Raw genomic sequence first — 137,479 nt, forward strand, 5'->3', positions numbered from 1 at the left:
TTTGGTTCTGGGTCCTGGGTGTCTTGAAGGCCTGTTGAGCAGGTGCCTGGTTAGCAGAACAACACTCAAACCCAGTAAAGTTCATCCAAAAATTAACTAAGCATTTTATTAGGAATGTTTCTCTCTTCCCAGGAAGAAGTCTTTTTTTAAAAATAAAAATTTTGCATTGTATCTTGCAAAATCAGGTTGAGGATCATCTGTCTTATGTTGGGCTGTGAACCTCTAAAAACAGCTACTATTCATTTACACCAAGGACCTAGAGCTAAGAGACTGTTCTCTAAAGTCATGGACTGTGGCCTTCTTTCCCTAGTTCTTCCCAGAGTCTGGAAAATCTGGGTTGATAGGGCAAAAATATATACATACATACATAAAGTCTTGGACTGTCCGAAAGTTTGCTCTTTGGAATCCTAATCAGGAACGAGACTAGGACATCCCACTCTGTGGCTTTGTCCCTTGAAGGCACACCCTCCAGAGTTTTTGTAGGCTCAGCTGTGAAATGTCCTAAAACTTAACTTGGCTTCACCCTTCTCAGTTGTATGACCTTGCGCTGAAAACTTAAATTCTGCTGCATTTCAGTTTTCTGCAAAATGAGGATGAAAATACTTTTTCCCTCCTTTGTGAAAGTCCAATGAGTCACAGACTAGGCTCTCAATGGGAATTGGCTATCTTTTCTCTCTTCTCTTCTCTTCTCTTCTCTTCTCTTCTCTTCTCTTCTCTTCTCTTCTCTTCTCTTCTCTTCTCTTCTCCTCTCCTCTCCTCTCCTCTCCTCTCCTCTCCTCTCCTCTCCTCTCCTCTCCTCTCCTCTCCTCTCCTCTCCTCTCCTCTCCTCTCCTCTCCTCTCCTCTCCTCTCCTCTCCTCTCCTCTCCCTTTCCTCTCCTTTTCTTTTTTGTTGAGACAGAGTCTCACTCTGTTGCCCGGGCTAGAGTGCCGTGGCGTCAGCCTAGCTCACAGCAACCTCAAACTCCTGGGCTCAAGCAATCCTCCTGCCTCAGCCTCCCAAGTAGCTGGGACTACAGGCATGCGCCACCATGCCTGGGTAATTTTTTCCATTTTTGGTAGAGCCGGGATCTCGCTCTTGTTCAGGCTGGTGGACTCCTGAGCTCAAACAATCCGCCCATCTCGGCCTCCCAGACTACTAGGATTACAGGCATGAGCCACCGCGCCCAGCCGATGATTTCATCACTATCCTTGACTTGCTTTCCACCCTTTCCACCTCCACCCAATTTATTGCTGAGCCCTGCTGAGTTAACCTCTGCCATCACACCCTCTGCCCCCTTCAGGAGATAGCAAAGTAAATGCAAATTGTCTGGACTCCAGGGCCAGGCTGAGGGGTTCAACTCCTAGCTCTGCTACTTCCTGGCTGGGGCCTGGCTATGTGGCATTGGGCAGGTGACCTTCCCCTTTATGTCTCATTTTTCTGTTCTGTACAAGGATAATAGTAGCACCTCCTCTTAAAAAGTTGCTGTGGGGATTAAACAAATTAACGCATATAAGGACAGTTTCTGGTATATAGCAAATGCTCAATAAATGCTAGCAATTGATATTGGAATGAATATATAACAGTGGCCTCATTGGTCTTCTTGCTTCCACTCTGTCTTCATTTTCTATGGAACAACCAGAGCGAGCCCTTTAAAATGTCAATAAAAAGCCGGGCACGGTGGCTCACGCCTGTAATCCTAGCACTTTGGGAGGCCGAGGCGGGCGGATTGCTCAAGGTCAGGAGTTCGAAACCAGCCTGAGCGAGACCCCGTCTCTACCAAAAATAGAAATAAATTAATTGACCAACTAAAAATATATATACAAAAAATTAGCCGGGCATGGTGGCACATGCCTGTAGTCCCAGCTACTCGGGAGGCTGAGGCAGTAGGATCGCTGAGCCCCAGAGATTGAGGTTGCTGTGAGCCAGGCTGACGCCACAGCACTCACTCTAGCCTGGGCAACAAAGTGAGACTCTGTCTCAAAAAAAAAAAAAAAAATGTCAATAAAAAAGAGACTGAGGGCCGGGCCTGGTGGCTCACGCCTGTAATCCTAGCACTCTGGGAGGCCAAGGCTGGTAGATCCCTTAAAGTCAGGAGTTCGAAACCAGCCTGAGCAAAAGTAAGACCTCATCTCTACTAAAAATAGAAAGAAATTAATTTGCCATCTAAAAATACATAGAAAAAATTAGCAGAGCATGGTGGCGCATGCCTGTAGTCCCAACTACTCAGGAGGCTGAGGCAGGAGGATCACCTGAGCCCAGGAGTTTGAGGTTGCTGTGAGCTAGGCTGACATCACGGTACTCTAGCCCCAGCAACAGAGAGAGACTCTCAAAAAAAAAAAACACAGAAAAGAGACTGAGGATTCACAGCAAACAAATGCAATGTGTGGAGCTTGTTTAGATTCTGATTCAAACAAACTAAATACAATAAAAAGATATTGATGGGATATGATGTTTGACATTTAACTTCAGAATCATTTGGGAGGAGTAGGTAGGGCTAAATGAAACAACACTAGCCATGAGTGGATAATTGTTGCTGCTGTCAATTCTATTACCCGTGCAGAGAACAATTTTATTGTTCTACCTCTCTGTATGTTTGAAATAAAATAAAACACTGTGCTTGGAAAAGGGGGTAAATGATACTAATGGGGCAATTGGGGAAATTTGAACACTGATGGGTATGTGATAACATGAAGAAATGATTATACATTTTTCATGGTGTGAAAATGGTATTGTGGCTATGGGTTTTGTTTTGTTTTGTTTTTGTTTTAAAGAGAGAGGGTCTTTATCTTTTAGAGACACAGTCTGAAGTGTTTCTGGACAGAAGTCTGGGATTTGCTTCAGAATAATTCAAGGGGCTCAAAAAGGGGTACTGGGACGATAATGAAACAAGACTGGCCAGGCTGAACCTGGGTGATGGGTATATGGGAGTTAGTTATACTCCTCCTTCCCTCTCCTGTCTGGAAGTTTGAAATTTTCCATAATTTAAAAATATGGTTGGCCAAGCACGGTGGCTCACGCCTGTAATCCTAGCACCCTGGGAGGCCGAGGTGGGTGGATTGTTTGAGGTCAGGAGTTCAAAACCAGCCTGAGCAAGAGTGAGACCCTGTCTCTACTAAAAATAGGAAGAAATTAATTGGCCAACTAAAAATATATAGAAAAAATTAGCTGGGCATGGTGGTGCATGCCTGTAGTCCCAGCTACTCAGGAGGCTGAGGCAGGAGGATCGCCTGAGCCCAGGAGTTTGAGGTTGCTGTGAGCTAGGCTGACTCCACAGCACTCTAGCCCAGGCAACAGAATGAGACTCTGACTCAAAAAATAAATAAATAATAAATAAAAATATGGTTAAAAAAAAGTATATGAAACCTAAACTAGTTCATGCCACTTCCTGCATTGAAAACCTCCCCCTGTTTTCTCATTCAGCTTAGGCCCCTTCCCAAGTTCCTTGACCTCTAGTTGTACATTCTTCTCTCCATTGTTCTATCTTCCCATTACACAGGGCTTCTGGCTGTTCATTCTTTCAAATATTTATTCCACACAGATTTGTTGAACACCTACTATGTGCTAAGCCCTGTCCTGGATGCTGGGGACAGAGAGATGAATAAGATAGATAAGGTGTCCACCTTAACAGAGCAGGCCTTCTAGAAGACAGGTAGGTAGTGTTAAGTGCATACAAGGGGGAGGAGACAACAGAGGAATGGAGATGTCTGCTGTGCTAACATTGGAACTAAGACCTGAGGGGGAAGTCAGGAGAGAAAAGAAATGGAAGAAGGGCCTTGGGAAACGGAACAGCTAGTGCAAAGGTCCTGAGGTAGAACTGACCATGGCATGTAAAGAACTGTAAGGAAGGCCAGAGTCTGGAGCGATCCCTGGACACAGCATGCCCTTGCCCACCTTGAGGTCTGTGCACTTGTTCCCAGAACAACCTTGACCCCATTGGGCCTAGTTTAATGCACGATAAAAACAAAAAGTATATTGATAACATTTATTGAGCGCTCTAGGGACTTTCTATTCCAAACACTTTACATTGATTATCGTATTTAATCCTAACAACTCCATTTTATAGATGAAGAAACGGAAGCCCAGAAAAATGAAATGACTTGCCCAAGGTCACACAACTAGAAAGTGGCAGAGCCAAGATTCCAAACCAGATACCCAGGGATCGCCAGACTTTTATGAGCACTTCACGGTCATTCTGGCACCAGGCAGGAAAGTGCAGTCACTGCCCCGGAAGAATGACAAGCTGCATGCCATCCGGGGCCTGGCACCAGGAGACGGCTCCAGGCACCTCGGGACCGCCTGGGTTCCCGAGAGGGAGGTAGAGGGGAGGTGGCTGAGAATCTTGAATCACTCAACCGCGAAGTATGCCTCGCCGAGGCGCTAAGCAAATAACGTGCCTTTTATTGGGCAGCAGCTCGCTCTGAGCTCAGAGTTCCGCCCCCGCCCTCTCTCGAAGAAATGGCCAGACTTTTTGCAAACGCCTCCAGGGGTGGAATGGGCAGCGCGCTCTGGAAACTGCTTCCGGAGGTGGAACTCAGACTCCCAGGGGAATTCTCAAAAATAAGAGGGATATAAAAAAAAAGAAGAGTGCATATGCTGGGAACTGTCTCACTGATCTCTGAACGCAGTTTGTCCGTGTTAATCTTGCACGTGCTTGACACCAGCCAGCCACCATAGGCCCCGAAACCGACTGTGCACTTTGCAACGGTCCTTAGGCTGGTAGCTTCGCGCTCGCTCGTTAACTTCCCAGCCTGTAGCACCCAGCGCCTCCTTGGTTTCTATCTTCCCCTTCCGCAGCCCTGGCTCGCTGCGACTGAGCATGCGTACTGACGCCCCCTCCGGCCCGGCGTGGGAGGAAAGGATGGAAATGAGGCTGGGCCGAGCAGCTCGCGCGCGCTCCTTGCCCTCCCCTCCTCCGCCGCCGGGCGCGCGCCGGGCGGTGCAGCTCTGCCGGGTCCGAGGACAGCTCAGCGGCGGCGGTAGCGGTGGCCGCGGCTGCGACCGCGGCGGGAGGGGCCCGGAGCCCCGCCCCCGGGGAGGAGCCGTCCTGCAGGTGAGGGGCAGGGGTTCGGGTGCGGACTGGATTGGGAGCTGCATGCTAGGATCTCCTGGAGGAGGATCGTTTAAGGTCCGCACGCCTAGGTCGGGGAGGGAATGTGCATTGGTGCCCGAATGCCATGACTCCGAGGGTGCATTGAGTCGAAGACGCTTGGGGAAAAATCCATTAGGGGGTCTCCAGATCACAACACACGCCACGTTCTTTGCATGTCTCCCTCCAGGTCTCCTCTCTGTCCTCCACAGCCCCAACTCCACGCTGGGATGAAATTTAGCGGCGAGAAGGACGCAGTGGACTGAGACCAAGCCAAAAATCCGGGTAAAGGTACCTCTTCGACGTGAAATCCCGCCCACTGTGCTCACGGGCCCCTCCCCTGGGACAGTGGCAAAAACGCGCCCACTCTGCGTGAAGGCCCCGCCCCTGGGGCTGAGTTGCGGAGCAACCGACTTTTGTTCTATTTGCATAGCTCCACCCACTCTGGGTTAGGTACCACGGCCGGGAGGGTCTTGGGAAGGCCACGCCCACTCCGGAGATAGGCCCCGCCCGCTGAGCGCTCTGGACGGCCGCGGAGTTTGAGTGGTAGCGGCCCCGCCTACCCTGCTCAAAGACTCCAACCCTGGGTTTAGATTCGCTTAGCTCTGTGCAGCGTGTTCTTTGGCTCCGCCTGCTCTTAGGATCCCAGACGTACGCGGATCCCGCCCCTAAACAGACTGACCCCAGATTTCAGGCCCTGCATACCTCTCCCCACCAGCCTGGTAACAACCGCGTCATCCGCCTCCCCATTCCCTCCCCCTAGGTTCCTGTGCCAGCAAGATGCTGGAGAGGGGCGCGGAGCCCGCGGCCAGGACCACCGATCCTAGTTCCAAGGGCAAGGAACCGGTGACCAAAGGAGGAGGTGAGAGGGGCCCCGCCTGCGAGTAGGGAGCATTCTCCAGGAACAGGGGCTAAGAGAATCACACTTTGGGGGAATCTCAGGGTGAAAGTTTGAGGGCCCTGCGTGATAAACATTTATTTGGGAGACCTAAAATTCGACGTTCTGGGGAATGCTCCCATTTGGTTTTGGGGGACCCTCAGGGATCATTTGCTGGGGCTCAAGAAATTACAGAAGAGACAGGGGGATAAGGTAGGATTTCAAGGTGATTGCTGGGAATATACTAGAAATGGATACCTTAGCTTTGAGGAAGCCTTAGTAGCTTTCGGGATCCAGGAAGGAGCCCCTCAGGGTGAAGCATGGGGGGAGGCGGAGCAGAAACACGCCATTTGGGGAATCTCAGTTATGACACTTGAGGTGTCCAGGTACATTTTGAGGGCCCCATTGAATATCAAGGTGGTGGCAGAGCCTGGCCTAGGCCCAGGCATTGGCTGCTTCCTGGAGCCCACCAGCCCTCCTGTTCCCCAGTTCCCCACCAGGGCCCACCGCAGAAGCCCAGCCAGTCGGCTCCAGGGCCCATCGCGTCAGGGGGTGCGCCCTCCCGGCCCCGCCGGCGGCCCCCGCCCCAGCGCCCGCACCGCTGCCCCGACTGTGACAAGGCCTTCTCGTACCCGTCCAAGCTGGCCACGCATCGGCTAGCACACGGCGGCGCCCGACCCCACCCGTGCCCCGACTGCCCCAAGGCCTTCTCCTACCCCTCCAAGCTGGCAGCCCACCGCCTCACGCACAGCGGTGCCCGCCCACACTCGTGCCCACACTGCCCGAAGGCCTTTGGCCACCGCTCCAAGCTGGCGGCTCACCTCTGGACCCACGCGCCCACCCGTCCCTACCCGTGCCCTGACTGCCCCAAGTCCTTCTGCTACCCTTCTAAGCTGGCGGCCCACCGCCACACGCACCACGCCACGGACGCCCGCCCCTACCCTTGCCCACACTGCCCCAAGGCTTTCTCATTTCCCTCCAAGCTGGCCGCCCATCGCCTCTGTCACGACCCACCCACAGCTCCCGGCAGCCAGGCCACAGCCCGGCACCAATGCTCCAGCTGCGACCAGGCCTTTGGCCAGAGACGCCTCCTGCTCCTGCATCAACGCAGCCACCACCAGGCGGAGGGCCAGGGGGAGAGAGGGTGAGCTGTCCCGTTGGCTCACTAGCCCCCTTAGGTCACCAGCCTTGGTCAATACAGGTGGGATTTCTGAGCCTGGCTACATGAGCTTGCCTGTTCCAGACAGCTGCCAGGAGAAACTGGACATTTATACTGGGCTCAAATTTAGAAGACCAAGGAACTCTTTGCTCACCTGCCACAGGGAGGGGAAGGTGTCAACCACAGAGTTTTAGTACTGGGTCCCAAATGATAGATCCGGAGCAGCGGTTTGACAGTGCTAGCTCTGGTTCTCCCCACCCACTTATATGGCAAAGGTCTGCTACCATCCTGGGTTGGTGAGGATTGTGGGCAAACAGGCCCTCTCTTTATTGTTGTTGAAAGTTTAAATTGGTGTCTCCATGTTGGCCATATGACTTTATCTAAAAAGTTTAAATATACACATGCTTGTTTCAACCATTCCACTTGTAGGAATTTATTCCATAAACTCACATGTGAAAAGGCATAAAGGTAAGGATGTTCACTGCAGTGTAAAGGTTGCAGCCAAAGATTGGAAACAATTGAAGTGTCCATTAATAAGGGACTAATTCATGAATTGTAACGTAGCCATGAAATGGAATATGTAGCTGTAGGAAAAAAGCACTCTGTATGTACTGATGTGGAAAGATTCGCAAGACACACTAGGTGATAAAAGCAAGAACAAAGGCAAAATAATAGAGACGGTCCCCAACTTACAATGGTTTGCCTTACAATTTTTCAACTTTATGATGGGTTTATCAGTATGTAACCCCACTGTAAGTCAAGGGGCATGACTATATATTTTTCGGTTTTGCAGTGTACAGTGTCTGCTGCAGTTACTCAGCTCTGCCACTGAGGCAGAAAAGCAGCCACAGACATTATAATACGTAAATGAGTGTGCCAATAAAACTTTATTTACAAAAACTAGGTGGTAGGCCGGGTAAAGTGGCTGACACCTGTAATCCTAGCACTTTGGGAGGCCGTGGTGGGCAGATTGCTCAAGGTCAGGAGTTCAAAACCAGTCTGAGCAAGAGCAAGACCCCATCTCTACTAAAAATAGGAAGAAATTAATTGGCCAACTATAAATATATAGAAAGAATTAGCTGGGCATGGTGGTGCATGCCTGTAGTCCCAGCTACTTGGGAGGCTGAGGCAGAAGGAGCACTTGAACCCAGGAATTTGAGGTTGCTGTGAGCTAGGCTGACGCCACAGCACTCTAGCCTGGGCAACAGAGTGAGACTCTATCTAAAAAAAAAAAAAAAAAAAAAAAACTCTGGGAGGCTGAGGCGGGAGGATTGCTCAAGCTCAGGAGTCTGAAACCAGCCTGAGCAAGAGTGAGAGCCTGTCTCTACTATCAATAGAAAGAAATTAATTGGCCAACTAATACATATAGAAAAAATTAGCCAGGCATGGTGGCGCATGCCTGTAGTCCCAGCTACTCGGGAGGCTGAGGCAGTAGGATCACTTGAGCCCAGGAAGTTTGAGGTTGCTGTGAGCTACGCTGATGCCAGGGCACTCACTCTAGCCTGGGCAACAAAGCCAGACTCTGTATCAAAAAAAAAAAAAAAAAAAGAAGAAGACTGCAGTGAACTATGTATGATCGCACCACTGCACTCCAGCCTGAGCAACAGAGCAAGACCCCATCTAAAAAAAAATAGTAAATAAATAAGTAAATAAATTTGAAGAGTAAAACTCTAAAACATTTATTTATTTATTTATTTAGTTAGTTAGTTAGTTAGTTAGTTAGTTATTTGAAACAGAACTCACTCTGTTGCCTGGGCTAGAGTGCCGTGGCATCAACCTAGTTCACAGCAACCTCAATCTCCTGGGCTCAAGCAATCCTTCTGCCTCAGCCTCCTGAGTAGATGGGACTACAGGCAAGTGGCCACCTTGCCTGGCTAATTTTTTCTATATATTTTTAGTTGGCCAATTCATTTCTTTCTATTTTTAGTAGAGACAGGGTCTCACTCTTGCTCAGGTTGGTCTTGAACTCCTGACCTTTAGTGATCCTCCCGCCTAGGCCTCTCAGAGTGCTAGGATTACAGGCGTGAGCCACAACGCCCGGCCTAAAACATTTAGATGAAAATAAAGGAGAATGGTCTTAGTAACCTCAGAAGAGAAGAGTATCCTAAGAGACCAAAAAAAAGTATAAATCACAGATGAAAAGACAGGCAAATGTGACCATAAAGAAATGTAAAATATGACTAAGATGGAGGAGATACAGTATTGTAAGAATATATCCTATTATACAGAGGAGGTCAGGAAAGGCCTTCTTAAGGTGGTAATGTTGGAGCTGAGATCGGAAAGTTGCCTGGGCTAGAGAGTGAGACTCTGTCTCAAAAAACAAAACAAAACAAAACAAAACAAAACAAAACAAAACAAAACAGGGAGATTATCCCAGTGATCTAGGTGGGCTCACTGTAATCACAGGGATCTTTAAATGTGGAAGACTGAGACAGAAGAGTCACAGTGTCAAGTGATGTGATGTGAGACTCAAGTGGTCATCACTGTCTTTGAACATGGAAGGGGAATGGAACACGAGCAGCCATCGAGAAGCTGAAAAAGAAAAGAACGCAGACTCTTCCCTAGAGCTTCCGGAAGGAACGCAGCCTTGCCTACCTTGATTTTTAGCCCAGTGACACCCATTTTGGACCTCAGCCAGCCAGACCTGTAGGATAATAAATGCCTGTTGTTTTAAGCCACTGACTTTGTGGTGATTTGTTGCAGCAGTAACAGGAAACTCATACGGTGAGTTATCAGCGGTGAGTTATCAGCACGAGTGTGAATAAACAAAGGAACGAGTGAATGCAAAGTCTAACGCCACCCTCATCTTAAAAGATGAGAAAGCAAAGGTCCAGAAAGGACAGGGGTGAGACTGATAGCCCTCGGTTGATGAGACAAAAGTTGGGAAAGTGCCTGAAATGTCCAAGAGGTTACCCAAAGGTCAGATCTCAAACCTACCTCTGACTCTGGCCTTTGCCCTATTCAAAGCCCTCCCTTACCTGCCCAACCCCAGGATAAAGTCCAAGCTCCTTGGCCTGGCGTCCACAGCCCTTCAGGCCAGCCCTGTCCTAAAGAACTTTCTACAGTGATGGAAACATTCTCCATCTGTGCTGTCCAATACAGCAGTCAATGAGCACTTGAAACGTGTGGCCAGTGTGACTGAGGAAGTGAAGTTTTTCATTTCATGTTAATTCATTTAAATTGAAATAACTGCGTATATCTAGTGGCTACCACACTGCACAGCAAAGCTGCAAGGACTGTGCCCACCTTTCCAGCTCAATCTGCCCCCAAAGCTGCTTCACCAAAGACAGCGGATGCTGTTCCGACTGCCTGGGCCTAGTTCCCACTTCCCGGCCTTTGCCATGCCATGGCCCTTGCCGAGGGCACTGTCCCATTCTCTGCCCTGATTCCTTAACACTTGCTCAGTTCCCTTCTTAAATGTGGTGGAGCCTTGGAGGGGGTCCAGGATTGGGTGGCATGATTAAAACACCCCTTCATCCCATTTTCCTAAATTGGGTGACATAAAACCATGCTGGTGATGTTATTCAGCTACTTCTGAAGACCCTGGAGAAGAGCTGATACCCCTGGACTGAGGGCGCTGAGATTTCAAGAGAGTGGCTTTCCTCGTGAGCAACCAGGCCTCCAGCCTATGACCCACAGAGAGACAACCAAGACATAGGAACGGCTGAGAGGGTCAGAACGAGTTGAGGGGCAGCACTGTGGGTCAAATTCCCAATTCCCTGCAAACTCCCATTTTTGCCAGGGATGAGGGGTCAGAGAGAAAAGACAAAGAGTTCCTTCCCTACCAGATCTCTGACAGATTGCCCATTGTTCTTCCCCAGACCCCAGACAGGAGCCTGAAGGGAGGCCAAAGACATGGCCCTCACAGAGAGGAAGCAAAAACCAAGTGTAAGACAGAAAGCTGGAAGCCTCTTGGAGTTTTAGAACATTCCTGAGTAGAAGAGGCAGCTGCTCCAAACTATGCCATCTTTATTAAACTCATCTCTGAGTGTGTGTGTGTGTGTGTGTGCATTCGAGTACATGCACACAAGCACATACTTCAAGCCTGGGGCACCACTCCGTAGAGCTGGTGGGGAAGTAACTTCTGCTTCTCATTGCAACTGTAGATCCATCGGGGACGGACGAACGCCAGGGAGGGGTTGTCCATCAGGGCCTGCAGGGTGGGGTGGGGGGGTCCGAGTGGGAATGTGTGAGAGGAGGGGACGGAGGGGATGCAAAACTGGGTTGGGGTCTCCCTTTCCCTGCCCCTCCGGGACTCACCTCCTCAAAGCTGGGATCCCACTCCTGTGCTGTGATCACAAACTGGACCCGGTCACTCATATAGTCCTCAAGCTCCCTGGTGGGAGGGAAGAGGCAGAGGAATTGGTGTCCCCTGTCTTGACATCTTACTCCCCAACCGTTCTCAGTGGCCGTCCTCTCACTACCCCCAGCTACGCCCCCTCTAGGCTGCCTGTGAGCCTCCGTTCTCCCATGTGGCTCTTGCCATAACGACAACGGCCCCCACAGCAGCTAATCCTCATGAGGGCCCTTTCAGAAGTGGGGTGGGGATCCTCACCTTAGAGAGGAGGAAACCAAGGGGAAGCAATGTACCCAGGGCTGCCCAGCACAGCAAGCAGGGCTGGCATTTGGACTTGACAACCTGTGCCCACTTGCTGGGTATGCCCCTTCCCTACCCTCCCGATAGCCTCCTTTCCCACAACCCCCACCCCTCCCACCAGGTCCCTGAGCCCTCCCCTGGGCCCATCACCCATTCCCCACCGCCACCCCCTGAAGACTGACCCATTGAAGGCTGTGACATATCGGATGAGCTTCCGCCGCTCGTCCCCAGGGAACTCCCCGTACAGGAAAAAGTGCTTGCCCTGGAAGAAGTCTGCGGGACAGAAAGTGCAAGGGGCCAGTGTGAGGCCCCTGAAGTTCCAAGGCACCAGCCACGCACGGGTGGGAGTTGACGGTGAGTAGTTCCCAGACCAGGGGCCCATCAGAGCCTTCCAGGGAGGTCTGTTTGTCTGTCTGCATTAACTGTAGAGGACACAATTAGTATTATTATTATTGTGATGTGCTTCTGACAGAAGGGCTGGAGCCACTTGATAAGCCTGGCCAGGGCTGGAGACTCCAGCATCTGCCACCTCTTCACCTTTGCTCTGACTCCCATTCACCGGGGGCCTTGTCTTTCCATTGTAACGTGACTTTCCAGACCCTCAATCTGATGCCATTTCTGGCTTTGGAGGATCAAATCACTTTCCTTCCCATCACCCACGAGGAACACGGTGGAAACAGCTCTTCCAGTGGCCCTGAACCTCACCTCAGAGCAGAACCTCCTGCCTTTCCTCTGCTCCCTCCACTCTCAAAGACTCACTCCCACGCCCTGTCACAACCCCCTGCAGTGGTTTCCCATTTCCTTTCTTTCTTATTCTTTTATGCTGGAAATGCACTTGCCACACATGTGTAGACAGCATCTGTGTCCGGGCTGATGACTAATGTTAAAGTGAACACTGGTGAGCCCCCCACCGAGGTCCCCACGCAGAGCAGTGCCCGTGCTATCGGAGTGCCCGCCTCCCCCTGGACCAGCAGACCTGACCCTGGGGGCGAAGCACTGGCATGAGGCAGGGCCACTCACAGCTGTATGGAACACCAAAGGGGTCACACCTGGCACTGGGCTGCGCGGGCTTGGTCAGAGCAAGAAATTAGGAAGGGACAAAAAGGAAAGAACAGAGAAGATACGAAAGGGAAGAGGAACAAGCCTGGAACGTGGGAGTGGCCAAGCCAGGGAGCTGGTGGGTAAAGAAGGGAGACAAGTCATGGGGACAGTAAGGACCCACAGGGCAAGTCACAACTGAGGGCAAATTCCCACTTCAGCAGAACGGAGGGATTTCCGACCTGGGAGCTCAGGAACTGGCAGGTCAGGAGATGCTGGGTGATCCTCATTGTCCGTGTTCTCATCCGTGGAGCCTGCGTACGGGTCCTCACCATTCTCCCCCTGGCCAGGGGGCTGCCTTTGCTCCCTCTGCTCGGCCACTCTGGGGGAGCCGAGAGGAGTAAGGGGCGAGCATGCAGAGCAGCTCCCCCGGCACTCAAGGCTGGGCCGCCCCAACCCCAGCCCCAACCCTACCTCCTCAGCTCATCCTCAGTGTCCCCAGAATCTTCTGCTCCATTGTCCTGTCCTTCTGCAAGTAGAGGCCCAGTCAATGCAAGGCACTGCCTTGTCTTCTGGAAGACCAGTAACCCTCCCTTCCAGTATGGCACCTGGGGACAAACCCAGCATCCCAACCTCCGCCTCAGCTGCCCCCAAGATCCAGTTACCCCGACCCCAACCACCAGTTCCTTCTGCTCCATCTCTCCGAGATCGTCTCTACCTTGATGAGACCCACAGTCCAGGCTTTGAGCCCCTTCCCCCTCTAGCCATGGGAGTCCAGGCCCCACCCTCTCCTCCCTGAGGCCAGGGGTTCCAGCCCCAGCCCCTCCTCCCTCAGACCCAGGGGTGCAGCCCCAGCCCCTCCCCCCTCAGATTCTGACCTGTCTGCTCCCCCTCAGTGTCAGTATCTTCCTGGGGCCTGGGCGAGGCTGCTTTGGTCACTTCAGGGGTTGGGGGCTTCTGGGGTGAGGTGGGTCCAGCTGTCTGAGGGGGCTTGGTTTTGGCCTTGGGGCGCTGAGGAGGGAGGGTCAGTCAGTGAGGAGAACAAGGGGTAGGGGTGACTGGGGGGGTGGCTGCAGGAGGCAGAAGTGAAGAGTTTGGGGTAACACAGCAGATCCAGGCCATCCCCTCACTGTACCCTCCCTCCCCGACCCAGGCAGGGACATCAGACCTTTCGAGGAAGCTTGGGGGCTTCATCCGCGCTGCTGCTGCTGGGAGAGCCTTCCTCATCCTCGCTGCTCGAGCCCGGCCCCGCCATGAGGTACCTAGGGGAGGAATCAGGCCTCAGATAAACAGGGTACCGAGTCCTCCGAGGAGCTGGGGAGGATGTTCAGGAAGCAAGAGCCACTGGCATTCGCTAAATACTCACTCAGGGTGGGAATCGTGGTCTCGCCCCCAGCCTGCCCCCCTCCCAGCTCAGGAAGGCCCCTGCTGAACCCCAGCCAGTGCAGCCCCCCACACTGGAGACCTGAGCACACCCTCCCTTCCTTCCTTCTTGGGAAAGAAATGTCCCATTTGAGAAAGGAAAGAAAAATCAGAAATAATTTTCCCCTTTGAGAATCAAAGGCAGTTTCTCATTAGGAGAATGCCTACCAATTAAGAGAATATTCTCAAAAGCAAATACATTTTACAGACTCCCACACTGTATTCATGTTTCTTTAAGCCACTGACAGTCCAGGAGAAGAACTTTCCTAGTTCTATTCACATCAGCAGCAGCTAACACTTACATGGGACTTTCTATGATCCAGGCACTATTACCACTTGCCACCCCAAGACCCCAGACTGCTCTGGGGTCCCACCTGCAGACTCCCCTTGACACTCCATCTCTCCCACAGAGCCTGTCCCTGCCCCTCAACCTTCCACGGCTTCTCCCACTCACACAGGAGACCCTTGGAGCCAGATGGATTTCAGAATTTTGAATTTATCAGATTTTAGAGAGGTAAATGGCAGGCATATAGGGAATTATATGATACCTCCAGTACAGTCTGGGGAGTTCCCATAATCACACCCATTAGTATTTCAGTGGTAAATAGCATGACACACTTAAGGAGATAAACAAAGTCCATAAATAGCCACACATCAGTTCAGGATGATCATGCAGCCAAATGTTTGTGCTAAATCTAGAAAAGAATTTCCAGCTTCCAGAGGTGTCTGGATTCCCGAACAACAGATGAAGGTCTGTGGAGCTGGACAGAGCCCAGCGCGTCGGCCAGGCACTAGAAGCCCTTACTGAGCTGCCCCACACGCCTCGCAGCCTCACTTTTGCCCAATGCAGATCGCCTCTCAAACACCCCAGGTGCAGCTGAGTGTGACTTCTGAGCACACTCAGGCCATGGAGGCCGACTCAGATCTCTCCTCCCGTCCACAGGCCTCAGATCTGATCCCGCCCTGCTCTCGCTCAAAAGCCTTCCACGGCTCTTACAGCTCCAGCCTCATTTTCCTGCCACTTCCTGCTTCCCACCCGTAAGCTCAGCCCCACCTGCAACTCCTCGGGGCAGAGAGCAGGCTGCCCTGGCCTGTGTCCTCCACCCAGCATGCTCTCTGGCTGTTCAGCCTGGTAAACCTCTTCTCATCCTCGAAGAGCCCTTGCTCCCTGTGGGACTCCCCGTGGACCTTCTACCACTGTTATTAGGAGTCCAACCCCCTCAGCAAAGTGAAGGGCGTTCGAGGGCAGGGATTAATGTCTGGATCCCGAGCACTGCGTAGCCCAGCCTGGCACCAAGCAGAGGTTTCCAGGACTTGCTCTGAATGACTGTGAACGGGCCCCAATGCTCATTCTCCACCCCTGGACCTTCCTACCTGCTGTTCCTCCAGCCAGCAGCGTCCTTTTCCTTCTCCAATAAGCAGACTTACACCCTCCCAGGCAAGCCCTCCTTCCTCATCTGGAGTCCCCCAGCCTCTGGCCTCCTCTCAGGAGCCCGCTGACTCTGGGCTGGGACCACCTGTGCTCTCCGCCAGCAGGCTCCAGTCTGCTTTCTCCCCAGATCCCTGGCATTGCCCAGCACAGGATAAGTGGAAGGGCTGGGGTGTGTGTGAGCACGAGTGTGTGTCGTACATGTGCGTGCAGGGAGGTCTCACCTCCGGGAGGGCAGCCGCCGCCGCATCCGGTGACAGTCCAGCACCCATTCCTTACGCACAATGCGGCCTCCAAGGCCTAGGACCTGGCTGTACTTGGGGGTGTTGGCAAAGGCACAGCTGGTGGGAGGCAGAATTGAGGGGTGTCAGTTAGATGTGATCTGAGGGGCAAAGGGGAAAGAGAGAGACAGGGGAGACAGAGAGAAAGGGAGAAAGATGAGGAAGAGACAGTGAGATCATTATGGGAGAAACAGAAAAAGAAGACTGAGGGAGAAATGCAGAAATTAGAGAGGAAAAGAGGTAGAGGCTAGAGTCTAAGAGAGGGGAGGAGACAGGGGAAGACAGGGAGACACAGAGAGAGAGAGAGTGTGAGCGTGTACAACGTAAAGGATGCAGACAGAGAGTACTAAGAATGCTCACTGCTGCTATGTTGGTTATTGTTTCTATGCCTTTTCAGTGAATGGAGCTAGCAAATAAACATTTTTTTGTACATAAAAAAACGGATGCAGACAGAAAGCACGGCGGAGGAGACAGAGGGAGATAGGGCAGAAACGGCAAGAGGCGTGGAGAGGAGCAGGGCACAGGCCTACATGAGGTGCGTGCTGTCCGGGGTCCAGTCTGGCCGATACTTGGCCCCCAGCTCTAGGGCCTTGTCCCGGAGCTCTGAGCGAAAGGGGTTCTGAAAGCCACTCAGCACCACCACCACACCCTGAAGGATCTTCCCCAGCTCCTGCGGACCAGCTCGGTGTCCTCTGGGCTCAGTGCCTTCTCCCCGAGGTTTCCCTGGCATTGGCCCCTGTGCTGGGGCAGGCACTGGGGCTGCAGCTGTGGTATGGGTGGGAAGTGGCACTGGAGGAGCCAAAGAATAGACACTCACTTAGTGCCACTGGGGCTAAACGTCCAGCCCCTCCTCCTTCAGACCCAGGGGTCTGGGCCCTCCAGCCCCTCCTCCCTCAGACCTGGGGGTCTAGGCCCCCAGCCCCTCGTCCCCTAAGACACAAGAGCACAGGAAACAAGGGATCTAGGTTGCTCACATTTGGGTCTCTTGACGGCAGGCGGTAAGAGCTGGGCTGACTGTTTGCTGGGGGTCTTCCTTTCTTCTTGGTTCAAATCCAACTTCCTCTTCCCTTTGGGAGACTCCTGAGGCTGGGAGGGTAGGGATGGGTTAAGGCCTCCAGCTTCTCTCCTCCTCCACCCACCTGGAGGAGAGTGTGATGATCTCACCTTGGAGGTGCCGCCTACTGCCCTGGACACTGGAGAGGTTGAGCAGGCGGCGCTAGAGGCCTGGAGTGTAGCCGCTGCATAGCTGGGCCCTGCTGGGTCACTGGCTGTGGCTACAAAGGGAGAACGTATGTTCAGGAGGAGATGGTTGGGCCCCAAGTCCCTTCCACTCCTATCTATGAGACTGTTATTTCCCAAACCCAGGAGTCCAGGCCTCCAGCCCCTCTTCCTTCAGACCCAGAACTTGGGGTCTCAACCCTCTACTCACTCAGGACTCAGGTTTTCCACACTCACTTGGTGACGTCTTGTTGATCCGGCTGAAGAAGAGAGCCCCTGGCCTCAGGGAGCTGGCACTCTCATCCTCCTCCTTCACACGGAACTGGCCGAGCTTGGTCACCGTCACCTTCTAAGGTCCCGCAAGGTCAGTGCGATGGGTGGGCTGCTGGCGGGTGGGGGTGAACAGGCAAGGAGAAGGCTCTGGGGGGTGGCGGGTAGATCTTACCTGGGCTGCAGCCTCTGCCTCATCTTTGTCTGGGGGGCTGTGGAACCGTACAAAACTCAGGCCGTAGGGGGAGTCCTGGAAAAGGAGGGATGGGAGTTAGGGCCCCAAGACCCTTTCACTTAGGGAAACTCCTTTCCCTCTCATGGACACCCACATCTCAGGAGGTGCCCTGACGATGATGACTATAATATCCAGCTGTCGTTACTGAGCCCTAACTCTGAGTCAGGCTTGACTGTAAGCTCTTTACACACATTAGCTCCGTTAGCCTCATTGCAACTGGCGAAGTCTGCTGGGTGCCCACGCAATCCTACTGCCCCCGTGTCCAAACTCCTGCCTGTGGGGAGTGCTGGGTGCCTCTTCCAGGACACAGAAATGCTCCAGGCTCTTCCCCCCATTGCTGGCTGGACAGACCCAGAAAATGGGAGAAGCCTAGGTCCCTGGATGACCTCATGAAGAGAAGCAAGATGACAGGTTAAATACCCCCCAGGACAGTTACATGGGCAGGAAGTGTACCTCTATTGTGTGGCACCAATAGATACTCATGTCTCACTGTTACCACAGCATTGCAACCCTTCAACTACAGCAACCCAATAAGGATCAGGAAACAGAGGCCCAGAGAGGGTAAGTCACTTAACTAAGGTCACACAGCTGAAGAGTGGTATAGCCGGGATTTCAACCTGGTGATCAGACCCCAGATCTCATGACTTTAACCACTAGGCCCACCCTACTACACCACTTCTCTAACAAGTCAGCTGCCCCCTCCTCCAATTCCCTCTAACATGCGACAGTTCACCCTTCCTAGGTCCCCTCCAGGACATGAAGCTTCTCATTATGGGGAGGATCCCAAACCCATTTCAGGGAACACAGGGACCCAGCCTCCACATAATCCCATGGGGACACCAGCTGTCTACTCCTTCCAGCCCTCTGGGACTCAGGATTGGCCCCTCAGTTCCCTCCTTGTCCAGGACGAAGGACTCTACACCCCAGGTACCTTGCTGTAGGGCTGGCTGCATACAATTTTGACACGGTCCCAGCGCTTCTCAGCTGCTGCCCGGACCAACTTGTCAGGCCCAAACATGCGAACTCGGCTGGGGTTTGAGCCACTGCGGCTCTCAGAAGGCGACATGAAAGATGAGGTGACCAGAAGGACCTGGGTGGGAGAAGGCACAGCGAATGAGGACCAGGGCAGGCTTTAGATGTCACCTTCTAGGGGCTGGGGCAGAGTGCAGAGGGCCCAAGCAGGGACAGGGAGTCATCAGAATCCAGCTCAGGCTGGACATCTTTAGACCCTTCCTCTGTTTTGGGCCTCCAGTCAGGCCTGCCGACATAGGCCCCAGAAGCATCTTTCTAACCTCCAGATCTGAACAATCCTTCTCAAATTCTTCCACACATCTTCCATATTTGGCAATATGGGGGGGGGGCTACGTGTCCTAAGGAACTTTTGCAGCAGAGAATATTCACAGTGACTGGCACAATATTCCGGCACCTTTTGGAAATGCATGGGTGAGTCAGCAGAAAGGTAAAAGGAATTATTGGAGGCCAGAAATGAGAGGACAGAATCCAAAGATGCAGGGAGCTGTGCTGATTATTGTTTCTCAGCCCAAACCCACCCTTTACACTCAGCTCTGTGATCCCAGAACTTGGCAACCTGCAACTCTGCTTTGCAGGTTGCTCCTTATCAGGCTCTGCCAACAGGGGGAGCCAGAGAGAGAGGCTGCAAGGCTGCTGGGTGGAGAAGGACCTGCAGCTGCTTGTGCATTTGCAAATCCCATGAGCATCACCCCAGGGACGCTTCTGCTTGTGCAGTGGTTCCTCCTCGCAGCAGCGGATGAATCCAGTTTGCAGGTCCCAACACCTGCAGCTCGGGGCTCCTCCAGTCCTCCTCCTGGTGCAAGGGCAACACCCCCTCAGGGTTTGAGTTTCAGCTCCTGGCGCTTCTAACATCTACTTCCAATAACTCCAACCTCTTTCCTCTCTTCTCCCAGTGGTGGCTGCTCCCTGCTGTTGCTTCTTAGTCATACCTTAGTCTTCTAGTAACACCTACTTACTAGTTCTTTACATTAAATTCTCTCTGTTACGATAACTTGCACTGGTTCATCCCTTGGTGTGGGACACACAGCCCTCCCACTCTTTTTCAAAACTGCCTGGTCAATTTTGACTATTATTTGTTCCTTCATCATATCATCAATATCTTCATTTATTTCTTTGAACTATTAAATGTACTTTTAAAATACTAAATTATGTCTTTTTTTTTTTTTTTTTTTTGAGACAAAGTCTCACTTTGTTGCCGAGGCTACAGTGAGTGCCATGGCGTCAGCCTAGCTCACAGCAACCTCAAACTCCTGGGCTCAAGCAATCCTGCTGCCTCAGCCTCCCGAGTAACTGGGACTACAGGCATGCGCCACCATGCCCGGCTAATTTTTTCTATATATATTAGTTGGCTAATTAATTTCTTTCTATTTTTAGTAGAGACGGGGTCTTGCTCTTGCTCAGGCTGGTTTCGAACTCCTGACCTCGAGCAATCCGCCCTCCTCAGCTTCCCAGAGTGCTAGGATTACAGGCGTGAGCTACCTCGCCTGGCCTAAATATTATATTGTGTCTTTTCATTTCAATATATGTAGCCTTTGTGCATACAAGTTTACTGTTTACAGTGCCTGCTGACCGAAGTCAGAGCAGCTTGTGTTCTCATGGGCGGTGTACATGTGTATTTTTACTCATTAACTTCTGTTGTTTGGGAATGTGTCTATGGGAATTCTTTGAGAACCTGCTGTGAAGTACCTTCCTCCAAAGAGGATTTGCCCTGCCAACAGGCAGTACTGTAGACATAGGACCCCTTAATATTTTCAGCTTGGTCTCTTTTCTAACTAACGTATTGTGAAATTTGTTTTGTTTTTTGTTTTTATTCAGACAGAGTCTTACTCTGTCACCCAGGCTAGAGTGCTGAGGCATCAGCCTAGCTCACAGCAACCTCAAACTCCTGACCTCAAGCAATCCTTCCGCATCAGCCTCCTGCGTAGCTAGGACTACAGGCATGCGCCACAACACCCGGCTCATGTTGTGAAATTTGTAAAATTAAAAAATAAAGCCTTTTGCTGAGAAGAATGCAGAATATAATTAACTATATGTCTCTTTATGAACAACAAAGCAAGACCTCATCTATGAATGAATGAATGAATGGAGAGAAAGAGAGAGAGAGAGAGAATGACTCTGATTATCAGACTTATATTATCCAACACTGTCTAAGCTTCTGGAATTAAACCTTTAATCTCTAGTCTGCGTTAACTTCAAAAGCTTATAAATCTTCTTTGTAGAATTCAAAGAATGATTTGTAGTTGACATCAACATTGACTATCCCCACTCTGCCCTTTTTCCTTTTCTTTCTTGTTTCTTCCAGTTATATCTAGTCTCTGGCTGGAAACCAAACATTATAAGCCCCGAGTCTTTAATTCGGTCTTAACTACATGTTGTAACAGAAACCTGAGACTCCAGCAGAAGTTTAATTTAAAACCTTGAAAGAATGGGAGACTGTTGGCATAGGTGTCCTCAGACCTTAAAAAGATAAAACCCTCACCTAGTATAGGTTAATTTTAGGCGTTGACTTGATTAAGGGATGTCTGGACAGCGGGTGAAGCATTGTTCCTGGGTGTGTCTGTGAGAGTGTTTCCAGAGGAGACTGATGTGTGAGAGTCAGTGGACTAAGTAGGAAAGATCTGCCCTCAATGTGGGCGGACACCATCCAATCAGCTTGGCGCCTGGATGGAACAAAAAGGGAAGAGAAGGGTGAATTTTCTCCTTTCTAGAGCAGGATGCCATTCTCCTGAACTTGGATATCAGAACTCCAGGTTCTTTGGTTTTGGACTCTGGGATTTGCACCAACAGCCTCAGACTGAGAGTTACACCATTTCCTTGGTTTATGAGCTTTCTAACTTGAATGGAACCACGCTACCAGCTTCTCTGGTTCTCAGCCTGCAGATGGCCTATCATGGGACTTCCCAGCTTCCATAATCATGAGTCAATTCCTCTAATAAATCCTCTCTTATATATTTGTATCTATGTCCTATTGGTTCTCTCTTTCTGGAGAACCTTGACTGATAAACCTAGCCATTCCATCTTGCTAGATAAATAAGCAAAGTACAATTCTGACATAAATACGTTCACCAAGAGGAACAGAGAACATTTTTATAATAGTCCCAAAGACTGTTGACTTATCTAACTTTGGGGAAAAAAAATATTTGTTATAGGGAAACTTACTCATTAAAGTATACCTTGTAGAACATAAAAAGCACTTCATAAAAGTCAATACACATTCAGGAAAAAAAGCTCTCAAGAAACTGAAAAACAGGCCGGGCACAGTGGCTCACGCCTGTAATCCTAGCTCTCTGGGAGGCCGAGGCGGGCGGATCGTTTGAGTTCAGGAGTTCAAAACTAACCTGAGCAAGAGCGAGATCCTGTCTCTACTATAAAATAGGAAGAAATTAATTGGCCAACTAATATATATAGAAAAAATTAGCCGGGCATGGTGGCACATGCCTGTAGTCCCAGCTACTTGGGAGGCTGAGGCAGTAGGATCACTTGAGCCCAGGAATTTGAGGTTGCTGTGAGCTAGGCTGATGCCACGGCACTCACTATAGCCTGGGCAACAAAGTGAGACTCTGTCTCAAAAAAAAAAAAAAAAAAAAAAGAAACTGAAAAACAATTTCCTCAACCTGACAAAGGATATCTATAAAAAACAAACAACCTACAGCTAACATCATATTTAATAGTGAAAGACTCAACACATTCCCCCTAAGATCAGGAACAAGGCAAGGATGTCTGCTTTCACCACTTCCATTCAACATTTAACACTGAACTAGAGGTAGTCAGTATGACAAGCTGAGAAAAAGAAAAAAAAAAACTGTCTTTTTTCACAGATGACATGATTGTCTATGCAGAAAATCCCAAGGAATCTACACAAACTATAAGGATTAATAGGTGAATTTAGCAAGGTCACAAGATACAAAGTCAATACACAAAAATCAATTGTATATTGCACTGAAAAGAACACGACGTCACTTCTGTGGTATTCTGCCAAAGGTGTGCAACCTAAATTTAATCACAAGGAAACATCAGACATTTTGTACAATAAGTGATATTTGACAAAAATCACTGACCTTTGCTCTTTAAAAATGTCAATGGCACAAAACACAAAGAAAGTCACAGGAACTGTTGCCAATGAAAGGAAACCAAGGAGATGTGACAAGTCAATGCAATGTATGGTTATGCTATAAAGATTTGCTATAATGATTTGCTATAAAGAACATTATTGGGACAATGAGGTCTGAGATCAGGTGATATAAAAACACATATCAATGGAACAGAAAATAAAGTACAGAAATAAACCCATACAAGTGGTCAAAACAGAGCCAAAATAATTCAACTGAAAAAAGGGAGTCTTTTTTTAAAAAAGTATTTTCAGCAAACATATAAAAAAGATAAATAAAGAAATGAGGCCGGGCCAGGCGCGGTGGCTCACGCCTGTAATCCTAGCACTCTGGGAAGCCGAGGCAGGAGGATTGCTCGAGGTCAGGAGTTCGAAACCAGACTGAGCAAGAGTGAGACCCTGTATCTACTACAAATAGAAAGATATTAATTGGCAAACTAAAAATATATAGAAAATAAATAAATAAAAATATATAGAAAATATTAGCTGGGCATGGTGGCACACGCCTGTAGTCCCAGCTACTTGGGAGGCTGAGGCAGGAGGATCGCTTGAGCCCAGGAGTTTGAGGTTGCTGTGAGCTAGGCTGATGCCACGGCACGTACTCTAGCCTGGGCAACAAAGTGGGATTTTGTCTCAAAAAAAAAAAAAAGAAATGAACCTTGTCCTTTGCCTCACACAATATACAAAATTCATTTGAGATGGAACCAAGATCTAAATGTAAAAGCTAAAAATATAAGGCTTCTAGAAGATAACATAAGAGACAGTGATAGGCAGACTAATGGCCTCTCAAAGATGACCCCATCCTAATCCGTGGACCTACAATGTGGCAAAAGGCTTTTTTGCAGGTGTGACGATATTGAAGATGTTGAGATGGGGAGACTACCCAGGATTATCCAGGTGGGTCCAGTGTCATTAAAGGGTTTTTATGAGAAAGAAGGCAGCACGGGAGTGGGAGTTGGAGAAGTGACGCTGGAAGCAGATGCTAGAGGAGCAGCAGAGCTGGCTTTGATGAAGGAAGGGGCCTGAGCCCAGGAGGGCAGGTGTCCTCTAGCGGCTGCAGTACACAAGGAAACCAGTTCTCCCTGGAGTCTCCTGGAGGAATGCCCAGCTCCGCCCACACCTGGGTATTAGCACAGTGAGCGTGATTTTAGACCACTGACCTCCAGAACTGTCATATCATAAATTTGTGTGACAAGTTGAGATGCAAACTCAGTCTCTTCCCTGGTGTGAGAAGTTTACTACTCTGCGTCTGTTCTTTGCACCCTCTGTACGCTGGGCAACCCTCCAGAGGGCAGCGGATCAGTCAAGTGTGACTTCCCGCCACCTCCTGGCCCCACCAGAGGCCCTGAGGGAACTGTGATGGGGGCGTGTGGGCCAGAGGGCAGCACAGGGTCTGTGTCACCGCCCTGCTTACCTCATAGTCTTGCTCCCCGGCGCCCCCAGCCGAGCTGCCCACCAGCACCTCCACGAAGGCCGAGCCGTCGTTCCCAATATCCACGCTGTGTATCTGCTCTTCCTTCTCCAGCTGCCGGCAGAGAGAAAGGCCACTGTCAGTGCCTGCTCTGCCTCGGGCTCACTGTGGGACCTGACGATAATCCCCATCTGGGCCACCATGTCCCTTGAAATGTCAACTCTATGACAGTGGGGGCCAGAGCTGAGAGGTGCCACCGTGTCCTCTGCATGCAGTAGAGGGCATGGCACAGGGCAGGAGCTTGAAAAGATTCACTGAATGAATGCACACCCCCCCCCATTTCCCTGACCCTCCACACTCCACCAGACTGGCCTATCACAGCCCGCCATGGAGCTCTCCTTGGTAGCACTTGCCAGGGTTAGAACTGTATTCGAATCACCATGCAGATTAACAGCACATGCCACCTCCTACCCACATGTGCAAAGGACTCTGTGGAAACTCCCCGAGGGCAGGGCTTTGTCCGGGTTTGCTCACCACCCACCCATTCTTGGGTTTGAACCCCAGCTCTGCAGCACACTAGCTGAATGGCCTTGCCAGCTAACCTTTTAAAGCCTAAGTTTTCTCATCTGTAAAATGGGGATGTCATCAGGATCATGCACATAAATAATGGCTACAGGACATGGCACGCAATAGGCACTTAACCGTTGTCAATCAGGAGGCATTATTAGTTGATGCTCGATAATTATTTGTTGAATGAAGAAAAGAGCTATCTGTAGGAGGGCTTCACTCAAAGAATCTGCCATTCCTGCCTGACAGGCGAAGGCGCAGAGAGCTGTGCGGGCGTGGGAGGCAGTTAGGAACAGTTGAGGCAAGTCTCTGCTTTCCAGTTTGGGGCTCTTTCACTACGATTCTAGAACGACAAGTTATTACCACCCTCAAAGGTACCTAGCCCACCACCCTACATTGCCCTCCCCTGTCCATGGGGCAACCGTATGCTCCAATCTGCTCCGTCACCGCCCAGTCAGGAGGTCACCAAGACATCGCCTGCGCACTACTACACACAGGAGCATCGCTGCATGAGAGGGAGGCACCTGGCCTTGGGGTGGGGCAGGCCTGGGCTCAAATCCAGCCCTGACATTTCCAAGCTGTGCAACCCAAGGTGACATAACCAACGTCTCTGAATGGCAGTTTCTTCGGATGCAAAAGAAGAGGGTTGTTATAATTTTGCTTCTGAAGGGAGATGTCAGAATAACTACAACAGTTGCAGCCAACATCTGAGTGCTCACGATGTGCCAGACTCGTACGCTTCTCCTCGCAACAGCTCTGCCAGGCAGGTGCTATAATTATCTCCATTTTACACATGAGCAAATGGAGGAAGGAAGTGGTTATGTAACTTCACAGCTGGTGGGTGGCAAAGCCAAACCCAGGCAGATGGCTAGAGGCCTGCGTGCTGCTCCGCCACGCCACTGGAGAAAGGTGGCGCCCAGGGCAGGGCCTTCCCGAGGCTGAAGCCAGCTGGCCTCCTGCTGACTTCCGCCTCCACTGCGCTCCCAGCCCTGGACCCTGGGCGGCACACTGCTGCTCAGGCATGCATACTGCCCTGGTCCCACTGCTCCGCCTCCTGCCACACTCCATCACTCTCCTCCAGCCACATCGGCCTCCCTTCTGTGCCAGCAACAGGCTGGCTCCTACCTCAGGGCCTTTACACCTGTCATCCCCCTGCCTCGCTGCTCTTCCCCCAAACCCTCCCATGCTTGACTTGCCACCTTCCATCACTTGGGCCTCTGTTCAGATGTCATCTCTTCACACCCAACAAAGTAGCCTCTCTCACCGCCTACGAGGAGCCACTCCCTATCCCCTAACCCAGCTTTCCAGTTATCCCCTAAGCCAGCTTTCTTTTTTGCCATACCACCACCTGGCACTACACTTTTGTTTGTTTGTTTTTATTTGTATTTTTTTTTCTTTAGAGACAGGGTCTTACTCTGTCACCCAGATTGGAGTGCAGTGGCACAATCCTACCTCACTATACCTTGAAACTCCTGGGCTCAAGCGATCCTCCTGCCTCAGCCTCCCCAGTAGCTGGGTCTACAGGTACGAGCCACTATGCCCAGCTTTGTTTGTATTTGTGTAGCACCTGCCTCCCCCACTAGACTTAAGCTCCACAGGGGCAGGGACACGTCTGAGTCGTTGCCTGCTGTGTGCCCAATGTCAAGAACGGTGTCGGGGCCAGGTATGGTGGCTCACGCCTGTAATCCTAGCACTCTGGGAGGCCGAGGCGGGAGGATTGCTCAAGGTCAGGAGTTTGAAACCAGCCTGAGCAAGACCCCGTCTCTACTAAAAATAAAAAGAAATTAATTGACCAACCAAAAAAATATATACAAAAAATTAGCCAGGCATGGTGGTACATGCCTGTAGTCCCATCTACTTGGGAGGCTGAGGCAGTAGGATTGTTTGAGCCCAGGAGTTTGAGGTTGCTGTGAGCTAGGCTGACGCCACAGCACTCACTCTAGCCTGGGCAACAAAGTGAGACTATGTCTTAAAAAAAAAAAAAAAAAAAGAACGGTGTCGGGTCCTTCCCAGTTCTGATTTCCTGCTGCGTGATTCTAAAACAAATGCCTTCACTTCACCCCTGTGTCTGCTTCCTAACCTGTAAAATAGGGACAGTAACAACCTCAATCTCATAAAGTTGTTGTGATGATTCAAATGAGTAATGCACGCAAAGTCCCTGGAATGGTGCCTGGCACAGAGCACACCCTCTATAAATGTCAGTGCTGATTCTATTACCACAGTGGGTCTACAATACACTTCCGATGAGGCGGATGGATGGACAGACAGGCAGACCCCAACAACCATTTGCCAAAGGAATAAATACCACCTGAGTAGTAGCTCCAGCTCTGTCCTCCCTCACCAAGGGGCTCTGTGGAGTCACTTCTCTGTTCCCTGCCTCAGTGTCCCACTAGTCACAAAGGGGTCATCAAGGTTGACATTTTTGGATTCTCACTGGGTGCCAGGGTCTTGTTATATTCATTTCCTATTGCCGTTGTAACAAATTACCACCAACTTAATGGCTAAAAACAACACAAATTTATTATCTTACAGATCTGGAGATCAGAAGTCTGAAATTGCGTCTTACAGAGCTAAAATCCAGGTATGGGCAGGGCTATACGCCTAGAGGCTCTAGAGGAAAATCTGTTTCCTTGTCACTTCAGTGTCTAGAGGCTGCCTGCCATCTCCTGGGGCCGTGGCCTCTTCCCCATCTTCAAAGTCAGCGACCACATCACTCTGACCTCTTCTCCCCTCTTCACACTCTCTCTCTGCCACTGGCCCTCTCGCCTCCCTCTTTCCCTTACAAGACTCTTGTGATTACCTGAGGCCCCCTAGATAATCAAGGGCACTCTCCCCATCTCAGGATCCTTAACTTGATCAAACCTGCAAAGTCCCTTTTGCCATTAAAGTAAGATACTCACAGGTTCTGGGTACTAGGACGTAGACATCTTTTGGGGACCACTGTATGTCCACCACACTTAGTTAAGCTCTTCCTGGGCTAGGCATCACTGAATCCTCAAAACCACTTTAAGCAGAAGGATCTGTTACTCCAGTTTTACAGACAGGGAAACTGAGCTCAGGCAGGTTAAATGAACAGCTTCCATATCACACAAGGGAATTAATAACTAGCAAGGCAATTTGGACCCAACTGCCTGACTGCAAAGCACTGTCTCATGCCAACGTTTCTTCTCAACTCTTCTCCTCCAATCTCTGAGGTAAAATCCAACACCTTCACCTTTCCTACCACAGGAAGCACAGGTCTTACATCTGGTATGACATAGATATTTGCATTTTATTTTATTTATTTTATTTTTATCCCACCCCAGATATTTGCATATTGCATATAAAACTACTTCTATTTTAAATAGACACATGCACTCCCTGGTATTCTTCATAAATTAAAAAAAAAAGATTTCTGATAAAAATGTTTATATATGGAGGCAACCCAAATGTCTATCATTTGATGAATGGACAAGCATTGTATAATATATTAATGGAATATTTATTCAGCTATATAAAAGAATGACGTACCAATACATGCTACAACATAGATGAACCTTGAAACCATCATGTAAAGTGTAACAAGGCAGACACAAAAGACCACATATACATTTATATGTCCAGAATAGGCAAATCTATAGAGATGGAAAATAGATCAGTGTTGCCCAGGGCAACTGGTGGAAGGGAATAGGAAGTGACTGCTGAATGTTTATGTGGTTTCTTTTGGGGGTTATAAAAATATTCTGAATTAGAGAGTGGAAGAACATGGTCAATATACTAAAAACCACTAAATGTACACTTTAAATACTTAAAGACTGGGTGCAATGGTTCATGCCTATAATCGCAGCGTTTTGGGAGGCCAAGGCAGGAGAATCATTTGAGACCAGGAGTCTGAGACCAGCCTGGGCAAAATAGAGATTCCAACTCTACAAAACATTTCAAAAATTAGCCAGGCGTGGTGGATCGTGTCTGTTGTCTCAGCTCTTGGGGAGGCTGAGGCAAGAGGATCACTTGAGCCCAGGAGTTCAAGGCTGCAGTGAGCTATGATTGTGCCACTGCACTCCAGCCTGGGTGAAAGAGGAGACCCTGTCTCAAAGGAATGAATGAATTAATAAATTAGTTAGAATGGTGAATTTTACATTATCTGAATTATATCTCAAAAAAACAAAACAAACCCCTGAGTGCTCAGTAAGTGTCAGCTGTGAGGATAAAGGCACAAGATGACTGTCATCTGTGGCCCTGCTATTTTTTTTTTTTTTATTAGGAACTCAGGATAATGATTTTGAGATTCATCCACATCATTGCACTTCTCAGAAGTTCATTCTTACTCCCTGCTGAGTGGTTTTCCATTGGCTGGGAAGACATTTTGGTTTTTTTTTGTTTTTATTTCGGCATATTATGGGGGTAGATTTTAAGGTTTCAATAAATGCCCATTTCCCTCCTCCCCCCACAAGTCTGAGTCTCCAGCATGACCTTCCCCCAGATGGTGCACATCTCACTCATTATATATGTATATACCTGCTCCCTCCCCCCTCCTACTGCCCAATACCCTATTACTGTAGTACCTATGTGTCCACTTAGGTGTTGCTCAGTTAATACCAATTTGCTAGTGAGTATATGTGGTGCTTGTTTTTCCATTCTTGGGAAACCACTTAATAGTATGGGTTCCAGTTCTAACCAGGAAAATATAAGATGTGCTATATCCCCGTTGTTTCTTAGAGCTGAATAGTACTCCATAGTATACATATACCATATTTTATCAATCCATTCTTGGATTGATGGGCACTTGGGCTGTTTCCACAGCCTTGCAATTATGAATTATGCTGCTATAAACATTGGAGTGCAGGTATCTTTTTTGTAGAGTGTCATTGGATCTTTTGGGTAGATGCCCAGTAATGGGATTGCTGGATCAAATGGTAGATTCACTTGTATCGCATTAAGGTATCTCCATATTGCTTTCCACAGAGGTTGAACTAGTTTGCAGTCCCACTGTGGCCCAGCTTTGTGTGCATGTACCTTTCTCAAGAAGACACAATCCATGATATGAACTGTTCATGAAACAAATGGGGCACAGAAGAGCAAGATTCCTGAGACAGCCTATTTAAAAACTGTTCCACATCAATGAAATGCAATGCTATGCATCATTTAAAAGAATAAGACATTGCCAGGTGCAGTGGCTCACGCCTGTAATCCTAGCACTCTGGGAGACTGAGGTGTGAGGATCGCTCAAGGTCAGCAGTTCAAGACCAGCCTGAGCCAGAGTGAGACCCTGTCTCTACTAAAAATAGAAAGAAATTAGCTGGACTACTGAAAGTATATATAAAAAATTAGCCGGGCATGGTGGCACATGCCTGTAATCCCAGCTACTCGGGAGGCTGAGGCAGGAGGATTGCTTGAGCCCAGGAGTTTGGGGTTGCTGTAAGGTAGGCTGACGCCACGGCACTCTAGTGAGTGCACTCACGGCAACAGAGTGAGACCCTGTCTCAAAAAAAAAAACAAAAAAAAAAACAACAAGGGAGAACAGTGTCTATACTATGTAGTTTAAAAAGGGATGGAGGGAGTAGATACACCAGGGCTGTCCTGGAAGTATCCAGCCATTGTATCCATGTATCCAATGTGTCCATGGCTGGATGCTTTCTGGACAGCCCTTGTACATGCATGTATGTGTACACAACGACCCAGAAAGGCCACCCTAAAAACTGCTAAGAGTGGCTGCCTCAGGAGAGAAGAACTAGGGAGCAGGAGTTGGGGGATGGGGGACAGAAAGGTGGAAGGGAGAGTTTTATTTCAGCGTATACCCTTTTATACCTTTTTAATTTTGTGCTATATGCAAGTAATATCCACCTGAAAAGTAAAGTTAATAAAACCCCAGTGGTTATCTTGACACTGGAATACTGTAGGAAATGAGAACGAACCGTCTACTGCTACAACCAACAACATGGAACAAACAACACTGAATAAGAGAAGCCAGATACATAAAGTATACACTGCATGATTCCATCTACATATAATTCAAAACCAGGCACCTACAGTATACCGAACCAGAGGCTGTAATGGCCTTTTTTACACTCTAGAATGTATGAAAACAAAACGAGAGTCTGATGAAGTTGTTCAAGATGGAGTCAGAGTGTTCACTGAAAAGAAAGCACAGCTCACACTTTTAGGAACAGAGATGGACTATCTTGAAGACAAATTATCCAGTGAGTTTGTGTTCAATAACCCAAACATCAAAGGAACTTGTGGCTATGGGGAAACCTCAGCACTCCTCTGGCTGTGAGCTCCAGGAACACTCACGGATGCCTTGGGGCTTACTGAAGAAATCATGTGACTGTCACCTACTTAATGTGTGGCTGCCTCGTAAGGAAAATAAAATGATGCATTTTGGAAACAAAAATGGTAAAAACAAATTTAAAACACCAGAGTGGATCCTCACTACTGCACTTGACTAGTCTTAACACACACACAAAAAACCCACCACAGTGGAATATTGAATGATTAGAAAACCACCAAAAAAAACCAACAGAACGTGTCTCCTTGCTGTTGAACATCTCTTCTAAAGAATGTACCTCCAGTGACGCACAGGAATTACATCTGGACCACGTCCCAGCCATCCCCTCCAGCCTAGGAGTGGTTGGCAAAGAGGCTGGGATTCCCCGCCAACAGGTGATGGGCTGGTGACAAAGCCTCCTGTGGCTATAGCAAACCAAAAAGGTGTGCGGGGTTTTCACGAGCTGAGAGCTGAACCCTGTGTGGTTATATCTAGATGTTGCATAATAGTGTTTGAAGGAGACAATGCAGGGTAGTAGAAAAACTCACAGATGAGCCTACTGCCTTGACACCCAGAAATTTCTGCCTTACCAGTCACTTCAAAAGAACCAAAATGAGCATTCAGTGAATTCAGTCACCCCGTATATTGGCAATCGCCACGTGTAATCAGACGTTCCAAAGGGTCTCTGACATGGGCTCAGGTAACAACTGCCACAGTGCTGGGCTCCCTGCTTCTGTGCTTGGCCCCTGCAGTTTGTTCTCCACATGGAACCAGCGGGATCCTGTGAAGACCTAAGCCAGATTGCGTCCCTCTGCTCAGAGCCCTCCAGTGGCTCCCATTTCACCCAGTGTAAAAGCTTAAGCACTTACGATGGCTTTCTAGGCCCTAAGTGTTTTAGGGGACTTCACCCTCACTCTTCTACTTCTCTCTCCCTGGCTAACTCCACCCCAGCCACAATGACCTCCCTGCTGTTCTTCCAACTTGCCAGGCACAGGCCTGCTTCAGTGTCTTTGTCTTCTCTCCCAGATACATGTGTTGCTCATTTTGTTCAAATATCACCTTCTCAGAGAGGCCTTATCTGACCCTCCCCATTTAAATAAAAACCTCTTGCCACTGCTCTGTCCCTAGCTGAGGCACTCCCATTGCTCCCCAGCTTTTTTTTTTTTTTTTTTTTTGAGGTAAGGGTCTCACTCCTTTGCCTCAGCTACAGCACAGTGGCATCATCATAGCTCACTGTAAACTCAAACTCCTGGGCTCAAGCAATCCTCCTGCCTCAGCCTTCTAGGTAGCTGGGACTACAGGTATATGCCACCATACCAGGCTAATTTTTCTATTTTTTGTGAAGATGCAGTCTCATTCTCACTCAGGCTAGTCTCAAACTCCTGAATTCAAGTGATCCTCCCACCTTGGCCTCCCAGAGTAGTAGGATTACAGGTGTGAGCCATTGCACCCGGCCCCCTAAGTCTCCTTAATAGTTTGATTTCCTCCATAGCATTCATCTGACATATGTTTTACTTATCAATTTGTCAGTCTTTCCCTACTAACATGAATGCTCCACATGACTGAATATTTGTCTTGTGCCATACACTGCTACATAAGCCCAGTACCTAAAACAGTGCTTGGCATATAGAAGGCACTTAATAAATACTTGCTGAACGAACAAATGAATGAATGAATCCATCATCTGCTCCCAAGTCTAGAGGTCCTATCCCTGTGATGACAACATCTATACCTGTCTCTAGCTCCATGTCTAATCCCAAACTGTGGGGATCAGAAGGGATGGTACCCCTTGGATGTCCCAAATTTACATCAAACCTGGACAATCCAACTGAAATGCAAGCTGCTCCTTCTACGTGTGTCCCATTTTGGCAACAGCTGCAATACTCCCTCAGTCTCTCCCAGGCCAGAGAATCCTGTGCCTCACCACTCTGGCTCCCTCATCCCCCATGTCCTATCTCTTCTGCCTCCAGTTTCTCTGTTCCCACAGCAACTAGGGTAACAGGACCAAAGATGGCTTCCCTGGGGTCACCTGATCATAAGAGAGTTCAGCAGAATTATCACCCAGTAATAAACACGAATCCCTCCCTTTACACAAACACCTACATGTTGACAGAGCACTTTTGGAGACATTATGTCAGTGGATTTTCGCAACAACTCCAGGCTTAGATGTCATTATTCCCAATGGACAGATGAGAAAACAGGTTTAGAGAAATGAAACAATTTGCCTGAGGTCACAGAGTAAGGAGGAGAGCTGGGGACTCAAATGCAGGTCCCAAGACTAAACTGTCAGCAACCTGTATCTCCCACAGTTTACAAGATTGGCTGTCAGGCAAGTTGCATAACTTCTTTGGGCCTTGGTTTCCGCATCTGTAAAATGGGGATGAAAACAGACCCTAGGTCATGGGGTTTTTATGAGGTTTCAATGAGTTAATTCATATGAGGTGTACAGAATGCTGATTGGCAGGTTGTAATGTTGAATTATATTAGCTCTCACTATTATTCTTATGTAAGAGATTCAGGAGATGCTCAAAATCCTAAAATCATTAAAAAAAATTTGTGAGGGAGGAGGGGATGGGTATATACAAACACAATGAGTGAGATGTGCAACATTTGGGGGATGGTCACCCTTGAAGCTCTGACTTGAGGGGGCAGTGGGGCATGGGCAATATACATAACCTTAACATTTATACCCCCATAATATGCTGAAATAAAAATAAATAAAAAATAAAGGCCGGGCGCGGTGACTCACGCCTGTAATCCTAGCTCTCTGGGAGGCCGAGGCGGGCGGATTGCTCGAGGTCGGGAGTTCAAAACCAGCCTGAGCAAGAGCGAGACCCCGTCTCTACTATAAATAGAAAGAAACTAATTGGCCAACTAATATATATAGAAAAAATTAGCCGGGCATGGTGGCGCATGCCTGTAGTCCCAGCTACTTGGGAGGCTGAGACAGAAGGATCGCTTGAGCCCAGGAGTCTGAGGTTGCTGTGAGCTAGGCTGATGCCACGGCACTCACTCTAGCCTAGGCAACAAAGTGAGACTCTGTCTCAAAAAAAAATAAAATAAAATAAAATAAAATAAAATAAAAATAAAAAATAAAAAATAAAAAAAATAAAAAAAATTTGGGAGCTGTGTATTTTTCAAGGCAACAAAATCCTCAGCTTCTAATTATCAAAAGGCTCTGTGATCCAAAACTTTTTCAAAACCACTGAGCATAAGAGATAACAAGAATATGTCCAATATCAGGCTGGGCACGGTGGCTCACGCCTGTAATCCTAGCACTCTGGGAGGCCGAAGTGGGAGGATCGCTCGAGGTCAGGAGTTCGAAACCAGCCTGAGCAAGAGTGAGACCCTGTCTCTACTATAAATAGAAAGAAATTAATTGGCCAACTAATATATATAGAAAAAATCAGCTGGGCATGGTGGCGCATGCCTGTAGTCCCAGCTACTCAGGAGGCTGAGGCAGAAGGATTGCTTGAGCCCAGGAGTTTGAGGTTGCTGTGAGCTAGGCTGATGCCACGGCACTCACTCTAGCCTGGGCAACAAAGTGAGATTCTGTCTCAAAAAAAAAAAAAAAAAAAGAATATGTCCAATATCAAACACAATCATATAAGCCTTGCTTCCCCAACATCATTCCCCCAAAAGCCCTACATTCAGAACTAAGGAAATGTGGCCAAAATCAAGAAAGCCAGTATGGCAAAGTGGTGGGCTCAAGTCTTAGCACTGTTATTTATTAGGGGTGACAATGGCCTTTACGTCACACCACCCTTGTGAAGAGCAAGATTATGCAGGTAAAACAGCCAGGCCACCAACTGGCAAGGAGCAGATGCTTAAAACGCATTTAGCTCTCTTCTCCCACCACTTGCTTGTCCCTGACAGGAACAGCCTGTTCGAATTCTATGATCTTTCCTGTTTGTGTCCCTCCAAATTCACAGGGCTGTGGTTCGGATTCAGTGACAGGATGTGCAGCATGCACTCAGAAAGACCTCAGCCAGCAGCATTCCAGAATGGTAGCTTACACTGGCCACTTATTTCCCCTCTCTACGCTTCAGTTTCCCCCTCAAAAAACCTAATTCATTGGCTTAGATGACCTTCCAGGACATCTTCCAGCCCTGAGCCCACTGACTTTAGGAGGCAGGAAACATGGCAATAATTCACTCCATTCCAGCTGAGGAAACTAGGGCCCAGAAAGTAAAAGCAACCTACGCAGGCAGCACACTGATTCCTGTGGTCATCCTAGGCCTAGTCCTTCCTGGGTCTCCTTTCTATTCTGCTGAGGGGCACTGAGATTATGCTGCCCATTTTTCAGGGAAGGAAGCTGAGGCCCAGAAGGGAAAGTGACTCAACCCACTGCCAGTTGGCTCAGGAGCAGAATCTGGACCCTGGGACTCCAGGCTCCTAGTAAAGAGGTAGGGGTGGGGCAGGATCACCTGTAGGACCACAGAGATGGTCTTCTCGCCTGCCTTGGCTGCCCGCCATTTTCGGTAAGTGTCTGCCTTGAGAAGGTTTTCTGCACAGTGGGTCTGGAAACAAGAGTGGGAAAGGAGAATTAGGGCACAGAGATGAGAGTTAGGCCTCCAGCTCTCAGATTTGTTGAAGACCTCCCAAGCCCTCTGCGATTCCCCGGATTTAAACTCCTCCGTTAATGCCCCTCAACTCTGCCTTAAATTTCCCCCACAACACCCTCCCCTGGAAGTTCACCTAAGGGCTCTCCAAGGAAGCTCCCCTATGCTTCCTTTTCTCTCCGGAAGTTCCACAGACGCCGAAAGTTCCCTAATTCTACACGTCTCCCAGAATTCACTTTTAGCCTTCTGGAAACTCCCCCCCATGACCCTCCTCAGACTTCCACGAAGAACTCCAAAAGTTCTTTTAGGCCTATTCTCATTAATTCCCATATGTCTTCCGACCTCCCCCACGCTGGTCCCTCACCGAGTCCTGGCTGCTGCAGGACACGACGTGGCGGAGGCGTATCTCCGGCATTACAACGCTGTGGGCTCCTCCCGGCGGGAAGGATGAGGAAGGGTCGGGGTTTGGGGGGCGGAGAGGAGGCGCTCCCCGCGCGGGCTTAAGTGCGCAAGCGCACGAGGCTCGGGCCTTTCAAACGACGGCGCGCCGGCGCTCGCGTCGACACCGCGCAAGCCCAGTCCAGCCTCTCCGTGGAGGTGGGCGGGGTAGGGCGCTGTGTTTCCCTAGCAACGAGCTGTTGCTCCAGTCCCGCCTCTCTGAGGCCCCACCACTCTCTAGCCCTGCCTCCTGATGACGTCCACACCCTGCTTTCTGGGAGCCTAGCAACAGGAGCGGCCTCCGGGATTGGTGGCTAGAAGAAATTCGCTATTCTCATTGGACGGGGCAGTCACCGCCCAAACTGAAACATAGAAAGCAGGAGGACCACTAACTTGAATGAATTTTTTTCACTGGAAGCCGGGATCCCACCGCGACAGTGGCAGCATCTCTCCCACTGGCTCCTGGGGCTACACTCTTCCCCATCTCCCACTACCCCGCCCCCCACACACAGAAACTATTCAGATCTCACTCAGGCTTATTTATGCCTGAGGCCAAGAGAGAGTGAGTCAAGGCCCTAAGTAAAACACAAAGCATGCATCCAAACCACACACTCACACAGACACCCAGCCTAGAGTGCGTCCACAAATGCTTCAGTTTCCCAGTATATGACCTGTGGGCATCTGTGTCCTACCACGCCTGCCTCTGGCCGCTGACAGGCACCCGTTTGTTCAGTCCCCTCGAGACCAGGGGTGCGGCCTTGGGCGGGTCAGAGCTGGAGACAGCCCAGACACAGAAGAAGGAGTGTGAGCCAAGCACGTGAAAGAGAAGGGGAGGGAGACGAGGCGCCCAGCCCCCGCAAGACGGGCCTGGACATGCTGGGCGCTCCCAGGTGGGGGCCCACCCACGCTGGGTGCCTCCCTGGGAAGAGAGAGAAGGAGCAGAGATCCCAGGCCCTGCAGCTGCTCTGCACCTGCAGGGAATCAAGTGACCCAATTCTGACCCTGGTCTCCCAGCAAACAACAACAACAACAAAAATATAAATAAGACAAAAAGAAGGAAGGAAGGAAAGAAAGAAAAAGAAAAAATGGGTAGTGGAAAGGTGAGAAAGGCAGTGAGAAAATAAGAAAGTAGGGAAGTGACTTTCTGGGTTTTGATGGAAAAGGGGGCTGGAAGACTAGACCCCTGGGTCCCCCGTGGCGGAGGGGGCTGACCACAAGATGCCTAGGTCCCTTTTGGATTCTGGTTCTGCCTCCCCAACCCGCAGGCCACAGAGGACTGCCCTGGGTTCTGACCTCAGCTATTTCTCACCTCGGGGTGAAGGTGGGTCCAGACCCGCCTCTCCTTAGCTTCATATAAGGGCTGGGGACTGAGGAGTACAGGTTCACACACCATGAGTTCCTCTACAAGACCAAGGACCTTTCTGCTGGCCTTCATGATGCTCTGCACCCTCCTGGGTTTCGGTGAGTGACAAGGAGGTCCCTGGACTCCTTCCTGGGACCTCAAGAAAGGAACAACTGGGAGAGGGCATCCTGGCAATTCAGGTTCATGGAAGAGGCAAAGGGTAAAGGTAGAGAAAGCTTAGGGCTCTAAGGGGGAAAAAAGCTCATGTGATTGGATCCCTGAGAGAGGGGGCTTTGTGAGCTCTGAATTCTCTGTCCCCTAGTCAGCGTCCCGAAAAACCTGAATTCTAGGAAATCAGATGAAAGCAGGACTAGAAAGAGAAATATTTTTAAAAAATAACAAAAAAATAACTGGTATGGCAAGACCAGTGTGGGCAACATAGTAGGACTCAGCCTCTAAAATAATAATAATATCTAAGGATACCCTAATCACATGGCTGAATAAAAATAAAATAAAAATTAAATAATAATAATAATGATAAAGGGGGGGATATTTTCTTTCTCCCTGGACTCTAAGGAGTTCATGCCCCAGTCCCCTCCTCTCCTGGACGTGGGAGTCCAGGCAGGCCTCACTTTCTCTAGGACCCAGGTGTCTGGGCCCAAAGTTGCCTCCTCTCACAGGACCAAGGAGTCTACGCCTTCGGTCCTCCTGGTCCTCACCCTCCCTCCTTGACCTGGGATGCAGACCCCAAGCTCAGGTACCCCTGCCTGAGCTCCTAGTGTCTGCGACACCTATGTGGTACCTGTGAGGAGGAGAGTCCCACACCCAAGAACCAGCTGGACCTGAAGTTTCACAAAAGTCCATGGAAACCTTCACCTTGACCCCTCCCTGCCCCTGAGCTTTTTCCGAGGACCCTGGCGTCCAAAGTCTCCAGCCTTGTAATTAGGTAAACAGGCTTCTTGGTGGAGTCGCTTCCCGTCCCTGGAAGCGGCTTGGAGGACATCACCACCGCTTCCTTGTCAGGCTCTAGACAGCTCCCTGGAGAGTGGTCCACACCTCGCCTGTAAAAGGCCAGGGAGACGCGGTCCTTTCCTCCCTCAGGACCCAAAAGTCCACCTCCACTGTCCCCATCTCCCTCTGGACTCCAAAGTCCAAGTCGTGGTCCCAAGACGACATGACCTATGACTACAGCCCGTCCTCTACACTGCAGGGTGCCCACTAAGCTGTGAGGTGTGTAGGGGCTCCGGGCCCACGTGCAGCGGAAAACTGAAGACCTGCGAGGACGGCAAGGACGCATGCGTGGTCCTCGTGGGGGAGTCCAACACAAGTACGGGGCGTGGCGGAGGGAGGGGCATGCCTTCAGGGTAGAAGATCCCACCACAGGGTGGGGGGAAGGTGGGCGGGATCGTTATGGCTTTCAGGATGGATAGGGCGTGGGAAAAAATCAGAGGAGGGAGGAGGGCAAGAAACAGGGAAAGACCATCCTGAGATGGAGGGAAGAGAACTAAATGGTGAAATAGAAACCATCATCGACTGGGCGCAGTGGCACATGCCTGTAGTCCCAGCACTTTGGGAGGCTGAGGAGGGAGGATTGCTTGAGCTCAGGAATTGGAGGTTGCAGTGAGCTATGAGCCCACCACTGCACTCCAGCCTGGGTGACAAGGGAGACTGTCTCAAAAACAAACCAACCAACCACAGCAAAAAAAAAAAAAAAAAAAAAAAGAGAGAGAGAAGGAACATGGAGGAGGGGGTGAGATATAAAAGACTTTCTGGCCGGGCGCTGTGGCTCACGCCTGTAATCCTAGCTCTTGGGAGGCCGAGGCGGGCGGATTGCTCAAGGTCAGGAGTTCGAAACCAGCCTGAGCAAGAGCGAGACCCCGTCTCTACTATAAATAGAAAGAAATTAATTGGCCAACTGATATATATATATATAAAATTAGCCGGGCATAGTGGCGCATGCCTGTAGTCCCAGCTACTCGGGAGGCTGAGGCAGAAGGATCACTGGAGCCCAGGAGTTTGAGGTTGCTGTGAGCTAGGCTGACGCCACGGCACTCACTCTAGCCTGGACAACAAAGCAAGACTCTGTCTCAAAAAAAAAAAAAAAAAAAAAAAAAAAAAAAAAAAAAAAAAAAAAAAAAAAAGACTTTCTGTTGACTCACGCCTATAATCCTAGCACTTTGGGAGGCCGAGGCGGGAGGATTGCTCAAGGTCAGGAGTTCGAAACCAGCCTGAGCAAGAGTGAGACCCCCGTCTCTACTATAAATAGAAAGAAATTAGCCAAACAACTAAAAATAGAAAAAATTAGCCAGGCATGCTGGCGCATGCCTGTAGTCCCAGCTACTCGGGAGGCTGAGGCAGGAGGATCACTTTAGCCCAGGACTAAAGTCACATGGCACTAGAGTGCCATGTGACTCCATGGCACTCTAGCCTAGGCAAGAGAGTGAGACTCTGTCTCAAAAAAATAAAATAAAAGACTTTCTTAGGCAGGATCGGGGTGAGAAAAGGCAGAGAGGGAACAGCGAAATAGTGAGAGGGAAAGAATCTAACAGGCAAGAGGTGGGGCAGCATAGGAAGGAAAGAGGCTGGGCTGGAGTGTGGAGTGAGGGAATGTGATCAGAGAAGAGATCATTCCTGACAAAAGGAGAGATGATTTTGGGATGGGGGGAGAGACAGAAAAGAGACCACCCTGGAAAGACAACCTCAAAGGAGAGAGCTCATCATCTTAAGGAGAAGTAGAGATGGGACAGAGGGGTGCCGGTGAGTAAAAGCGGAGGCGGAGGAGGACGGGACTTAGATGAAAGAGGTCAGGCCAGGCCTGAGAAAGGATGGGGACGAAAGGGAGCGATGGAAGACACCCAGTTGCAAGAGGAGAGATGATGGGGCCGGGGAGGGAATGAGGGCTGTGACAGATGAAGGGCGACTCTGAGTGCCAGAAGAAACCATCCGGACAGGAGGAGGTGTGAAAGGAAGGTGGGAGAGAAGATTACAGCACATTGGTGGGTGAAGGAAGGACCCAAAAAGCTTGAAGAAACCTCGCCAGGCATATGGGGGGAAAACGGATCCTGGAGGAGGTGGGAGAGGAAGCTGGGAAAAAACCTCCACTGGGTGGGGTAAAGAAAAGTCACCTTTGGAATTGGGTTGGGGGACACCACATGGAGGGGACTGCCTTGAACAAGACGCAGGAATAGCCAAGAGGGACAGCAAGAGATCATCCATGGGAGGTCTGGGCAATGAATGACACTGGAAGAATCGGAGAGAGAACGAGTGTTTTGAGGGCAACTTCCTGGGGTTTGTTGGAAGAGACTGTGGGGCAGGGGCAGGGAGGGCAAAGTCCCGAAGGCTGGACGAGAATGTGTCACACAGGCTTGGGGTGGCCATAGGTGGCCTGAAAAAGACTACTTCTTGCAGGACGGGGAGAAAAGGTTGGTTGTGGGGTGGGATGGGGTGGAGTGGGGTGGAAGGGACCCCATTAGGCAGGCACTGGGGGTTGGAAATGGGGAGTTACAAGGGACCACAAAGGCCAGAGGAGGGGCTGTGCCACCTAATAAACCACTCCAGATCACACAGCAGGGAGATTAGGAGGTGCAGCTTTAGGGGGTTGAAAGAGACTACCCCAGGAAGTTATGGGCTCTGGGAGGTGTAAGATTAGGAGAGACCATGAGGCACTGGGTGGAGGCCAGCAAGTGGTCAGCCAGCACCCCGTCCTCCTGTCCCCCACCCCACAGAGGGCCAGCACTCGGTGAACACCTACAAGGCCTGTATGAAGTTCAGCGACTGCTACTCCGGGTTTGTGTCCACCACCATGAGCCCCAAGGACTACATGGTGTCCAATGCGCACTGCTGCCAGAGCGACGGCTGCAACCGTGGCTCCATTCCCCGTAAGTGCCAGCTCGGCCGACCCCAGGAGCCCGCGGTGTGTGCTCTGGCTCCCCACTGACCGGCGCTGGGCCATCAGGCAGGCACCTGGCTTGCTCTGAGCCTCAGTTTCCTCAGCTGTTAAAAGCAGTGTCCATTAGCAACCCTGGTGTTCCCCAGGGTTTTGGGGAGTTTGGGAGGAGGCTTTAAATATCCCTGCTCACCTTCCACTTCCTCCTCACCCTCAGCTCCCCAGAACAATCGTACTGAGAACGGCTTGCAGTGCCCTGCCTGCATCGCGCCCTTCCGGGAGACATGTCCAGGGACCCAGGCAGCCCGCTGTGTCGGCCGGGAAACCCACTGCATCTACTTCGCTGGCAATGTGCAGGCTGGTGAGGGGTGCCTAGATCTCTGGAGGAGGGGACAGGGACCCCAGAACTAAAGGCACAAACTTCTAGGTTCCTGGGGAGGAAGGGGCTGTAGAGAAGCGGGTGAGGAGGTGGTGCGGGCCAGGATTCCCGGGTCAGGGGGAAGAAGGGGCTGGAGTCCCTGGTCCCCATCTGAGATCTCCCTCCCAGGTATCTTCAACGCCAAATTCGCCACTCGGGGCTGTGCTACAGAGAGTGCCTGCTACACCAAGGTTGGGGCTGAGGTGCCCTCAGCCTCCTATCTCTACTTCCTCCGCCGAGCAGACTGCCTACCAGCCCCCCAGCCCCCTGGCAGGGCTGAATGAAGAACCGAGGAATATATCTGTGGCCTGAAGTCCCTTCTGTCCTTAGCCTGCAGCCCCCTGTGTGCCTATAAATTAAACGAGTTAACAGAGCAAGCTTGCGTCCTTGTGTTGTGATACATCTTGGGGAGGTGGGATGCAGACAGTAGGGGTCTTAATCCCCTTTTACAATCCCCTCTTTTCAAAGAGGAGAGGGAAGACTGTCTTTTATTAAGGGATTGCTCCTTGCCAGGTCCCTAGGCTAAGTGTTTTCATACTATTGCTCGTTTTATGATCATGACAACTCTATGAAGTTTATATTATTATCCCCACTTTGCAGATGAACAAACTGAGACATGGGTTTTGGGTCAAACAGCTAGGAAATGTCAGAGCCCTGATTTGAATCTGAGTGTGGCAGAGTCCAGGTCTGATCACCTTTCCTGATTAACCTTTCCCTCTTTTTGCCCCATTTTTCATGTCCACAAAATGTAGATATTAATAGTTATAACCTCATAGGGTTGTTGTGAGTCAAATGAAAGGCAATTTAAAAAGCACTTAGTAAAAATAAATAAAGATAAATAAAAAGCACTTAGTGCAGTGCCTAGCACATTTAAGACATTGCTGATTTTAGAGACAATACATATGTCTGAGTAAATAGTAATCACTATAATAGCTTCCACTTACTCAGTGGCGATTAGTTGGCAGGTGCTAAACATTGACATCAATTGGGACAGACTAGATGATGCTATAGTAACAAACAAGTCCCTAATCTCAGTGGTTTGAAACAACAACGTCCTAATAGTCAACTAACACTGCAATAATGCTATGTAAAACATCATTCCCAAACTGAAATTTGTAATAACAACCATTCTTCCTTCCAAGGGTTTGCGGGTTTGGCTCCAGTTTGGGAAGATTCAGGTCACCTCTTTGGGATTACACAATCTTCTGTGATTAGTGGCTCCCTGGAAAATGTTCTCATGGCAGATCACAGGAACACAAAAGCCAAGTGTATTTAAAAAAAAGTATTGGTTTTTATTTGTTTGTTCTTTTGCCACCTTCTGCTAAGGAAAAATATTTTTTAAATTGTGATTTTTTTCTCTTTTCTTAATTTAAGCATATTATGGGGTACAGACAAAATTGTGATGTTTTATTTGACATGTGTTATTATTTAATCTTGCTCTGTTGCCAGGGTGATTAAATGCTGCAACCTAATAGTGACTTTACAAGTCACAGGATAGAGCTAGTCACATGGCCCCACCCAACCACCTTGGGGGCCAGAAGTCCAGTTCTGCCTGAGATCAGAGGCAGAAAGCTGGACATGTTTCATAAACAGCACACATCACCACCGCAGCCTCTTAGAGGCTGTTTCTCATTTTATCTTCACAACTCTAAGTGACAAGCACTATTGTTCTTGTCTCCCTCTTTTCAGTAGATAAATCTGAAGCACAGAAGGGCTGTTACAGTGAAGGCGACACAGCTAAAAAGCGGCAGAACTTAAGATTTTAATTACTGTGTGATGTTGAGGGGGAGAAAGAGACCACATCACACAGAGAAAGAACAAATCTGTATCAGTTTCTTTAGCTACATAACAATCCACTCCAAAACGTAGTGGTTCAGAACAATCACCTTTTATTTAGCTCACGATTCTATGGGTCAGCATCTTGGTTTGGGTTCAGCTGGGCTGTTCTTCTGCTGGTCTCAGGTGCCAGTGAGCTAGGTAGCTATGTTTCAGAGAGTTGGATGGCTGTGGGTTGGGGGTCGGTCAAGGATGATTGGGCTATGTGTCTCTTTATCACCCAGGAGGTTAGCCTGGGCTTCTTGATGTGGCAGTGATGGTATCACAAACTCCCAATGTCTAAACAGTCACTAAGTCCAGCTGCACCCCCTTCTAAAGTGGCAAAACTCAGATACAGATAAAGACACTTGGTCCTAGCCCAAGGAATTTTTCCTGGACAGATTCCCCACTGTCCTTCCCATCCCAAGCCAAAGGAGTCTGGGCCTCCATCTTTCTCCTCCCTCAAACCCAGAAGTCTAGGGTTGCAGCTCAATCAAAATCTCAAGCATCTTTTTCCCCCCCTTCAAATCCAAAAAGAACAGACACTCAATGGGATTTCCACTCATTTTTATTCATTCCTCCAAAAAAGCACCACAGGCCGACCACACCCTTGATGTGTTCTTCACAGTTCCCCGCTGCAATGGACACAAGTCTGTCCATCATTATCCAGAATGTAGGAAACTCAGCTATGGTGATGAGGTTGTCTTATCCACTGACCCAAGATTTTTGTGCCTATTCTGCTTCCGGTGATGGCAACACCAACATTCACCATACATTTCCCAGAATTCCTGCCTTCAAGAATCTTCCAGCCCCGTGGTGCTATGTAGACAAAGCCTAAGTCAACCCCATCAAAAGTCATGATTTAAAAGGCAACCACCCCACAAAGTAGTTGTGACACTCAAAGGTGCCAATATACAACGATATAAGCACAACCAGCACTCCTCAATGGACACAGACACACACAGAAACACAGTTGTCTTGCTTTCTCAGATATGATCTCTGGCATGATTCTCCTGCTGACACGAGGGTGAAAGGAATTTAGAACAGTGAAGCATAGAGCTGTCAGACAGGACCAGGTCAAGAGACGTTCTCAAAGTGGCAGAGAAAAAGAATGGGGCACTGTTGTGAGCAAAGGCATAGGGGTGGGACAGAAGGTGCCCAGACTACAGTCATCTTGGCGCTGCCTGGGGCTGAGAGTGTGTGGGCAGGGACAACAGGACTCACGTTTGAGCTCCCAGTGTGCGAGGCCTCTCAGAAAAGGGTGCAGTACGTTGTGTGTGCAAGCATGCACGTATGTACACACTTACACTGAATTCTCACAAGAATCCTGTGAGGTAGATGCCACTTGCTGTACATGTGGCCCTCCAGATCTCCAAGTGCTGAGATGTGATTGACACATCCCTTATTAAAATTTGGATTCAATCAAAATGCTACACTCAAGGACCACAAGGCGACATGTGGCCCCAAGGCCGCAGGTTCCTCACCCTATACTAACCGTTTCCTGTGATAATGGAAGTGTTCTATACCTGTACGGTCCAATACTGTAGCCACTAACCGCATGTGGCTAATGAGCACTTGAAATGTGGCTAGTGCAACTGACCAACTGAATTTTAAATTTTATTTACTTTCAATTAAAAAAACATACACTCATTCAGTTATTGGAAAACTACTAAATATAATTGGGACAATTGGGCATTTGAACCTACTTCTCCAAACATGAATTTTATGAAATCTAAATAGAGGGCAGGCAATTCTACTTGAAAATTTATCATCTGAATTGAGACATGGTGTAAGTATAAAGTCCACACCAGGTTCTGAAGATGTAGCAGGAAAGAACATAAAGTAACTCATTCGTTTAAAAAATATTGATCACATGTAAAAATAACATTTTAGACATATTAAGTAAAACATATTAAGGTGAGTTTAATTTGTTTCCTTTTTAGTTTTTTAGTATGGCTACTAGAAAATTTAAAATGACATCCGTGGCTTGCATTGTTTCCACGCGACGGCGTTGCTCTGCCATGCTTGACTGAGGAGCTTGAATGTTAGACTAAGGAGAAGGGTAGATGAAGGGTGTACTGGAATGACAGGTGTGCATCACGCCACTCCCCTAAGGCTCAGGCGAGCTGTGAGGACAGTGCCCCTGGAGTCATTCAGTAGAGAGCCAAATACTATCTTGGCTTTGGGTCAAACCGTGTCAGTGGTGGGAGTTCAAGCTGGACGTGGGAGTACCATCGTCCCTCAAGTATCTGCCCCTTGATCAGTTACCCTGGTCTTCAGCTATCAAGGGGAATAGGATCTCAGAAGAATTTATGGTTCTTGTCCAGCCCTTTCATTTCACAGATGGGAAAATAAGACACTGATCCGAGTCACACTGAGTGACAGCAGCAAAGCCATGCCTGCCGTCCTAGGTTCCTTGACCTCAGACAGGGGCATCCTCTCCCATTAAATGCCTGTTTCTCCCCATCTCGCTCCTTTTTCTGATCGTGGCAAGAGGCTGACAACCTAAATTCCAGTCTGATTATGCCAGTGATCTATGAATTAAAATAATAAATACCGTGTCTCCACGAAAATAAGACCTACGTATAAGATAAGCCCTAGCAGGATTTCTAAGCATTTGCACAATATAAGCCCTACCCCGAAAATAAGCCCTAGCGATGGGTGTGGCTTCGCAGCATAACTCATGCATTTTGCCATGCAGCGGTAAACAAGACAAGCAGCCCTTCTCACCTGCCCCATGAGAGCTCTATTGCTCGACATGAGAGATTGGGGCCAGTGGTTCTAAAGGAAATAGTCACAAGAAATTCAGGATCGAATTCGGGGTTTGGAGAGTCATGATGATGTTCCAGAAGACGACTTAGCTATATTTGAATAAATATAGATTGTTGTACTTTACTTAAAAAAAAAAATAACACATTCCCTGAAAATAAGCCCTAGGGTGTCTTCTTGAGGAAAAATAAATATAAGACCCTGTCTTATTTTCAGGGAAACATGGTATTTACTAAACACCTATTATGTGCCAGGCACCTACTGTTCTAGGTGCTGGGAGTACATCAGAGAAGACAGGCAAGGGGTCAATAACCAATAAATATGTAAATAAATAAATAAGGTCATTTTTGCTACAATTGCTACAAGGAAAATCAACTGGCCAGATGAACAATGGGATGGGGATGTATGGGCTACCTCAGTTAGGGTGGCCAGGGAAGATCTTTCTGAGGGGATATTTGAGCTAAGGTCTGATTGACAAGGAGCCTGTCCCAGGAGGTTTTGAGGGTAGAGCACTGTAGGAAAGAGAACAACAAGTGCAAAGGTCCTGGGGCAGGACTCAAGGTGGCCCACTCAAGCAGAAGAAGGAAGGCCCATCAGATTGGTTGGGGATGGGAAGGGGCAGGGAATGAGACATAGAGACAGGTGCCAGATCCATAGGGCTTTGCTGTGTGCTGTTAGATCTCAAGCCTACACTGTCTGGATTTAGTTTTCCCCATCTATTACAAAAGAAATTCTATCCCATGGAATCTCAGGTCCTCCTTTTCCGTTTTTGGCACTACAGAATTCCATAACCTGCAAGTTTTTCCCTACATGGAGCTGGCAGCCTACAACATTCCAGGCACTGTGGTTTCTGCCTTTTCCTCACTTCTGGCACATTCCTATGGGCTGGAATGGCTGCCCAGCCATTCTGTGGGACCCTTGCTCACTGCAGCACCCATTGTGTGTACACTAGAAGGCAAAGCATCTTGGGGACACCTGAGGTAGCCACACAGAAATGTTTGGCCTAGTGCAGCAGTATGGCTGCTTTTCCAAAAAGGCAGGTGCACAAAACACCAAGGCCAGAATGGGTTAAGGTTTAATGACATTAGAAACCAAGATTAAAAGAAACGCTCAAAGGAAAGAGGGCCGAGGAACCTACTCCCCAGAGACCCATGAATCACCCAGCACTGATAAAATGTAGGCGGTCACATCCTTTCCCAAACTCAGAGAGGCAGTTGTCAGGATCCAAATATAAGGTTTGTGGGAGATCATTTCTGAACTATGGTTTCCTGCCCTTCCACACCCAGAAAGCCTCAGTCCTGGTCCCTGGCAACTCTAGAGCCCACCAGGCCCAGACCTCTTAGTCCCTCTCATTTTTGTGGGACCACCCTCCCCACAACCAGAGCTCTGGGTAACAGTGGACACCCTTGTACCCCCCAAGAGAAATCAAGAGGTCGCCAGCATCTCCCCATAAGCTCCTTGATGCCTCCCCTCGATGCAGACCTCCCACCACCCAAGAACTAGGAACCAAGGCCCACAGCCCTCTTGGGAGCCAGGAGTCTGAAATCCTGGAGACCCCCCTAATAAAGATTCAAAAGGTACTGGCCCTTGAGGACCTGGGAGGCAGTGTGCAGGCCTTTTCCCCCATACTGGAGTTCAGGTCCTAGTGAGGGATCCCTCAATTAGGAAACAGGGCTTCTACCCTCTCTCTGCTGGAGGACTAAACATCCAATAACCTGTTTCTATTGTCTATGCGACCACGACATACCCACTTCTGGAGTTCAGGTCAACTCCCTTCAGGACACAAGAGACTGAATGTCATGTCCCCTGGTTCCCAGGGAAGTCAGGAGTCCTGTCCCCCAAACTGTATTCCCCTTCAGGAACCACGAATCCAGCTGATTAGAAGCCACACATGCCAACCAGAAGTCAGAGCCACGTCCCCTTCGAGCACCCAGGATTCTGAGCAGCGGTCCCCACTCTTTATCTCAGAGGCCTGACATCCCATGCCAGAGTGTGGACTCCCAAGCCCCCTCCTCTCTAAGTGGGACTTGGGAAGCCCGGCCCCCATCCCACCTCTCACTGGGTGGGCTCAGGGGGTGCCAGCACGGCCTCAGCATCTGCTAGCATTTCCTCGAGCGCCTGCAAGAGGACACCATGAGCGGCCCGGTAGCCCAGGCCACCTGTCGCTGCTGCGCCACCCGCAGGCCACAGGAAGGAGAGTGCGCCAAGGGCTGCGCCCCCTGCAGTGCCCTCTCCAGCCCAGGCACCCAGCCTGGCTTCCACCTCCGCGCGTGTCACTGGGCCTGGGAAATGCGCACGCGCTGCCAGCTCCCCGGGAGCCAGGCCTAGGGCACGCTCACGTCGTGCCAGCACCCCGGGTTCCAGCCCCATGGCGCGCCGCCACTCTGCCAGCTGACCCCGCAGAAGGGCCACGTCGCATGCCCAGCCCAGCCCTGGAACTGGTGCCGCCGCTGCCGCCAGGCTGGCCAGCAGAGCCGGCCTCCACGCGCCTGCCCGGAGCGCCGCAGCCTTCTTTCGGGCAGCACTGATGGACGCCGGTGGCAGCGCCAGCAACAGCGCCCCCGCCTGGGCTGGAGGGAGCGCTCGCTGCAGCCATTCGCACAGCCCCGGGAGTCCGCTGGCACGTAGAGGGAACACTGGTGGCAGCGACTCCTCTAGCACCTCCCACGACTCATCCTCCGGGCTCAATGCTGCTGCCGGATCTGAGTCCCCACTGCCTGACTTCTTTGCGCCAACGACAATCTGCTGCACACTCCCGCTGACAGCTTTCTCAGAGCCTTCCCCACCGCCTGCTTTCTGCCCTCCAGCGCCGCGCTTCTCCCTTCCCTCGCTGAGTGCACTCTCCGAGCTCTTGCTGCTGGCCTTCTCCACCGCGTCCTCTTCTTCCAGAGGCTCCGGATCCGCGCCCTCGCCGTCTGTTCTCACGCAGACAAGTGGCGCATCTGGTGGCATCAAGGCGCGGACCTGGGCCCAATCCTTCTCGGTGGGGGCCCCAGGGGTGACGAGGATGAGGGCATCGTAGTGCGTCGGGTGAGAAGCGACAGTGGTAGTGCCCGCAGGGCCCAGAGGCACAGTCCAGAGCACCACATTGGGGCGCTCTGGGGCTGGAAAGGGAGTGGGCTTCGTGGGCACTGAAGCAGGTACAGCACCTGCTTCGCCAGGATCCAATCCGAGCAGCACATTCAGGACAAGGCCCATGTCAGCAGTGCCAGCCACAGCCAGATCCAGGCGCGCGCTGCCCAGGCGCTCCAAGCCTGCACGCACCCACGACAGCGCCGCCTCCAGGCCACCAGTCTCAAAGGCCTCTCGTACAGCTTCCAGCTCCGCAGCGCCCAGGACCTCAAAGCCATCCTGGGCTGGTGGCAAGAGCCTGCGGGGTCAGGGAGGGATGGGGTCAAGGGCAGAGCTTTCGGATAAGCAGGAAGGGCAGGGTAGTTAGAAAGCAGGTGGGGCGGGGCTCTGAAGATAAGGGAGGGGCTTAAAGCAGGGAAGTGGCTGGATGAGTGGACTTGAGATCAGATTTCCAACAGAGCCAAAAATGGGGACTAGGGTAAGACTTTCTAGGAATACAGTCTTTGGGACCAGGGTTTTTCCAAGGGTCTGCTAGATTAAGGCCATGCTGGGTGAGACAAAGCTCACAGATGGGCCTTAAGAGCAAAGACAGAATAGCAACTGTACTGCTATTGCAGAAAGTGGAAAGTTAGCTGGGCGTGGTGGCTCACACCTATAATCCTAGCTCTCTGGGAGGCTGAGGCGGGAGGATCGCTCAAGGTCAGGAGTTCAAGACCAGCCCGAGCAAAAGAGAGACCCCTGTTTCTACCAAAAATAGAAAGAAATTAGCTGGACAACTAAAAATATATATAGAAAAAACTACCCAAGTGTGGTGGTGCATGCCTGTAGTCCCAGCTACTCGGGAGGCTGAGGCAAGAGGACTGCTTGAGCCCAGGAGTTTGAGGTTGCTGTGAGCTAGGCTGATACCAGGGCACTCTAGCCTGGGCAACAGAGTGAGACTGTCTCAAACAAACAACAACAAAAAAAGTTGAGGCTGGGCTTAAGGAGGGCAGGTGAGGGGAGAAGCCTCATCTACTAGTTCTTACCAAGGAGATGTGGCTAAGGTGAGGCTAAGGGGAAAAGGTGAGCATTGGACCTGGACAAGAGGGTGCCCCAGTCTCAGCCACATCTTGACGTCTATAAAATGAGGTGGCTGGCAGTTTGGAGAGAAAATTCAGTAGGCAGCTAGCAAGTGGGAAGAGAAAAGCGAGGGGACTGGAGAAAAGGAAGTGGGGGAAGACACTCAGAAATAATAAAACTCATTGAGGGTGTGGCTTTAGGGCAACTGGGGTCAGCTAGAGAAACAAGCTGATGGTAGGGAAGACAGAAGGGCTCAAGAATTGGAGTCTTCAAAGACTATACTTCCTTTCATACTTTCAGAGATTATTTCTGTAATTCGTAGAGGTTTCTCTGAACATGTAAAAAAAATTCGAGTCTTCAGGTTAAATCGAAATCAAGAGGAACACAAACTTGTGTGGCAAGAGGGAGCCGTCCTCCTTCGAAATTTTGTCTGAGGACAGTATTTGGGAGACAGAACCTGGCCTCTCCTAGAATTCTCGCTTGAGAGCAGGGTGACTTCAGAGCTCCCACTATAGGTGGGGCCCTGATAATAGGTGGGGACCTCCACTTGACACGTGGCTGGGGTGGGTACTAGATGACAAAAAAGGGTTAAGCAAGGAGGGCTCACCTGGGATAGAGTTTCCCTGTCCTAAGGCCTGTAATCCTAGCACTCTGGGAGGCCTAGGCAGGATCATTTGAACTCAGGAATTCAAGACCAGCCTGAGAGAGAGCAAGACCCGCCTCTACTAAAAAACAGAAAGAAATTAGCTAGACAACTAAAAAAAAAAAAAATATATATATATATATATATAATTAGCCCGGCATGGTGGCCATGCCTGTAGTCCCAGCTACTCAGGAGGCTGAGGCAGGAGGATCACTTGATCCCAGGAATTTGAGGTTGCTGTGAGCTAGGCTGACGCCAGCTAGGCTGGGCAACAGAGTGAGACTCTGTCTCCTCTGTCTCCAAAAAAAAAATCTGTGCTGAGGGGCAGGCCTGAACCACCAAGCAGGGCCTCCGCGCAGATGTCAAGTTAAGCCTCGCCCTAAGCTCACTGGGGGTGTGGTCTCCTCAAAGAGCACCTTAGGGAGATGGGGTCTAGACTAAGAGACCCGACCTCCCCAGGCCAGCCAGAAACCCCGAGCTCACCTCTGCAGTGCCTTCGCCTGGCTCTGCAGCGCCGCCCGCAGGCGCTCCAGCTCCTCGCAGCCTTCACTGCCGCCGCAGTCAGCCCGTAGCACGAAGAGAGCCGCGGCTCCTAACCCGGCTCTATCCAGCAGAGCCGCTGTCTGATCCCGGGCCTGGGCTTCATCTTGTGAATCCCCAGGACGGAGGTTCCGCACAGCCAGGAGCGGGGTCCCTCGAGCCAAGGCAGCCCGCGCTGCCTCTCCCAACGCTGGGGCCAAGGGCTCCCCGTTCCCTTCGGGTCCAGGTAGCACCAGTACCAACACGTTGGCCTCAGCCGCCCAGGGCCCTGGTTCTGCGGGTGGGCAGCTCAGCTCGCCCAGAAAGAGGCCTGGGCCAGCAGCTCTCAGGCTGGGGACCCTGGAGTCTGGCCGTCCCTCGGGGGCCTCTAACGTCTCGACATCCTTGTCGCACAGCGCTGAAATCAGAGCAGACTTCCCCGTGCCCGGAGGCCCCAGGAACAAGGCGGTCACGTCACCCTGTGGCGGAGGCATAGCTGGAAAGCAAGTGGGTGGGGAAGACGTGGGTCAGGGAGCACCCAACCTTTTTCTTTCCTAGCTGCCCCACTCTAGACCGAGGCTTTAGTTCTCCACCCTGCTCCCTTCTTTTATTCTCGGGTGCTACTCCAGGATCTAGAAATCCGGTCCCCAGGCCCTACTCCCCAGGGACCCAGGCGTCCCTTCCGCCCCCTTTCTGGACGCACGCGTTTCCCTTTCTGCTTCAGAGACTCAGAAATCTCGCCTCCAATCTACCACCCCTCCTCCTTCCAATTCACAAACCGAGCAAAGAGCCGACAGAGCGGGGAGAATAGGTGGTGGCGGCCGGTATGCCACCGAGAAGCTCCGCCCCAGGGATCCGGCGGACGGAGGCCGAAGAGGCAAGACGGCAGGGATTCAGAGGTGAGGGGACGCAGAACAACCGAAGTGCGCACGCGCCCAGCTTCAGCAGTCTCGGAGCCTCAAACAATGAGGGAGTCATAGCGCCTGCGCAGCTACCCATCCATGCGCAAAGAGCTTAGGTTTGTACGGCTCGGAGGGGGAGGGGTCGGTGGTGACGTCATCATAACGCACCCTAGTGTAGAAAAGGACCCCCTCCCCTTATTTTGAGGACCGGATTAGCACGATTCTACTACTACCGATGGCAGTCCGGGGCTCTCACTTTTGAGAGGCTCGTCAGGCGAAAGGGCGCGGCAACCACGGGGACCTTAAGACTCGGTGGGCCCTCCCCTACTTCCCACTGCGTGGCGGCGCTGTGGCGAGCGACTGACAGGCGCAGCGAAAGGCAGCCCTGTGCCGTACGGAGAAAGGCAGAGGCCTGGGCGACCGGCGGGAACAGCGGGGACCCAAAGGCAGTGCTTAACACAGCGGCTGAAGGCGTGCGTGGGAGGCGGGGGCTCTGGGTAGGACAAAAGTCACAGGATGCCACTGAAGCATGTCTCCCGGGAAGAAGCGAGCTAAAAGGTGGGTACCATTACCTGCTCCAAGACACTTGGGGATGAAGCTGGTGTCGAAGATCAAGACTCCCACGCTGAGTTTAGGGAGTTAGTTTGGTGCAGGGGGTCATAGGTAACACGGGCGATGAGGCTCCAGGAAAGTCACAACCTGGGGAGTCCAAGCATTTGAGAAGTTTGAAGTTTCTCTAGTGATAACTCTATCAGATAGAGTTCAAGGACATGGTATGTCGTAGTGAGTCAAAGGCTGGCAAGGAGAGCCTCTGTCGATAACAGACATCAAAGGTCGTAGAATTGGCATGCCGTTTAAGGCTTGCGACAGATGAGTGGCTTCACTCATGCGTGCTCCTCTCTTGACCAGAGGGGTCCCAGTCACCATGGAGGACTCACACCCTGAAGAGCCCATGGAGCAGCAGGATTCTCCCAATGAGAGGAGCCCCCGAAGTTCAGGAGACAGCATCTGTGAGTACAGACAGCTGGCTGGCTAGGGAGGGGGGTAGGGTGCAGGAGCTGATGCTGGAAAGATGTCTATGGCATTTCAGTGTCCAAGGTGCTGCAGGGCCTTGCCTGTTGGGAAGGGACTATAAAGTCCCTGAGCTGCCCTACCAGGAACTGCCTTTCTTCACTCTTATTACGCCTAGATGTACTAACCCTGCTCTGGCCACCTAAGCAGGGATGGGATGCAGTTCAGAGGGATAGGATGGCTTCCAGGAGAGGACTGGGTTGGAGTTGTGACTGGGAAGGTCAGCAGTGTGACATATAATAGAAAACAGCTTCTACTGAATGTTTATTATGTGTGAGGTGCATTCATATTATGAATGAGTTTAACATTGTCTCATTCCATCCTTCTAATAATTGACTCCATGAAATTGGTATTATCACTTAAAATGAGGGAACTAAGGCAGAGGGAAGTTAAGTATTTGTAATGAGAGATGGTGTCAATGCCTCCAGTCCAAACCCCGAAGAACACACCTGTAGTTAAACAGGTGGGCTTATTGCTTATTGCAATGAAGAACACACCATGAGAGAACTGTGGGATGTCTAAGTAAGAGTGTTAAAAGTGACTTATAGGATTGGGGCTTGTGTGAGGCAGTTTTGGGGAGGGTTCAAAGAAGGAGTTTGTTTGGCTCTGGATTGGATGCTGCCAGAAATCAAGGCAATTCCATGATTGGTATCTTAGTAAACCGTATCCAGGAGGAGGAAGAAAAAAGGCGAGGCTAATACTATGGTTGATAAAACAATAAGCAGTCAGCCAGGTGCAGTGGCTCATGCCTGTAATCCTAGCATTCTGGGAGGCCAGAGGCAGGAGGATCGCTCAAGGTCAGGAGTTCAAGACCAGCCTAAGCAAGAGTGAGACCCCCCATCTCTACTTAAAAAAAAAAAAAAAAAAAAAAAAACACAAAGAAATTAATTGGCCAAGTAAAAATATATAGAAAAAATTAGCCGGGCAGGGTGGCGCATGCCTGTAGTTCCAGCTACTTGGGAGGCTAAGACAGAAGGATTGCTTGAGCCCAGGAGTTTGAGGTTGCTGTGAGCTAGCCTGACTCCACGGCACTCTAGCCCAGGCAACAGAGCATGAGTCTGTCTCAAAAAAAAAAAGAAAAAGCAGCAGCAGTCGATTCACATTAGCCAGGATAAGGGAGTGTCTGGTCATTTTCAGGCTTGGACAACTGTCACGTTTTTTTCTATGTTCCGGGATTATTATGGTACAGTCTTGTTTTCTTGATTCATTCTAGTCACAGCATGGCCTTGTCTATCGTTAATATTCTGTGAAATTGTTTATGTCCAACATAAACACCGAGAACACCAAGGCCTAGCTGTCAGTGCCAGGCCAGATCCTGGATGTCAGGCTGCTTTCCTCTGTCTCAGTAGTCATTACTGAAAACCACTAGATAGTACTGTTTAAGCACTTAAACAAATTAACTTATTAATTCCTTCCAACAACTCTACTGTTATTACCCCATTTTCCAGATGAGGAAACTTGTTATAATTGCCTAGGAAGTGGTGGAGCCGGGATTCGATCCCAGGCAGCCTGGCTTCAAAGGCTGTACTGTAATCACCATACCACGCTGCTGGACAGGCAGATGCTCTGGTGTCTAATCCTGGCTCTACCATTTCAGTTCCTAGCCTCACGACTGTGAGCAACTTCCTAACCTCTTTAAGCCTCAGTCTGCTCATCCGTAAAGTAAGTCCAATAACAGTTCTCCCGTACTGTTGTCCAGCATTAGCATAGAGCCTAGCACAAAGCACACTCAATGTTAATTGTTGGCATGATTCTGGGGCTTGGGAGAGGTCTTAGAGATTCCTGCTGGCCTCCCCCGACCTCTCCCCACATCCCTCAGGCCATCTGGGGGCCCTGCAGTGCACCCGCTGCCTCATCACCTTCGCAGATTCCAAGTTCCAGGAGCGTCACATGAAGCGGGAGCACCCAGCGGACTTCGTGGCCCAGAAGCTGCAGGGGGCCCTCTTCATCTGCTTCACCTGTGCCCGCTCCTTCCCCTCCTCCAAGGCCCTGATCGCCCACCAGCGAGGCCACGGTCCAGCCACGAGGCCCTCCCCGCCGGCTGCACCCACCACTGCCCAGCCCACCTTCCCTTGTCTTGACTGTGGCAAGACCTTTGGGCAGGCTGCTTCTCTGAGGCGACACCGCCAGGTGCACGAGGCCCGTGCCCATCCTGGTACCTTTGCCTGCACCGAGTGTGGTCAGGACTTTGCCCAGGAAGCAGGGCTGCATCAACACTACATCCGGCATGCCCGGGGCGAGCTCTGAGTGCAGCAGAAGCCCTCTCATGGCAATAAGGAACTCTGTGGCTGGTAGGACCCACCATGATGTGGGGCACAGGAACTCTGGGGCGCTCAGTGGGATTTGCTTCCCTCCTTGGTAAAGCAGAGAGCTCTTTGATTATTAGGACGCACAAGATTCTCATTTAGAGCTTTGGAGGACACAGGGTCTTTAGGGAAACTGAAATGAGATCTTTTGTTTCAAAAACAATGGGCAAGAAAGAGAGAGGAAGGGAAAAATGGTTCGCAGCTCCCCCATTCCCAATTAAATAACTAGCTGCAGATTGTGCAATCACATTTCATGCTTCCCAGATGGATGTCATGGGGTACAGGAGCAAATTGCCCTGGATCTGTGCCTGAAGCGGGGGCAGGGAAGGCGAGGTGTTGCTGGCCTGTAATGTCTCCGAGAGTTCCAGACACGGAGCAACTTGGGCCTTTGGGGATGGAGTAGCAAGTCGGAGGCTGGACCCTAAATCAAGTGGGGTGTTGTAATTTGAGTCCTTTTCTTCCCACCCCCTGCCAGCCTTCCCCACTCAAAGAGGGCCTATGGCATCAGATGGCACTAGCCTCTCGGATAAGTTATGCCCCATTTAAATAATTCTGTGTATCATTCTAAGTCATGGAATATTTTTTATACATGTAGGTGAGATGACATAAATAAACTAACAGGAATAGTACCTAAAAACAGAAACATCCATATTAAAATGTCTAAGCAGGAAGCTCTGGCTTTTGAGTGGGACTTTGCAGAGAACATAAGGGTGTGGGAGGGGGGGCAGCTCAGGACAGAGTTGGCCTAGCCTTGTGGGGAAACTGGTTTGGAATCAAACAGAGATACCTTCTGTTTCATGTTCTATTTGGCCAACATTGGGAGATTTTTTTCTGTTAAGATCCTATTTTCAGCTCTCTTGAAAGGCCCAACCCAGGTTTACATTGTCAGCAGGGGCAGGGCAAAAGCTACAGCAAGCTGAAGCTGAGCATCGAGTGTCACCCTCAGACTGGAGATGAGTCCCAACAGGCCAGTTTTACTCCCTTATGTTACTTGCCCTGCTCCTAGCGTCAGTGGCTCATGTCCTGCCTACAATATTCACACTGTTTGAATTGAGGGGTGTTCTTAAACTACAGCTGAGGTGGAAGTGGTAGAGACTGACAGCTGTCTCCCAATTTTTAGCTAGGCACATGGTAGCTAAAAAGACTACATCTCCCAGATTCCCTTGCAGCTACATGTGGCTGGAGTTCTGGCTAAATTCCTGGGTAGGGTCCTCAAGCTTAGGAAAGGGACATGCCTTTCCTCTACCTTTCTAACTGGAATATGGATGTGGTATCCTGCCTTCTTGGACCATGAGGACAAGAGCAACATGTAGCATGGCAGAGCAATAAGATAGCAGGAGCCTGGGCTCTGGTCAACTTCATGGAGCAGAGCCACCATACCAGCCTTCTTCCATACTGCTATGTAAGAAAAATAAATCTCTTGTCTTATTCTAGCCACCATTATTTTAGGTCTCTGTCACATGCAGCAAAATCTATAGCCTAAGGCAGGGGTCTGCAAATTACGGCCAAATCTAGCTTGCTGCCTGGTTTTGCAAATAAAGTTTTATTGGAACACAGAAATGCTCATTCACTTATGTATTGTCTGTGGCTGCTTTTACATATAATAGCAGATTTGAGTAGTTGCAACAGAGCTTTTATAGCCCATAAAGACTAAAACTGTTACCGTCTAGCCCTTTACAGTAAAAGTATGCTGACCTCTTGTCTAATTGATAGACATACTACTCAAGAGTCTGGAAGCAGGGATCCCACCCTGAAAATATTACCTTTGCCAGGGTGTATGTGTGTGTGTCTGTCTGTGCAGGATTTGGGGCAGGGCTAGCTTGGATCTCTTTGCTGGGGTGATGTATGGGGACACTGTAGTGTAGTCAGTTGGCTGTCACTTTTTTCCAAGATATTAACTTCACCAAAGCCAAGTATTTCCTCTGGTTCCTGGTGAAAGCCCAGAAGTTTCTGACCACATGTTTCCACACCACCTCCCACGGTGGCTTCCCTAATCCCAAATCTAATCCCATATGCTCTCCTGAGATAGTTGGCAGCCTGCACAAGCACACCCCAGGCTTCCAGTTCTTTCTATAGTCCCCGGATGTCACAGATCCCCAAGACTTTAAATAAATAGCATCCCTGGTGACTTCCAAATCTCTACCTCTAGCCCAAACCCCAGACATGAGGTCCAGCCCCATGGATGACAAATGCAAATCTCAAACTTAAAAATGGGTCAGTGTGACTCCTGCAGCTTCAGTCTGCACAACTGCCATCATATTACTCACCTGTGCACTCTTCTGCTTGAGTCTGACTGCTTGTCACCCCAGCTGTGGCCCTGGTCTCCTAACTGCTGCCCCCTCCAGCTTCTCTACCATAGACCCACATCACCAATCAGCTCACATCACTAATTTAAAACCCTTCAATAGCATCCCATAAATAACATCCAAAGACCTTTCCCAGGCCCGCAAACCCCACCAACGATTGGGCCCCAGCCCACTAAGCAGTCTCAGTCCCTTCCTTGCTCTGTCTTCACTATACTCTAGCCACATATGCCAGTCTGGCTCCTTCCTGCCTCAGGGCCTTTGCACTTTCCGTCTCCTCTGCAGTGCCCTTACCCCAGACCTTGCAATCTGCCTCATTATCCAGGCCTCCATACATGCCACCTCCCAAGAGAGGTTCCCAGACTGCTTGGCTAAAGGAGCTCTGTCAACCCTTGTTCTGATTTATTTTCTTATTGCCACTCTCCAGCACCTGGAATTATCACACTTTTGTTGATGTGGTTATTTTCTGTGTCCTTACACAGAATCCAAGCTCCTGCTTCATCCTCAGTACCAAGAACAGTGCTTAGCAGGAGGCTCAAAAAGTACTTGTTGTCTGTGCCTGTCAGTTTACCTAGTGTTTCTCAGCCTCAAGCTGAAACCTTCATATTTAGGTTCCCACCTTATGACTACTGGAAGGACACATTCAAACCATAGCACATGGCTAAGTGTGATAATGGCTTTACTTCCTGGGGCAGTGTGTCTGACCCCTCTTCTGCCGTAGGACAGGGATTTCTAAGCACAGATGTAGAGAACTCTCCATCCGCCAGTAATATTCATGCAGCTCTGAGGCGCTCCTGCAAACTGTTTGCCAGACTCCCTCACCCATGAAAGGTACGGGCATAATGGAAGGAGAGACAGGAGAAGGGACTCACCTCACCGTGGGCTCCTGCTAAAACTGCTCCAGCAGCAGCTCGGGCTCTAGCATCTTCCTATACACTCAGCACAAGAGGCACGATGCCACCTTGAGGTTTAAGCCCCAGCCATGTGGCACCTTGTCACTTCACTAGTCCCTGCGCCAGCTGCGCGTGGTTTGTCCTCCAAGCTCCTACTGGGTTCTGATAATCTCACTTCTTTTTTTATATCCTAGTCAGTCCTAGAGTGGGAGTGGATTCTTGCACACTCTAATTTCTGGATTAACTCACGTGTCCAAGTTTGCACTTTCAGCCTTCTGACTCAGACCTTTGTAACCATTCCCTGTACGAAATCCTCTCTGAAATGCCTGGCTTGGTTTCATGTCCTGACTCGGTGCTGACTAAATGACCAAGTGGCAGCAGACTAGGTTTCCTGACTCCTAGTGTCTCTTGCGATCCTTAGGAATATTTGCTGATGGATGGGTAATTCTCTACATCTGTGCTTAGAAATCCCTGTCTGTGGCAGAAGAGAGGTTAGGCTTGCTGCCCCAGGAAGTAAAAGCCATTATCAGGCTTATCCATGTGCTATGGTATGAATGTCTCCTTTCAATATTCATATGTTGGGAACCTAAGACCCTATGCAGTCGTATTAAGAGGCGGGACCTTTAGGAGGTGATTCATTCATGAAGACTCTGCCGTCGTGAATGGGATTAGTGCCCTTATAATGATATAACGGTACTAATATTAGTGCCTCAAGGGAACTAGCTAGATCTTCTGCCCTTCCATCTCTTCTGCCATGTGAGAACACACTGTTCCTCTCTTTATGCCACCTTCTACCATTGAGGGTGGAGCAAGCAGGCGACAGCTTGGAAACAGACACTGAATTGGCTAGCACCTTGATCTTAGACCTCCCAGCCTCCAGAACCATGAGAAATAAATTCTATTCTTCTATACCTTACCCAGTCTCAGGTATTTTGTTAAAGCAGCACAAATGGACCAAGGTACCATATTGTTTTAAGGGGCTGTGAATATCTGCTTTGACAATTCTGAGATTCTGTGATACTAAGCTCTAGTGGTTATGAGAGTCTCAGTTCAGAGTAGATAAATGTCAGGTTCTGAGATTCTGGGATGAGAAGTGTGGGTTTTGAAAAATGCTCTAGTCTAAAATCCTATGACAAGAGTAAAAAATGCAAATGCACTTCTGGGCCAAGCAGGCAGGGTGTGGGATGTCCAGATCTGAGATGACGGGGAACACAGAGACTGGGGACACAAGAGTGAACACCCCATCTATAGGAAGTGACCCTTCTCAGCTCCAGCCAACAACTAGCCCATGGATAGAGCATTCGGCAATCCAGATCTCACAGTTTTTCAAAAAAAGCCAGAAATCTCCAGTTTCTTATGTGAAGTTACTCATTTTTCAATGTTGGTAACCAATATAATTTTTAAAACCTCAGTAGCTCTGTGGAGATCAAATGCGCTTCTGCAAATCCTATGGTGGCTGTGGCAGTCAAATTGCCATTTCTGGTGTGTGACTTAGTGGCTGAGAATAACGCCCTGTGTCTGGTTGTTTGCGTTCAAACCAAAGCTCTGCTTACCGGCTGTGTGACTTCCGATGGGTAATTCAACCTCTCTGTGCTCCTGCTGTAACAGTAGTAAAATGGTCGTTAAAATAGCCCCCACGCCTCTAAGGATTATTACGAGCACTCAGGCTGTATTATGAAGTCTCAGATTTGGAGAGAAAGCCACAGTTGGTATAATGGCCCCCACACCCGGCTCTCTGCCCCTCTCGGACCTCACCTCCCACCAGTCCTCCTCTGCCTTCCTCAGCACCTTGTGGCCCTGTGTGCTCTTCCACAAACATCCCATAAATGTAAGCTCCACCTCATGCCTTTGTCCCTACTGTCCCCACAGTCAGCCACTCAGCTCACTTCTTCCCTCCACTAGGTCTCTGCTCCGATGTCACCTTCTCAATAAAGCCTTTCTCGACCAACTTATTTAAAATTGCAACCTCCATACACGATTCCTGTCCCCCTTCCTTTTTCTTCTCTACGGCACTTACTACCTTCTATATTCTACATGTTTTATACATTTTAACTTAAATATCTGATTATTGTCTTTCCCATTATAAATATAACATCCATAAAGGCAGGGGAGTTTTGTTCACATTCACCGCTATATTCCCACCTTCCAGAACAGTGCCTGCCATCTTGTAGGTGCTTAATAAGTCATTGTTGAGGCTGGGCGCAGAGGCTCATGCCTGTAACCCTAGCACTCTGGGAGGCCGAGGCGGGAGGAACGCTTGAGGTCAGGAGCTTGAGACCAGCCTCAGCAAGAGCAAGACCTCATCTCTATTAAAAATAGAAAGAATTACCTAGGCAACTAAAAATAGAAAAAATTAGCGGGGTGTGGTGATGCATGCCTGAGTCCCACCTACTCAGGAGGCTGAGGCAGGAGGATCCTTTGATCCCAGGAGTTTGAGGTTGCTGTGAGCTATGCTGATGCCACAGCGCTCTAGCCTGGGCAACAGAACAAGACTTTGTGTCAAAAAAAACCAAACCAAAACAAAAAACCCAAAACATTGTTGAATGAATGAGTACACCAAGAACTGTCCCTACCCCATAAGGATCCAATGCAACTGTCCGGGTAAAGCACTTAGCCTGGGGCCTGAGCGCTGACTTATCAATGTCCACTATAGTAATTCAGGTTCCATTCTTGAAGGTTCTTAGTTGCCAAGCTTCTGAGTTAACACATGTAAAGCGCCTTAGAACAAGCTTGGCACACGATAAGTGCTCAGTAAATGGTAGCTATCATTATAATTAGGCTTCTATTTCCAAAGTAGCTTCGGTGCCAAGCGTCTGTGAATTAGGACTTCCCATCTCAGAGCAAGAGCCCCAGTTCTGATGAGGCTGCCATGAGCTGGCCCTATGCTACCCCTTGACCTCATCCCTACCCTCTGCCTCCCTCACTCCCTTCCACCTACTCTGGCCTCCCTGACACACGGGCAGCAGAAAGCCTCCCTCCCTTAGGTCCCTGTCACCTTCCCAGGAGGACTACACTATTTAAAATTGCAACCCCCATCCAGAACCGTTCTCCCTTCTGTTTTATTAGTCTCTATAGCACTGATCACCATGCAGCATGTGCTATATCTTGTTTATTGTCTGTCTCCACCCACAGCCCCTCCCTGCCCCCACATACGCTCCACGAGGACGAGGATTTTATTTTATTTGCTGGTGTGCTCCCGATGCCGAGCACACAGCAGGTACTTAAAAAATAGTTGTTAAATGAATTAATGGATCACAGTCCCTACCTCACAGAGTTATTCTTAGAAGCTGATGATCTCATGCAAATAAAGTGCAGCACTCAATAAGTGCTGGAAAAATGGCAGCTGTAATTATCATTAAGGTTCTATTTTTGTAAGTTCCTAGATGCACAACTTCTACGAGCCAGGATACATACAGCCCTTGGCCTGATACCAGACACCCAGGGAGCGCTCAGAAAGCGTAGCTCTGATTATAATGAAAGTTCTCTTTGTGGAAGTTCTTAGGCCATGTAGCAGAAATCACTAGCTGTGCTCCACAAAGTGTTTTCTGCTTTCTGGGTGCTGAGCTAGACAGCCTCTCCCAGGCGCCTCTGTAGTTCGCTACCGCCACGAAACTAACGTCTCAGCAAAGGCATGTCAGTGGAAGCAGCGTGCGACACTGACAGGCCAGGGCTCGTAAAAGGACACGTGCACCTCTCCAGGCTCCCTGTCCTCTTCTGCCGTGGCCACCCCGTCTGCACTGGGGAGGGGCGAGGGGGAGACGACAGACTTAAGGGATGGGCTGAGTTGGAGTCATCAGATCACCCGCCCAGGACTATTGTGTGAGTGAGAAATAAAGTTCTGTTGTGTTTGAGCCCTTACGTTATGGGATCTATGAGTAGACACATGGAAGCCACGTGGAACATAAGCACTTAGTCAATGTTAGTTATCTTGGCAACAGTGATCTGAGGTTCCCCGTGAAGGAGCCCAGAGGGACGGTGGGATAAATGTCCAGGCGCGTCACATTCAAACTCACACTCGCACAAACAGCAGACACACACCGGGTGACACACACACAGAATTTGGCTTTTATTCTGGCCTTCACACATCTACTCCTAGGACAACACAGATCGGCCTTACCCTATCCCCCATGTCTGCTGTGAGCACCCCAATTTCCTCAGCCCCCTCTTCCCACCCCACCCCTCTGCCAACCTCCCAGGTGGGGGGCTCTGCCTACACCTCCCCCCGGGCGTGCAGCATGAAGTGGCCGTGCAGCTCCCCCAGGCTGTCGAAGGAATCCTCACACTCTGTACAGTGGTAGGTGCCCTCCTCGTCCTCATCTTCCTCCTCCTCCCCCCGCCCAGCCGGTCGGCCCTCCCCAGCCCGACGCGGCTCCTCCTCTTCCTCCCCCAGGGCCCTGCCTTCAGGGACTGGTGCTTCCTGGGGGGCTGTAGCGGGGCTGCAGAGCCGGCAGGGTGGGGTGCCCGGTGGGGCCTCCCCAAGGGGTGAGCGGCCACAGAGCTGGCAGGGCTGGGCCGGGGGGCCCGGGGGCTGAGCTGCGTGGGAGGCCCGGCGGGATGGGCCCCCCCGGCCCCCACCCAGGCGCTGCTTCACCTTGTAGCCAGGGTCATATTCAGGGTCATCGGTGGTCTCCTCTTCCTCTTCCTCCTCATCTTCTTCCTCTTCGGAGTCCGGCTCTGAGAGAGTGTATTCTGAGTCAGAGGAATGCTCGGGGCCTGGAGGGGGGACAGAGAGGGAATGACAGGGGCATCAGAGGACAGAGAGCTATGCCCAGCTGTCCCCTCTCTGAGCCCCATTCAGACTGGCCTCAGTATAGCGAGGGTGGCCTGCACACAAGCTTTCCCTTCCCCACAGATGAGTCCCCAAGGCACAGAACAGGGCCTGGCACACAGTAGATGCTCCATGTCTATGTGTTAAAGACAAATGAATGTCTTCAGGAAATACCTGGGGGGGAGAGGTGATTAGGAAGGACAAAGCAGCAGTAGTCAAAAAACAATAGTAACAACAGCATCCACCACTATTTTAAGAGACCCATTCTTATATGTTAACTCACTGAATCCTTACAACGACTCTTTGTGGGGGTCCATTATTATCTCCAATTGACAAATGTGGAAACTGAGGCACACAGAGGCTAGGTGACTCACTCCTTACAGTTACACAGCTTGGACATGGAAAGCTAAGGTGATGGCCTACACTGGATCATTTTAAGGAGACAAACATTTGAAAGGATATTTGCACAATTAAAACCCATGCATGTCTATAGGAACTTAAGATATATGTGGCCCTATAATATAGTTAAGTGAATTACTTATAATTATTAGATATGTTATTGTAATTTCATGGGTATGAAGGACATGCCTAGGACAAGTTTAGGTTAAAAAAAAAAAAAGAGAAAAAATCTGAAGACAATGTACAGGAAAGGGTGACACCAGTAGTCGCCACTGGGGAGGGCGTCCCCACGCAGCAGTGTGGGGAATACCAGCAGGCCAGGAGCCTGCCAAAAGCATCTCACAGGACCGCAGCTGCCCGCCCTGTGTCCAGTCTGGCCTCCCTTCCTCAGTGTCCTCCAGCAGCCCCGAGGCACCCTGTGCTCCGCTCTCCCCCATCACAGCGGCCACAGGCTCTCTCCCCCCGCCCCTGCCCTCATCTCCTGCCCTGCCAGCCACACCTGGCTCCTCACCTCCCCCAACACCCCAGGCATGCACCTGCTAAGGGCCTTTGCACCCTTTCTACTGATGGACCAAGCTCCATGTGTCCCCTTCTCAGTGACACCCTGGCCACCCTGTCTAACCAGCAATCCCTCCCCAGCGTTTCCTACACCCCTTATTCTGTTTTTATTTTTCTCTCATCTTCACACTCAATGTACACAACACTGAACTGGTATGTTTGTTTATTGCCTGTCCCTGAGAGCAGGGACTTTGGTTCGCTACTGTGGCCCCAGCATCTAGAACACTTTCTTTGTGCAAAAAGTGTTTAGTGCCTATTTGTGGCATGGATGTCTCTGTTCAATTTGATAGACCTTCTCTGAGGCTTTCACACACGCTGTTCCCCTTGCTGGGAATGTCTTGCCCTGGTTTTTCCCATCATCCTCTAGGACCAAGCAGGTGGCCTCTCAGACCTCCTCATCCCAGGCAGCCAGTCACTTTGTCTACTGGCCCCCCCACTGTTCCAGCCTGAGCCCCCAAGGGCCATGGCCATCTGTGTCCAGGTTCCTTCCCCACCAAACCAGGGGGATGGGCCTGCTCTGACTCATTGCTGCCCCCCCCCCATTTGGAATTTGTCTGCCAGCTTTTTTCCTAGGGCCTTAGTGTGGGCTGGTCCCCCTGCCTGGAATGCTGCCCCCTACCTGCCCACCTGGTGACTGCCTACTCATTTCTCAAGACACAGCACAGGCTGGGCGCAGTGGCTCACGCCTGTAATCCTAGCACTCTGGGAGGCTGAGGCGGGAGGATTGCTCTCAAGGTCAGGAGTTCGAAACCAGCCTGAGCAAGAGCGAGACCCTCATCTCTACTTAAAAAAAAACAACAAATTAATTGGACAACTAAAAATATATAGAAAAAATTAGCTGGGCATGGTGGCGCATGCCTGTAGTCCCAGCTACTAGGGAGGCTAAGGCAGGAGGATCGCTTGAGCCCAGGAATTTGAGGTTCCTGTGAGCTAGGCTGATGCCACAGCACTCCAGCCCGGGCAACACAGTGAGACTCTGTCTCAAAAAAAAAACACCAAAAAATAATAAAAAGACCCAGCACAGGCCTGTCTGCTATGAAGCCACCACCCCGACGCCCCAGCTGGGGTCAGAGGTCTCTCCCCAGCTCCCCCTGCCCCAGAACCTCCCCGGCACTGTCCTAGGGGCTGACGGTAGCCAGCTGGGCCCCGGTATGTCTCCACTATCAGACTGGAAACCCTCAAGGGCGGGTGTGATCGTGGGGCCCCCACAGTGCCCAGCAGAGGACGTGAGGGTCAGTGGACAACGGCGGCCCCCCCTCCCCCAGACCTCTGCCTCTGCTCCTCTCCCACCTGGGGTGACCCTTTCCTTCTCCACTGGCAGACTCCTGCTCCTCTCTAAGGCTCCGCTCATGTGTCACCTCCTCTGTGAAGTCCTCCCTGACTCCCCTCTCTTGTCTGAGCTCCCCCACTCCTGTGCCACCCTCCATCAACTCTGACCACCTGGGTAGTGACCATCTGTGTCTGGAGACTCCTTGAAGGCAGGACCTGGGTCTGACCCATTTTTGTGTCACCAACAATGCAAAGCGTGAGTCAGCCTCTGGAGACACTTGCTGAATGGCTGCAAAACACAGGAAACACCCCCAGCTTCAGGCCAGGGTCCCTCCCATCTCTCCTCCCACCTCTGACTTCATACCATCCACCCTCTGGTGTCTTCAATGCCCACTATGACTTCACCCAGTTGGCCTGCGACAGGCAATCAGGTTGTTGTCCACGGCTACCAGGTCTTTCATGTCCACCGTGACTTCCAGTACCACAAGCTCTTTTGCTCCCACCATGTCCTCTCAACGTAAAAGAACCCCAAAGCCCAGCATGCCTCTGGCATCCACTGGACCCTCCATGCCCACTGGGGCTCCTACATCTCCTGCCTCCTTGAAGACCACCAAATCAGCAATGCCCACCAAGTCCTCGGTGCCCACCAAGCCATCGACATCCCCCAACTCAGTCATGAGCCCAAGCAGTTCAAAGTCCTCCAAATCAACAAATTCAAAGAGAGCCACTTCTAACAAGTCCAGCAGCAGGCCCCGGGGCCACAGCAAGGTGAGAACAACTAGTAGGGTAAGCACTGACACGAGGGCCAGTACCGACACCAGGGCCAGCAAAGGCAACAAGACCAGCGGCGTGAGACACCACCAACGGAAGGGCACACGTAGCCGGGGCAGAACGCCCGGCAGAAGGGGAAGCCGAGGTTCCAAGAGGTCACCCAGCAGGGCCAGCATTGCCAGCAGGATAGGAACTCATGGTGCCAGACCAGGCATGGCTAGCAGCGTGAGAACTCCTACTAACCAGGAAAAACAGAGTGGGGGGAAGAGTTATAGCCGGCCTAGAAATGTGAGCAGAGAGAAGAGTTGCAGCCCACCAGGAGCCTCGGGTATGGAGAGGAGTTCCAGACTGGCCGTAACCCCCAATAGGGCAAAAAGTCACAGCTCAGCTAGAGTCCCCTTTAAGGAGAAGTATTATAGCCAGTCTCCATCGTCATCGAGGAGGGTGAAGGGTTACAGTCTGGTGACCACCTCTAGCAGGGAACAGAGTTACAGCCCAACTGAAGTGACCAGCAGGGTCAAGGTTAGCACCCCACACAGGACCCGAAGTCACAGCTCATCTAGCACCCCCAGCAGGACCCGAAGTCACAGCCGGTCTAGCACCCCCAGCAGGACCCGAAGTCACAGCCAGTCTAGAACCCGTAGAAGGGCAAGAAGTCACAGTCGGAAGAGGAATGACAGCAGGATGAGAAGTTACAGTTGGAAGAGAACTCATATTAGGATAAGAAGTCACAGCCGGAAGGGAACTCCTAGCCAGATGAGAAGACATAGCCAGTCTGGAAGCTACAAGCATAAAAGTCAAAATCAATTTAGAACCCCCACAAGGAAAAGAAGTCACAACTGGTCTAGGAACGCCAGCGAGGAAAGAAGTCACAGCTGGTCTAGAAGCCCCAGCAAGGAGAGAGATCAGAGCAGAGGTAGAAGCCCCAGCAAGGAGAGAGATCGCAGCCGAGCTAGAAGCCCCAGCAAGGAGAGAGATCGCAGCCGAGCTAGGACCCCCAGCAAGGAGAGAGATCGCAGCCGAGCTAGAAGCCCCTGCAAGCAGAGAGATCGAAGTCGAGCTAGAAGCCCCAGCAAGGAGAGAGATCGCAGCCGAGCTAGAAGCCCCTGCAAGCAGAGAGATCGCAGCCGAACTAGGACCCCTAGCAAGGAGAGAGATCGCAGCCGAGCTAGAAGCCCCAGCAAGGAGAGAGATCGCAGCCGAGCTAGGACCCCTAGCAAGGAGAGAGATCGCAGCCGAGCTAGGACCCCTAGCAAGGAGAGAGATCGCAGCCGAGCTAGAAGCCCCTGCAAGCAGAGAGATCGCAGCCGAACTAGGACCCCTAGCAAGGAGAGAGATCGCAGCCGAGCTAGGACCCCTAGCAAGGAGAGAGATCCCAGCCGAGCTAGGACCCCCAGCAAGCAGAGAGATCGCAGCCGAGCTAGAAGCCCCTGCAAGCAGAGAGATCGCAGCCGAGCTAGAAGCCCCAGCAAGCAGAGAGATCGCAGCCGAGCTAGGACCCCCAGCAAGCAGAGAGATCGCAGCCGAGCTAGAAGCCCCTGCAAGCAGAGAGATCCCGGCCGAGCTAGAAGCCCCAGCAAGCAGAGAGATCGCAGCCGAGCTAGAAGCCCCAGCAAGCAGAGAGATCCCAGCCGAGCTAGAAGCCCCAGCAAAGAGAGAGATCGCAGCCGAGCTAGAAGCCCCAGCAAGCAGAGAGATCGCAGCCGAGCTAGAAGCCCCAGCAAGCAGAGAGATCCCAGCCCAGCTAGAAGCCCCAGCAAGCAGAGAGATCCCAGCCGAGCTAGAAGCCCCAGCAAGCAGAGAGATCCCAGCCGAGCTAGAAGCCCCAGCAAGCAGAGAGATCCCAGCCGAGCTAGAAGCCCCAGCAAGCAGAGAGATCCCAGCCGAGCTAGAAGCCCCAGCAAGGAGAGAGATCCCAGCCGAGCTAGAAGCCCCAGCGAGGAGAGAGATCGCAGCCGAGCTAGAAGCCCCAGCGAGCAGAGAGATCCCAGCCGAGCTAGAAGCCCCAGCAAAGAGAGAGATCGCAGCCGAGCTAGAAGCCCCAGCAAGGAGAGAGATCGCAGCCGAGCTAGAAGCCCCAGCAAGCAGAGAGATCCCAGCCGAGCTAGAAGCCCCAGCAAGGAGAGAGATCGAAGTCGAGCTAGAAGCCCCAGCGAGGAGAGAGATCGCAGCCAAACTAGAAGCCCCAGCAAGCAGAGAGATCCCAGCCGAGCTAGAAGCCCCAGCAAGCAGAGAGATCCCAGCCGAGCTAGAAGCCCCAGCGAGCAGAGAGATCGCAGCCGAGCTAGAAGCCCCAGTGAGGAGAGAGATCGCAGCCGAGCTAGAAGCCCCATCGAGGAGAGAGATCGCAGCCGAGCTAGAAGCCCCAGCAAGCAGAGAGATCCCAGCCGAGCTAGAAGCCCCAGCAAGCAGAGAGATCCCAGCCGAGCTAGAAGCCCCAGCGAGCAGAGAGATCGCAGCCGAGCTAGAAGCCCCAGCGAGCAGAGAGATCGCAGCCGAGCTAGAAGCCCCAGCGAGCAGAGAGATCGCAGCCGAGCTAGAAGCCCCAGCGAGCAGAGAGATCCCAGCCGAGCTAGAAGCCCCAGCGAGCAGAGAGATCCCAGCCGAGCTAGAAGCCCCAGCGAGCAGAGAGATCGCAGCCGAGCTAGAAGCCCCAGCGAGGGGAGAGATCCCAGCCGAGCTAGAAGCCCCAGCGAGGAGAGAGATCCCAGCCGATCTACAATCCCCAGAAGGCCTAGCAGGATGAGGAGTCCCAGTCAGAACAGAACCTCTAGCAAGACAAGGAGCCACTCCCCACCAACATTTCCCAGTGAAGGCCAAACTCCAAGCCAGGATGATAGTCAAGCCAACACTACAACCTCTAAAGCCATCTCACCTGGGGAAAGGTCTTCATCATCTTCTTCCAAGCTGGCGTAGCCTCCAGTCTCAGCTGGCTCACGGGTCTCTGTCATGGCCAGGGGAGGGGACAGGAGACAGGAGCAGAGCAGCAGCTGAGCAGCGTCCCTCCCTGGCCAGCTATCCGCAACCACACCTCCGGCCACAAGTTCTCTAATACAGGATGTTGGCAGGTAGAGGGGGATGCTGGACAGGGGAAAGGAAAGGCCTGTGGTGACTCAATAAATTTTTACAGAGCACCCATCCCCAACCCAAGCCCAGCTGTGTGCTCAGTACTGGGGGTGAGGCAAAGATGGCCCCAGCTCTGTCCCTGACTGCCTACAGAGCCTTGACTGCAAACTCTGCCCCTCTCTGTAGGTCCCAACTTCCCCATCTGGGAAACAAGGCTGCCTTCTGGTTCTTATTCAATGGGGTAGGGAGAGGTGACTTTCTAAGTAGCTACTGTTGCATGGGCACGAGTCAAACTGAGAGTGGAACAGGGGCTTATGCCAGGCATTAGCCCTTTAGTTGCTGGACTGTGGAGAAGTCTGGGGCTGGGGGACAATCCAAAGTGGCAGCCAAGGATAGCGAGTACTTGTGCAGCAGTGATACACCAACCAGTCTGGAAATAGTTCAGTATTTAAACAACTGGTGTGGCTGGACCAGTTTGTGAATATGAGCCTTAGCGCTACATCAATCGGCAGGAAAGTGTTGAGGTTTGCCACTCTGATTTTGTAGCGTCATGCGAAGGACCTAACTCCTTTAGCCTGTTTCCTTCTCTGTAGGCAAGGGGCTACCGAGCCTTAACTCATTCATGTACTCCTTATAACCATGTTGAGAGATTATCCCCCGTGCACAGATGAGGAAACTGAGGCACAGAAGGGGCTAAATGAGTAGCTCAAGGCCCTATCATCTGGTAGGTGGCTGAACTAGGATTTGAAGTCATATCATCCTACCTCTCATAAAATGATTTCCTGGCTCAAAAGGTTTTGTGAAGATTCAACAGTCTCATTCATATAAATTGCTAATATGTGGCAGGTTTTCCGTCAACAGTAGCTGTTACTACTCCCACCGTCAACCCTCTATAAACTCCAGCCATTCCCGACTTCTCAACTCTCCCTAGACACACCAGGCCTTTTCACATCTGGGGCTCTTAGCACACCCTGCTGTTGCTGTCTAGAATGTCCTCCCCTTCCACCTTGTCTGCCTGGAGAACTCCTTTCCATCCTTCAAAACTCACCAAATACAAGAACCTGTATACTTCTTTCCAGCCCAAATATTGCTCTGCCTCTCCCAGGAAGCCTTCCCTGACTCCTCTCCTTTCTCTCCCTCTTCACCACCAGACCCTCTACACACACGACTTCTTTTGTCACCCACTACACTCCTGACGACAGAGAACCATGCAAGGCCAGTTAGTGAAGGAGCTGGCAGCCTCAGCTGAGCACTTATATGCCAAGGCTTGTGCTGGGTGCTGGGGCTATGATGGTGCAAAATACATGGTCCCTTCAAAGCCTTATAGTCAAGGTTTTAATGCTGGAGGCTAAAGAGAAAAAAATTCAGATTGAAGTCTGCAGGAGTCTGGGGCATGAGAGCACTGGCATCCCTGGCATGGGAAGTTCCTAAGCAACACACTTGGATCTGGGCTTTTAAGGACAGAAAGAATTGGCAGAGTTCTCATGATACCCTACTGCCTGTAGGGCCCCATTTAATTGGCAAATTCTACTTTATGCCAGGATAAGATTACCAGATTTGGCAAATAATAAGAGGACATACAGTTAAACTTGAATTTCAAATAAGCAACAAATAACTATTTAATATAAGTATGTTTCATGCGATATTTGGGGCATACTTTGCTAAAAGATGATTTGTTTATCTGAAATTTAAATTTAATGAGGCATCCTATATTTTATCTGGCAACCATATACTGGGGACAATCAGGACTGGACTTTCCCAAGAGGTTACTGGGAAACAATGCCCACCAGCCTACCCTTTCCCAAGCCCACATCACACAAGGCCCTTTCCAGAATATTCCAGATGTCAGGTGGCGGTATCCCCTGGTGCACAAGTCCCACTTGTACAACGCTATGGCGGCTAAATTGACTCCCATGATCTTAGAGGGGCATAAATTACCATTAGACAAACACAGTGCTGGAGACCCCACGATGCCCTGAGCCTGTAGCAACCCATGCCCAAGATGCCCTGCATGAAAACAATAGGCACCCATTCCCACAATGCTAGAGCCAGGAGACCAGAGCAAAACCTTCAGAGAGACAATAAGGTCCAGCTCCCATAATTCTTTGCATTTTTCCCAGGATGCCTCGGGCCTATAATGACCACCTTCCAAGATGCCCTGCGTGCACTCCATGCTTGCAGGATGTTCGGCGGAAGGTGTGAGACAAAAGGGACCGGTTTCCCACAGGCAGGTTGGACAATCTGTCCCAGAATGCACCAGGCCTATAACGACCAGCAGACCGACTCCCACAATGCTTTAAAGCGGAGCGCCCGGTTTTCCCAGGATGCTCTAGTGCGGTACACGGCGGCGTGGGGGAGAAAAGGGAGCCGAGTCTCGCCCTCCGGCTATCACGGCCCAAGACCGCTGGCAGCTCCTCGGTGGCGGTGACGGGAGCCGTCTCTCCCATCATGCAGCAGGGCCGTAGCGCCCGTTTCCCGGCATGCCCCGCGCACCCCTGCCGCGGACACTCACCGGCGCTGGCGACCCCCGCTCCGGCTCTGCGGTGGCGGCTGCACGCCCGGGCTCTGCGCCTGCGCTGCAAGTAGGCTAGGAGGGGGCGCAAGGGGCCTAGGGCGCTTGCGCGGCGAGATAGACCATTCCTGTGGCGCTGTGGGAAGAGGGGCTCCCCGAGTCGGGCCGTGGACGAGACCCGCGCAGGGGATGCCGCGCTCTGGCCCTCGTTGCCCGGATTTACTTGGTACAGTCCGCGGCCTGAAAGAACGAGAAGCTGCAGGGCTCGCGCGTGCGTGTGCAGAGGGGGAACGCGCCTTATAAAAATGGGATGCGCTGGGGGTGGAGGGCGCCAATTCAGCCCGGATCCGGGACCGGAGGCCTACTTATTTGCATAATCCTAGCGCGGGACAATGGAAGGCCTCCAGCGCTGGAAAGAGTAATTTGCATATGCTCCAGGGAGGCTTTGCCCCCACGAGTGCAGTGATTAGCATATTGGGGGGCGCCTGAGAAACGCGGCTGCACACAAGTTGTGTAGACTTGTGTGAAATAGGTATCCTTCAGTCGGGGATCAGTTTGCATCTGGAGAGAGGGTACAGGGCGAGAACCTCTCCCAATCAGATAAATATTTATTGATCTTTTATGTGTCCAGCCTTGTGCTGGTGGGGCACTATGGTTTCTGCAGTGAACTAGACACACCCAGCCCCTATCCTCGTGGCGCCCCAGAGTAAGGAGATGCACACCTAATCAGACAACTGCTACCCAGAAGCTCTGGGAGCCAGAAGAGGCACATGCCCCAGCGTGAGGTTGTGGAAAGGCTTCCAGGAGGTGGTGATCTTTAAGCCAGGTATGAATAGGAGCCAACTAGAATGAGAGTCTTTCTGGCAGAGGGAAGAGCCAGGGCAAAAGCCCAGAGACAAAAAAAGTGTATTGACTGAGGAAGTGCAAGTGGCTTAGTATGCCTGGAACACAGAACTGGAGAGGGGAAAGGCTCCTATAGGTGATGTTTAAAGAGCTGACTTTACGCCAAGTATAGGAAGCTATTGCAACACTCCAGTCTCCAGTAAAGTGATTTTGTCGCATTCCAGCTTCAAACTCTTCAATGGGGCCCCATTACACTTAGAAAAAAAAATCCAAACTCTTTGTCACGGCCTCAAGGGCTATACAGGAGGTGTGGCCCAGTTTAGCTTTCTGACTTCACACACCTCTCCTCTTAAACCACTCCAGCTCCACTTTCACCTCAAATACCTCAATCTCTTCACCATCTCAGGCCTTTGCTCTTGCTGATCCCTCTGCCTGAAAATGCTTTTCCCGCTGATCTTTGAATAGCTGCCCTTGTGTTCACTATTCATCTGTTAGCACATACATCAATCTGAGATGCTTTCCCTGATCTTTCTATAACAGCACCTCCAGGTTTGAGATAAAGCAGGATTGGCCCTGAGTAGTTGTTGAAACTGGGTTGAAGGGTATGCGGGAATTCATTGTCCTGTCTACTCCTGTGTGTTTTAAGTTTTCCATAATAACAAGTTAAAATAGCACTTCACATCCATTCACTCTGCATTTTATCTTTTTTTTTTTTTTTTAGACAGGGTTTCTGTTGCCCTGGCCGGAGTTCAGTGGTGTTATCATAGCTCACTGCAACCTCAAACTCCTGGGCTCAATGGATCCTCCTGCCTTAGCTTCCCAAGTAGCTGGGACACAGGTGAGGGCCACCGCACCCAGCTAATTTTTCTATTTTTAGTAGAGATGAGGTCTCACTATGTTGCCCAAGCTGGTCTTGAACTCCTGACCTCAAGTGATCCTCCCACCTTGGCCTCCCAAAGTGCTAGGCCTGCATTTTATCTTAATAGTCCTTATCACAATGCAAACATAAGTTTCTTTGCTTCCTTGCTTATAGTCTGTTTTCCTCATGCAAGCTTCAAGAAGATAAAAATGGAATCACGTTTTTTTTTCACTTTGAGTCCTCAGTGCCTAGAACAGGATCAGATTTCAGATTAGTGCTAAACTGTATGTAACAGCTAACATTTCCGTTTTGTTTTATTCACTATGGACTCTCCAGAACCTTGAGCAGGACCTGGCACATTGTAAGAGGTTATTTTTGAAGCTAAAGTTAGAATGTGTGAACTAAAAAATAAAATCTTAAGGGTCCTCCTCCCCACCGGCTGACGGAATGGACTTTCTCTTGGCCAAGGGGATGTTCTAAAACTAAATTTCCTGCCACAAGGAGGGAGGTCAGACATGCTTCATCATGCCCGCCCCCCCCCCAGGAGATATCCTTTGTAACTCATTAACAGGCCTAAGGGGATGCAAGACAAACCGGCAGGTCCGCAATTTACACAACAAATAAATGTCGAGGTGGCTTGTCTCAGATTAACAGCTCCTTATCTTAAAACATTATAAACTGGCCTGGGGCCGGGCGCAGTGGCTCACGCCAGTAATCCTAGCACTCTGGGAGGTTTAGGCTGGCGGATTGCTCAAGGTCAGGAGTTCGAAACCAGCCAGAGCAAGAGCGAGACCGCCTCTACTACAAATAGAAAGAAATTAATTAATTGGTCAACTAATATATATAGAAAAAAATTAGCCAGGCATGGTGGCACATGCCTGTAGTCCCAGCTACTCGGGAGGTTGAGGCAGGAGGATCACTTGAGCCCAGGAGTTTGAGGTTGCTGTGAGCTAGGCTGACGCCACCGCACTCACTCTCACCTGGGCAACAAAGTGAGACTCTTTCTCAAAATAAATAAATAAATAAACTGGCCAGGGCTGGTGGCTCACACCAGTAATCCTAGCACTCTGGAAGGCCTAGGAGGCGGGAGGGTCACTCAAGGTCAGGAGTTGTGAGGGTGAGGGGCCAGGCCATGGGATGGAGCTGGGGCAGCTCAGTAGCTACCAAAGAGACAAAACTCTGTGATTATTGTCTGAAGAAGTGGCCAGGAAAAAAAAAACAAAAAAAACTAGGTTTGTTGGGAAGGTGGAGATGCCCATGGTGAGGTCAGGACCCTCTCTTGGCCACCAGCAACCATCACATTCCGCCTAGGAAGGAAATTAGGAATATTTTGCCCCAAAACATTATATTTTTACATGCTGGACTGCCTGCAGGAGCATTGTCAAGGCCTCTCTGACTCTCCACCCCCAATATTGGCACTCCCCAAAAAGTTTCTCTTTCTGTGATCCAGATACACCAGAGAGAATAATTGTTCTTCCCCTCCCCAAAAGACCAGGCCAGTACACCTGAATAGACACTTTAAGAAGATAATGTCCCCTCTTTCAAATTAATTTGAATTTCCAAAGAGAACTATTTACCAGTTAGTCCTTGTTCCCCATGCATTCTTCCTTCTTAGCAATCCTTTATTGCCCCTAAACAGAACATTTCTTTTCCCCTCTCCCATAACCCCTTTACCAGAAAGGCATATAAGAGGTTTCCCATGCATACACGTTAAAATAAATTTGTGTCCTCTTCCTACTAATCAATCTGCCTCATGTCAGTGATTTTTCAGTGCACTTCTATTGGACAGGAGCCTTTGTTCCCAATGGTTTGGCGAACCTTTGGGGGGCCAGGGGACTTTGTTCCTTAAACCTTCCTCCCACCTCCCCCGGGACAGACACACAGCCACCCCAGGCAATTGTTCTCTCCTCAGTTTAATGGTGGTTAGTGGGATTGCCAAAACCCCCTCCCCATTCCCCTCCCGCCCCATACAAAATGTGTGTCTTTTTTTTTAAACAAGAAAAAGGGGGCAAAAGCCAGGAATGGGGAGAGGGGGGTGCAATCTGATATTTTCATACAGATTTTTGATTTTTTAATATATTATATATAAAACCATAGAGACCACGCATCCCCCCCAAACTCCTTTCCCCCTCCTGGAGGGGGGCCTGGAGGAGAGATGGGGAAGGCCCCCCCGGAGGAGTGGGTGGACAGAGAGACAAATATGGGTGGGACGGACGTGGGGGCAGAAGGTGGAGGCAAGGGGTGCCCAGGACCCTGGGGAAGAGGGATTGGAGAAAAGGTTGGGGCTGTCTCCCTCACTGTCCCCATCAAAGTTATGACACAAAGACACAGAATCCCTGTTTCCACACCCTCCCCCACCCCTCCCCCCCACCGTGCAAACATGGCTTTGCAAAGAGGTGCCCAGAGCTCTGTGGAACTCTTACAATGGCTGGCATGGGGTCTGGGACCCCCAAAGAAATCTGTGTTCCCTTTCCCTGCCCACCCCACCCTTCCCAGAATCTGACCCCCTCCCCACATGACCTGGTTCTGTAGCCTAGGGGACCTGGCCTTCCCCCTGGTTATCTTCCCCCAACTCAATCCCTACTGCCCTCCCTGGACTTGGGGGGTCTGGACCTTTGGCCCCTGCCCTGTGGGGGACCCAGACCTTTGGGCCCTCACTCTGGCCCTTGCAGAGATCCAGGCAGACAACACCCCCATCCCTGCCCAAGTGTCTGAGGTGTTAGTGGTGGGAGGAGAAGCCCACCATCCCAGACTCTGGCAAATGTCTTTGCTGGTTCCTTGCAGCTGGCAGTGGGGGGGATCCCAGCCCAGGCCCAGGCCTGGGATGGGGATGGGGTCAGATGAAGAATTCTTCTTTCCTCTTGTGTCCATCGCTGCCATTGAGGAAGGCTTCTCTTGCTTCTCCCTGCTCATCCAAGCCACTGGCTTCGTGGGTCAGATAGGAACCTGAGGGGGTGACAGAGCCCCAGGGCAGAGGGGACATATATGTGGACCCAGGAGTTGGACAGAAACATAGGGAAGAGGGAGACAGACAAGACAGATACCAGGCGAAGAGGGAGAAACGAAACACATAGGGAGTTAAGTGCAGGGAATAGCAAAATAGTGGCAGAGAGAGAGGGAAAAGCAGAATTAGGAGGACTACAACAGCTCACAGAAAGAGCCACCCTTATTCCTTCTCTTGGTGGCATCCCCTTGCTTTGCTCCCACCAAATCTAGCAGATGGGAAGGTAAATTGTTTTATTCAAACCCATGTCCTCAATTCGGCTTCTAAGTTCTACCCCCTTTTAGAGTCCTGAGCCGAAAGCCCCGTCCCCCCTGGGATCTTGGCCTCAGGTCCACAGGATTGGGAACCCTGGGTGTAGGCTCCGCCCCCTCATCCCGGCTCTCGCCCCGCCTCCTTTGAATCCCACAACCAACCACACCCCTTGCTGAATTCAGGCCCCGCCTCCACTCACCCTTCTGCCGTACAGAGCACCAGACCATGCCCACTAGCACGCATATGATCAGAAACACCAGTAGTGCCAGGATGCCGCCCACAATGGCGTAGGGAACCGACGTCTGCGCCTCTACCACCGCACCGGGGTCTGCCAGAGGGACAGGGCAGGGTACAGGAGCAGGTCATCCATCAGAGGGCAGGTTCAGTCCTGCCCCATCGCTGTCAAGCTGTGAAATCATTCTGCATACCACATTTAACCTTTATGTGCCACGCCCCTCAAAAATTACTGCCACCTTGTATCCTTCCCGTAGCTCCACTCTTTCTAGATGCTCCGCTTTCTCGAGGCATGCTTGTTGGTTTGTCCACTGCCTGATCCCTCCCCTGAGTCATTTTGCTAACACACTCCCTGCCTCTCCCCCCACCCCTGCACCCCAAAGGCCAGAAATGGCATATCCCTTTTTTTTTTTTTTGGATTTAGTTTTTCTCCCACTGAAAAAAAAAAGTCCAAGTCCAAGAAATAGGTCGAAGTCCCCTCCCAACTTGTCTAAAACGTTTCAGGTATTTAAAATGCTGGGCTAGGACCCAACCACTTCTAAAATTGCTGCCCCACTGCAGTAAGAGCTAAACATATAACACATTGTGTGCGAGGGGCTATTCCAATCGCATTATATATTAAGCTCATACGATCACAACCACCTTATGAAGCAGATGCTATTGTTTATTTCCACTTTAGCAAATGAGGAAACTAAGGCGCAGATTATGTTACCTGCAATAGAATGCGGCCCAGCCAAATTTGCACCCGCTGGGGCAGTCGGGCCCAGAACTATAAGAACTCTGTTGCTTGTGGCCCCCCCACCCCAATTACGGGGTCTCTTGGCTCGAGCCCCGTCCCCAAACGCCCCTCACCCCGCCCAGACCCTGCCCGCAGCCCTGGGGTCCGCCGCAGCCGGCCTCACCGTAGACCACGAGAACGTAGAGCGCCCTCGCGTGGCCGTGCTTGTTGGACGCCTCGCAAGTGTAGGTGCCGTTATCCGCGGATACCAGGCCCGGCAGCGTGAGCGTCTCCCCCAGGGCCTCGGCCCGCTCCGGCAAAGACTCATTCCCACGGTTCCAGCGGATCTGATTCGGCCTGGGCAGGGGTAAAGTAGAGTGAGAGCTAGGAACCCGGGTGCCAGCACCCAATTCGGACATGTCCGGAAAACACGCAGCTCTCGCGCCGCAGGGACCTCCAAACAGGAGGCTTCCCCTTTCCTTCCCGGAAAACCAGCGGTGCCAGGCCCCGCTTCCACCCAGCAGCAGAGTGTCAGGACTCCCGGCGCTGCCAAACGCTTCCACCCTCAGGATCCAGGAGTCCGGCTCCCGCGTCCTGTTCGCCCAGGCCTCTGCTTCCTGAGCCTCGGGTGTCCAGGTCCCCAGCTCTTGTCACCCCAGGGCCCAGGAGTCTCGGGCCCCAGAGCTCACCTGGGGTTCCCAGTGACAGCACATGTCAACACCAGCGTGTCTCCCTCCCTCACCACGGCTTGGGAGGCGTGGATCCGGGCCGTGGGGGAGTCTGCGCAAAAAGTCAGAAGACGGACAGGTTTCCGGGTCAGTACGCGGGGCTGAGGACCCCCCCGGGCGGGCGGCTGGCGCTGGGACCCCCGGCGCACTTACACTGCACGTCCAGCACGTACTGCGTCTGCTTGCTGTGTCCCGAGGGCAGCGCCTGGTTCTGGGCCTCGCAGATGACGATGCCGCCGTCGTCCTTGCGGTCCACGCGAAACCGCACTGTGCTCGCCACACTCCAGACCTTGCCGCTTTCCTGGCCGCTGCTCACCCCTGCCCCGCCCGGCCCAGGCACGGTCAGGCCGGATTCCGGCCCAGCCACCCCAGCGCGCCCCAAAGCTGGCCACCAGCCAAGCCCCGCCCCCAGACCTCGCCCCGCCCCCAGCCACGCCCACGTGCCTTTTCCCAAAGCCCCTTCTTGCACTCCCAGCCCGTCTCACCTATCCATTCATCCAACAGCCACGTATCTAGTAGAACCTGTGCGCGCCTCGCCAAGCCCCGCCCACACCAGACCTGGCCTGCTAAGCCCCGCCCCTCTAGCCCCGCCCCTCGGCGTCCGGCTCGGGTTACCTTTCAGCTCCTTTCTGTCCCGGTACCAGCGCAGGGTGGCGGCCGGGCGCGACCGCGGCACCAGGCAGCTGAGCTCCACCTCGCCGCCCTCCACCGCCTGCTCCCGGACCTCCACCACCGGGTTCTCCGGGGCCACTGCCGCAGGGAGAAGAGGGAAAGGCGAGTTGACGGAGGCGCGAGGCGGGCTCGAAGCCATCAGGCTGCCGGGTCCCAGACACCGCAGAGTCTAGGGTCCCAGGGGTCAAAGACAGGCCGGGAAGGCCGGCCAGACTCCCCGGAGCCAGATGTCCAGGACGTTGCAAGCAGCCAGGGCCAGAAGGTCCTGGGAGAAGAGGGAAGCGGGGGAGGCCGGAGGGGGAGGCCCGGCGCGGGAGCGCGTTACCCAGCACGGTGAGCGTGGCGATCTGGTGGTGGGTGTCCTCCGTGTACAGCTGGCAGAAGTAGCCGCCCTCGTCCTCCAGGCGGGCGTCTGAGAGCCGGATCCGCACGCGGCGAGGGGAGAACTCCTCCAGCTGGAAGCGCTCGTCCTTCAGGGCTAGAGAGAGTGGCGGGGTAGGCGTGAACTTGGCGAGTCCTGGCTCCAGGGTCCCACCCTTCCTCCAGGAGCTTAGAGCCCAGCCCATAGCCTCTTCAGTCATACCTGCAAGTCTGAGGTGTCCAACTATTTACTCCCTTGGGGACCCAGAATAATTCACTTTCCTCCTGCCTGGGGGACCAGGAGTCCAGGCCCTCGGTCCTTTCCTCCCTCCCACCCAAGAGCACAGACCAGCAGCTGCGTCCTCTTTCAGGACACAGGAGTCCAGGCCCCGGCCCTCTCCTCCTTGCAGACTCGGGATTCCCGTCCCCAGCACTCACCCCGGGTGCCGTTGAAGAAGAGGGTCTGCCGGGCTGGGTTCTGGATGACAACTATGGACCCATCATACTGGTGCAGACGGCAGGTGATCTCAGCCACCCCACCCTCAGCCACTGTCACGTTCTCTGTCTGTACTTCCTGTCCCGCCCCTGGACCATTAGACAGAGACAGGAGACTTATTGAGGGCTGCAATTAAATCATTTCTTTCTCCCTCTGTGCCTCTCCCATCCAAACCCTCAATCCCTCTCCTTCCCCTCTCATTCAGTTCATTGCACCCAACATTTGCTGGGGGTTAGAGCACAAAATCTGCTCCCTATAGAGGAGCTGCAGTCAAGATTCAGTGGTACGTGCTCCAATGGGGGGTAGAAGAGGGCATACAAGGAGCCCGGAGAAAGCGGAGAGTAGAGCTACCTAGAGAGGTGGGTGGTCAGAGAGAGACCTGGAAGAATGAGCCACTGGATCTGGATCTCAAAGAGTAAGCAGCAATTCAGCAGGTGTGGGATATTGCTGCGTGTTCACTCAACTTTCTCTTTCACGCCTGGGCACATACTGTAGCTTGTCTGCAAAGATGGCCATAATATTCTTCCCCTTCCTGGACATGCCCTGTGCAAGTTGATTTTGCCTCTCTCTAGTCTGGGTGCGCATTGCGACTTGCTTTGATCAATAGAATTTGCTAGAAGTGATATCGTATGTGTTCTGGAGCTCAGGCCTGGAGAGGCCTAGCAGCTTCTGCTCTTGCCCTCTACTGCCCCAATGGTGTTGCATGAAGATGCCCGGACTGGCCCCTTTGTGGACGAGAGACCCCAGGGAGAGAGCAGCTCCGCCAGCACCAACTGCCAGGCGTGTGAGCGAAGCCGTTCCCAGTCGCACCACCAGATGACTGCAGCCCCACAGGTGACCCCAGATGAAACCAAGAGACGATCTGCCCACCTGCACCAGCCCAAATTGCTGACCCCCAGAATCGGGAACCAATAAAGTGGTGGTTGTTTTAAGCCACTAAGTTTTGGGTGGTCTGTTCCGCTGCTAAAGTTAACTGACACGATAGGAAACTAGGCTACATCCCAGCATCCTTTGTAGTTTAGGTGGAGCCACGTGGCTGATTTCTGACCAATGGGATGTAGGTGGAAGAGATTAAACACCCCTTCCAGCCCTCACAGGGAGCCTACAGGAGGGCAGGATCACAAGCTGGAGGGAGCCAGTGTCTCTGACTGTTCCCCATGACCTGCCTACATAGGACTGTGAGCGAGAAATATACTTTTTTTTTGTGAAGCCACTGACATGTCAGGGCTGTTTGTTACAGCAGTTAACCTACCCTGATTGATTAATCCACTGGAGGAAAAAGGTGGGGGATTAGAAAGGTGCAGCAGCAGAGGCAACAGACTAAAAAGCTGAATGCCGAAACTAATCATCGTCGGTGTTACCATCGTTGTCATCTTCAAAATAACAATAACCGCTATAGCTGCCATATATTGGGCACTTGCTGTGGTGGCCGTGTGCTAAGAGCATTACCTATATAATTTCCATTTAATCTTCACAATACCTGTATAAGTATTGAGCAAGTATTGTGCACCTTGCAACTGTGCAAGTTGATTTTGCCTCTCTCTAGTCTGGGTACGCATTGCAACTTGCTTTTATCAATAGAATTTGCTAGAAGTGATATTGTATGTGTTCTGGAGCTCAGGCCTGGAGAGGCCTAGCAGCTTCTGCTCTTGCCCTGTACTGCCTCAACAGTGAGTGTTGCATGAAGATGCCCAAACTGGCCCCTTTGTGGATGAGAGACCCCAGGGAGAGAGGAGTAGGCACTATTATTAATCTCCATTTTTTTCCCAATCCCCATTTTTTTTTTTTTTTTTTTTTTTTGAGACAGAGCCTCACTGTGTTGCCCAGGCTAGAGTGAGTGCCCTGGCATCAGCCTAGCTCACAGCAACCTCAATCTCCTGGGCTCAAGCGATCCTCCTGCCTTAGCCTCCCGAGTAGCTGGGACTACAGGCATGTGCCACCATGCCAGGCTGATTTTTTCTATATATATTAGTTGGCCAATTAATTTCTTTCTATTTATAGTAGAGACGGGGTCTCGCTCTTGCTCAGGCTGGTTTCGAACTCCTGACCTCGAGCAATCCGCCCGCCTCGACCTCCCAGAGTGCTAGGATTACAGGCGTGAGCCACCGCGCCCGGCCCCAATTCCCATTTTTATAGATGAGAAAATTGGCCCAGAGAGATGAAATGACTTGCCCAAGGGCACAGCCAAGAGTGGCAGGGCCAGCATCTCATCCAGATCTCTCTGATTCCATGTCTACTCCCGCCCGTTTGGGTGAAGAACCCAGCACTGGCAAGGGGACATGAGATACACTTATGGATAAGCCTCGAATGTCAAGTTAGGAGATTAGCTTTTATCCTAAAGGCCAGTGAAGGTTTTGAAGCAGGAAAATGCCATGATCAGATCCGGTTGTCTTTAAATACTAGATAACTATCCGTGTTTCTTACATTCTGTCTCAGAATTTCATTCATTCATTTGAGTATTTCCTGAGCAATGGGTACATTTTTAGGGACCAGATATCCAGGGATGAGTCAGATGAGATCGCTGCCCTGAAAATCCTTTAGGATTTATAGAGCAGTAGATACTAGTCGCTGTAATATAACATCAAAAGTAGCATGCCATGTTTTCTATAAGAGGGTAGGCAATCTTAATTTGGGGGTTGAGGGGTAGGAAAAATTCCGGAGGATGGAGGCAGAGATGGCTGGCTTCCTATCCTGACATCCATTCTTCCCTTTCTCCTCGGTAAAAGAACCCTCATCATACATGATTGCCCTATGGCTAACAGAAAGAGGTATTGCTCAGTTTTCCTCACAGCTAAGTAAGGTCACATGATAAAGTTTTGTCCAGTTGGACATAAGCAAAAGTGTCATGTGGTAATTTTGAGAGGAATTCCTAAAGAAAGGGGACAAGTTCTTTTTTTTACCATGTTGACTTTGTGCTGCCTGGAACTAGGATGTGATGTATGGAATTTAGGCAGCCATGTTGGACCATAAAGACATGGGCAGTAAGGATGGTGGAACCAAGAGCTGGAAGGTGCCTGGGTCTCTTTGAAGATGCAGAGCTGTTGTAATAGCCCTGGACTCCTACTTCTAGCCTTCTTTTATAATTGAGTATAGCACTGGGTATTTTTTATATTTAATTATTTTAGAGATGGGGTCTTGCTATGTTGCCCAGGCTGAACTCAAACTCCTGGGCTCAAGGGATCCTCCCACCTCAGCTTCCTGAGTAGCTGGGACTACAGCATGTGGATATTTAAACCACTATTTGAGGTTTATCTAGCACCTCCTAGAATATCAAGCTTAATACATCCAATCCTTGCCCCAGATATTTTCCTCCCCAAGTTTTCCCAATCTCAATAAATGTCACAAACATCCACCCAGTTGCTCAGGTCAAAAACCTAGAAATCACTCAAGTTCTCTTCCTTTCTCTCACCCCAGCATCCATCCCGTCAGCAATATCTGTCCATTCTACCCCCAAAACAAATGCCAAATCTATTCACATTTGTCTAACTCGCCTACCTTCACCTACATCCGGTAATATCATCTCTCACCTGGGCCCTTCAAGAGCCTACTTTTTTTTTTTTTTTTTTTTTGAGACAGAGTCTGGCTTTGTTGCCCAGGCTAGAGTGAGTGCCACAGTGTCAGCCTAGCTCACAGCAACCTCAAACTCCTGGGCTCAAGCAATCCTCCTGCCTCAGCCTCCCAAGTAGCTGGGACTACAGGCATGCGCCACCATGCCCGGCTAATATTTTCTATATATATTAGTTGGTCAATTAATTTCTTTCTATTTATAGTAGAGACGGGGTCTTGCTCTTGTTCAGGCTAGTTTCGAACTCCTGACCTTGAGCAATCCTCCCGCCTTGGCCTCCCAGAGAGCTAGGATTACAGGCGTGAGCCACCGCGCCCGGCAAGAGCCTACTTTTGAGTCTCCCTGCTTCCATGTCTGCCCCCTCCAAGGCCATTCTCCACACAGTTGGCCAGATGGATTTTTCAAAAAAGTAAATCAGTTCAATTCACCTCTCTGCCTAACATTGCACGAGGGCTGCCTATTACACTTAGAAAAAAAGTGAGACTCCTTCCCAGGCCTTCAAGGGGGCATGTGGCCTGGCCCCTCTCTGAGCTCACGGGCCTTGATGTCCCCTCAAACATGCTGCGTGGCCTTTGCACTTGCTATTCTTTCTGCCTGGAATGTTCTTCTCCCCACACCCCCCATCGTCCCAGGGCTGCCTCCTGTTCCATTTCGGGTCTCAGATTACATCAACACCTCCTCTAGTTCCTCACCATGGTTTTATTTCATCTATAAAAATTTGAGGACATTTCACTGAAATTATCTGAATAATTTGCTTATTGTCTGTCTGTTCCTCGTCACTAAAATCTACGCTCCACGAAGGCAGGGATGTAATCGCCAGGTTACTGCCGTAGCCCTGGTGCCTAGAAATGTGCCTGGCACTTGACGACCGTCTGGGGAGCTGAATAAACTGCATGTGTCACACGGGATACCATTTCAGCCTCACGGCAGATTTGTGACATCATTATTTTCATCTTAAACACCCGGGTGGGTCCCAGCTCAGCCACTTGCCATCTGTATGACCTTGGGCAAGTGGCCTCACTTTCCTGAGCCTCAGTTGCCCCATCTATAACATGGGGATGATGCCAACGTCTGCCTCATAGGGGTTAGCCCGGTGCCTGAGGCGTAGAGCGCCCTCTCTGGGAGGCTGATGTTATTGCAACCTCCAGAATCATGCCCCTGCACGTGAGAACTGGAACACACAAACTGGTGCTTTTAAAAACATCCCAAAGCCTATCCATGGACCCTGGACCTCAGAGCTCGTCCAATGCTAGACCCCCATTTTACAGATGTGGAGAATGAGGCTCAGTGGGTCCCAGGCAATTCAGTGGCAAAACTCACCATCTCCTGGGAGCCATCAGGTCCTCTGGATCTGTCCCCCCCAATATATCCCCTGCTCTCTGCTTGAGGGTGCACATGGGGTGAGGGTGGGGGGCTTTTGTCTTATTCCCTCCCCCTCCTGAGGAGTCAGTAACCAACAGTGTCTGTGCTTGGAATATTAATGTCCCAGGAGCTTTTGTTTCAGGGGTTTGGGGGGTGGTGGGGGCGGGACTTTCTGGTCAGAGAGGGGCTGAGCTTTGGGGACTGGGGCACTGGCCCTTTAAACTATGTTGACAGCCAGGAGTCGTCATGGGGATGGTGCCTGGAAAAAGGGACAGGGGAGGGTTTAGGTAGGAGCGGCTGAGCAGGTGATGTATAAAGACCCAGGAATCCAGCCCCCAACCACCTCCTCTCCCAGGACCCAGGAGTCTGGGTTGCCAGCCCCTCCTCCAGCAGGCCCCTGGTGTCTGGGATCCTGGCTTCTTCCTCCCTTACTCGCAGGAATCCGGCCCCCAACCACCTCCTCTCTCAGGCTTCAGAAGTTCAGGCCCCCAGCACCCTCCTCGATCAGCACCCAGCGGTCCCGGCTCTCAGCATCCTCTTCTTTCAAACCCAGGAGCCTGAGCTCCCAGCCTTCTTCCCCCTTAAACCCAGAAGTCTGGGCCTCCAGACCCCTCCTCCTTCAGGACCCAGGAGCTGGGGGTCCAGAGTACACAGCTGGTGGATGTTTCCACGGAGACTGAGCGGGATGGGGGAGCGCTTCCTGGGTCCTGAGTCAGCGAATACCCAAGGGAGTCTCAAGGTCATGGTTCCGGGAAGGTCACAGCCACCCCCTCAGTATCCGCTCCCCAGGGGCTCCTGGCATCCAGCCTCCTTCCCCTTTCCTCCCCTAGGGAGGTGGTACATCCCTGCTCCTGAGCAAACCCCCCTCGGCCCCCCATCAATGGCGGAGTCCGAACACATCCTCGCACAAAGCGTCAATTCTTCCCCAGCTCAGGCTTGTGAAGGCGCCTGTATTCGGAGGACCTAGGCATCAGGGTCCCAGCCCCTCCTCCCGCGGAAACCTGCAGTGGAACCCCTCAGTCCCTTCCTCTCTCAGAACCCGGGAGTCTGTGCCTTCACCCCTTCCTCCCTCGAGACCTGGGAGCACAGCCTCCAGCCCCTTTCTCTTTCAGGAGGCAGGAGTTCAAAGCCCCGTCCCCCTGCTCCCACAGACCCAGGAGTCTAAGACCCCAGGCTTTCCTCCCTCAGACCTGGGGGTCCAGGCCCCTAGTCCCTCCTCCCTCAGACCCAGAAGTCTAAGACCCCAGCCCTCCTCCCTCAGACCTGGGGGTCCTCAGTCCTGGGGTCCAGGCCCCCAGCCCCTCCTCCCTCAGACCTGGGGGTCCTCAGTCCTGGGGTCCAGGCCCCCAGCCCCTCCTCCCTCAGACCTGGGGGTCCTCAGTCCTGGGGTCCAGGCCCCAGCCCCTCCTCCCTCAGACCTGGGGGTCCTCAGTGCTGGGGGTCCAGGCCCCAGCCCCTCCTCCCTCAGACCTGGGAGTCCTCAGTCCTGGGGTCCAGGCCCCCAGCCCCTCCTCCCTCAGACCTGGGGGTCCTCAGTCCTGGGGTCCAGGCCCCAGCCCCTCCTCCCTCAGACCTGGGGGTCCTCAGTGCTGGGGGTCCAGGCCCCAGCCCCTCCTCCCTCAGACCTGGGGGTCCTCAGTGCTGGGGGTCCAGGCCCCAGCCCCTCCTCCCTCAGACCTGGGGGTCCTCAGTGCTGGGGGTCCAGGCCCCAGCCCCTCCTCCCTCAGACCTGGGGGTCCTCAGTGCTGGGGGTCCAGGCCCCCAGCCCCTCCTCCCTCAGTCCTGGGGTCCAGGCCCCAGCCCCTCCTCCCTCAGACCCAGGCGTCTAGGACCCCACTAGCACCCTCCACTCCTGAAACTTTTGACCCTAAATCCACAGTCCTCAGCCCCTAGAACCACAGTTCTGCCTTTTCTCAGCCCTTTGTCCCCCTCCTTTCTGGGGACCTAGGCATCAGATGGGGGGCGTAGGGGTGAGTCAGCAGCCTCACACACAAAGTCCCCCCTGTGGTCCCCACATTCCTGGGATATTCAGGACTCCCTGGATTCCAGGCCTCAGGCCCAGCCAGGGGGTGGGGAGTCCTCCAGAGGTTCTCCCCAGTGTGGGGTGGGGGGAGGAATTCCAGCTCCAGGAAGGGTGCAAGCCTGCACTGAGCTGCCACTGTCCAATCCTCCACCCCCAGTGCCCTCTATTCACCCCCTTTCCCAGAAGAGCCCAGGCTCTGCCCCCGCCCCGTGCCCCGCTGGGTGCACGCGGAGGACCCTGGGTGCCTGGTCCCTGCGGGCCTGGGGTCTGCACGGGCGGAAACCAGTGGGTGCTTGGGTCCTGGTGCCACAGGCCATTGGATGCTGGCGGGTCTGACTGTCTCCAGCACCCCCCACCCCTCCCAGGGAGAGAAAGCTGCCTTTGTGTTCCCCAAGATGGGGACAGGCCAGGCTCGCACGACATTAACCCACCCTTAGGCCCCAGCCCTGCTGTGTCTAAGGTCTTGGAATCCATTGCGAAACCTGACCCCCACGCCCAGGCTCAGGGGTGGGTGGGGGATCAGTGACAGAAACCTCCAAAGACCTGTTCCTTGGGGTGACTCACAATGGGGGGAGGGTCCCCCCATTCTTAGAATGGCTGGTCAGAATTTCAGCAGGGAAAAGTGAGTCACCCTGGGAAGGAAACAATATTTGGGAGCAACAATCTCCCCCTCCACAAGGCCCCCCAACTTTTAACAGCCTCTCCATTCTTTCTTTGTATCTGTATATCTGCTATCTCTGCTCCTTTCTCTGTTCTACCTCATTTCTGGTCTGTGGAGCCCTGCTTCTGCCTGTGTGCCTCTCTCTCTGGGCAGGCACACCCTCTCTCTCTCTTTCTCACTTCCTCTCCTCTGCCCACCCCAGACTCTTCTTTCTTTTGGCATAAATCTTATCATCCTCTTCTGCTATTCTTGCCAGAATGAGCCAGGAAAGAGAGAATATATTTTTGAAAGGGCACAAATGGACCTCATCTCCTATTTCCACTCTTGCTGGCTGGGCAAGGTGAGAGGAGGGGAAGAGGGTGACTAAGAGGTGACGGATATCCCCTAAAATTTAGCGGCCAAGGCCATTCAGAAATATCCAATGAAAAGGAAAGCCGGCAGAGCCCTTCAAGACCATGTGCTACACAGCTCCCCACCCCGTGCTCTACAGAAGGGGAAAATGACTGTCCGACAGGGACAGAGACTGACAAAATCATACCAGAGGCCTGGTAAGGATGGGACCCAGGTTCCTTAGCTCCCAGCCCAGAGCTCTTCCCATGTCGCCGAGCTAGCTCTCCACTTGTAAAGCGCCACGCCATTTAATTCAGAGAAAGTTTACAGAGAGGATTAGGGTGCCAGGAAGCAGTGACTTTAAAATCAAACAAGGGACAAGGCTATTTCCCAGAAGCACTGGAGAAAGGATTCTTGAACTGGGCAGGTGGTCACCTTAGGCTATATTCTCATTCTGAGAATCTGAAGTCCCGTGATTCTAAGCGGTCAGGAATCTAGATGCCAGAGATGTCAAGATCCAGGAACTCCAAGAAATCAAGATGTCACAATTTTAAAGATGTCAAGATGCTAGAATGCTAACACCGTCAAGGTTTTAGAACTTTAAAGGTATCAGGATTCTAAAGACTTCTGGATTTTAGAATCCCTATAGATGTCAACATTCTAAACTACCCTCAGGTTCTGTTTACTGGATTCATTGGTTCCAGGATTCTATGAGCCTAGTTTTTAGCCTAGAAATTATATAAAGAAAAATAAAATCTGATGGAAATGCAGCTAAGGTACCAACGTTCTCATTTGGGAAACTGTGGCCTGGCTATTGCAAAGAAAGGTGGTGATGATGAAAGTTTTGAGGCAATCACAGAAGAGTATAGAAGAAAGAAAGGCACAGAGTGAGAGGTCAGCCTTGTCCGGAGGCTGGGAGGCTGTTTCAAACCCTGAAGTGGGGACGGCGCAAGCACACTCAATTTGCCAGAAACCCCCCCACGGTCTGAGCTGGGATTTGCTTTCAGGCCACTGAGTTCAACATCCTCACTTTACAGGAGGAGAAACTGAAGCCAGGAGAGAGGGGCATGTTTACCACCGGCTGGTGTGGCTAATGGCAAGCGCCAGGATTTAAACTCAGGCCTGCAGCCCTGTGCCACCTGGTTCCAACGCCTCCCCAAACCTCTACAGAAATCCAGCCCTCCTGCTTCTGCCCGGCCACCTCCCAATCATCTGTTCCTCCCAAGAGTGGCTTTTACCTACAGGGAGCGGGTGACCCGTGACAGGTTTGAGACACACACAATGTGAGAGTGTGACTGGGTGACATTTCCTGACCTTGTCTCCAGCCTCAGGGTCACCCTATCTGGGGGGTCTCCGGTTCCTCACCGCGTGGGATAAGGGTGTGTGGGTGGCTCCCCGGATGTCCTGGAGGGGCTGCTCTGGAAGTCATGCCCGGGTGTGTGAATGGGTGACGAGGGTTCGGGGAGGCATTTGCTGAATCCACGTGTGTGCCCACACGCCAAGGTTCCCGTTCCCACTTCCCCACACACATACACAGCGACATTGCTCCCTCAGGGCTGCTTAGGATGCCCTGCCTGACTCGATTCCTCTCCAGGGCACAGAGAGACACAGAGAAGGAATGAAGGATGGGATGGGAGATGGAGGTCGCCAGGGTAGGGAGAGGAGGCAGAGAGAGGAGGACAGGGAAACAGTGGGACAGAGAGGGGGAAAGAGGGCAATAGGTGGCAGAGGGGCTAGAGAAAGGGGTGACCCAAAGATGGGGACAGAGAGATAAGGGGACAGGGCAGATGAGGGACAGAGAAAAGGGGACAGGGAAACAGGGTGACAGCAAGATAGGGACAGAGACGGAGAAGAGGAGCAGGGGGGCAGAAATACAGGGGGACAGAGAAGAGAGGATGACGGGGTGGGGGGACAGAGTGACCCAGGAAAAGGGGACAGAGGTAGGGGACAAAGACAGGATAGAGAGATGGGGAATAGGGAAGCAAGGAGAAAGGGAGACAGACGGAAGGAGGAACAGGACTCCGACACTGGGGCACAGAGGACAAGGGTAGGGGGACAAGGAGAGAGATAGGGGGATTCAGAGACGGGTGGACAGAGGGACGCAGAGACCGGACAGAAGGACAGCGGGACCGGCCTGGGAACGGCGGGCTTGTTGGGGGGGTGGGCTCAGGCCCTTTGTCCCCGCCAGATCCGGCCTGTGCGGGTGGGGGGGCTGCGGCACGGCGGCCGGGGCCCGCGCCCCCTCCCCCGCTCGCGGCTCGCGGCTCCCGGCCCGCGCTGCGCTTTGTCCCGGGGAGGGGGCCCGGCCCGGCCCGCGCGCATTGTTCGGCCTCTGCGGCCCCTCGGCGGCCGGGCTGTCACCGCGGTGCGCCCCCCGCCCCAGCCCAGCCTGCCGGCCCCGGCTCCCGACCCTACCTGGCCCCGCCGCGGCCGCCCACAGCAGCAGCAGCGGCCACTGGAAGCGCCGGGCCCGGCCCATGGTGGTGCCGCCGCCGCCGCCGCCGCCGCCGCTCGCTCCCGGCCCGGCACCTGCACCGCCCGCGCCGCCCGCCCCGCCCCCTGCGCCCCGCCCCCTGCCCGCCCGGGGGCGGGGCGCCGAGGCCGGGGCGGGGCCGGGCTGCGAGGGGAGGGGGAGGCGGCGGGGAGGGGGAGGCGGCGGGGAGGCCACGCGACAATGGGGGAGGGCGCGGATGGGAAACGGGGGGCGCGCGAGCGCGGAGAGAGCAGTGCAGGGAGGGCGGGGGCGAAGGCGGGAAGGCTGCGCGCGAGCGACCGCGTGCGGGAGCGGGCGGGGAGGTGGGACAGGTCGTGGGTGCCGGGTGAAGGGCTAAGGTGCTGTGCGTGGGGATAGGGACGTGGTGCGGTGTGAGCGGGTGAGGGCGAGTGTGCCCTGCAGAAGGGCAGTGCGCGCGGGTGCGGGTGTCGCGGTGTGCGGGAGGGGTGACAGGGGAGAGCGTGGCGTGCGTCGGGAGGGTGTGAGCCTTGAGGGAGGGGGAGTGTGATATGGGCAAGGTGAGTGTGAGAGGTGTTCGTGGACAGGTGAGTGTGAACACGAGGGTGTCCAGTCTAGTGAGAGGCTGCGGGCTGAGCCGGGAGGGGGACGGCCGCCCCCGGAGGTCGGGACGGGACGGGACCAGGATCTCCCAGTGCAGGGCGGGGCTGGGGCTCAGGCGTGGGGTGGGGTCGGTGACTTTGCTCCCTCCCTTCCCCTTGTCCTGACCTGAAAACCCCATGCTTCCGCGTCATTCTCCGGGAGGGGCCCGCTGACAGCGAACCAGCTGGAAGGAAGCCTGAGTTCTGGGCCCCGGGGGGAAGGGGCCCCTGTGGACACCTCCCAGGCCCTGGCGTCCCAGGTGCCCGCTCCTCCTCCCCGCCCGGCCACCCCAGCTCTTCCTGCCCCATCTCTCTGTGTCCCTCTCTGTGTCGATTTGACTTCTCAGGGACTGCCTTAATGCCTGATCTCTTGTTATGTGAGATAATCAATTTCCTCCTTGCTTTAACCATTTGGAGCTGGGCGCCCTTTTAAGTGCAGCCTTGGCCACCATATTGCATGTGGTTGGCACGGAGTGCATGGAGGCGGCCCTACTTGCCGATCAATACGTTCTAAGCGATAGTTTTCTTTTTCAGTCGCTCCTCCATCCTTGTGGTGGGATCTCTCTTGCAGCCTGTTTTCCAAGCGCTGGCCAAGCGGGCAGCGGAACCACGAGGCCCGCGGGAGCAGGGGATGCTTGTGTCGACCTGGACAACTCTGTGCAGTGGCTTCGATGTGGACGTCATCCGCCTAAGTAGAGGGGACTGTGGACAGAACCTTGGCCCACACTGGACCCAATCAGGGTCTCGTGGCTAAATTTTTAGAAATGAGACTCAAGTAGTTCTTGGTGCTTAACATCTCAGTGGGCGTAGTGTGAAGTAGAAGGTAGTCTGTGCAGAGATGGAAAAATAAAGTCAAGGTCTAGGAGGGAAATCACACATTCAAAGAGAGAGAGAGAGTGATTAATTGAGATTCTGCAAGAAGGAGATAACCTTGATTCTATACAGCTTTTCAATTGTTTCCCGTCCCTGGTGAGGCCTGGAGGCCTAGCCCTTGCTTGGATTCTAAACTTCTGACGACATTGTTTTTGCCAAGTCAGCATAAGCAGATTTTATTTCTTGCAACTGAAATTTCCTGAACAAAAATTTGGGAGCCATTAGCAATGAGGTCCTATCACAAGCTAAGGTGGAGGACATAGGAAATAGGTCCATAGCCTCAGTATCTGCTGGAAGGCATCATGGGACGTGTATTTCTGTCCTCTGAGCTCCACTGTAGCCCATAATGGGAGGTGTAATCTTAGCCTCCAGTCTCTGCCCCGGGGTCTCATGGGAGATGCCGTCCAGTCCCAACCTCAACACCTGTCGCTGGGCATCATGGGAGATGTATCCCTAGCCTCAGTATCTGTAGTAGGGAATCATGGGAAAGGTGAAGTTCCTCAGTTTTAAGTTATGGAGCATGTCATAAAATGTCATTTTAGCTTCGTCTCTGCTGTAGGGCATCATGAGAGAGCCAGTTCTGGCCCCGTTTTTTTTTTTTTTTTGTAAGGCACCATAGAAGATGTAGTCTTTCCTTCCTTCCTTCTCTCCTCTCTTTCTTCATTGCCTGCCATGGTGCAGGTGCTATGCCAGGCGCTAGGACTGCAGTAGCCAGCAAATAAAATGCCTTCCGCTCCCCAGCGATTGCAATGCGGAGAGTTAGCAAAACAAACAAGAAAACTGAGTGCCCCAGTGAACCATTGCCAAATAACAAAAGACTCCAAAACTTAGAGACGTCAAACAACAACTTTTTTATTTTATGATTCTGTGGGTCAGGGATTTGAGCAGGATTGGTGTGTATCTGCTTTACGATGAACTAGAGCCAAAGGTGGGCTGCCTTGAACAGCGGGAGAGGGAGGGGACGCTCATCTAGGGCCATACGTCTGAGGCTTTGTTGGTTGGCGTTGTGAGTATTGAATTGTGTCCTAACCCCTGAGATCTATGCAGTGACCTTATTTGGAAATACAGTCTTTGCAGATGTGATTACATTAATGATTAGATGAATCCCTACTAGATTAGGGCGGGCTCTGAATGCAGCGATTGATGTCATTGTGGGAAACATTGGAAACACACAGCCACACTCACAGGGAGGAAGGCCATGTGAAGACAGAGGTAGACATTGGGGAGTGATGTCAAGGAATGCCAAGGATTTCTGGCAACCATCAGAAGCCAAAAGGAGACAAGGAACTGTTCTTCCCCAGTGGCTTTAGGGAGAGCATAGCTCTGCCAAAACCTTGGTTTTGGATTTCTGGCATCCAGAACTGTGAGAGAATAACTTTCCGCTGTTTTAAGCCACCTAGTTTGTAAGTTTGTATCAATAGTAATTTATCATGGCAGCCCTAGGAAACTAATATAGCTGGGTTTCCTGATTCTCTTCTCTATATCATATCTTCTGGGGCTACATGTTCAAGGTGGCTCCTGCACCCACTTGTCTGGTACCTGAGCTGAGATGGCTGAAACATCTGGGGCTTTCTTTCCCTGTGGTATCTTATCTATACACGAGTAGCTTGGGCTTCCTTACAGCATGGCAGTCTCAGGGTAGTAGGACTTTTACGTAGTAACTGGATTCCCCAGACTGAGCATTCCAAGATTCAGGAAGTGGAAGACTTCTTTTCTTAAACCCTGATTTCAGAACATGGCACAGCAAAACTTCCACCACATCCTATTGGTCAAAGCAGTCACAAAGTTACTCATATTCAAGAGGCAGAAGTACAGACCCCGCCTCTTTAAGCCACCACAATGACACAAGGTGATATGTGATTGGAGGAAGCCCTAAAAAGAAACCCTGTCCCTCACGGGCCCCCACATACCATGGAAGATGTCCTATTTTTAATTCGTTAACCAGAAATTGCCATGGGGAATGTAATTTTGTCTCAAATCATGAGAAACAGGAATTCTTCCATATTGCGCTCCAAGAGTGCCATTGAATTGGTAGTTGTGGCTTTTTGTCTGACAGTCCTAAGGCATCCTGGGAAATATAACCCAGCTTTTATCCCCTGTCTCAGAGCATCATGGGAAGTGTAGTCCTGTCCTTATTTTTCACTGCCATGTATCAAGGGAGTTCTGGCCCTCAGGTTGTCTCCTGTCCATCTCCTGTTGCAAAGCACCCTGGGAAACACAGACTTGTCTCCTTAGAACAACAAAATAGTCTTAACCTTTCAAGTTTGGGGCAAGAGACTGGATGGTTAGTGTTGGGTGGGTGAGTTGGAAGGTTGCATTTGGAAGCCAGAAATAGCTGTGGAGGCAGCTTAGGACAGAAGCCCACAGGGCAGGCACCTCAAATGCCTGGTCACCTACAACGTGACCTTAATTCCAAGAGCCTATGGAAAGGTGCCCCCACCATTCAGCCTCCCAAGGATAGATGATACAAAAAAGGGCAGACCTGGCTTTGATAACTGCTACAAAAAGTGTTAAGTATAAAAAAATCTTTATTTAAGTATAAAATAAATAATATGAATATTAATTAATAATAACAATAGCGGCAACATTATTCATAACAACAGCTTTCCTGCTGGCCCACAGCTTTTCTCCAGCTTCTCTTCTCTGGTTCTCATAACAACTCGATGAGATAGGTATTTGACGATTGGGAAAACTGAGGCCCAGAGGGGTTGGCACACTGGCTTGAGGTCACACAGCAAGTTTGCAGGGCTGAGAGCTGAGGGAAGGGCAAAGGAGTCCTCCGGATCCAGCCGGGCTAGAGATTGGGGGGTTGGGTTCAGGTCCAGAGGAGAGTGCCCCCCCACAGTCTGGCGGTCATAAGCAGGGTGACAGTGAGGCTGAGGTGGGCAGGGCCAGGCTGAGGGGCACCCCCTCTGCGGTGCTGGACATCCCGAGCAGGGTGGTTACAGCCACTTCCATTACAGCACGTGACATTGAGATGGGTCAGGCTGAAGGCATCAGCCACGTGGACGCGCTGGCACCATGAATCTGTCCCACAGCCTCTTACTGTGTAGCTTGGGGTCCCCGGCCCTAGAGGAAAGAGAAGACTGAGTGAGACTCCCAGCTCTTGGGCCTGAGCCTGGAATTCTCAAGCAGGTGACATGCCATCTTGTGCTTGGGGCCACCTTCACTGCCACCTGGAGAAAGCAGCAGTTCTCAAAGTGTGTTCCAGGGATCCTTGCGAGGGTTCCCAAGACCCTTTCAGGAGATCTGTGAAGCCAGAATTATTCTCATAATAATACTAAAACATTTGGCTTTTTTGCTTTCATAAGTGTACAATGGAGTTTTCTAGAGACTTCAGGACATGTGATGTTGCAAGGGACTGAAAGCAGAAGCAGCTGTGAGAATCCAGCTGTTTCTATTAAGCTAGACATTAAAGAGATGCGCAATACCGTAAAACAATGCCAGGCTTTTTCTTACATTTTCTCATTTTAGAAAATACAGTCATTTTTCATAAAAAAATATGTTAGCGTATAACGAATTTTTGTTATTTTAAAAGAATTAATAAATAAATTAGCCGTTTAAAAATGTCTCAGTTTTAATTTCTAATGCAGTATATATCTATAGAAATCACTGACATAAACAGTCACTTTTAAGAGTACGAAGGAGTTTTGGGGCCAAAAGCTTGAGGACAGCACAGGATGGAAGCTCAAGATGTCCACAGCAGGTCCAACCCACCTACAGGAAGTCCCGCCACTAAAAAAATTCCACTTTTCTGGCCGGGCGCGGTGGCTCACGCCTGTAATCCTAGCACTCTGGGAGGTTGAGGCGGGCAGATTGCTCAAGGTCAGGAGTTTGAAACCAGCCTGAGCAAGAGCAAGACCCTGTGTCTACTATAAATAGATATAAATTAATTGGCCAACTAATATATATAGAAAAAATTAGCCGGGCATGGTGGCACATGCCTGTAGTCCCAGCTACTCAGGAGGCTGAGGCAGGAGGATCGCCTGAGCCCAGGAGTTTGAGGTTGCTGTGAGCTAGGCTGCCGCCATGGCACTCACTCTAGCCTGGGCAACAAGCAAGACTGTCTCAAAAAAAAAAGAAAAAAATCCCACTTTTCTATGGCAGAAACGTCCATTTCCTGATGACAAGTCCCAAATCCTTGCTACAATTCTGCACTCTCAGAAGGAAGTCCCGCCTTTCCCACAGGAAGGTCCACCTCAGTAGCTCCTGCTTAACTGGAAGTCAAGCTCCTGCAGAACCCTTCCCCCAGTAAGTGTCCCCTCCTAGCCTCCCAAAGGGCCTCACCATTAGTGCCAGTGGCTTCCAGACATTGATTCATGGGGCCTCGGCAGTCGATGAGGGAAGTCTCTTCAGCGGAACACCCATGGGTGCTGTTCCCCTCACAGCTGTAACACTGGAAGCCGTTCAGTGGCAGGTTTTGAAGCTCCACGACTTAGGAGAAGACAAGGGACACGGAGACCAAGGAAATTAGCACGCAGGTCCCTCCTTCTTTGCATTTCCTCCCTGGGACTCCCACTGTCAGCCTGAGATGTGATGGAGCCACCTTGTGGTCAGGTGCTGGAGTGGCACTTTCTTTTGGGGGTGTTCTCGAAGGCTTGAGAGAAACCCCAACTCCTAACTCCCTAGGAGGAGCCCTATTTCTGGCCAGGCACTACCACGCCAGGCACTGTGTAAGCAGCCGTGTAAGACAAAACTGTGTTGCTGCCCTCACACGATTTACAATTTAGAGCTACGTTGTCCAATAGGGTGGCCACTGGCCACGTGTGGTTATTTAAATTTCAATTTAAATAAATTAATATTAAATAGAATTTAAAAAATTCAGTTAGCATTGCAAGCACTCAATAGGCACATACAGTAGTGGCTACCATGTTGGACAGAGCGCAGATACACCATGTTTCCACCTCTACAGAAAGTCCTGTTGGACAGTGCTGGTTTATAGAGTGACAGTAAGGGATATTCACTACATTGGAAGAAAGGAACAGTGAAAGTTTCCCTTTTAGTTTTTTTTTTTTTCTTTTAAGTCACTTGTGCTGCTGGGTTGAGGCTTGGTTGTAGGGTGGCAGAGGTGGGAGCAGGGAGACCAGTGCAGCAACCTGGGCAAGAAGTCGTGGTGGCTTGGCCCAGGAGGTGGCAGGGCAGGTGGTGGGGAGTAGAAGGTTCTACTATAGAAGGTTCTACTATAAAAGGGAGAAAGCACAGGCCTCAGTGAGGGGCTGACAGTCTCACTGAATTCCCTCAAAATCCTTCTTTGAGAAAAGCTTGGTATGTCTACTTTTTAAAAACAATTTTGGGGGCCAGCAAGATGAGGATCAGATTTGCCCATTTTTCAGAAGAGGAAACGAGGCTCAGAGGAGAACGTTTTACCCGACTGTGACTCAGTGGCAGCCTGCCTGAGTGCACCTCCCTGCCCGGTCCCAGGCCCCGAGCCAGGTCCCCAGCCCTTTACCTGGGCCCCCGTTGCATTTGGTGGTGTTGCAGCACTGCAGAAAGTGAAAGGTGTGGTTGTTGTGGAAGCCGGTGGGGCCTGGGCATCCAGGAAGGTGGCCACAGCCGCGGGTGTGTTGCTCATCATTTAGATCCCCTATGGAGGGCAGGGGGGAAAGGTCAGAGGTTAGACTGTGGATGAGAGGCTGAAACTGGATTTGCCTACCACAGCAGGCATTCTCTGCTTCACTCTTCATCATAGGACCCTCATTTTATTTAGGGTAGTCATATATCTAGCAGAAAGATAGATATATTTATTTTCCATCCTCCCTAGCTATAGTCATGTGATGAAGTTCTGGCCAATGTGATATAAGTAGAAGTGCTTTATGAAGACTTTCTGCAAGGAGAACTGTTACAAAAGGAGGGTGCTCCCTTTTTTTGCCCCCTTTCCCCTTCCTCCTCCCTGGAACTTGGCCCCAAGGCCTGGAGCTCTGGCAGCCATCTTGGACTATGAGGCAGTCCTGAGAATAGAAGTGATATGTAAGAAATCAGAAGATATCTGGGTTCCTGGTGACTCTCAAACTGTCCTAGTGGCCCTGGCCTTCCTATCAGAGGGCATTTTCTGTGTGATAGAACTCACCTTCTCCTTTGCTTATGTCTCTGTTATTTTGGGGTTGTTGTCAAGTACAGGCTTGGGGAGAAGCAAAGCAGGGAGGAGGCGTTGCTGAGGTTGGGGCTCACCTTCCAGGCTCCGGTAGGTCACCACCTCCAGGCACTGTTCTTTAGGGCTACGGCACTGGAGGCTCTGTTCCCGGCCCCTCTCGCAGCTCATGTCTGATGAGGCGCAGGAAACACATTCAAGGGAATGGCTTCGGGGAAAGGAGGGAACGCGGCGGCCTGTTGGAAGAAGGGCAGGAGGGTGAGACTCCGTGAGGACAATCCTGGAGCTCCAGCTCCTTGAGGACTCATCTCAGCATCCATTTCTCCTGTCCTACACTTTAGCCAATCATCAAGCCCTGCTCATTCTGCCTCCTGAACTTTTCTAGAATCTATGCCCTCCTTTCCAGCCCCATGCCTGGGTCCAGCTCAGACCTCCTTCAACACCAGCTACCTCCCTAGCCTCCTGGTTTCCATTCTTGCAACCCCACTCCCAACCCAGTGCATTCCCACCTGACCCTATTAGATACGTTTCTAATAGTCACATCTCTCCTCTGCTCAAAACCCTGCCATGGCTCCCTACTGCCCTCAAAATAAAATCTAAGATCTTCAGTGTGACATTAAGGCCCATCAAAGGCTAGGTCCTGGCCACTTCTGCCTCACCTACCTCCACTAGCCCCTCCGACTCAACTCCACACTGACTTCCCACCACCCGTGGATATACATGCTGCCTGGCTCCCAGGCCTTTGCACGCGCTGTTGCCTTGGCCTAGAACACCTTTCCCTTGCTCTCTACTTTCCCTAAGTCCTCATTCTTCAGGTGTCATCTCCAATTTCACCTCCTCTAGGAAGCTCTCCCCAACCCACCAGGCTGGATCAAGTACCCCTTCTGAGCTACCACGGGCCCCTGGACTCTCCCCTTCCAGTCCTGGCCACTCTGGGTCATCACTGTGTGCTGACAGGTCTGTCTCCTCTACCAAACCGTGAGCCCCAGGAAGGCAGGGCCAGGGCCAGAGATGATATCTAATAAATATTTGTTAAATGAATGAATGAACAATTACTTAAAACCCTTCTATTGTCCCTTGTGGTAGGCAGTCTCCAAGACAGCTCCCAATGAGCTCTGCTTCCTGGTATACATGACCTTGTGCAGTCTCTTTTCATAAAGAATAAGGCTGACCTACATAGCCAATAAGATACTGTGGGAAGGATGGTGTGTGCCTTCTGTGGCTAGATCATAGAAGACACAGGTCTCTCAGATCGCTTGCTCTGGAGGAAGCCGGCAGCCATATTGTAAGGACACTCAAGCAGCACCGTGGAGAGATCTACATGGTAAGGAATTGAGGCACTTGCCAAATCCAAGGGAGGGGATCAGCCACATGAGTGAAGCTACCTTAGGATCCTTCAGATGACTGTAGCCCCACCCGACATCTTGACTGCAGTGTCATGAAGGATCCTGATCCTGAGTCAGAACCACCTAGCTAAGACGCTCCAGGATTCTTGACCTTCAGAAACTTTGGGAAATAATATATCCTTTGTTTTAAGTTTTGGGGCAATCTGTAATGGAGCAATAGATAACTGATACACTACCTAATTGTCTCAGGGATCAAAAGCTCACTTGATTGATTTGTGATAACTTTGCCTTTTGCGCACACCTTCCAGTCTTGGCCAACTGGATCAATTTCTTTTCCCTGGAAACACCAAAGTCGTTCCTCTGCCCAGGCCTTGGTTCACACCATTTCCCATGCTTGGCATACCCTCCCCTTCCTGACCCAAGATATCCAAGCTGAGCTTAGGCCAAGTATTAAGGAAGTGAGAGGGCTACCTCAGCCAAAGCTCTCAACTGGCAGGCCGCTGGCTCTAATTAGGTGAATCATTTACATCCAAAGCCAAATCATCACCCTCAAAGAAAAATAACTCTAAGGCCAATAACCCATGTATTCTCACACAAACTTCCATGGAAATGAAAACATAAATTGCCATCATTGCCCAAATAGCTGTCTCACACAACCCATGGGTCTCCTTTTGGAACTCATCTTCTTCTTCTTCTTCTTCTTTTTTTTTTTTTTTTTGAGACAGAGTCTCACTTTGTTGCCCAGGCTAGAGTGAGTGCCGTGGCATTAGCCTGGCTCACAGCAACCTCAATCTCCGGGGCTCAGTGATCCTACTGCCTCAGCCTCCCGAGTAGCTGGGACTACAGGCATGCACCACCATGCCCGGCTAATTTTTTGTATATATATTTTTAGTTGGTCAATTAATTTCTTTCTATTTTTGGTAGAGACGGGGTCTCGCTCAGGCTGGTTTCGAACTCCTGACCTTGAGCAATCCGCCCGCCTCGCCCTCCCAAAGTGCAAGGATTACAGGCGTGAGCCACCACGCCCGGCTTTTTTTTTTTTTTTTTGAGACAGAGTCTCACTCTCTTGCCCTGGCCCTTGTCATTTCTCATGGTATCCACTCTCTCCTATGGGGATTTTTATCTGTTGACATGGTTTCATTTCCACTATCTGCTGGTCATTCATAAATTTCCCTCCAGTTCAGACTTCTCTCTGACCTCCAGACCTGTACACAGAACTGCCTCTTGGATGTCCCCGGGCTATACCTTAAACACCAGCCCCCAAACAAATTCTCCATCTCCTCCCAGTCCTGCACCTCCTCCTCCTGACTTCTCCATCCCAGAGGTGGCCCCATCCGGGCAGAAAGCTGGCAGATCCCTTCATCCTCCATATCTATGCATTAGTCTGGCTACGTCTACTGTCCTGTCATCTAGTTCTTTAGTCCTCTTGCCCTGCTGTTTCTAATCTCTGTTAAGCACATCTGTTGGGTTCCTCATTTCAGTCATTGTTCTATATTTGCTGTCTGACTCTTTTACAAAATGGATTCCAGATGCTGAAACATATTCTGTCTACTGTTTCTTGAACATACTGATCATAGCAATTTTAATATCTGAGTCACTATGACTCTGTTTCTATTGTTGGATTTTTCTCTTGGTTTCCGGTTTTATTTTCTTCAGGATATCTTATAAGTTCCTGTCGTCTTTGTTGTTTTTAAGAGATAGGGGTCTTGCTATGTTGCCCAGGCTGGAGTGTAGTGGCTCTTCACAGCCTCAATCCCACGTTGACCTGCTCTGTTTCTGACCTGGGCTGGTTCTCCCCTCCTTAGGCAATCTGGTGGTCCCTCACTCTCGGGAGGTCACCATATTGATGCCAGACTTAGTGTGGACACTCGCCCAGGATATCACATTACAGCCCAGAACTCCTAGGCTCAAGCGATCCTCCTGCCTCAGCCTCCCGTACAGCTGGGACTACAGGGGTGCACCTGTACAGGTGATCAGCTATCTTGTAAGTTTTGACCAGATGCCAGACATCATAGATGAAAATAAGTAAATGCTCAAATGATGTTATCTTCTTCCAAAGAGGATTAGGTCTCCTTCCTGTCAAAGATGGGACTTAGGCTTGTTTAGGGCTGATCTAGTTCAGTCTTGCCCTCACCCCTAGGGTGTGGTCCAAGGGGGAAGGCCCAACATGCTTTCCAAGGCGTCCTCTGCTTGGCAACCTCTGTGCCCCAAGCATCACACGTCTGCTGGAAGCCTTGCTCGCTTCTGTAGCTTCCCAGCTACTATTTTTTCTGCCGACTTTCTTGGACTCTCACTCTAGGCATGCACAGCTTGCCAACGACTTGAGGGAAATTTATTTGCAGATTGGGGACTCCCTTTTCTGTGGTTCCATCCATTCCAGGATTTTTAACTCTTCCAGACATGCTGGCAGCCCCACACGCCAACCTCTGTCTTCTCAGTCTAGCGACTCTCTTTCTGTTTGGGCTCTATTTCTCCTTCTGTGCACAGCAGCAGATTGGAAAGTGCACTCAAGGAAAAAGCCAGGTTGTCGGCTACGCTTCCCTTATTTCAAAGATTCCAGCACCTCCAGTTCTTCCCTTCATTTGCTGCTCTCCAGCGACTTCAAATAACTGTTTGGTTTTTGTCCAGTGTTTGTAGCTGTCATGGGCAGAGGGTTCATTTGACACAAGTGACTCCATCATGACCAGAACTGCAGGTCTCCTCCCCACGTCTAATCCATCACGAAGGCCTGCTCATCTACCTGCCAAACAGCAGGTTAATGCACCCACTTCTCCCTTTCAGCATGGCCAATACCCTGGTCTGGCCACCCTCTTTTCCTCCTGGACAACCTCACCCACCTCCAAGTTTGTTTCTCTTCATGTACTCTTGATTCCTTCCAACCTATCTTCTGTCATGAGGTCAGGATAATTCGTTAAAAATACAAATGTGATCATGACATACGCTACTTAAAACTCTTCTGTGACACCCCACTGCTCCCGGGACAAAGTCTATATATTCACCCTCACCATAGCCTGGAAGGCCCCATGTAACACGACGCTGCCAAATTCACTGGCTCATTGCACCTCATTTTTTCGTTCCTCTAGCCACACTACTTTTGCCCACTTCTGGCCCTTTCTGTCTGCTGCTTCCTCAGCTGGAAAACCCTTTCTATTGACTTTTTAACAGACTCCTATTCATCCCTCAAGACCCTGTTTAGCTATTGCTTCCTCTAGGAACCTTCCCTGACCTGAGTCAGGTGCCTCCTCGGGGGTCCCATGGTCCATCCTCTTCCCTGATCCCACCCTGACCCCCTCTGCCCATGCTTCTGCCTTCAAAGCCCTGATTAATCTAACCAGCCAGTGTCTGGCAATGGGTCTGCCAACACTCCCAGCACACACTGGACTGTGAGCCCCATGGAGGCAGGGCCTGAGACTGTCTTGGTCACTGCTGTGTCCCCAGCGTCACATAAGTACAGAGTGCAGTCTAAGCAACTACTCGAGTTGCCATAAGCAGGGTAAGGTGGCATTAGAAATGAGGATGATGGCCAGGCGCGGTGGCTCACGCCTGTAATCCTAGCACTCTGGGAGGTTTAGGCGGGCAGATTGCTCAAGGTCAGGAGTTCGAAACCAGCCTGAGCAAGAGCGAGACCCCGTCTCTACCATAAATAGAAAGAAATTAATTAGCCAACTAATATGTATAGAAAAAAATTAGCCAGGCATGGTGGCGCATGCCTGTAGCCCCAGCTACTTGGGAGGCTGAGGCAGGAGGATCGCTTGAGCCCAGGAGTTTGAGGTTGCTGTGAGCTAGGCTGACGCCACGGTACCCACTCTAGCCTGGGCAACACAGCCAGACTCTGTCTCAAAAAAAAAAAAAAAGAAAAAAAAGGAATGGGGATGATATAGGTATAGCAGTTATTAACCCTCATGTCCCTGTGTCTATCAGCAAACGGGTAACACCAGCCCAGCGGGGGGTCTCCAGGGGTTGCTCTGACACTGACCAATATTGTTAAAGATTTTAACTATCATCTCTGATTAGATGCATTACGTAGACCCGGGTATCAGTGCTTTCCTTAAGCACATTTTACCGAGAGATGAAGCCAATGTCCTCTCTCTTATCACTTCCTTAAAAATAAACATCTGATTCAGCCCTGCCAACGGATGAAAGTTTGTGGCGAGGATGCATGAAAATCAGGCAGAATCAGACTGGATAAAGAAGAAAGAAACCCCAATGCAAACGCAGGCAGTCTGCTCACCAACGTCACTGTCACTGCAAATGCAGGCCCTCTGCTTACTGACGTCACGGTGACTGGACTGGCCTTAACCGAGTTCCTTCCTCACCAGGACCAGAAAGAGGAATCTCTGCTGAGCACGCACCATGGATCTCTTTTCTCCCCACCCTTCCTCTCCTGTGGCAATTTAGGAGAATTTGACCCTTTCTAAGTCTTTTTTTAAAAAACTGACCAGAGCCTGAAGCCATGACACTCACAAAAGTAGCTTATGGAAGTTTCTCCACTTTTCTTTTTTTTTTAATTGCTCAAGTCAAAGACCATCTATTCCAGGGGACTCTCACAGCCCACGGTGACCCTCTTTTGACTTAAGAGCTTTGAGTCTCTGCTTGGATCTTGGCCCCTCAGCATCTATTGCTTGCACCATCTCTTGTCCCCATGGAAAAATTCAGATGGACAAACGTCAGTGACACACCTCGCCCACGTCTCAAGCGTGAGTGTGAGCTTGTTGAGGCTAGGAGTTGCATCTTGTACATAACAACCATACAGACAAATGTACAGGATGGAGACAGGATTAGGGACGAGGATAAGTTTGTAGTTGGGGACAGGATGGGGGATAGTTCGAGATGAGGATGGGGTTGATGTGGGGATGAGGTTAGAGCTGTGTTTAGAATAAGGATGGGTTTGAGTTGGAGAGAGTGTTGGGGTCAAATGAAGTTGGGGGTGTGATTGAGGTTGGGGGGTGAGCGGGGCTGCAGATGTGTTTGAGCTGCAGGTGGGACTGGCGTAGGGCATGGAGCTGGGGTTGGAGTGGTATAAAATCAGGGATAGGATTGGGATGATGATGAGGTTGAGTCGGGGATGGTTTGGGGTTGGGGATGGTGAGGGTCGCCCTACTCACCAGGTCTGGGCCGGTTGCAAAAGTCTGCCCCACACACGGTCTCTGTAAGGGTGATGATCTGCAAACCAGTCCGATAGCTCATGGTCCTGTTGGTCTTCTCTGGGTAGGCACAGCCTCTCTCCACCACCTCCAGCTCATCCTCTTCTGGAAGGAATGGATCTTCAGTACCCCAGAGGCTCCCCTGGGCCCAACCAGCCTCCCGGTCTCAAGGTCACCCCCTCCCAGGGCTGATCCTTGCCAGGCCGCTCCTCTTGTTTCAGTCCAACTCTGTCTTTTTCTAGAATTATCCGCACCTCCCCACCCTCCACACGTGGGCAGCCTGCTCTCTTAGCGACAACATTATCACTGGGACTTTCTGGATTCATCTACCCCTCACCTCCTACCCCCAGTCTAGTGATCTCAGCAAGGAGAGGTCTCTAAAGGGAATTTCTAAAGGGAAATGCTTTGAGCAGACCAAAAAGTATAAGAGAATGATATAATAAATATTGCACATTCATCACCCAACTTTGTAAAATATTAGCATTTTGATGTATTTGTTTTAGATATTTTTTTTATAAGAAATGGAATTTAAAAGATGCTGTTAGCCAGCCATAGTGGCTTATATCTGTAATTCCAGAATTTTGAGAGGCCAGGGCAGGAGAATCTTTTGAGCCCAGCCTAGGCAGCACAGCAAAACCTGTCTCTACAATTTTTTTTTTTTTTTTTTTTTGAGATAGAGACTTGCTTTGTCACCCTGGCTAGAGTGCAGTGGTGTTAGCCCAGCTCACAGCAACCTCAAACTCCTGGGCTTAAGCAATCCTCCTCCCTCCGCCTCCCGAGTAGCTGGGACTACAGGCATGCACCACCATGCCCTGCTAATTTTTCTATTTTTAGTAGAGATAGGATCTTGCTCTTGCTTGATCCTCCTGCCTCAGCCTCCCAGAGTATTAGGATTACAGGTGTGAGCCACTGTGCCTGGCCTCTACAAAAAAAAAATTTTAAAAATTAGTCATGTGTTGTGGTGTGTGCCTGTAGTCATAGCCACTTGGGAGGCTGAGCCAGGACGATCCCTTGAGGTTGGGAGTTGGAGGTTGCAGTGAGCTGTGATCACGCCACTGCACTCCAGTTTGGGTGACAGAGTAAGGCCCCCGTCTCAAAAATAAATAAATAAATAAATAAAAGATACTGTTAAAGTCCCCTGTTCACACCTCCCAATCCCACTCCTCTCATGCCCCTTCCTGAGACAACCACTGGTGTAGGTCATTCTTACACCATGTATGCATAACAATATATAATATTGTTTCACATGTTTTTTAAGGCTTATATAAAAAGGTGTCATATTCTGCAATGGGTTTTTTTCTTTCAATCTTATGTTTTTGAGATGTGTCCACATTGATATCCGCAGCTCCAGTTCCTTTATTTAAACTGGGGCAGAGCATTCCTTTATGTGATTATATCACAGCGCTTCTCCTCTGCTGCTGACAGATTGATGTTTGTTTCCAATTTTCCATGTCACAAACACTGCTGCTATGAACATTCTTAAACATGTGTCCCTGGGCATATGTGACCAATGTTTTCTGGCATGTCTACATTCCTAGGAGCTGAACTGCTGGCTGTAGGGCATGCCAATCTTCATTCGTATCAGATTTCGCCAAATCGCTCTAGGTGGTGGAATCGCCAATTTACTCCCCACCACAGGGTCTGTCGCTTCACATTTTCCCCAACCCTGGTATTGTCAGATTTTTAACTGCCTGTCACCAGAGTGGGTGTGACACAGGCTCTTGTTGTTTTAGTTTGCTTCGCCCTAATTACTGGCGGGAGGATCCTCGGCCACTCACGTTTCCCGTCGTGCTGGAGCCCACCTTCGCTTATGCGCATGACCGTGGTCCTGCAGAGGTCCTGGCCCGGGGCGCACTCCTCCACCTGGCAATGCCCGCTGCTCTCACACCGCATGCACTGCAGGCCCCAGGAGGCTGAAGGGAGGCGGACGGAGAGGAGAGAAGAGGTGACCATACGCTCCGCGCCAGGATCCCCCTGTCGCCCTCTTCTGCCCCCAAACCAGAACAAGTCTCCCAGCTGCACGTTCTGCTGAGTTCCGACCAGCTGTACCCGCCGGTCTATCCCTCGCCCACGACTACCTCTGCGCACCCACCTGACCGTTCCATCTCCGCCCACAGTCTGTCCCCAGAGTCCGGTCCTGGAACGTTTTCCCTTTAATTCTGTCTTCGCGCGGGGTCTACCCTGAAAGTCCTGTCCCCGCCGCCTCTCTCAGGAGAGGCTCCATTTAGGTCCTTTCCCCAACCACACCCGCCCTGGGTCCACTCGGCCTCTCCAATTCCGCAAGGGCGTCCCATCCACAGCCCACCCTGGTCCCTACGTTGTTCCTGCGCTCCCAGTGCCCTAGTGGAATTATCCCCAACTCGGCCCCAGATCCCACCTCCTCCCCGCCTCTCCCTGCCCCCCAGTTTGTTCTGAAATTCTAATCCCATCCCATCAGCCCTTCCCAAATGTTAATCTCAAACCCTCCAGTTTCCCATGATGTTCCCTTCCTGTCCTCCCGCTGCTCTCCGGGTTTCAGCCCCGCCTTCTATGAACCCCGCCCCGGCCCCTCCCCGGCGCCCTTCCCCGCCCGGACATTCTCTCCCTTGCCCCAGCTCCTCCCCGACGTCGTAGCCCCGCCCCCAACTCCTCCTCCACGCTCTCTCCCCTCCCTCAGCTCCTCCCCAATGTTCTTTCCCCGCCCCCAGCTCCTCCTGGATGTCGTAGCCCCGCCCCCAACTCCTCCTCCACGCTCTCTCCCCTCCCTCAGCTCCTCCCCAATGTTCTTTACTCGCCCCCAGCTCCTCCTGGATGTCGTAGCCCCGCCCCCAACTCCTCCTCCACGTTCTCTCCCCGCCCCCAGATCCTCCCCTGTGTCCTAGCCCCGCCCCTAACTCTTCCCAGAGGTTCTCTTCGGCGCCCCAGCTCCTCCTGGACGTTCTCTCCCCGCCCCCAGCCCCTCCCCCTTGGCTTAGCCCCGCCCCAGCTCCTCCTGGACGTTCTCTCCCCGCCCCCAGCCCCTCCCCCTTGCCTTAGCTCCGCCCCTAACTCTCCCTGGACGTTCTCTCCCCGCCCCAGCTCCTCCCCCGTGTCTTAGCCCCACCCCTAACTCTCCCCGGACGTTCTCTCCCCGCCCCCAGCCCCTCCCCCTTGGCTTAGCCCCGCCCCAACTCTCCCCGGACGTTCTCTCCTCGCCCCCAGCCCCTCCCCCTTGTCTTAGCCCCGCCCCTAACTCTCCCCGGACGTTCTCTCCCCGCCCCCAGCCCCTCCCCCTTGTCTTAGCCCCGCCCCCAACTCTCCTCGGACGTTCTCGCCCCGCCCCCAGCCCCTCCCCCTTGTCTTAGCCCCGCCCCCAACTCTCCCCGGACGTTCTCGCCCCGCCCCAGCCCCTCCGGGACCTGGACCCCCTTTCAGTGTCCCGGCCCCGAGGCTCAGCCCGGCAGGATGCGCCTCCCGGGCGTCCCTTTCCCTCCCCGGATTCGGAGTTTTCTAGGGACGTTACTCACTCCCAGCCTCCCGCGGTCTCGAGAGCTTTCCCGGTTATTCATCGCCGCGTACTCACACCCCCTGACTCAGTGCCTTCTCCAACTCCTCTCGGTGCTCAAACCCAGCCCCCCGCGTTCCCCGGGGGGAGCCGCTGCGACGGTCCGGCCGGCAGGGGCGGCGAAAGGGAAGGGTCCCCGGGGAACGGGCCTGGGTCCCGGCGCCCGGGCCCGACGCCCGCCGGCCTGCTCGGCCGCTAGAGCGAGGCGCCCGGGTGTGCACGCCGGGCAGCGCCCGTCCCTGGGGTGGGCCGCTCCGCCTCCGTGGAGCGGAGTCTCTAGCAGTCCCATCCGGCTACTTTGCAGCTGCGAGCAAGGAGTTTTAGAAAGCGCCCGGAGTAAAGAGCGCGCTCTCGGGCACGGCCGCGGCTCCCGCCGTTGAAAGCCTAGGCTCGGCCCGCGCTTCCCGAGCACCTGCCCCGGCAGGTACCGCGCTGCGGGGGCTGCAGACCGCGCAGCGCGACTGTTGACTGGGGACGGCGCCGGGACTGAGCCCCGTGCCCCACCGTCAGACCCCGTCCCCCACCCGCACCCTGCTGCCGGCGCAGGCCCAGGGCCCAGCCCTACCTGGGAGGCAGGTGTGAGCTAGCAGCAGCGGCGGCAGCAGCAGCAGCAGCGGGCGGCCCATGTCCGGAGGGCGCTTCCGTGCGCCGCCTCCCGCTCCAATTCTCTCCCGGGCTCGGGAAGGCGGCAGTTTTGTGGCCTCGGGGGCTCCACCCAGGCATTTTGCGAAACAGCGAGTCAGCCCCAGATGCGTGGGCGCTTCCCTACCCTCCCCCGCCGGCCTCCCCCGCCTCAAACTTCCCTTCCTAGGGCGCGGCCGTCCCGCCGCGAGGGGCCGGCTCGGCCCTGAGTCACCCGGCCGCGGTCGCGGTCGCTGCGCCGTCCCCAGACTGCCTGGATGTAAATCCCAACTCTCTCTCTTCCCGCTCCGGGACCTTGGGGGGTCGCTCTCCTCCGCCCTGCAACCGGGAGAAAACTTGTCCCCTTGGGAAAGTCGAATGTGGCTGATTGTTAGATAATATGAGGATTTTTGTTAGTTTCGTCAGGAGGAGAATGGTGTTGTGGTTAGGTGGGGCAATGTCCTTATAGAGAACTTACCTTAAAACACTTTAGCCAAAAAAGTAGATATCAACGTTATGAAAATGGTTTTGTGGTTAGGTGGCAAAATTGTTCTCATCTTTTAAAAATGCTCACTGAGGCCTGGCGGGGCGGCTCCTGCCTGTAATCCCAGCACTCTGGGAGGCCCAGGAGTGGGGTGGAGAAGAGGGATTGTTTGAGTTTAGGATTTCAAGACCAGCCTGAGCAAGACTAGCCCACTTCTCTACTCAAAATATAAAAATTAGCCAGCAGTGGTGTGTGTCTGTAGTCCCAGCTACTCGGGAGGCTGAGGCAAGAGGATCGCTTGAACCCAGGAGTTTGGGGTTGCTGTGAGCTAGGCTGACGCCAGGGCACCCTACTCAGGGCAAAAAATAAAATACTCACTGAAGTATTTAGGGGTGAATGTCATAGATGTTTGTATTTACTTTAAATTACTTTAGAAGAAAATAAAGGCAAAATAGCCAAATGTTTGTATCAATTATATCAAGGTAATGGGTATATGAGGGCTTATGATGCCATTCTATCTGCTTTTCTGTGCGCTTGAAAAGGTTTGTAATAAGTAAAAAGGAAAAAAAAAAGTAAAATAAAATGCAAAAGAGAAAATAGTCTCCCTGTCTTAGGATGCTTCTGACAAGACAAAGCAATTTAATGCAGGTGAAATGCCTGGAACAGTCGCTGGCCAAAATAGAAGCCCCCAACAAGTCCCTTCAGCATTTACCAAGGACCTGCTTGGTGCTGGGCACTGGTCCAGGAGCTGGAGACAACAGCCGGAAACAGGGCGAAGTTGTCACCCTTGGGACACAGACTGTGGCGAGTAGATATGGTTATCTAATCTTTCACTGTCAAGCAGTGATAAGCGATAAACTTAGATCAGTGGGAAGAAGCCGGGCGGATGCTTAGAGGAACCCATCCAGCCAAAGGGAACAGCCCCTGCGAAGGCCTGAGGTGGGAGTGTGAGATCTAGGAACTGCAGAGAGGTCAGAGTGGCTGGAACAGAATGGGAGAAGGAGGCCAGGCGCGGGCTCACACCTGTAATCCTAGCACTCTGGGAGGCCACGGCAGAGGATTGCTCAAGGTCAGGAGTTTGAAACCAGCCTGAGCAAGAGCGAGACCCCTGTCTCTACTATAAATAAAGAAAACAAGGAAATTAATTGGCCAACTAATATATATATATATAAAATTAGCTGGGCATGGTGACACATGCCTGTAGTCCCAGCTACTCGGGAGGCTGAGGCAGTAGGATCGTTGAGCCCAGGAGATTGAGGTTGCTGTGAGCTAGGCAGACGTCACGGTACTCACTCTAGCCTGGGCAACAAAGTGAGACTCTGTCTCAAAAAAAAAAAAAAAAAAAAAAAAAGAATGGGAGAGGGAGAGAATAGTAGGTGATGGGTAAGTAGCTAGCTTTACCATGATGATAATGATTATACTATGTAATTCTCATTAATTCATTGAAGCCATAAGCTAATAATTTTAAGATAAAGTAAGAAAACTCCCAAAGATATCCCGTTTCCTAAGAGACAATATAGCCCACTGGTTAAGAGTAGGAAGCTGGTCTCAGACTGGCAGAGTTCAACTTCCATCTAGTTATTAGCTGTGTTACCTCCTGCAGGTTACTTAACCTCCCTGTGCCCTCATCGTTTTATCTGGAAAGTAGAGATAGCAAGTGTTTCCTGCCCAGGGCTGGTGTGCTGGGGAGATAAACGAATGTACCTATGATGCTTCCCACAGTGCCTGGCATATAGTACGTGCTCAATGAAAGTGGCAGCTGCTGTTATTATCGTTTGCCCCAACTGTGGATTCTGACCCTGCATTTCCTCTTCCTGGAGTGAGAAAGGAGTTGGAGATGTGTCATCCAGTCTAACGTCAGCAGTTATCATGCTGACAACTGCCGGAGCCTTCCCTGGCTGGGTCACCCAGGGCCAATGATGTCATTTGTGAGCCTCAGTTTTCTCATCTGGAAAATGGAGCTCCTCTTGGGGTCAGCGTGAAGACTAAATGAGATATTAATGTGCATGAGGTAGGGAAACAGAAAGCTGGGGAGGGGGGTCTAGGCAGGCTTGAGACCCAGCTCAGCCACTTGCTTCTGGGTGGCCCTGGGCAGATGGCTTCATTCCCCCATGCTTGCTTTTCCCACCTGTTATGAAGTGGGTGTGGGTGGGTGGGAGGCATCTCTTAGTGGAGAGAAAACTCAGGGTTTTTTTTTTTTTGAGACAGAGTCTCACTTTGTTGGCCAGGCCAGTGAATGCCGTGGCATCAGCCTAGCTCACAGCAACCTCAAATTCCTGGGTTCAAGCAATCCTCCTGCCTCAGCCTCCCGAGTAGCTGGGACTACAGGCATGCGCCACCATGCCCGGCTATTTTTTTTTTATTTTTGTATATATATTTTTAGTTAGTCAATTAATTTCTTTCTATTTTTAATAGAGACGGGGTCTTGCTTTTGCTCAGGCTGGTCTCAAACTCCTGAGCTCAAGCCATCCTCCCGCCTTGGCCTCCCGAAGTGCTAGGATTACAGGTGTGTGCCACCATGCCCAGCCAAAAACTCAGGTTTGAGTGTCATTTGGAGCTCTGTAGTCTGGCGCTGTCACTTCCTGGAGAAATGACCACGTCCTGCAGGAATGATCTCACTGCTCTGAGCCACAATTTCCTCTTTATTTAAAGAACAAGGGAGGCAGCTCAGAGCCCACTCAGCTCCACCTCGGACTTCTCTGTCTCCTGAAATCTCTGTCTCTCTCTCTACCTTTCTGTGTCTGTCTAGTCTTCTTCTATCTCACTGTTTTCTTCTTTTTCTTTTGTCTCTCTCTGTTTTCTCTGTCTCTTTGTGTCTTTCTGTCTCTGCTTCTCCCATTTCTCTCTCTGTCTCTGTCTCTCTCCATGCCTGTCTTTCTCTTTCTGTCTCTCTGTTTCTCTCCCTGACTCTCTGACTCTCTCTCCCAGGTGACACACACCTGTGAGCTTCCGGTGACACCGTCAGGGAGGGGACAGGCAGGGGGCTGGGCTGACACGATCCAGAAAAGTGGCAGGAATGTCCGCTCTGTCTTCCCGGTGACTCACCTGGGCCTCACCCGGCTCCACCTGCCTGCGGGGTGATGAGGGGGGCGAGGCCCGAGTTTCGGGGGCTTCCCGGCCAGAAGAGGAGAATTTTGTGCAGAGACAGAGAGGGTGAGAGAGCAAGAGACTGAGAGACATGAGGAAGGCAGAGGGAGCAGCAGCAGAGGACAGGGACTGGAGAGACAAGGGCAAAGGCACAGAGAGGGAGAGACAGAGAGCTGGAGTAGCACAGGGGAGGGAGAGGAGGAGGGAAGAAGAGACTACAGATTGACTCAGGGGAGTAGAGAAGGAGAAAGAGAGGGAGAGACTATGAGATTGATGGAAGGAGTTAGAACAACACCCAACTGGGACTCTCTCAGCCTCTTGCCACCTGGCCTGGGGACGTGCCCACCCTCTGACCTGGCCGCTGGGAGGGCCCTTCTCTGGGCTTAGAAGTGGGGACCAGAGCTGATGGCGGAGGAAGGGCCACAGCCCACTTCCCCCTTGCCTCGGAGGCCTAACAGGCCACACTGATGTGGCTTTCAGATCCTGGCCTGGCCACCTACCCCGTGCCACGCAGGGGCTCCCTGGTGGGGTGGAAGAGCTAGGAAATTCTTGAGTCTAATACCTCTTTCCCCCCACTTTCCAGGCAGAGAAACTGAGGTCCCAAGGGGAAATTTTACATGAGATTCTCCCCCTCCCAATTTTATTGAGTGCTTGTGTTATGGCGGGCGCTGTTCTGACTGCTTTAGCTATATCACTTGGATTTTCATACACACACACACACAGGGAAGGAACCAACGCTTAGAGAGATGCCCTGGGCTGAATCATGGCCCCCAGAGATATCCATGTCCTAAGCCCGGAGCCTATGAATGTAACCTTATAGAAAATAAAAGGTCTTTGTAGAGATGAGAAAGTTAAGGATCTTTTATTTATTTATTTTTTTGAGACAGTCTCACTCTGTTGGCCGGGCTAGAGTGAGTGCCGTGGCATCAGCTTAGCTCACAGCAACCTCAAACTCCTGGGCTCAAGCGATCCTCCTGCCTCAGCCTCCCGAGTAGCTGGGACTACAGGCATGCGCCACCATGCCCGGCTAATTTTTTCTGTTTTAGTTGAGATGGGGTCTCTCTTGGTCAGGCTGGTCTTGAACTCCTGAGTTCAAGCCATCCTCCTGCCTTGGCCTCCCAGAGTGCTAGGATTACAGATGTGAGCCACCGTGGCTGGCCAAAGCTAAGGATCTTACGATGGAGACATAATCCTGATTATGTCTCCATCCAGGTGGCCCTAAATGTAATGACAAGTGCCTCTGTAAGACAGAGGGGGAGGGATATGTGACTATAGACAGAAGAGGAGGCTGTGAGAGAGAAGTAGAGGACAGCTGGGCAGGAGAGGGAACATACTTTGCTGCTCGCTTTGAAGATGGAGGAAGAGGCCAAGAAGCAAGGACTGCAGGACACTCAGCTCCAGCTGGCAGAAGGTGGGGACACCACTCCCCGCCTGAACTCTGATCAGCGGTGGCAGTGGATTCTCATAGGAGCGCAAACCCTACCGTAAACTGTGCATGCGAGGGATGGAGATCACGCTCTGCATGAGAATCTAGTGCCTGATGATCTGAGGGGGACCTGAGGCGGTGATGCTAGTGCTGGGGAGCGGCTGCAAATACAGTTTATCATTAGCAGAGGTTTGACTGCACAATACATGTGATGCGCTTTGATCATCCTGAAACCAACCCACCCCACCTCCCCCACCCCCCCACCCCCGCTCCCCAACCCAGTCCATGGAAAAGTTGTCTTCCATGAAACCAGTCCCTGTCTCCAAAAAGGTTGGGGACCACTGTATTAAGCCACCCAGTTTGTAGTACTTTGTTACAACATCGCTTCTATGAATCAGTTAAATAATTAGTAAAAGATGGAAAAGGAAGCACAAATGGCTCTTATAAAAAAAAACACTAAAATGCCATTTACATCAGTTAACTTTTTTTTTTTTCTTTTTGAGACAGAGTCTCACTTTGTTGCCCAGGCTAGAGTGAGTGCCGTGGCATCAGCCTAGCTCACAGCAACCTCAAACTCCTGGGCTCAAGCGATCCTCCTGCCTCAGCCTCCCGAGTAGCTGGGACTACAGGCATGCGACACCATGCCTGGCTGATTTTTTCTATATATATTAGTTGGCCAATTAATTTCTTTCTATTTATAGTAGAGACAGGGTCTCATTCTTGCTCAGGCTGGTTTCGAACTCCTGACCTCGAGCAATCTGCCTGCCTCAGCCTCCCAGAGTGCCAGGATTACAGGCGTGAGCCACCGCACCTGGCCTTGCTAGTGCCTTGATCTTGGATTTCACAGCCTTCAGAATGGTGAGAAATGGGTATCTGTTGTTTATAAGCCACTTAGTCTAAGGCATTAGAGTGTTATGTTATAGCAGCCTGAAGGGACTAAGAGAGATGGCCTCATTTGTATATGTAGGTTTTCAGCTGCAATGGCTGGAGAATTCATGTCCATTTGCACCCTACCACACGCCTTTTCACCTATTGGATTGGCAAAAATATTAACAAAACAAAACAGTTTGATGATACACGGAGTTAGCAAGGCTGTGGGAAAACAGACACTCCCCTACATCACGCATGTGAGTGTGAATTGGCACAGCCCTACGGAAGGTAATTTTGCAATTGCTCTCAAAATCACAAGTGTAGTAAAACCTTTACACACAGGGAAACCACTGACCGCTTCCGGGCCCTGGAGCATGTGCAAAATGATGTGGGCACGGGGTTCTTCATGGCAGCATGGTTTGTAATCCCAGGTGGCAGGAAGATCCCTAATGCTACAAAAGATGCATTTATGCAGTGGAAAAAAAGAAAGATACATACTGTTTATGTAATTCATGTTACATTATTGTCAAGTGGAAAAATCTAGGGGCAGGACAGTGTGTAGAGTACGTGGCCATTTGTGCATGCCCCTTTCTTGTGTCCATATTTGCTTGTACAGTACATGCAGTAAATACCTTGTCTGATGTCCTGATGTCCTCTTGCCTCTAGGTTTGCATTTAAGGGCAGGGAAATGTCCCTTCCCAGCGTGCCTGCCCTTCACTCTTTACCCCACAAGCCTCGTGTTTGTGCAGCTCCCAGCCTGTTTGCCCAGCCCGGGTCGCAGTGGTGATAACCTCAGAGGAGATTGGCTTCTCCTAGTCACGAAGGGCCACACGCTGTCCTCTCCCCGCCCCAGACTCCAGACTGCCCTGGAGGCACTAGCTTTCCCGTCGTCTTCCCACCTGTCTTGAACCAAGGGCTTCTGGGCCCACCCGGGAAGGAGGTGAGCCCTGTCCCCAAACTTCTCCATGTCATAGCAGCCTATCAGGAAAAGCCACCTCCCCTCCCCTGGGCACCTGTCTTTCCTTCTCAAAGTTGGCTCCTTCCAAAGTAAACACCTCGATTGTAAACAGTGACTGAGGGCCCCACCCCAGAGTCTGGGAAGCCCGATGGGCCTGTGGGTGACCTTGTATTGGTCCTTTCCTTTCCTTGGAATCTCTCCTCTGAGCAAAGGGCAGAGGCTGGCCTCAGCCTGCCCCTTAGCAGACTTATTTTATGTTATTTTATTTTTTTGAGACAGGATCTCACTTTGTTGCCCAGGCTAGAGTGAGTGCCGTGGCGTCAGCCTAGCTCACAGCAACCTCAGACTCCTGGGCTCAAGCGATCCTCCTGCCTCAGCCTCCCGAGCAGCTGGGACTACAGGCATGTGCCACCATGCCCAGCTAATTTTTTCTATATATATTAGTAGGCCAATTAATTTCTTTCTATTTATAGTAGAGACGAGGTCTTGCTCTTGCTCAGGCTGGTTTTGAACTCCTGACCTCAAGCAATCTGCCCACCTTGACCTCCCAGAGTGCTAGGATTACAGGCGTCGGCCACCGCGCCTGGCTTTAGCAGACTTATTTAAGCTGCTAAATGATGATGATGATGATGATGATGATGATGACAATGATAGCAATGGTTAGCGCCCACTGTCCTCAGTGCTCTACAGAAATCAACTGATTTGACAGTCCCGGCAGCCCTTTGACGGAGGGCCTCCTAGCTGCCCTATCTTACAAACGAGGAGACAGGCTCAGCATGGTAAAATGTCTTGCCCAACGCCACTCACCTTGGAAACGAGAGAGCTGGAATTTGAACCCAGGCTGTCTGGTCCCAAAGGTGTCCGTCCCTCCTCTGGCTGTGTGTGTGGTTTCCCTGAAGCCTGGTACATCCCTACTGCACATCCCCCCAGTGCTGACTGAGCCACCGTTTATTGAGCACTTACTATACTCCGGGCCCCGAGTTATACCCATTTCGCAGATGAGCACACTAGACCCCAAATAGGGGAAGGGCCATCCCCAGGGTTACAACTCAAAGCAGAAGCAACTGAGGAATCAAAGCCCACAGGAAAGTGACTTCTACAGAGATGCGCCCCGCACTGGGGCTGGAAGGCCTCATGAAGTTGAAGGCAACCTTATTCCCACTGAACGCATGTGGGAACCCAGGTGGCCCTGTCAGGGGCGGGCTGGAGATGCAGGCGGCTTCTCCTCCTGCTACAGCCCAGTGGCCAAGTCAGAGAGGCCAGGTTCACATGCCCTCACTCTGGGGCCCCGAACAACAGCCTTGACTGCTCTGAGACTTAGTCTCAATCTCCGCAGGACTGATTTCAATTGTACTGGTTGTCCAGGTTTGGTCGGTCAAAATCCACTGCCTGGAGACCCTGAGTGACCCAGTCTCTGGGTCCCCCCAGACATCCCCATGTTCCAGAAACTACAAGGGGAACCCTGGGGCCATGGTGGCCGCTGGGATGTTGCTCTAGCAATTTTGCAGACTTTGTTACTGCCGGTATTCCTCCTGGGGTTAATGATAATGGCTTGTAGCACTATTGTAAGGACTTAGTGAGTTAACAGCTGTATGGAGTGACCAGGCAGCCTATTTTTTCTTTTTTTTGAGACAGAGTCTCGCTCTATTACCCGGGCTAGAGTGCTGTGGCATCAGCCTAGCTCACAGCAACCTCAAACTCCTGGGCTCAAGCAATCCTCCTGCCTCAGCCTCCTGAGTAGCTGGGACTACAGGCATGCACCACCATGCCTGGCTATTTTTTCTATATGTATATATATTTTTTAGTTGTCCAGCTAATTTCTTTCTATGCTTTTAGTGGAGACAGGGTCTCGCTCTTGCTCAGACTGGTCTCGAACTCCTAAGCTCAAATGATTCACCCACCTCGGCCTCCCAGAGTGCTAGGATTACAGGCGTGAGCCACCGGGCCTGGCCCAGGCAGCCTATTTATTAATAGTAGTAATAATAATAATAACAACATGTCCACCATCCTTCTTTGGCCTCACTGAGTAGCCTCAGGCTTCTCCCATGGGCCTGAGGACTCAGTTTCCCTTATCGCTCTCTAAGCCCCCACCCTTGCTCGGCCAGGATGGTGGGCGGGGCCATTATCTTCCCAGACTATTTGTTCTGTCTTCCGTGGCTGCCACCCTAGCCAGGGCCCTTGGATAAAAGGCAAGGGCACCCCCGTCCTGCTGTTCCTCTCCAGCCTGGATCATGCTCCGGCTCCTCCCTGCCCTGGTGCTCCTGGGGGCTCTGGCCACCCCAGCAGGTGAGGACACTCTGGTCCCTCAGAGAGGGAGAGGGTCGCGGCCCAAGGTCCCGTGGGTGGTGGGAGTCCAGCCTCAGGGTCTGAGCCCCGGAGCCCCCACCTGGGCGCATGGTCTAGCAGAGGCAGAACAGAGTGGCTGAGGACACGGCTCTGGAGCCAGGCTGCCTGGGTTCCAGTCCTGGCTCTGCCACTTCTGAGCTGTGTGACCTCAGGCAAGCCACTTAACCACTCTCTCTCTGTGCCTCAGTTTCCCCATCCGTGAAATGGTGGTGATGCTGCTGTCTCAGAGGGTTGGTGAGGGACTTAATCGAATTAATATGTTTGAGGGGCTCAGCACAGTGGCGGCTGGCAGTAACCCTGTTTGGGGGTGAGCTCTCACTGACACCCACAAGTGTGTATTATTACTCCTTACTTGCCTGTCCGTCCACTGGAATGCCGCCCACACCCCTCCGGGAACATGCTCCTCAATTTTCTCCCAATGACTCTCCCACCCCAGCCCTTAGTCCTATTCTTGAATTCTGTGTGTGTGTGCGTGTGTGTGTGTGCGTGTGCGTGTGTGTGCGTGTGTGTGTGTGTGCGTGTGTGTGTGTGTGTGTGTGAGTTCTTTCTCCCCAAACTGCAGGATCTGATCCCTCCTCTCTCCCCACAGGGACTGTCAAGACATGTCCAGCCTGCTCTCTGCTGAGAAACTGCACAGAAATAACCTGTCTTTCCTCCCAGGACTTCTGCTTGTTTAGCCAGATGCAGCTGGGTGGGGACCTAGTGGGGGACCTAGTGGGGGACCGCGTGGGGGGCAGAGAGGATGGACAAAGGGGGCAGGCAGGGGTCATGGAGGGAGGCTTGGATGGGCCGTCCTGGGACTGGAGGCTGCAAACTTGGCCTCCCAGCTCAGCTCGGTGCCATTGGGGTGGGGAGCAGGGGACACTGAACACAGCAGAGGCCCTAGATCGGCCCCTGGCGATTGCTACAAAGGGGCAGAGGTCCAGCAGGGCTTGGGGGTGGGGGGTGCTCTAATCTCCCCTCCTCCATCTCTATTCCCAGAAAACGGGACTGTCATTGAGAATGGGTCATGCGTGGCCCCTGGGGAATGCCGAGCAGGTGTCTACGCCCTAACTTATGGCCCGAACTCAAGCCTCTGGGTCAGCACGACCTGCTGTGAGAACAAGTGCAGCAGCCCTCCTGGACAAGGTTTGGGCAGGACCTGGGGCCCACACAGGGTGGCAGGGGGTCTCATGGGGACTTGGCTTCAATTTCCAGCTCTGCAGCTCTGTCTGGCTGATTGGGGCAAGGAGGAGAACCTCAGTTTTCTCATCTGCAAAATGGGTGTGAAGTAAGTTTTGTAGGGGGTGCATCCCCTAGACTGGGCCGTCATAGGCACTCCATATTTCATAACTGTGCTTATTGAATTACTGGGGGGCTGGAGAGAAGCCCAGAACTCCTTTTTTCTCCTTAGGAAAGGGGCTCCCCCTAAAGGCTAGTCAAGCAGAACAAGAACTGGGCAACAGGCCCAGGTCTAGGGTGAACCTAGCCAGCAGCCTCGGGCACCAGATTTTAGGCATTCTCAGGTGACAACCTTGCCTTTGCACAGCCCTGAGAGTTGGCACCTCCTTAAATTGGGTGGCCTAGGCAGCGTCACTCTAGACCTGGCCCTGGGGGTTGATAAAGATCACTTTTTGTTGCTGGATTATTTCTACAGAGAAGGAATTTGTATTTGGCAGGTGTGGCCATGGGGGGATGTAGCCATCCTTTCAAACAACTGGGGTTTCCCTCCTCCTAAATTGTGTATCTCGACAAAATAGAACCTCCTGGTCCAAACCAAGAGGTAGACATGGTATTCAGTATATAAAAATGCCAGGTATGATTACAACTGCATTAAAAAATCACTCCTATATATAAAGAAAGATTAGGGCGGGGCACGGTGGCTCATGCCTGTAATCCTAGCACTCTGGGAGGCTGAGGTGGGAGGATCGCTCAAGGTCAGGAATTCCAGACCAGCCTGAGCAAGAGTGAGACCCCGTCTCTACTAAAAATAGAAAGAAATTAATTGGCCAACTACAAATATATAGAAAAAATTAGCCGGGCATGGTGGCGCATGCCTGTAGTCCCAGCCACTCAGGAGGCTGAGGCAGAAGGATCTCTTGAGCCCAGGAATTTGAGGTTGCTGTGAGCTAGGCTGACATCACAGTACTCTAGCCCTGGCAACAGAGTGAGACTGTCTCAAAAAAATAAAAAAAATAAAAAAAAATAAAATAGTACATTAAAAAAATTTATAAAACAATAAATAAATAAAAAGTAAAAAGAAACTGATGAAATTAATTTTAGTATGTTTTATTTAAGGTAATGCAGCTAAACTATCATTTCACCCAAGGAGGTATCTTACATTGATTTTTTCATACTAGGCCTTTGAAATCTACTCAACGATTTTGGACTCGTGGCACATCTCAAAGGGAATCAGTCATGTTCAAGTGCTCAACAGCCACGTGTGGCCAGTGGCCACGGGTTAGACAGCACAGCTCTGTAGGAATGTTTTCTTTAGTCTACTTTTCTGCGTCTGCCAATGTTGCAATATGAGCCCATATTAAAGTGATTCATGGCTTAGTTATGACTTAGGAAAAATGCACTCAAGTGGCTTCCTCTTAAATGTTTCAGATCTCTAAAAAAGTTCTCAAATTAATCATGGTGGTAGAGAAACCGTAGTCGGAGTTTTACTCTTTTGCAGAACACCACAAAGTCTTGAACTAACAGGATTGCTTTTTAGTAATTTTGGGAATTCAGGGTCTCTAAGGAAGGGCTTCTCTGTTGTGGTCACTGCTGTGTCTCCAGGACCTAGACTCGTGCCTGGTATACAGTTGGCGCTGAAGAATAAAGGAACACTTAGGAACCAGCCTGAGGCTCTTTAGGACAAATGCACAGTGTGGGGTCAGCCCCACCTTCCACTCTATTTGCTGCTCCTCAAAATAAATATATATATATATATATATATATATATATTTTGAGACAGAGTCTCTTTGTTGCCCAGGCTAGAGTGAGTGCCATGGCGTCAGCCTAGCTCACAGCAACCTCAAACTCCTGGGCTCAAGCGATCCTCCTAACTCAGCCTCCCAAGTGGCTGGGACTACAGGCATGCGCCACCATGCCCGGATAATTTTTTCTATATATATTAGTTGGCCAATTAATTTCTTTCTATTTATAGTAGAGATGGGGGTCTCACTCTTGCTCAGGCTGGTTTCGAACTCCTGACCTCGAGCGATCCGCCCGCCTCGGCCTCCCAGAGTGCTAGGATTACAGGTGTGAGCCACCGCGCCCGGCCCAAAATAAATCTTCAGGGCCTGGAAGGGGCAGCTGGGACCAGGCTGGTCCCACTTGGGAAGACAATGATCTGGATTGTGGGAAGGGAGGGAGGCAGTGATTGAGGGAGGGCAGGAGAACAGAGGCCTGGTGAGGGAAGGAGGACTGTGGGGTCCTCAGTCCCCCATCCCACCCTGACTTCACCCATTCCCACCAGACGCAGGGCCCAAGGCCCAGCCCAACACTGTGAAGTGTCACTACTGTTCTGGGAATAAGTCGGCCCTTTGTGACTCTCTTTCTGTCATGAACTGCACTGGGAAACAGACGGCATGTGTCACCCTCAACGGGACATGGAGTAGAGGTAAGGGCTCCCTTCTGGAGGTCATTTGCATGGCAGGTCTCCCTCCTTCCTGCACAAATAAGGGTTGAGTTTCATTTGTGTATGTGTTCTGGTTATCTGTTGCTATTTCACAAATTGCTTGCAAACTGAGTGGCTTATAATGACAACCATTTTATTATCTCTTACAATTTCTATGGGTTCAGATGAGCTCCACTGGAAAGTTCTGGGCCTCTCATGTGTTTGTAGTCAGAGTGTGGCTGGAGCTGGAACTGTAGGGCCAAGAGCAGCTAGGGGCTTGTTGGGACTCTCTGGAATACATGTAGAGTCAGGGCCTTTCTTCTTCTTTTTTTTTTTTTTGAGACAGAGTCTCGCTTTGTTGCCCAGGCTAGAGTGAGTGCCGTGGCGTCAGCCTAGCTCACAGCAACCTCAAACTCCTGGGCTCGAGCGATCTTTCTGCTTCAGCCTCCCGAGTAGCTGGGACTACAGGCATGCGCCACCATGCCCGGCTAATTTTTTTATATATATATATCAGTTGGCCAATTAATTTCTTTCTATTTATAGTAGAGACGGAGTCTCGCTCTTGCTCAGGCTGGTTTTGAACTCCTGACCTTGAGCAATCTGCCCGCCTCGGCCTCCCAGAGAGCTAGGATTACAGGCGTGAGCCACCACGCCCGGCCTGAGTCAGGGCCTTTCCATGTGGTCTCTCCACATTGGTTAGATTGAGCTTCCTCACATCATGGCTGCCTCAGGGCTCTTTACATGTTTGTGAAGACTCATCCAGCAAACATGGTGGCAGCTGCCTGGTCTTTTAAGACTTAGCCTTGGAAGTCACTTACTGTTACTTCTACCATGCTTTATGGGTTGAAATGATCACAAAAGTCCATCTGGTTTCAAGGGGGAAAGGCACAGACCCTATGAGTTGATGTGTCACAGAAGTTGCAAAGGAATTTTAAAATCACTATGTGTTTGCAAATGGTTGGAGGAGAGGGTTTTTCAGCAAAAGGCTTAGAGTAGAATTACACCAGCCAGAGGACAGACTAACTGTGAAACCAAGAAAGGGACAGAGAGAGATGGCCTAGGCTCCTGCTCCTGGCAGTATGTGAACTAGATCCTCTACAAAGTCTTCCTGCTCTAATTGGTGGCGTTCTGGGAAGGTGAGGGGATGAGACAAGTGGAGGGAGTGGTTTGCCCGGGTGTAGAGGAGTATTTTATCACTGACATTGTTTAGAATTGCTGACACATGGTGATAATAAAAAGCAGACTGACTTTTAGTTGATTTTAGTATTAAAAAAAATGCTTTACAGACAATAAACCCCCTGATGGTCTGTGTTCAGGATAGACTGCTCCCACTTGCCACCCCTTATTGGATATGCCACTGTTTACAGATGAACCAGATCCTATACAGAAATATTTTCCCACACCTTTTAGGGCTTGCAGGAAGTTAAGAAAACATTCAAGGGTCCCTAAACAAACCAAAAAATGTGAGCAGAAATCAGAATAAGAGCACTAAGCAAACACGAAAGGCACTGAGGCTAATGCCGATACGAGACTAATTCGGGTTGGGTAAATAGGTCTTGGACTAACAGCGTGGTCAGGGAGCTGACTCTTAGACTCCTACATAAGCCAGGAAGGAGGTTGAAATGATCCCTGATTGGTAGCACTTCCTGGCTCTTAATAGAAGCAAAAGCAAATCCTCTCCAGGGAAAAGCTCCCAGGATTCCCACAGATAAACACCAACCAAAGATGAGCTCGCAATCAGAGCTTAGAGACACACAAGGAGAGAAATCATCAGAAGGATAGCAGAAACAACAAATCAGAGATGTAGACCTGTGAGCTGCTCAGCTGTTGTAATTACCATCTATAGAGCATAGCCTAACTATATGGAATAAAGTTAGAATCACAAAAATGAGCAGGCAGCAATAAATCATAAAACCCGACCAGGTAGAGTTGAAAATGAATCATACAGAACTAGTGAGAGGCTGGCGGAGGGATGAGAACCTTCAGACAGAGATAGACAGACACTAACGTGGGAGGTTTGGGCTTGGAGCTTCTTCCTGCAGTGTCCTCTTGTTCTTGCAGGGGGTCCCCAAATCCTGAAGGGCTGTGCTACACCAGAGGTCTGCCACCTACACGTGAACTCCACCCTAGGCCCCGAGGAGTCTGGGTTTCGTCTCACTGCCAAGCCTGAATGCAGCTACCTGGCTCCTCCCACTCCAACAGGTGCTTTGAACCCTGCCTTCCCGAAACCCGGCCCTGTCCATTCTCCCTGGACCCCATATGCTCTTCCCAACCCTATGTGCTCCCCGGGTACCCCCGTGTTCCACCATAATGCTCCCAAGGAATGCGATTACCCACATGCCCACATGCACAGCACCTCACCGACGCAGAAGCAGAAAATTCACTGGCGCATGTCCACGCTTCCACAAACATCCGCATTTATATCCCAACACCCAAAACACATCCACAGGGGTGCATGAATTTCTAAACATGAACATACCGCGATGTAAGTGAGATTAGAGATCCGAACTCTGTTTAAATAAGAAATCTGATGGCCTTTTTCTTTCGTTTCTTCACTTCTTTGCTTGTGAAAGCAGACAGATTTGCCAATAGTCATCTTTTGGCTTAACCAAAAGGACACTCACAATAATTTTTGTCTTCCAGAAGAGAGAAATGCTAATTGAAATCATATTTACTGGGGCGACAGCTTATTGAGCAATTCAACAAAACAGAATTATAGACATTTGGCCGGGTACGGTGGCTCACGCCTGTAATCGTAGCACTTTCGGAGGCCAAGGCGGGTGGATCATCTGAGCTCAGGAGTTCGAGACCAGCCTGAGCAAGAGCAAGACCCTGTCTCTACTAAAAAAATAGAAAGAAATTAACTGGCCAACTAAAAATACATAGAAAAAATTAGCTGGGCATGGTGGTGCATGCCTGTAGTCCCAGCTACTTGGGAGGCTGAGGCAGAAGGATTGCTGGAGCCCAGGAGTTTGAGGTTGCTGTGAGCTACGCTGATGCCACAGCACTCTAGCCCAGGCAACAGAATGAGACTCTGTCTCAAAAAAAAAAAAAAAAAAAGAAAGAAAGAAAAAAGAAAGGAAAGGGGCAACATAGGATTACTAACAATAGGAACACGAGACATGGAATTTTTGCATATATAATCACTATGCATAGACACATGACATATCCATACATGGACATAGGCTCTCAGATCCACACACATGGCCTGAGAAAGAGACAGGTACAAACACACCCAAATATGCAAAATCACAAAATATACACGGGCATGCTGAAATGCACTACTAACATTCATAAATGTTCACAACTGTGTGCTAATATGTATGTGTGTGTGTATATATATATATATACGCACACATATATATACATATATGTATATATATATATCCAAGCACCTCCAAACCTTGCTGGAAACACAGACATTCCCGGCCATAGAACACACACAGACCCACAAAACCAACCTTATACACATACACGTTAAACACACATATCTGTTTAGACAGACAGAGTCCTGCAAAGTTACACACACAAACAGCCCCACCTTCCAGCCGGGAGTTTCAGAAGCACACAGACAGTTCAACACAGGCGTGCACAGGCAGACACGCACACCGAGAAACAGGCCTGCGTACTTTCTAACACAACTGGCATCATTGCAGAAGTGCACACGTAAAGGCAGCTTCACACACTGATGGGCACGTATTGATGTGCCTGGAAACTTACCCCTCCCTCCCCCGACACAAGAACACACACTGGCTGTCTTCCAGGAGTTCATTTTCCTCTCCCCCCAGGTCCCCATGCAACTGTGACCCACCACAAGGACAAGGCTACCATCTGTTTCACCTGCTCAGACCTCTATCGCTGTGATCCTCTCCCATGCCCGGAAGATAGGAGCTACTGCCTTCAGACAGCAGGCGTCACAGGTGAGTGCCCATGAGGACAGAAGCGGGCTGGAGGCACAGCAAGACTTATTCTTGCCCTCCCACGTTTGCTGCCTTGGTTCCAGCCATTGTAGCCTTTTCCTAGCCGTGCAGGACAAAGGCTGGGTGTAGTGGAGGGTATGCGTTTAACATCTGATGCCACATTTGCTTTAGTGATTGTAAATCAGCTTAAAACATAGTGGCTTAGCCAGTTACAAAAGGACAAATACTGTATGATTTCACTGATACAAGTTATCTAGAGTAGTCAAATTCATGGAAACAGAAAGTAGGACGGTAGTTGCTAGGGGCTCAGGAAGGGAGAAATGGGGAATTATTGTTTGATGGATGCAGTGTTTTGGTTTTGCAAAATGAAAACATTTTTAGAGATCTGTCACAGAACAATGTGAATATGGCTAACACTACTGAACTGTGCATTTAAAAATGGTTAAGAGGGTAAATTTTATACTTTTAAAAATCTATAATGAAAAGGAAAAACTTCATGGTTAAAACAACAATTTGTTATTTATCATGATTCTGCGGTTGACTGAGCTCAGCTGGACAGTTCTTCTGCTCTAAGTGGTGAATGCTGAGGTCAGCTATGTGGCTGCATTCATCTGGGAGCTTGACTGGGACTGGAATGTTGAAGATAGCCTCTCATCCTTTAGGGAGGGCCTCTCTCCACTGGGTTGTCACCAGTGGGTAGCCTAGTTTGAGTTTCCTTACAGCAGGGTGACTGGCTTCTGAGAAGGAAGAGGTGGAGACTCCCAGGCCTTTTAAGACTTAGGCCAAGAATGGCACAGCATCACTTCTGCTACAGTCTATAGACCAGAGCAAGTCACAAGGCCAGCTCAGATTTAGGGCTTGAGGAAATAGATTCCATCTCTTGATGAGGGAGTGGCCAGGTCATGTTGCAAAAGAGCATGTAGGATGGGGGATGTGGCCACCTTGGTATCCACGACAACACTCTGGGCAAGGAGCCCCCTAAGGCTCCTGTCAGTCTGCTCCCATAAAAGGAAAACATGGACTCTTATGTAAATGGGAGGAGGAGTTCTTTGCTATCTTCCAGCAGCATAAATAGGAATAGTAAGCATAGTATACCAGGCCCTAATGCTGGGAATTTCTGGGATCCTAGAGAAGTTTCTTTTTTCTTTTCTTTTCTTTTTTTTTTTTTTTTTTTTGAGACAGAGTCTTACTCTGTCACCCTGAGTAGAGTGCAATGGCATCATTGTAGCTCACTGCAGCCTTCAACTTCTGGGCTCAAGTGATTCTTCTGCCTCAGCCTCTAGAGTAGCTGGAACTATACACACATGCCATAATACCTGGCTAATATTTCTATTTTTAGTAGATACGGGGTCTCACTCTTGCTCAGGCTGGTCTTGAACTCCTGATCTCAAGTGAGCCTCCTGCCTCGGCCTCCCAGAGTTTAGAATTACAGGAGTAAGCCACCACATTTGGTCCTAGAGAAGTTTCTGATTAAGCCCATGAGGTGCTCATAATAAGTTGGAGAGACCTCACAGGTACAGAGCCACCATGTTCATTGAAACCCCAAGGACAGAAGGTGGGCACCAAGGAAGGATTTCTGAACTATGGTCTTAACAAATGATGACAGGCTTTGGATGTATTATGGGGAGATCTCAGGCAGATTGAATGCCAACAGGGTAACACCCAAAAGGATTGTGGGGGTTCAGTTGGGTGGTAGGTTGTGATTGGCTTTCTCACTCGCCTGCCCTCCACATCTCTTCCCCCACAGCCTTGGGGGAAGGCAGTTCTGTCACCTGGAGAAACGGTTACTGTGTGGCCTCCACGGACTGCAGAGTTGACAACTCCATCTCTGCGTTGACCTACGGCGTCAGCTTCGGCTTCTGGGTCAACACCACTTGTTGCCGAGGCAACTGCCAGGAGCCCATTCCTCTCGGTATGCTGCCACTGGGAAGCAGTAAGATGGGTGGCCAAGGAGGTGGCAGGTGGCTTTGGAGGAGAGCTTTCCTGGGTTGAGGAAGGGATGGAGGCAGGAACATCACTCAACCTCCATTCCCCAGCCAGGCTACCCTAAGGCACCCTGACCCTCGCTCGGTGGGAAATCCCATTGAGGTTGTCACAGTGTGGTAGAGTCTATGAGTGGCATGGAGGGCCCTGGGAGGTCCTGAGACTCTTCCCAGCCCATCTTCACCCTCTCCTCTATAGCAGCTCAGCTGGCCTCACCCACCTTGAGCAATTTCCTGTGTCCCACATGTCCTGGGAGCCACTTGGGTCCCTGCAATTCCTCCTTCTACATGCAGTGTCCCAGTGGGGAGACCAACTGTGTCCAGTTGGACCTGGTGTCTGAAGAAGGTAAGGTGTGTGTGTGTGTGTGTGTGTGTGTGTGTGTGTGTGCACGTGTGAGCCTGAGCACACTGGTTTCAGATGCAGGCATGCCTGAGTTTGGGGTCTGCCCTCCATCTTTACTCTGTGTGGCCAGAGACAAGCAACTTTATCTCTGTGCCTCAGTGTTCTCTTCTCGTAAATGGGTATAATGGAGACACGATTTTCAGAGTGTTGTGAGGACAAATGAGCTCATAAGGGAGGTGATACAGGAGAGGGTATGAGAACAGGACTCCAAGGCCAAGCTACCTGGGTTCAAATCCTGGATCCATCACTTATGAGCTGGGTGACTTTGGGCAGGTGACTTAGTCTCTATGTGCCTCAATTTCTCCATCTGAAAAAGAGGATAATAATAGTTTTTAAGTCTCAAGACTGTTGTGAGAATTAAATAAGATAAACCATTAAACTTCTAGATCAGTGCTGTCCAAAAGAAATATAATGTGAGTCACATGGAAATTTTAAAACTTTCTAAGTAACCTCATTAAACAAGTAAACAGTAACAGAGGAAATGAACTTAATAATATATTTTATTTAACACAATTTATCCAACAGTTATCAACTCCAACATGTAATCAATATTGGAAATTATAAATGAGATGTTTTACATTCATTGTTTTCCTACTAAGTCTTTGAAATCTCATGTAAATTTCACATGCACAAGCATGGCAACTCAAACCAGCCACATCTCAAGGGTTCAATAGCCACATGTGGCTAGTGGTTACTGTATCGAACAGCATAATTCTAGAACATAGCAAGTGCAATATGTGGCATTTCAGTGAATCTAAGCTGGTATCAGTAGGAAGACACAAGATGACAGCTCTATTCAGAAGTGTTAAAATGTGTGCATGTGTAAGTGGGGGGGCGATGTGCCTTGCAATTTACAAAATCTGGTAAGCACTAGTGGCCATGACCGTTATGTGTGTATAAGGCTTATGTAGGCCGGGCGAGGTGGCTCATGCCTGTAATCCCAGCACTTCCTGAGGCCAGGAGTTTGAGACCAGCCTAGGCAACAAGCAAGATCCCATCTCTGGGGGAAAAAAAAAAAGGCTTTCATGGGCTAGACAGGCCTTCAATCAAGTATTGTGCAGGGAATGGATGGATCAGGGAACTTGGGTCTGTGTGTGCATGTCTGTGTATCTGTCCATGAATCGGGTGGGTGTGTTTGTGTTGATCGTGTATGGGCCTCTGGGGGCATCGGGCAAGCTGTATGTGACTGAGGTGTGTGTGTGTGTGTGTGTGTGCACGTGTTCATGGGTGTGCACAGGATGAGCCTGGAGCAGTGACTCACAAACACAGTTCTGGGAGGAAGTGTAGACCAGCATAGGGCAAAATGAGACAAATCTGCAACATGCCGTGAGACTTGCATTTCTTTTTAACTTTTTTTTTATGGAGAAGTCAAAGATAAATAAAAGAATGAACACTTTAGTAAAGCCCCGTGTAGACCCTTCGCCCAACTCTGATAACCATCCACTCCTGGCCAATCCTGTTCCATCCCCACCCGCCTCATACTATTTTGCAGCAAATTCAGATATTGCATCACTTCATCCATAAGCATTTCCGTACATGGCTCTAAAAGATAAAGACTTACAAATAACCTACAATTATGAGGTTTTTCAAACTGGAAAAAAATAAGACCATTTTGCTTCCATGTCCCGCATCAAGTCTCCAATAAACTGGTTACACCTGCCTATTGCTATGTAGACATACATATAGCACATCATATCATGTTACAGTATATCATATATGGCTCGGGAGAAGGAAAAATTGGGAAAGCTGAGCACTAAGCGGGTTGGGGGACGGTGAGCGAAACAGAGTGGCCTCCGAGCGTGTGTGCGCATCGGCCACAGTGAAAGTGTATCTGCGACATATTCATGCGTGTAAGGTAGAAAAAGAATCCCAGCCGTGACCAGCCCCTAGTTCAAGGAGCAGGACATTCCCGGTGAGTTTTCACGGAGAACACTGACCCGAGGGGACCGCGGGCGCGCGTGTGTGCAAGGCGCGCGCGTGCAGGGGTGACGCTCTGCCCGCCCGCGCGTGTCCCCACGGTCGCCTCCTCACACCCGGTCTCCGCAGGCGGCCGGAACGTGAGCGTGCGCGGCTGCGGCTCCCGAGACCTGTGCAGCGGCCGGACCGTGACCCACGGGCTCCTGGAGCTCCCGGGCCACCGGCTGGCCCGCCCGCCCGAATGCAGCTCCGGCCACCGAGCGGTCGTGGAGTCCCAGTGCCGCTCGGGCGCGGCGCCTGGCCTCCGCCTCGCCCTGCCGGCGCTGCTGGCAGCCCTGGCGCTCTCCTCGCCTTAGGGATCCGCCTCGAGCACCGTCTCCTCAGCCGGGGGTGGGGACGGCCTTCTCCACTGCGTCTTCCGCGTGTCGCTAGATGGCGCCGCGGCTGCCCTCCACCGGGGCACTTCGTGGGGGCCTAGAGGCTTCCGGTGAGGTCAGGAGCCAGGGTGCGCTTCCTCCCGCAGACGAGGGCTTCCCAAAGGCCCGATCTCCTGAGTTTCCCCAAGCCTAAGTCCTCTTTGGTCACACCAGGGCCACCAACGACAGTACCTCTTCCCCTTGCAGTCTAAGGCCACCCACCCCTGCTGAGGCCAGGCCTCTTTGCTCATGAGGGTTGCATCCCTCCTTCTAGATGAGGGGCCTGCCAAGGCCACACCTCCTCCTTCAGACTAGGGCTGTTCTTCTTCCTCAGGTTAGAGACGCCTCCATGGTTGGGAAGCAACTCCTCCTCCTCTGTCTTCCTCCTCAGGGTCTAGCAAAGTCCTGGGCAGCCAGGGTGGGGCTTGAGGACCCAATGCACCCCCTTCCAAGGCTTTCAGAGCAGCCCAGCCCACCCCCACCATGGGCCAGGATGGGTGGGGGGGCCTGGGTGCCACGAGGAGTCCCTCTTCTGTCTGGACTCAATCTCCCAGTTGTAACCAAATCTGAATGAACCACATCTCACAATGCCAAGCAGTTCGGGGTTTCCTTTGTTTTGGAAGTTGCAGCCTCAAATAGGGCCCTGATGTGGCCCTCTCTCCTCTGAGGCCCCGGGGAGGGCAAGCCTAGCTTCAGCTGCAGGTTTGGGGACTTGGCAGAGGCCTACAGATGACAAGGGCTGGGAGCCATGGTTGGCATAGAATCAAATGCTTAGCCTGGAACTAGTGTCACTTTGGAGCAAACATTGAACCCAAAGGATTGAGCACAGAGGTAAAAATGGGTAGCTCACGGGAGGCAGAATGCCAGGAACCGTTTGCTGTCAGCTGAAAGTAGCAGGAAGTGCGACCAAAAGAACTGAAACAATTCATTCTTCATTCATCTAACCAATGTTTAGTGCGTGCGTGGGCATCAAGCACAGTTCCAGACACTGGGAACACAGACAACGTTCCCTGCTCTCATGGAGGTTGTGGTTTAGTGGGGGAGACAGGTAATAAATAAATATTACATAGACTATGTCAGATAGTGGTAAATACTACAGAGAAAACAGTGCAGGGATGAGGAATGGGAAATGGGTGTGATTTTACATAGGGTGGACAAGTGGTCTCAGTAAGATGACACTTGGGTAAAGATCTAAGGGGGACAAGGGAGAGGGAACTGCAAAGGCAATGACCCTGGTGCAGGTGCAGTTAGAAATAGTTCATATTATACAACATAAAAAGAACGGAGGTAGGGGGTATCCAGGGGTCATTAATTCAATAGATAAAGGAGTCATCGAGAACCTGCCTTTCTGCTCTGCCATCCTCAGCATGTTGGCGTTTGCATGATGGGGGCCATAGCTCTGGGATCATGTCCTCATACAGCCATATCCAAAGCTGGAAGAGGTGACTTCCTATCCTTGCCTTCCCAGAAGCCCCATCCCCTAGCAGATTGGCCAGAATTGGACCTCATGCCTCATTAGCCAAAATTGAGCCAGCCAATCCTGGGAAGGTGAAGGACTTATCCTGATTCACTTTGCCTAATCAATATTTGGTCCTTGAGGTTGAGAAAGGTTCCAGTTTTGCCTACAGTTCATGGTTGTCCCAGAGTCTGGACAGAAATGGGGTTCTATTAGCCAAGAAGAAGGGGGAATTGATCAATAAGGATCGGTCAGAAAGAGAAAGAATCCTAGGTGTTTCAACAGGAGGAATTTAATACAGGGAATCGCTCATGCTGCTTTGGAAGGGCTGGGAGAGCAAAAAGGAGAAGCAGGCAAGCTGGAGAGTAGAAAGGAAAAGAGGGGGAGGGTTCCAGTTACTGTGGCTGTGTAATAGACTGTCCCCAAACTTAATGGCATAAAACAATTAATTCAGGACTGTGAATCAGGAATGTGGGGATGGTTTGTCTCCCCTCCATCATGTCTAGAGCATTATCTAGGGTGGTTCAAGGGCAGGGGTGGAACTATCTGAATGCGTATACACTCATGAATCTGGCAGTTGGTGCAGGCTGTTGGCTGAGACCTTAGCTGGGCCCATAGCCTGAACATATGGCTCCTCTGTGTGTTTTAACTTCTTTACAACATGGTGTCTTGGCTAGTGGTAGGCAGAATTCTAAAATGACCTCCCAAGATTCCTACCCTCACCCCCAGGACTATGAATATAATGGAATACCATACCCACATGATGTTACATAGCAAAGGAAATTTTGCTGATGTCATTATGGTTACCAGTTTAATTAAGTTTGAGTTCATCAAAAGGGAGATTATTTTGGTGGGCTTCATCTACTCACATGAGCCCTATAAAAGTAGTTTTCTCTGGCTGCTAGCAGAAGGGGAAATTAGATTTGAAGCACGGAAAGGATTTGATGCATCACTGTTGGCTTGAGCTTGGAGGAGGCCACACAGAAAGGACCTGAGAGTGGCCTCTCGGGGCTGAGGGTGACCCCAGCCAAGAGCCAGCAAGAAAGTAGGGACCTCAGTCCCAAAACTGCAAATAACTGATTCTGCTAAAAAAAACCCAAGTGAGCTTGGAATAGGACACCCAATCCCAGAGAAGAGCCCAACCCAGCCAACCTCTTGATTTTGGTCTTGGGTCTTGAGATCCTAAGTAGAGAATGTAGCAAGTCCCCCAGACTTTTGATCCACAGAACTGTGAGATGATAAATGGGTCCTATTTAATTTTTTTCATTGTGGCAAAATATGCACAATGTAAAACTTATCATCTTAGTCATTTCTAAGTGTACTGTTGAGTAGTCTTAAGGGTATTCACATTGTTGTGCAACTAATATCCAGACCTTTTTCATCTTGCAAAACTGAGACCCAGTAACTCTTTGCACTCGCTTGCTTTTTTCTCGATTCCTTTATTCTACTCGGGATTTAATTTTTTAAATATCCCCGATTTTACAAAGCGTGGCAGTAGAATAAAAAACTGGAGTTTATTTTCATGCAAACTTATTTATTTGGATTTTTTTAATATTTCAAATTATTGATACATTCAAAGAGTAATTTTAATCTCTATAACCGATGCTAACAGAGTCGAGTCACACTCAACATCCGAGTGCAAAGGGTTAAACAACAACTCCCCATTTCCCTCCTCCTATCCCTTGGAAACCACCATTCTACTTCCTGTTTCTGTGAATTTGACTACTCTGTATACGTCATATAAGTGTCCTTTAGTGACTGGCTTAGCATAATGTCCTCAAGGTTCATCCATGCTACAGCATGTGTCAGAATTTCCTTCCTTTTAAAAGTTGAATGACATTTCCTTGTATGGATAGATCACATTTTGTGGATCTGTTCATCCATTGATGGACACTTGGGTTGCTTCCACCTCTTGGTTATTGTGAATACTGCTGCTATGAACACGAGCATTCAGAAGAGTGGTTTGCCATGTCCCTGTTCTCTGTCATGGAGACCACAGGGTTCCAGACAGAGTCCATCAACCTGGATCCTGAAGTGAAAACAGATATTGATCAGGGAGGGCCACAGCTGACCCCCAGTGGACAGGTGATGTTAGTGAGAAAAAAACCTCATTGTTGTAAGCCACCAGGACATCAGGGACTGTTTGTTACTGCAGCATCACCTGACCTATCCTGACTAGTAAAAAAATCTCAAAGGGAATCGACCATAGAGATGAAGGTAGAATGAAACATCTCAACTTGTCTCCCCACATAGGTTGGTGATGATCTTTGGACTCAAAAAGACCTGAATTTGTAGTGTTGATTCATAATTTTTCTGCTGTGCAGCCCTGGCCAAGTTTCATAACCTCTCTGAGCCATGTGCTCCTATTTGTAGTAATTTGACTCTCATGTTGTAAGGTATTGTTACAAAGTATGGAAAGCACAAGGCTTGGCACATCCTACGTTTTCAACAGATGGAAGTGGTCACTTCCTGGGGTTGTTAATCACGGCAACTGTACTATTTATCTGCATTGTATAGAAGAGAAAACTGAGGCTCAAGGAGGAGAAAGGGCTGCTAGTAATTAGAATATCAGATTCACTGACATCTGTCTGACTCTAGAGGATAAACATTTTAAACACTAAGAAAAGGGCCTGGCGCGGTGGCTCACGTCTGTAATCCTAGTACTCTGGGAGGCCAAGGCAAGAGGATCTCTTGAGCTTAGGAGCTCGAGACCAGCCTGAGCAAGAGCAAGATCCATGTCTACTAAAAATAGAAAAAATTAGCCAGGTGGGGTGCTGCGTGCCTGTAGTCCCAGCTACTCGGGAGGCTGAGGCAGGAGGATCGCTTGAACACAGGAGTTTGAGGTTGCTGTGAGCTAGGCTGACACCACAGCATTCTAGCCCAGGCAAAAGAGTGAGACTCTGTCTCAAAAAAAACAAAAACAAACACTAAGAAAATGTCCAGACTTACACAAAAGAGTGTATAGTATAATGCACCTTTGGGCATCAATCTTCCTGTAACCAAAATTATCCACATTTTGCCAATTACCTCCTCCCTCCTGTGCTCCTTTCCTGCATTTTCCCCCTTCCTCCCTCCTCTCCTCCTTCTTTCCTTTCCTTTCTTCCTCCCTCCCTCCTTCCATCCTGTCTTCTTTCCTTTCTCCCTCCTTCTCTCTGTTTCTCCTGTTCTCCTCCCTCCCTCCCTCCTCCTTCTCTTTTTTCTTCCATTCCTCCATGTCTCTCTTCCCCTCTCCCTTCTTTCCTTCCAATTCCCACCCTCCCTTTCTTCCTTTTGGTGCCGAAATATCTTTTTTTTGTTTTTTTTTAGAGTCTCGCTTTGTTGCCCAGGCTAGAGTGAGTACCCTGGCATCAGCCTAGCTCACAACAACCTCAAACTCCTGGGCTCAAACGATCCTCCTGCCTCAGCCTCCCAAGTAGCTGGGACTACAGGCATGCGCCACCATGCCCGGCTAATTTTTTGTGTATATATATTAGTTGGCCAATTAATTTCTTTCTATTTATAGTAGAGACGGGGTCTCGCTCTTGCTCAGGCTGGTTTCGAACTCCCGACCTGGAGCGATCCTCCTGGCTTGGCCTCCCAGAGTGCTAGGATTACAGGCGTGAGCCACCGCGCCCGGCCTCGTGCTGAAATGTTTAAAGCAAACCCCAGATGTCATGTTGCACCCATAAATACCTCAGTGAGCGTCAGAGCCCGCATTCGTAGCCTCTGCAGTCTCCCAGTCTGCGTCCACTCTAGGAGGGAGGGTTGAGTAAAGCATGCTGGGAGTGTAGCATCACCTGCTCCCCTCTCTGCCGATTAGCAAAAGTCCCTGGAATGCCCTTGTCCTTCAGGGGAGATCTCCCCTCACCCAAGGGGCTGCGACATTCTTTTAAAGCCTTCGGTAGGAAAATCATGTCAAAAGTGACTAGTCCCCATCCGAAGAGAGAGCCCAGCCTAGACTGTCTGGCTTGGTCAGTTACCAGTCCCGTGGTCTTGTGTGGGTGCCTGGACCTCAGCTTTCCCGTCCGTGAAATGGGACAGTAATGCTTCCTACTCATAGAGTCGACGTGAGGGCGGAAAGAGTCGACACGTGCACAGAACTGAGAACGGCGCATGACATTCAGAAAGAGTGCAGTGCGAGGACACGGTGGCCGTTACTATGGTTATTGTGGAGGAAGTCCCCTTGGGGTCATGCAGCCTCTTTTTTTCTGCTACCCAATGTGATCTCCCATCTGGAAGGTGCCTGCCCTGGGGTGGGGTGGGCTGTGGGTGCAGAGGAACCTGGGGGAGGCGGAGGAGGGGATGAGGAAGGAAGATGACATCTGCCAGATGGGAAGGCGGAGGTGGGGATGGGGCCAGGATATGATCCATGCGGGCAGGTGCTCAGGAAGTGGCCTTCGATGACCAAGATCCTGGAGTCTGCAGGGGGCGAAAGGGACTTTGGGGTGGGGCTAACCTGGGCAGAGAATTTGATGTTACTCTACGTTTGTAATTTTCCATAAGGGCATAAATGCAAGCACATTATAAAACACGGTAAAGTTTGAAAACTTTACTGTAAATTATGCAAAAGACACAAAAACAAACAACGCATAAGTGCTGTCTCTGGGCACCCAGCTGAGAGACAGAAAACATTATCAGGACATTTGAAACAAAAACCCGGTGGTCCCTTCCCTGGCCACAGCTTCTTTGCCCTCTCCCTGCCTGAGATACCTTCTGTCCCAAACATGGCATTTCTAATTTTGCTCCTAGGGACATGCTTTTCATTTTTTAAGGATGTCTTTCTCTTTGTCTTTTCTGCAGGGCTCTCTCCTTGCCCTCTTTTCTGTCTATAGACCACAAGCTCCACCCCCCGGGGAATTTCGTGTCAATAACCTAGTACATTGCTCCATGTTATTTTCCAAACTCAAATAACCCTACACTGTCTATACATCTGATACATATATGTATAGACATATACATATAGAGATATATATTAATAGATATCAATGTATAAATAAATATATACATATCTCCACACATATACATATATAGGATTGTTGCTTTTTGTCTTCCAAAAATAAAATATGAACTTCAGCTCTCTGCATCTAGCTTTTGTCATGCGACAGCACCTCATGGAAATCCTCATGTCATTCAGTTCACGTTTTTTAATGGCTGGATGGGTGGTTTTTGTGGCCTGTGGCGTGGATGTACCAGCATTTATTCAGTCATTGTCCTATTGAAGGGAATTCACGTGGTTTTGATGTTTTTTCCCTCCCACATGAGAGATTCAGCAATAAACATCCTGGTGACAAGATGACAGTTTATTATTTATGTTTCTACATGTCTTAAATAATGTCTAATAAAATTGAAAAACGTGGATGACATATCCCTTTCATGCATTTAAAGAAAGTTCTAAAATGTGTGATGAAATGAAATGAAAAGTCATAATTAAAATTTAAAAGTGGCTGGGCGCGGTGGCTCACGCCTGTAATCCTAGCACTCTGGGAGGTTGAGGTGGGTGGATTGCTCGAGGTCAGGAGTTCAAAACCAGCCTGAGCAAGAGCGAGACCCTGTCT

At 50.9% G+C, this 137,479-nt stretch overlaps 9 protein-coding genes and 1 non-coding gene across 16 annotated transcripts; 5 read left to right on the forward strand and 5 right to left on the reverse strand.

Moving 5' to 3' along the window:
* The first annotated feature begins 4,834 nt into the window (after positions 1–4,834).
* On the forward strand, positions 4,835–9,779 carry ZNF575 (zinc finger protein 575). 3 transcript variants are annotated; one of them, XM_012761243.3, is made up of 5 exons: positions 4,835–5,031; positions 5,258–5,358; positions 5,831–5,929; positions 6,434–7,088; positions 9,510–9,779. In XM_012761243.3, the coding sequence occupies exons 3-5, from the start codon at positions 5,848–5,850 to the stop codon at positions 9,517–9,519; spliced, it is 747 nt and encodes a 248-aa protein (XP_012616697.2). In that variant the 5' UTR covers positions 4,835–5,031; positions 5,258–5,358; positions 5,831–5,847; the 3' UTR covers positions 9,520–9,779. The 3 variants fall into 3 exon arrangements, with proteins under 3 accessions (XP_012616697.2, XP_012616700.2, XP_012616698.2); XM_012761246.3 differs by having other exon boundaries at positions 5,280–5,358; XM_012761244.3 differs by having other exon boundaries at positions 4,836–5,031; positions 5,258–5,352.
* A 102-nt stretch (positions 9,780–9,881) lies between these two features.
* Positions 9,882–36,051, reverse strand: XRCC1 (X-ray repair cross complementing 1). 2 transcript variants are annotated; one of them, XM_012761240.2, is made up of 17 exons: positions 35,885–36,051; positions 35,386–35,478; positions 24,148–24,258; positions 18,525–18,683; positions 17,534–17,608; positions 17,326–17,437; positions 17,035–17,144; positions 16,845–16,956; positions 16,401–16,659; positions 15,814–15,930; positions 13,907–14,000; positions 13,617–13,749; positions 13,213–13,267; positions 12,981–13,120; positions 11,883–11,973; positions 11,364–11,439; positions 9,882–11,256 (listed from the first exon to the last, which is right to left on the reverse strand). In XM_012761240.2, exons 1-17 carry the CDS (start codon positions 35,933–35,935, stop codon positions 11,143–11,145), a joined length of 1,902 nt encoding a protein of 633 aa, XP_012616694.1. In that variant the 5' UTR covers positions 35,936–36,051; the 3' UTR covers positions 9,882–11,142. The 2 variants fall into 2 exon arrangements, with proteins under 2 accessions (XP_012616694.1, XP_075849256.1); XM_075993141.1 differs by having other exon boundaries at positions 16,845–16,950; positions 35,885–36,048.
* A 1,262-nt stretch (positions 36,052–37,313) lies between these two features.
* Positions 37,314–41,981, forward strand: PINLYP (phospholipase A2 inhibitor and LY6/PLAUR domain containing). The gene is made up of 5 exons (XM_012761248.3): positions 37,314–37,419; positions 38,511–38,627; positions 41,026–41,178; positions 41,404–41,547; positions 41,734–41,981. Exons 1-5 carry the CDS (start codon positions 37,350–37,352, stop codon positions 41,886–41,888), a joined length of 639 nt encoding a protein of 212 aa, XP_012616702.2. The 5' UTR covers positions 37,314–37,349; the 3' UTR covers positions 41,889–41,981.
* Positions 41,982–43,969: 1,988 nt separating this feature from the next.
* On the reverse strand, positions 43,970–52,519 carry IRGQ (immunity related GTPase Q). The gene is made up of 3 exons (XM_012761251.2): positions 52,261–52,519; positions 51,446–51,977; positions 43,970–49,558 (listed from the first exon to the last, which is right to left on the reverse strand). The coding sequence occupies exons 1-3, from the start codon at positions 52,478–52,480 to the stop codon at positions 48,244–48,246; spliced, it is 2,067 nt and encodes a 688-aa protein (XP_012616705.2). The 5' UTR covers positions 52,481–52,519; the 3' UTR covers positions 43,970–48,243.
* A 12-nt stretch (positions 52,520–52,531) lies between these two features.
* On the forward strand, positions 52,532–57,320 carry ZNF576 (zinc finger protein 576). Its single transcript, XM_012761262.3, has 3 exons — positions 52,532–52,941; positions 53,293–53,393; positions 55,274–57,320. Exons 1-3 carry the CDS (start codon positions 52,913–52,915, stop codon positions 55,699–55,701), a joined length of 558 nt encoding a protein of 185 aa, XP_012616716.1. The 5' UTR covers positions 52,532–52,912; the 3' UTR covers positions 55,702–57,320.
* A 776-nt stretch (positions 57,321–58,096) lies between these two features.
* Positions 58,097–69,726, reverse strand: ZNF428 (zinc finger protein 428). Its single transcript, XM_075993143.1, has 2 exons — positions 69,597–69,726; positions 58,097–63,669 (listed from the first exon to the last, which is right to left on the reverse strand). The coding sequence occupies exons 1-2, from the start codon at positions 69,670–69,672 to the stop codon at positions 63,167–63,169; spliced, it is 579 nt and encodes a 192-aa protein (XP_075849258.1). The 5' UTR covers positions 69,673–69,726; the 3' UTR covers positions 58,097–63,166.
* SRRM5 (serine/arginine repetitive matrix 5) lies at positions 65,636–69,637 on the forward strand. Its single transcript, XM_075993144.1, has 2 exons — positions 65,636–68,060; positions 68,706–69,637. Exons 1-2 carry the CDS (start codon positions 66,410–66,412, stop codon positions 69,635–69,637), a joined length of 2,583 nt encoding a protein of 860 aa, XP_075849259.1. The 5' UTR covers positions 65,636–66,409.
* Positions 69,727–75,896: 6,170 nt separating the features above from the next.
* On the reverse strand, positions 75,897–90,951 carry CADM4 (cell adhesion molecule 4). The gene is made up of 9 exons (XM_020283486.2): positions 90,822–90,951; positions 80,408–80,554; positions 79,935–80,087; positions 79,553–79,687; positions 79,091–79,255; positions 78,899–78,989; positions 78,394–78,566; positions 77,457–77,585; positions 75,897–76,947 (listed from the first exon to the last, which is right to left on the reverse strand). Exons 1-9 carry the CDS (start codon positions 90,883–90,885, stop codon positions 76,838–76,840), a joined length of 1,167 nt encoding a protein of 388 aa, XP_020139075.1. The 5' UTR covers positions 90,886–90,951; the 3' UTR covers positions 75,897–76,837.
* A 3,931-nt stretch (positions 90,952–94,882) lies between these two features.
* PLAUR (plasminogen activator, urokinase receptor) lies at positions 94,883–109,189 on the reverse strand. 4 transcript variants are annotated; one of them, XM_012761257.3, is made up of 7 exons: positions 109,039–109,189; positions 106,753–106,863; positions 104,912–105,052; positions 98,541–98,696; positions 97,822–97,956; positions 96,660–96,806; positions 94,883–95,441 (listed from the first exon to the last, which is right to left on the reverse strand). In XM_012761257.3, the coding sequence occupies exons 1-7, from the start codon at positions 109,097–109,099 to the stop codon at positions 95,188–95,190; spliced, it is 1,005 nt and encodes a 334-aa protein (XP_012616711.2). In that variant the 5' UTR covers positions 109,100–109,189; the 3' UTR covers positions 94,883–95,187. The 4 variants fall into 4 exon arrangements, with proteins under 4 accessions (XP_012616711.2, XP_012616710.2, XP_012616709.2 ...); XM_012761256.3 differs by having other exon boundaries at positions 104,912–105,055; XM_012761255.3 differs by having other exon boundaries at positions 106,729–106,863.
* Positions 109,190–123,749: 14,560 nt separating this feature from the next.
* LOC105869470 (uncharacterized) lies at positions 123,750–127,677 on the forward strand. The gene is made up of 3 exons (XR_012912558.1): positions 123,750–124,053; positions 125,640–125,771; positions 127,519–127,677. It is a non-coding gene; the product is annotated as an uncharacterized LOC105869470 (transcript).
* The last annotated feature ends 9,802 nt before the right edge of the window (positions 127,678–137,479 follow it).

This window comes from Microcebus murinus, chromosome 16 (genome assembly GCF_040939455.1).
Source record: "Microcebus murinus isolate Inina chromosome 16, M.murinus_Inina_mat1.0, whole genome shotgun sequence".
Taxonomy (NCBI): Eukaryota; Metazoa; Chordata; class Mammalia; order Primates; family Cheirogaleidae; genus Microcebus; species Microcebus murinus.

Bases quoted from the DNA above. Each gene is read 5' to 3' on its own strand.
- ZNF428 (XM_075993143.1), bottom strand. From the start codon at position 69,672: ATGACAGAGACCCGTGAGCCAGCTGAGACTGGAGGCTACGCCAGCTTG. The intron at 63,670-69,596 runs GTGAGATGGCTT...TCCCCCCTCCAG, and splicing joins TGATGAAGACCTTTCCCCAG to GCCCCGAGCATTCCTCTGAC.
- CADM4 (XM_020283486.2), bottom strand. From the start codon at position 90,885: ATGGGCCGGGCCCGGCGCTTCCAGTGGCCGCTGCTGCTGCTGTGGGCG. The intron at 80,555-90,821 runs GTAGGGTCGGGA...CTAATGGTCCAG, and splicing joins GGCGGCCGCGGCGGGGCCAG to GGGCGGGACAGGAAGTACAG. The intron at 78,567-78,898 runs GTGAGCTCTGGG...ACCCCTGCCCAG, and splicing joins GCTGTCACTGGGAACCCCAG to GCCGAATCAGATCCGCTGGA.
- ZNF575 (XM_012761243.3), top strand. From the start codon at position 5,848: ATGCTGGAGAGGGGCGCGGAGCCCGCGGCCAGGACCACCGATCCTAGT. The intron at 5,930-6,433 runs GTGAGAGGGGCC...CCTGTTCCCCAG, and splicing joins ACCGGTGACCAAAGGAGGAG to TTCCCCACCAGGGCCCACCG.
- PLAUR (XM_012761254.3), bottom strand. From the start codon at position 109,099: ATGGGCCGCCCGCTGCTGCTGCTGCTGCCGCCGCTGCTGCTAGCTCAC. The intron at 97,957-98,540 runs GTGAGCCCCAAC...TGCCCTCCATAG, and splicing joins GACCTACCGGAGCCTGGAAG to GGGATCTAAATGATGAGCAA. The intron at 95,442-96,659 runs GTGAGGCCCTTT...TCTTTCCTCTAG, and splicing joins GGAAGCCACTGGCACTAATG to GGCCGGGGACCCCAAGCTAC.
- SRRM5 (XM_075993144.1), top strand. From the start codon at position 66,410: ATGTCCACCGTGACTTCCAGTACCACAAGCTCTTTTGCTCCCACCATG. The intron at 68,061-68,705 runs GCAGCCGAGCTA...GCGAGCAGAGAG, and splicing joins CCCTAGCAAGGAGAGAGATC to ATCCCAGCCGAGCTAGAAGC.
- ZNF576 (XM_012761262.3), top strand. From the start codon at position 52,913: ATGTCTCCCGGGAAGAAGCGAGCTAAAAG. The intron at 52,942-53,292 runs GTGGGTACCATT...TCTCTTGACCAG, and splicing joins GGGAAGAAGCGAGCTAAAAG to AGGGGTCCCAGTCACCATGG. The intron at 53,394-55,273 runs GTGAGTACAGAC...CACATCCCTCAG, and splicing joins AAGTTCAGGAGACAGCATCT to GCCATCTGGGGGCCCTGCAG.
- XRCC1 (XM_012761240.2), bottom strand. From the start codon at position 35,935: ATGCCGGAGATACGCCTCCGCCACGTCGTGTCCTGCAGCAGCCAGGAC. The intron at 14,001-15,813 runs GTGAGACCTCCC...TTCCTCCCCTAG, and splicing joins CGGCGGCTGCCCTCCCGGAG to GTACCTCATGGCGGGGCCGG. The intron at 13,268-13,616 runs GTCAGAATCTGA...CTCTACTTGCAG, and splicing joins CACTGAGGGGGAGCAGACAG to AAGGACAGGACAATGGAGCA.
- IRGQ (XM_012761251.2), bottom strand. From the start codon at position 52,480: ATGGGTAGCTGCGCAGGCGCTATGACTCCCTCATTGTTTGAGGCTCCG. The intron at 51,978-52,260 runs GTTTGTGAATTG...CTTGCTTTCCAG, and splicing joins CTCTGTCGGCTCTTTGCTCG to CTATGCCTCCGCCACAGGGT. The intron at 49,559-51,445 runs GTGAGCTCGGGG...CTGACCCCGCAG, and splicing joins CAGGCGAAGGCACTGCAGAG to GCTCTTGCCACCAGCCCAGG.
- PINLYP (XM_012761248.3), top strand. From the start codon at position 37,350: ATGAGTTCCTCTACAAGACCAAGGACCTTTCTGCTGGCCTTCATGATG. The intron at 38,628-41,025 runs GTACGGGGCGTG...CCCACCCCACAG, and splicing joins CGTGGGGGAGTCCAACACAA to AGGGCCAGCACTCGGTGAAC. The intron at 41,179-41,403 runs GTAAGTGCCAGC...CCTCACCCTCAG, and splicing joins CAACCGTGGCTCCATTCCCC to CTCCCCAGAACAATCGTACT.